Consider the following 144,179-nt stretch of genomic DNA (forward strand, 5'->3'; position numbering starts at 1 on the left):
AGACAAATGCCATGCTTATGCGTGACGTGAAAACGCATGAGGCTAAGAAACCACGACCAATCATCCAATCTCTCACCAGGAGGAACAATAGCAAATGCAATAGGGAGAATGTAACCATCTCCATCTTGTGAAGTTGCAATCAAAAGAGTTCCTTTGTATTTACCGTACAAATGCGTGCCATCAATTTGGATTATGGGTTTACAATATTTGAAGGCCTCAATGCACTGGTGAAAGGTCCAAAATACTCGGTGAAAGACAGCCTTATCCGTATACACTCGACGTTCATCAACACATTGGTCTGTATCAATCTTGAACACAGAACCCACATTAACCTGCGTCATGTATGTCAGCCAACCAGGCAAGAATGCATACGATTTATCCCAGTCGCCAAATAACTTGACAATGGCTTTCATTTTAGCCTTCCAAGCTTTCCTGTAAGATATGTTGTATCCATACAAACGTTGTACCCTCTCTTGAATAAGAACTGGCTTCAATGATGGATCTTCTTTTAACATACCTATATAAAAAAAAACACCGGCCAACAGTCAGAATACAAACTGATTAACGTTAACATACCTTAGGAAGTTAGATATATCGAATAATACATACTGATAATGGTTGCACATATCACATCAGAATCCAACTGTCTATGATCCCGGGTAAGACCTTGGTTTAGGCAGGTGTGTTCTTTAACCCATTTACTAACCACCCAAGTATTTCCATTCTTCGGCAACAATGCCCTCACATACCAGGGACATCCATCATTATGGTGTCGACACTTCATCACAAATCTATGGTCATCACTTTTTGCCACAACGGCAGTACGGTGAGCCTTCATACAATATAATTTGACTGCATGTTGCATTTCAGATTTGCTACGAAACTCCTGATACAAATATAAAGGATCCCCTAATTGCCAGCCACCGTGATCATCATCGTCACCATACAATATCTCCGTCTCATCATTAGGTTGGGCCCAATTAATGAAGGTATAATGTGAGCTTTCATTCCAAAATGGCTCGACCTCAGAACCTACGGATGCATTATAATGCCACCGTCAATACCATTCATAACAAAAAAAATAATTGCTAAATTAAATCTTTAAAAAACAAATCTTACCACTGCTAACAGGGTCAACACGAAGTGGTCTCGTAACCTGCGAACCCGGGGATGGTGAGCTTGTGTCAGCGTCGAAATCACCCTCTACGTCAGTATCTGACGTGTCACCTAGTGGAATAACACTCTCAGGTTCACCGTCCTCATCGCTGTCCATATCGGCATCCTGTTCATCCTCATCTATTTCCCGCAGTGTTATCTGACTTATGACATGTGCAGGTGCAGATAAATCGACTACTCTTTCTTCATGACCAAAATACGGTTCACTTCTTGTATGCATGGGTGCAGATGAAGATTGACCACAATCTAATTCAACATATATCTCAATAAAATTTTGAAATTTTCGGTCAACAATTGCATCTATGACACATTCGACATCTTCATCATCACATATATCGTTACCAATGTAGTAAATATCATCCTTACCAACTGTTGTCTCTACCCTGGCAATCATCCGTTGAACGCATTGGCTGCCTTGCAAACCCAATTTTTGCTGAATTCTCTCCTTTAACTCATTGTATGTAGTGCCCCGTTTGATTTTCAACATTTTCGTTTTTCCTTCAAATTGAACACCATTGGGGCCTTTATAATGCTTTCCATGATAGTAGATCATTGTCACATACATGTTTGGACTTGTGCTCATCTTCCTCACGAAATTGGGACTTGGGTTCTGAAATTGGGGGTTTGGGTTCGGATTTTGGGGTTTGGAATTGGGCAATGACAATGATTTCACAATATTAGGTCTGTAGAGATGGTGGGATGAAATACAATCGGATTGAGAGGATTACACATGAACAAAGGGAGCTATTTAGGTTTACACAACAACAACAATCGAAATGAGACCGAAAACATGGAAAATATAGGGTTTCAGTCGACATTTAGTCGACTAAATATCGATACTTAGTCGACTAAATATCCCAAAAATGTAGTCGATTAAGATGGTTTTTTAGTCGACTAAATTTGCGGTAGTCCACTTTCTGAAGATTGACCATTTGCTCGACTAAAACAGCAAGGTAGTCGACTAAAAGGGGGCAGGTTGGTGGATAGTTCTTGATCAGGGGCAAATTGGTTATTAATTAATTAATGAGGGGCAAAAGGGTCAAAAAACCTTGTTTCTAATGTTTATTCATAAATGAAACTGTTTTTAAGGATCTTTAATGAAGAAAATTTTAAACTAAAAAGGGTGCTCGATTTATCGAACGAATCTTAGTACAACGGGAGTAGATACATTTTTATCAAAAAAAGAAAAAAATAAGAATATAAAAAAAACAATAAAAATAAAGATAACGGAAATGTGAAGTTTTTTTATATTTAATAAAAAAATATATATTAAGTGATCGATACATTCATAATACTAAAAATATTTTCCGTACTATCCGTCAAAAATATTATTTTAATTCTTCATGCCCGATCCTATGATCCCAAATAAAAGTAAGAATACGTTTCACCTCGTGAATGAAACTTAGTCTCAGGCTGCATCAAAGAGTGAATCTGAACAAATCATAATAACTTAGTCTAAGTGAATTCTTATTACCGTATTAATATGTGATCTTTATTTATCCCTTTATATATTAAATTGTAATTTATTTCATTAAAAGATTATTAAATTTTTAATTAAATTTTTAAAAACATATACATATTATTATCATTTTTTTTAATTAATTATGCATTTTTTTATAATCTAAATTTTTTATTTTTTATGTTATAATTTTTTAAATTTTACTTGATTAATTATGTGTATCTATTTATATATTTGTCTCTTTTAATATATATTTTTATTTTATCTTAATTTAATATTATACGTGTAATATACAGGATACTTGCTAATAAAGTAGTGTACGTACGTCTAATTTGAAATTATTTTAAAATAAAGTTATATTTTATATTAATTACTTTTAGATTTTTCCTATTTTATATATTATAACATGAGTTTTATTTTTCTTATGTCACATAAGATAAATCTTCTCTCTTACTCTCACAACAAATGATGGGACTCGCTTTATTTTTTAAAAAAAAAAAAAAAAAAATAGAACACAAAATTCGAAGTGAGAGTAAGAGATAAAATTTCTCTTATGTGACATAAGAGAAATAAAAACCTCATAACATAATGGTTTCGCCTTCACAACTCAATATATATGGCCGACTTACAAAGGCTCATTAAAAAGTCACATCTCTATCTTCCCATAATGAGCACATGCATCTCTCACTCCCTACATAACTCACCACATACACATAGTGGTACATGTCCCGCTCACAACACGAGCAAGTAATGGACAAAGCGATTAGGTTCTTTATATCAAATCATCACGAGCAAATATTATTCTCATCTATATATTCTCCTCTTCACCACCTGAAGGCATCTTGCATTCATTACTATGATGAGCTTTGTTGAATTTTAGAATTATTGTACCCTTATCTATTCCCCCTCTCTTGGTCATACATGAGATAACATCAATGATGACCCTTTTAGAGTTTTTATCCATATCAATACCTTCTTAATCACTTACATAAGAAACTACAATCACTAGGTTGATCCCTCGTACCTTTCAATTCATAGATGTAGATCTTAAACTTATGAATCGAGATACTCTCGAAACTCAGAGAAAAAAAGAAGTGAGTTAGACAATAATAGAAGAAACTTGAACAAAAAGAAACAAAGTGACAAACCTAACTCTAACTTCACAAGAACTCACATAATATTTTAGTCTAAATTTGTTTAAAAACAAAATACCAAAACTGTTGGTCATATTAGTCAACATGGTTGTTTAAATTATAAAAATAACGAAATTAAGTGTGTATAGTCTTGTTCACACAGGACGTGAGTAAAAACCGTAATATAATTTGGTTGACACACATTAGTTTATACTAACGTTATGCTTTCATTAAACTCGTGTAGCTTAATTTAACATAAATTCATAACTAACACGAAATGAATCCCAATATGGACTTCCTCAACCTTACAATTAAACAAAATATTAATTGCACCAATAAAGAAATGCAAGAGGTTCCAAAAGGGAAATTGACTGAGATATCTATTAGAGAATAATATAAAAGCATTAAAAACAGTCATCATCCAATAACTCAAAATTTTGGATTGAAGTGATTCTTTATCAATATCAAATATAAAAACTCAATTTCAAGCACGGAACTCTCAAAAGAATCAAGATGTTTGTTTGAGTAACAAATAATTAAGATGACAAAATGTGTAAAACTTTGGGAGAAAAACAAACAAGAAAGCCACTACAACATGTACGAGATCTTAAAAGTTTCATATTTGAAAATGTGAATTCTCAAGGCCTGAATGATGCTCTCGTGAAAAATTACATATTAAGAAGCAAATGCCAACCAAAGTGACATAGGTAATTCAACTTTGTGTAATTTGGAAGCAACTAACAATTATTGCTATTAGAGCCATTAATGTTACGACAAAACACTCGAGTGCAATCATCAAACAGACAAGAAGAGATGCAACCAACGTCTGTATCTATGAGATAAGATGGACATTTTAGTGGTTGAGGACTTGTTATCAACTATTCGCCAACCTCATATCTAGTAGCTTCCATAATTCACTGTTTTACACCCCCAGTCAACGGAAATTTCTAAAATACTCCGGTCACATCCATTTTTTCATATATTCCTCCGATAAAAATTTAACAGCAATGCTAATACAGTAATATATGTAAGAAAAAAAAATATTGTTTAAACACGTGTTTAATTTTGAATAATAATCCATACGACTGTGCTATTGAAAATGAGCCTTGCTGTTATACAAAAAGAAAAAAAAAAAATGAGCCTTGCTTTTGCCTCTACATAAATCCACTTCACTCCAAAATGTGCGCAGAAAGGATAAGAAAGATTATTCTCATCTTACATGAAATTTTTTTTTTCTACATATTTTTTGATAATTATGTCATATTTTTTTTTATTTTTTTTTTTTGATGATGAAGCCCACAAATAACTTATTTTCTTTAACATGATATTAATAAAACCCAAAAAGAATACTTTAACTAGGAAAATAGAAAAAGTGTAATGGAACTATATACATTAAAAAAATAAATGTCTCAAACAAAAAACGTGGGCATAATTGGTTGGATATTTCCTGTTATTAGAGGGTAACATGAAGGGCAATATAGTCATAAAGAGGACTATATATATATCTAGTTATTTCGATTGCCTAGATAATTTACTTATAATAAGCACAGTTCACAAGGTTTCTGCAGATTTTCCAAAGCCGCCAGTGATGGAACATGAGGTTGTCTTGAAGCTTTTTGATTCTTGCTGGTTTGAGCTTGAGATTTTGCAAAAAAGCTCAAGATCATCAATGTCAACAAGTTCTGCAGAAAATCTAAAATCAAATCATCGTATAAAAGAAGAATCATCAGACCCAAAGCTTACCCGGATCAAAATCACCCATACAAGATCCATGAGTGACCAATCCATGACAAGTTTCAAGCATGACTCTCTTTCACCGAACTCTGTCCTCCTCCCTGCAAAGCTCCAAACCATTCTCTCAGGAAAAGAAGTCACAGACTCAGAAGCTGAAAACCCAGCAGAGATGATACATCATGAAGTGTTGTTACCTAAGAAGAAAATCACAAGCAATGGGAGGAAGAAAAGGGAAAGCAAGAGTTTGTCAGACCTTGAATTCGAGGAGCTAAAAGGGTTCATGGATCTGGGTTTTGTTTTTTCAGAGGAAGATAAAGACTCGAGCTTGGCTTCAATCATTCCTGGGTTGCAAAGGTTGGGGAAGAAAGAGGAGGAAGAAGATGATTCTGACGAGTCTGTGATTCCAAGACCTTACCTTTCTGAAGCATGGGAGAGTCATTACAGGAGAAAAGAGAAGAACCCCTTGATGAATTGGAAAATCCCTGCTATGAACAATGAAACAGACATGAAAGATAGTCTTAGATGGTGGGCTCACACCGTTGCTTCCTCTGTCAGATGAAGCAGTTCATAATCCAAGTTTTTTTCTGCTTCACATTCATATTTTGCTAATATCTTTGAAAAAATATATATACTTTTTGGATAGTACTGCAGCCTTCCTCATTCATTTTCCATTTTTCTTTGTATTTATTCCCTTCTCAATTTCTTGGTATTTGGCATTCCTCAAACTTGTAAATTGTAATTCTATACAAAGAGGAAATAAATTGTAATTCAAATATGTATTTAGAATTCCTTATCCCCTCTCACAAAATTTGCTGGCTCCTAAATTAGGATAAACTTTGTTTGGTCTTGCTTGCTCAGCTAATGAATTTACACTAGAATTGATAAATATCAAACTCCAAAAATAAAGTTTTAAAGAATTAGATAGCATACAAATTCAGCTCAAAATGCAAGCTGATTAAGAGATTGACGGTACTGTAACAGTGAGGAGGAACCATTCTGTTTGGAATGCTTCAATGACCCTAACTGCTCTTTGGAAAATGTGAAATTGTTATATGCCTCTTGAACACTTTTACAAATTCGTTCTCCTCTTTCATTCTTTTTTTGGAAAATTTTCCTTTTTATATGCATGTATATGCGTATGTACACTGCGCCCCCCACCACACATGCACACATAAAGAAAACTTTTGCATCAAAAAGGATGTTAATTTACCACTATTGCTTAAAATAAGGTTAACTGCTTTTGCATTTTATTAACTGGTTTTTCATGCCTCTCTTTCTGTGACGAAATTTTGTAAATTTCTCACCTCGATTTTAGCTCCGTACCAAACTTATAAATTTTAAATACATAACGTGTTGTGAGGGCTGTACGTGGAGAATTAGCTTTCTTTAATAATTTCCAGTTCAACGATGAATACTAGAATCACGGTCTATTGACAGAATATCCTTAATAAGTAGACTAAGTAGTTACTTTTCTATTTTCTGTTTTGTCTAATACCAATATTTCTGATAATTTATCAAATTTATTAATTTCTAAGATATTTTCCCCCTGCGTAGCTGAAACCATTTATGCTTCCTTAGATAAGTTAATGACTTTCCTTCGTAATTTATATAATATTTTTTTCAAAAAAATATTATATATTATTGACTACAATGCTACATTTGCTGTAAAGTAACTTACTCATTTTCTAAAATTTACAAAAGAATATTCTGCTACCTAACATTTATTTACAGCAGTACCTTTACGAACTTAGTTTTGGAATATAATATTCTAATTTGATATTGACTACCAATCCGTGTCCGAATGAATATATACTCTGCTTATCATAATGAACACGTGGTTGAAGTTGTTATTGTTGTTTTTTCTTCTTCTTTTTTCTTTGATACATAATATGGGCGGTATCTAATACGAGAATAATAGGAACAGTGACCATTTTGTCATGTTTGGACAAAAAAATTATCAGACTGTCATGTCAACAGTAATAATTTATCAAACTGCCACGCGGCATAATTCGCTACACAGTGTAGGGAATTATGTATGCAAGTAATTCGCTACACAGTATAGCGAAATATACCACGCCAGAACCAAAAGTGTCATATGTCAAAATTGTTGAAATTCGTCATCCCATGTAGTGAATTTTAACAATTCTGACACATGATACTTTTTGGTTCTGTGCATTCTGACGTGGCATATTTCGCTAGACTGTGTAGCGAATTACTTGCATACATAATTCGCTACACTGTGTAACGAATTATGCCGCGTGGCAGTTTGAAAAATTTTATTGTTCGCATGACATTCTGATAATTTTTTTGCCAAAACGTGACATTTTGGTCACTGTCCCAGAATAATAAACCCCTCTCTAGTCTCAACTCTCAACCCATAGGAACCTGATTCTTTTGAAGTTTTTTTTTTAACTGCATCCGTACAGTTAACATCTGGAGGTTGATATTGCATGAATAATTTTGTTTCTAACGTTATACTATAAACGGAACTATTTTCAAGGATCCTCAGTGAAGAAAATTTTAAACTACAAAGGGTCGTGTTCTTATCCGTCAAAGGCATTGTTTTAATTTTACATGCCCGGTAAATATCAATGTTTATTATTAACTGTAATACCGCAAATAAAAGTCAGAATACGTTTAACCTCATAAAAAAAAAAAAAAAATACTCAGTCCTAGGCTGCATGAAAGAGTGAATGTGAACGGTCAGTGGCCATAATAAAAAAAGAGAGAATTAAAAGATGGTACGTGGTATGTTTGTGCGTAAAAAAATAATAATAATTAAATGAATTCTTATTCCCCTATTAATATGTGTGAATTTTTTATCACTATATTAAATTATATTTTATTTTATTAAAAGATGATTAAAATTGTTAATTTATTTTTCTTTAAGAAATATACATTTTATTTTTATTTTTATTTTTATTTTTAATTAATTATGAATATTTTTAAATATTTACTATTTTAATTTGATAGTTTTTTAAATTTTACTTGAATAATTAATTATGTGTATCTCTTTACACATTTGTCTCTTTTAATTTATATTTTTATTTAATCTTAATTTAACGTTATACATGTAATATACAAGATACTCGCTACTAAAGTAGTACACGCGTCTAACCGGAAATTATTTAAAAAAAAATCATATCTTTATATTAATTATGTCAAAAGCAAAACGTGGGAATAACTGGTTGAATATTTCTTGTTATTCGAGGGTAACATGAAGGGCAATTTAGTCATGAAGGGGACTCTATATATCTAGTTATCTCGATTGCTTACTACTTAGGAACAGTGCACAAGGTTTCTGCTGATTTTCCAAAGCCGCCAGTGATGGAACATAAGGTTGTCTTGAAGCTCTTTGATTGTTGCTGGTTTGAGCTTGAGATTTTGAAAAATAATTCATGCTCATCAATGTCAACAAGTTATTCAGAAAATCTAAATCATCAGATAAAAGAAGAATCATCAGAACCAAAGCTTATCCGGATCAAAACCACCCATACAAGAAGATCCATGAGTGACCAATCCATGACAAGTTTCAACAATGATTCTCTTTCACCAGACTCTGTTCTCCTCCCTGCAAAGCTCCAAACCATTCTCTCAGGAAAAGAAGTCACAGACTCGGAATCTGAAAACCCAGCAGAGATGATACATCATGAAGTGTTGTTACCTAAGAAGAACATCATAAACAATGGGAGGAAGAAAAGGGAAAGGAAAAGCTTGTCAGACCTTGAATTCGAGGAGCTAAAGGGGTTCATGGATCTGGGGTTTGTTTTTACAGAGGAAGATAAAGACTCAAGCTTGGCTTCAACCATTCCTGGGTTACAAAGGTTGGGGAAGAAAGAGGAGGAAGAAGATGATTCATCAGAAGATGATTCTGATGAATCTGTGATTCCAAGACCTTACCTCTCTGAAGCATGGGAGTGTCATTACAGGAGAAAAAAGGAGAACCCTTTGATGAATTGGGAAATCCCTGCTATGAACAGTGAAACTGACATGAAAGATAGTCTCAGATGGTGGGCTCACACGGTTGCTTCCTCTGTCAGATGAAGCAGTTCATAATCCAAGTTTTTTCGGCTTCACATTTATATTTCTCTAATATCTTTGGGGAAAAAAATATAATTAAAGGGGTGTTTGGTATAAAGTGTTTTTCAAGATTTTTCAAAAATTGAATTTTTTCAAAAAATTTTAAATTTAGGATATTATCATATATTAAATATTTTCATCATATTTCTGAAAATTAAAATTTATTTTCCCCCTTCACAGAATCAAAACCAGGCAGAATTTTCATGTAGACTTCTTCTTCTAACTCACCATTGAGGAAAGCATTTTTCACATCAAATTGATTTATATCCCAATTGTAATGGGCAGCAAGGGATAACAAGATTCTCACTGTATTCATCTTTGCAACTGGAGCAAAGGTTTCTTCATAATCAATGCCATAGGTTTGAGTGTAACCTTTGGCCACTAATCGAGCCTTATATCTCTCAAGAGTGCCATCAGAATTATATTTCAGGGCATAAACCCATCTGCACCCTACTGCTTTCTTTCCGTTGGGTCTATCAATAACCTCCCATGTTTTATTTTTCTCCAAAGCATTCATCTCCTCTTGCATGGCTTGAGCCCAATTCCTATCTTTCAAGGCTTCATGTACTGATTTTGGGATTGCAATAGAATCTAGTGCTGAAACAAAGCTTTTGTGCTGCACAGAAAGATTAGCAGAGGAAACAAAGTGGGAGATAGGGTATTGAGTACAAGAGGGACAGGAGGAACAAGTTTTCTTGTGACAAGATCTTTTTCCTTTTCTAAGAGCAATAGGTAAGTCATCAGAAGTAGAAGCAATGGGTAAGTCATTAGAGATATCAGAAGAAATAGACAAATCATGAGAGGAAATAATATTTGAATCAGAAACAGGGGATTCAGAAGAAATAGGAGATTCAGGACTTACCAGTGGTTCAGACGATTGAGGTTGCTGGTGAGACAGTATGAGTTGTATCTCAGGTGTATTTGAAGGTTCTGACACACCAGGAGCAGACACACTAGGAAGAGAGAAGATTGATCCAGACTCAAAGAAGGAAGGGGACGAGTCTTCTGAAGAACTATTCTCCCCCTGACGATGAGGACCCAGGAAATAAGATTCAGATTCTTGAAAGGTGACCTCCATAGAAACAAAAAATTTCCGACTTGGTGGATGATAACACTTGTACCCTTTTTTATAAGGGTTATAACCAAGGAAGACACACTTAAGAGCCCTAGGATCCAACTTACTCCGATGTTGTTTATGAACATGGACAAAGGCAACACATCCAAACACTCTTGGTGGAAGGCTCTGCAATATGGGAACAGAAGGAAAGAAGGAAGTCATGGAATGAATAGGACTGATATTGTTAAGGACCCGTGAAGGTAAACGGTTGATCAAAAAAGTTGCAGCTAATACTGCTTCTCCCCAATAAGAACTAGGAACAGATGTCTGAAAAAGTAGTGCTCTAGCAACTTCAAGAAGGTGACGATTTTTCCTTTCAGCAACCCCGTTTTGTTGAGGGGTATCAACACATGTGAGCTCATGAATCATACCTCTGTCTGAAATGAATTGTGACAGGCGTTGATTGACGTACTCAGTACCATTATCAGATCTGAGTCTTTTAATACCCTTACCAAACTGAGTCTCAACCATGTGATGAAACCGAATAAATATCTCTGGTACTTCAGACTTGTCTTTCATCAAGTATATCCATGTTATCCGAGTACAATCGTCAATAAAAGAAACAAACCACCTAGCACCTGAAACACTGTGCACTTTAGAAGGGCCCCAAACATTAGAATGGATAAGAGAAAAAGGTTCTCTGCTTTTAATAGTGCTAGAAGGAAATGACACTCGATGGTGTTTTGCAAATTCACAAACATCACAATGAAAGGTCTCAACCGACTTATTGAGAAACAGAGAGGGGAACATAGACTTCAAAAGACTAAATGGTGGATGCCCGAGACGCTTGTGATGGAGCCAAATCATAGACTCTGCAGTAGAAGGATGACGTGTCATTAATAACTGATTTTTGCTAGCATGGTCTGGAAGGAGATGATACAACCCATCCTGTTCATTAGCAACTCCAATTGTCTTCTTCGTGGTAAGATCCTGAATAAGACAATGAGAAGGGAAAAATGTGATAGAACAATTCAAATCAGTTGTAAGTTTTTGAGTGGAGATAAGATTAGTAGAAAGCTGAGGAACATAAAGAACATTTTTAAGAAACAAGGAAGGTTGAATTTGAATGTTACCAGAACCAATAACTGATTTATGGGATCCATCAGCTACGGATATAGTATGACTACCAACAGTAGGATGATAAGAACAAAATAACTCAGTACGACAAGCCATATGATCAGTTGCACCAGAATCCAAAATCCATGAGGTTTTAAAATCAGTGCAAGAAGCAAGAAGAGATATAGAACGTGTGCTCTTACCAGATAAGATCGAAGAACTATCATGCTCAGCCATTCTTTAACAAAAAAAGTTAACAACCAGCGATAAAATCAACCAAACAGAATATCAAATGACCTCTGATCAGAAAAATAATTATAGATCCAGACAGAAGACAAGAAGACGAGAAGAATGGTGGTGGTCCGGTCCAAAAACACGGCCGCACGCGCCTCCACGCGCCGGAGAAAGGAGCTGCGCGTGGGATTCACTCGCCGGGAAAGGGGCGGCGCGTGAGAGCGCGTGGATGGGCTTCGCCGTCTGAGATTTTTATGGTGTGGTCGTCCGGTGAGCGCACACCTGTCTGTGGGTGGTCGCGGTTGAAAAGTCGCCGGAAAGTGGTCCAAACGGTGAAGACAGATCTGATTGGAGGCGATCGGAGGTGTTTCGGTCGTTTGTGGCGGAGGAACACTGCGTAGAATGATAGATCGGAGGAAAAATAAGGTCAACAATGGTCCCCTTGGTCCAAAAGGTCCCCGGAAAATTTTTCCTGTGGCGGCAAGAGGCAAAGAAATTAGGGTTTTCTTAAAAAAGAAGATAATATGTGCGGAAGCAAAGCCCTCAGATCGAGAGCTTTGATACCAACTTGAAAAATGGTATTCTAATATATTATTGAATTGTAAATAATCTGTACAAAGGGTTCTCTATTTATAGAGAATATTTGACCTACTTTTAACCTAATGGGCTTTGGCCCAATACAACAAAGGGCTTGGCCCAATACAACAATAAATGACTAAATAAAAACTAAATAATAACTAAATCAATATTATTTACAACATGCTCTCATATGTACTAACAATCTCCTTGAATCTGTCTAGTGGTAAATCTTTCATACTATCTCTCAAGGGGGATGAGATCGGTGTGTGAGCACTCTTTCACTATCATAGAGATGACATTACCTTAGCCTCTGCAACCACCAAGTGAACACTAGGAGACTGACGACTATAAGTGCATAATATATATGGGTTCCAAGAAACCCTAGCCCTAAGCTGAATGAACTATAAGTTTATCAGGTTCTTCTTATATACTAGGCTCGATTGGGCTTTATTGAAATAGCAAAACCTAACACATAGTACATTTCAATATTAACTAAACTAGGACAAATTTTGTTGGTCTTGCTAGCTTAGTTAATGAATTTATGCCACAATTGATAGCAAACAAATTTAGCTAAAAATTACAAGCCAATTGGAAGAACTATAATGGGTAAAGTGACTAAAGGAGCTTTTAAATGCCGATTTTATCCAAGAAATCCAATACATTTGGCTCTCCAATGCTACCTGGTGAAGAAGGCAAGCAAGAAATGATGCATGTGCGTAGATTATATCGACCTCGACAAAGTCTGTTCAAAGGACTCATACCTCATGCTTAATATAGACCAGCTCGTAGACAACTACTAAAGCTTTCCTTTTTTCTTTTTTATGGATCTCTACTCAGACTAGAATCAAATTCTCGTGCACCTAGCTAGGGAATGAGGAGAAGACTAACTATTGCTACACGGTGATGTCCTTCGGACTCAAGAACTGGGTTCCACGAAACATTTGCATTTAGTCAGCTTCTCAGGCCGCCTATTAAGGACAAAATCAACTAGACGACTTTAGAGAGTTGAGTTGCTTGAACAAACTCTAAAACGAGAGGCAACGATTAGCACCCCATCAAAGCTCCTTTACGAAATGAGCTCATCTAAAGAGGCTCAACTCATCTAGTGAAGTTAAGCTCACCCTGAGACTCATCTAGTGAAGTTAAGCTCACCCTAAGACTCCATATCTAATCGACCATAAGCTGACCTCCAAGGCCGCTGATAAAGACAACCACATTAGAAGAGGTTGAACATATCAAGGATCATTCAGCTCATCCAACAACTAGAACTCTAGAAGTACAATTGGCACAACATATAACTCACCGACATATACAACCCAAATCTAGATTTTGAGAACTTGGCCCCTTTACATGAATAATTTAAATATTATATAAATATGGATATTGTTTTCTTATATAATTGGAGAGAAAAATATTCTTATGCAGACACAAATGTGAAGTGAGACCCTTTTTATGCTTTTTTTTTCTCTCCTCTATTCTCTCTGCACTTTCCTCCATTTGTGTGTGTAGCTGCTGTACATGCAGCAATCAAATACTTGCTATACATATATATATATATATATATATATATATATATGGCTTTAATATTTCTAAAGTGAATATACATAAGTTATCTATATTTGCTTCTAAAACGATGTCGTTTTGTATTGAAAAATTAAAAAAATTATAATGAAAAAAGCTACTATAACCTTGAAATAAATTATAATTACAAAAATACCTTGATTTCCGTCTCAAAACGACGTCGTTTTGAACTTACTGTAGATAAGTTATCTACATTAACTGTAGAAAAAGCGAACCCTATATATATATGAGTTATATTACTCTCATGTTACACGAGATAATATAACTTCTTACACACCCATCAATTTCGTGCTTCTCTTTTTTCTTTTTTTCTTTTTTACTAATAATGAGACCCACTACATGATTGTATCTACAACATGAGATAATATATCTCCTATTACATAAGAGTAATATAACCCGATATATATATATAAACATTAAATGGAGAAAATTATAACCATACAAAAGATGAAAGCATTAAATGTGAGAAATCATAATCATACACCTGTCGTTGTTGTACGTAAAACGGTTGCAGAAATAATTTTTCCATATATATATATATATATATATATATATATATATATATATATATATATATAGTAAAAGTTTATTATGTATAATTGACCACAATGTGTTTTGCATTTGTTGTGAACTAACATATTTATTCTAAAATTTTCAAAAAAATATATTCTGATACCTAACATTTATTTACAAAGCACCTTTACGAACTTAGTTTTGGAATATAATGTTCGAATTTGATTTTGACTACCAATCCGTGTCCGAGTGTGTATTTTATGTGTATAATAATGTACACGTGACTGAAGTTGCTGTTTTTTTTTTTTTTTTTTTCCCTTCAATACATAAAATGGACGGTATCCAATACAAGAATAGTAAACCCCTCGAATTTGATTGTTTAGAGGTTTTTAACTAAGGGTAAATATTTCTTTCAATATTTCCGATGAATTCAAAACGGTATTGTTTTGGGACGGAAATTAAGATAATTTTGTAGTTCTAATATATTACAACATTAATATGGTTATATTGATAAACTTTATTTTTGCAAACTTACAAACTATATTATGTCTGACCGGTAATACTCTATTTAAGAGTTTATTATCGGTCAAACATAATATAATTTGTAAGAATTTATAAATATAACTTTTTTTTTAGAATATATTGTTGTAGTCTGAAATTTGCTTACAAACAAAATATCAAAACCGTTGGTTATATTAGTCAACACGGTTGTTTTAAATTATGAAATAACGAATTTAAGTGTGTATAATCTTGTTCACACGTGACGCGAGTAAAGGCCATAATATAATTTGGTTGCTGCACGTAAGTTTATATTAATGTTATGCTTTCATTAAACTCGTGTAGCTTAATTTAACATAAATTCAAGACTACCATGAAATGAAATCCCAGTGTGGTCTTTCTCACCCTAACAATTAAACAAAACATTAATTATATTGCACATAAAGAGAAATGCAAGAAGATCTAAAGGGAAATTGGCAGGCATATTACATATAAAAACTCATTTCCAAGAGTAAAATTTTAGGAGAAAAACAAACAAGAAAGCCACTACAACATGTATAAGATCTTGTATTCAAAAGTTTCATATTTGAAAATGTGAATTCTGAAGGCCTGAGTGATGCTGTCATGTGAAAAATTACATAATAAGAAGCAAATGCCAACCAAAGTGACGTAGGCAATTCAACTTTGTGTAATTTGGAAGCAAGTAACAATTATTGCTATTAGAGCCATTAATGTTACGTCAAAACACTTTAGTGCAATCATCAAACAGACAAGAAGATGAACATTAGTGGTTGAAAACTTGATATCAACTATTCCCCAACCTTATATCTAGCTTTATCTAGTACCATCCATAATTCACTGTTTACCCCAGTCAACCCACCTTCGCTTTTGCCTCTTCATAAAGCCACTTCATTTCAAACACTTTCCTTTTCGGGGAAAAACAATACTTTAATTTCTTGTACCAAAAAAAAAAAAACAAACAATACTTTCACTCAGAAAATAGGAAAAAACGCAAAAGAGCTATAGACGTTAAAAAAGAAAATGTCTCAAACGCAAAACGTGGGAATAATTGGTTAAGTATTTCTTGTTATTTGAGGGTAACATGAAGGGCAGTATAGTCACGAAGAGGACTATATATATATATATATATATATATATATATATAGTTATGTCAATTTTACTTTTACTTATCTCAATTTTAAAAGCTTAATCTAGTAGCATCCATAAGGTTTCTGCTGATTTTCCAAAGTCGCCAGTGATGGAACATGAGGTTGTGATGAAGCTCTTTGATTCTTGCTGGTTTGAGCTTGAGATTTTGATAAATAATAACTCAAGATCTTCTATGTCAACAAGTACTACAGAAAATCTAAATCATCCGATAAAAGAAGAACCATCAGAACCAAAGCTTACACCGATCAAAATCACTAATACAAGATCCATGAGTGACCAATCCATGACAAGTTTCGACTATAATTATCTTTCACCAGACTCTGTCCTCCTCCCTACAAAGCTCCAAACTAATCTCTCAGGAAAAGAAGTCACGGACTCAGAAGCTGAAAACCCAGCAGAGATGATACATCATGAAGTGTTGTTACCTGAGAAGAAAATCACAAGCAATGGGAGGGAGAAAAGAGAAAGGAAGAGTGTGTCAGAGCTTGAATTCGAGGAGCTAAAAGGGTTCATGGATCTGGGTTTTGTTTTTACAGAGGAAGATAAAGACTCAAGCTTGGCTTTAGTCCTTCCTGGGTTGCGAAGGTTGGGGAAGAAAAAGGAGGAAGAAGATGATTCTTGTGTTAAGTCTGTGATTGAAAGACCTTACCTATCTGAAGCATGGGAGGGTCATTACAGGAGAAAAAAAGATAACCCCTTGATGAATTGGAAAATCCCTGCTATGAACAGTGAAACTGACATGAAAGATAGTCTCAGATGGTGGGCTCACACCGTTGCTTCCTCTGTCAGATGAAGCAGCTCATAATCCAAGTTTTTTCTGCTTTTCACATTTATATTTTGCTAATATCTTTTAAATTTTTTTATACTTTTAGGATAGTGCATCTTCTTTCCTCATTCATTTTCCATTTTTCTCTGTATTTATTCCCTTTTCAATTTCAATGGTATTCGGCATTTCATAAACTTGTAAATTGTAATTGGGAAATGGTTTTCTCGTTTTACATGAGAAGATTTTCTCATGTTACACTTACAATACATGAGTAGGTCTCATCTTAACTTTTTTGTCTTCTCACTTTTTTGTGAACCCCACTCATGTATTGTAAGTGTAACATGAGAAAATTTTCTCATGAGAAAATTTTCTCGTGTAAAATGAGAAAATTAAATCCCATTGTAATTGGGAAATGGTTTGTAGGTAGGTCCAAGACAATTTCTGTTGCACCAGACACTGGTGTGGTGCAGAGAGGGACTACTCTGAATCATGAAACTTTTATCTTAAACTACATTTAGACTTAGTTGCTGTATCGCCTCCTACATTTTTATTATTTTTCAAATATCATGAAAATTTGGAAAGTTCTTTAAATTTGGCTACATATAAATGATTATTATGTTCATCTGAATTTTGAATTTCACGTCCCCTTTAGTATTGTCTCGTGGTAGACTCATGGCATGGGGACAAACTTTGTTGGCCTTGCATGCTTAGCTAATGAACTTACACTACAATTGATAAATATCAAACTCCAAAAATAAAGTTTTACAGACTTGGTTAGCAAATACATTCAGCTCTAAATATCAGAAGATTTCGATTTTTTCCTTTCCTTGGCTTCAGTATCATAGTTGTTGTGCAGCCCTTAGATTGAGCATTTTAAGGCATCCAAATACACCGCGCAAAAGCTGTTGTTCTGGCTAATTAAATAAGCTTAGACCAAAACAAAGTGCTATCTAAAACAAGGAAACGAATCCCGTTTATGTTTTATTTATAACTATACAAAGATGAATTAACGGTGATAATTTTGTAGCTACTTATTCTATTATTATTTTTATTTATCACAATTAATTTATTTTTGTATGATTATGATTCACTCACGTGATCATGGTAGTTAAAAGCCGAATTCCACCTAAAATCGAAAGGAGAATGAAAAATCGTAAATCGTAAAATCCTAACATAAAAAAAAATCGTAAAAGCGTTTGGAATTTTGATGAAATCGTTATGATTAAAAAAAATTGTAAAATCATAAAATCGCATATTTAAATCGGAATTTTAACTACCATGCACGTGATCATGTCATGTTAACTAAAACATGAAAGAATAATTTTCTCATAAAAATATTGAATGATTAACAAAACAAACGATGAAAATTTGCAAACGTTCGCTTTTGCATTTTACGGTTCTCCCCCTCCCCCTCCCTCCCTATAACAACCCTTTCTAGATTCTACTTGATCATTGTAAAGGCTGAAGTTAGTATAACAACCGTGTCTTCTTGTTAATAATTATCTAGGTCAATATCTTGTGAGTTGTGTTAAAATTCTAATCCTGGAAATATACATCACTTCATTGATATTTTCCTCTTTAACTGAGGTATTTATACAAGTATCAATAACAATACTAACTTAAAAATAGATAACAAACTCTATAAATCTAAACAAATCAATCCTAATCAATCCTATCCAAATTACAACAATATTTCAACAAACTAAATTCTATCAACAAATTAAATCCTATCTTCAACACTCCCCCTCAAGTTGGTGCATGAATATCTATCATGCCCAACTTGTTAATGGCTTCTTCAAAAGCTTTTCCAGAAACTGCTTTAGTCAATACATTTGCAAGTTGTTCTTGAGATCGTACATGAGGAATCTCAATTATATGATTTTCAAGCTTCTCTTTTATAAAATGCCTATCTATTTCAACATGCTTAGTCCTGTCATGCTGAACCGGATTGTGTGCTATCTCTATCGCAGCTTTGTTATCGCAGAAAAGATTCATTGGCTGACTATATATAATTCCCAATTCAGCTAATATATTTTTAATCCATAACAGTTCACAAACACCATAAGCTATACCTCTGAATTCAGCTTCAGCACTTGACCTAGCCACTACCTTTTGTTTCTTGCTCCTCCATGTGACTAAGTTTCCTTCTACAAAGGTGAAGTACCCAGAAGTTGATTGCCTTGTAGTCTTATCACCAGCCCAATCTGAGTCTGTATAACCTTCAATGCATGGTCTATCATTTTTTGAAAAAAGCAGCCCTTTTCCTGGAGTTCCTTTGAGATATCTAAGGATTCGGTACACGGCTTTCATATGTTCCTCACTAGGGGAATGCATAAATCTGCTTACAATGCTTACAGAATATGCAATATCAGGTCTAGTGTGTGACAAATATATTAATTTACCTACCAACCTTTGATATCTGCCTTTATCTGTGTCATTCTGATTCGGATAGACACCAAGTGAATGATTCATCTCCATTGGAGTTTCTGCTGGCTTGCTACCCAATAAACCAGTTTCCGAGAGAAGATCCAAAATATATTTTCTTTGAGACAAGAAAATTCCTTGTTTAGACCTTGAAATTTCTATTCCAAGAAAGTATTTCAGTGGACCAAGATCCTTCATCTCAAATTCAGCAGCCAACTTCTTTTCCAGAGACTTCATTTCTTCTAGATCATCCCCAGTCAACACCATATCATCTACATAAACAATAAGTATTGCCACCTTCCCTTTGTTATGTTTAATAAATAGAGTATGATCTGAGTTGCTTTGTTGATACCCAAACTTTTTCATTGCTAAAGAGAGCCTGCCAAACCATGCTCTTGGTGATTGTTTAAGACCATAGAGTGCCTTTTCCAGTTTACAAACCATATTCTGTTTTGAATGTGTTGTCTTCACTCCTGGGGGTACCTCCATGTAAACTTCCTCTTCTAAATCACCGTTCAAGAAGGCGTTCTTCACATCAAATTGTTTTAAGGGCCAGTCTCGGTTTGCTGCTATAGAAATTAGTATTCTGATGGTATTTAGCTTTGCCACGGGAGCAAATGTCTCTTGATAGTCTACTCCATATCTCTGTGTAAATCCCTTTGCTACAAGTCTTGCCTTGTACCTATCAATGCTTCCATCTGCCCTTAGTTTCACAGTATAAACCCATTTGCAACCAATTGTCTTCTTCCCTTCCGGTAGAGATGTCAGACTCCAAGTGTTATTTTTCTGAAGTGCTTCCATTTCAATGTTCATAGCTTGCTTCCATTTAGGATCTTCCAATGCTTCCTGCACACTATTAGGAACTTGTACAGTAGATAATTGATCAATTGTTAAAGCATATGATTCAGATAACCTATGGGATGACACATAATTGCTAATGGGATATTTCCCTTTCACTTTCAGATTTGGTTCATAAGTGGTCTTTGGAATGCCTTTGTTTGCCCTCTCTGATCGTCTAATATCCGAAGGTAATGGATCTGTATTCTGGACAGAAATGACTTCAATAGCAGGTGTGATTAGATGATCTGTATTTTGGGCAGAAGTGGTTTCAGTGGCAGGAGATTCAGAATGTGTTTCAGATGTTTCCAAGGATGGGGTCTCAGGTATGTGGGATATATTCGGTGTCTCATGTAAAGGAGGATCTGGAAGAGAAGTAGTATCTGTAGAGGAAGGAATAGGAATAGAAGTAGAAGACCAGAATTCTTCTTCTCGAATATTAGATATCTCCCCCTGAGAAGAAGAAGAGGAAACTCCCCCTGAATAGTAACCTTCGGATTCATTAAAAGAGACTTCAAGTGTGATATACATCTTGTGGGTTTTAGGATCAAAACAGCGGTAACCCTTTTGGGAGTCAGAGTAGCCTAGAAATATACATTTTTTAGCACAAGGATCAAGTTTGGTGCGTAAAACTTTTGGAATATGGACAAATGCAGTGCAGCCAAAAACTTTAGGTTCTAGGTTCATAACATGAGGAATTGAAAAAAAAGTTTCAAGTTTCTGTTGAGGGGTTAGAAACTTCAACGAACTAGAGGGGGTCCGATTGAGAACATAAGCTGTAGAAAGAACAGCTTCTCCCCAATAGTGAGAGGGTACATTCATGTCAAATAAAAAAGCTAGAGTGACTTCTAATAATTGCTTGTTTTTTCTCTCAGCCAAACCATTTTGCTGAGGCGTATATGCACAAGAGGTTTGATGTTTGATCCCTTTAGAGTTCAAAAAATCAAAAAATGTTTTATTTTTATATTCAAGTCCATTGTCAGATTGCAAAATTTGGATGGAAGTTTGAAATTGAGTGGCAATCATATTATGAAAATTGCGAAATACAGAAAACACCTCATTTTTGTTTTTCAGTAAAGAGATCCACATCATTCTAGTGCATTCATCAATAAAAGAAACATAATAAAAGGCATTCGAAAAAGAAGACACACGAGCTGGTCCCCATACATCAGAATGAATAACTTGAAAGGGAATTTCACTTTTATTTGAACTAGGATAAAAAGGCATACGATGGCTTTTAGCCATTTCACAAGTAGAACAATGAAATTCAGAAGGAGTACAATTCAAAAATAAATGAGGAAACAATTTATTCAGATACGTAAAAGAAGGATGTCTTAATCGCCTATGCCAAAGCCATAGTGTAGGAAATTTATTTTCAGAATTATGAACAACAGCTGCTCTATACTTTAGGTCCGATGCACTGAGGGGCTTCAAAAAAATAGAGGTTGTTCTTTCTAACACCATAGCCAAGAATCATTTTTGTTTGGAGGTCCTGAAACACACAGAACGTAGGGTAAAACAATACTTCACAATGAAGTTCTGATGTCAATTTGCTGACAGACAATAGATTAAACTCAAGGGAGGGGACAACAAGTACAGAGTGCAGGGTAATAGTAGGTGATAAAACATAAATTCCTTGACCCGTAATTGAAGCAACACTACCATTGGCAGTAGTAACAGAAGATTTATCACAAGGCAAAAAATCAGTCAAAACAGAGGCATCATGAATCATATGGTTTGATGCACCAGTATCAATTATCCAAGACAAGTTTCTAGAGTGAGTAGAGAGAGCAAGAGAATTACCTAAGACTCCTTCATAGATAGCATTTGCCTGAGGGGAGGGAGACGAGTCACCATCGGAAGAGAGGAGAGCTTTAGAAACAGCCTTGCGACGAGGACGTTTGGTGAAATCCCACCAATCGGGATACCCAATTAATTCATAGCACCGGTTCTTTGAATGACCAGAATCCCCACAGTGAGTACATTGGAAGGTTTTTCCAGAGGGTGCCTCCTTGCGATGTTTTTGACCATGAGGAACAACAGAGGGGCGATGGACATGAGACAGCAAGGCAGAGGAATCAGAGGAAGAATACGGCCGTCCCATTGTAACCCGTTGTTGATGTTCACGACGGAGGAAGGCATAGGTGCTCTCAAGATCCAACTTTGGGTCTTTGCGTAGGATTTCCCATCTGACTTGATCGAAATCAGAGTCCAGCCCACTCAAAAAAATATACACACGCATGCGAGCCATGGACGATTGCGTGTGAACAATCTCATTGACAGAAGTGGCAGAAGAAGACGTTCGATGCTCAATCTCCTGAAAGATGGAGAGAAGATCATTGTAGTACACCGAAAGGGGGCGTCCGTTCTGTTTAGAGGAGAAAGATCGTTGGTGAAGTTCGAACAGGCATGTTTCATCTGAACCATCATAGAAGGTGCGTTTTGTGGCCTCCCAGATTTCGTGGGCCGTTTCTAACCGGATGAATCGCTGCATCAACGGAGCGGTCATGGAGTCTATGAGCCAGCTTTTTACCCGTTGGTTGTCGGTGACCCAGGTGTCATATGAAGGATCATTGAGGGATGGTTTCGGTGTCGCACCGGTGAGGAACCCTGACTTGTTCCTGGCACCGATGCGCATGTCGAGAAGCTGGGACCAGAGGGGATAATTTGAGTCGTCAAGGACGACGGAGATGGGGAAGGAAGAGGTCTCTTGTTGGATGATTATGTTTGAGGGTTGAACGACGGATGAAGAGGTAGCAGTGGCTGTGGTTTCTGGTGGTACGGTGGTTGTGGTTGCTGGTGGGATGTCCATTTCGGCGGAAGGAAAATTAGGGATTTGAGAACTTGCGGGTCGAAGAGAGAAGGAAATGGGTACGGGTTGAAGAATGAAACAAAGAAGAAGAAAAACGGATACAGGTTGAGGATTAAAAAACGGAAAGCGGGTACGGGTGGAAAAAGATAATAAAACGGGTCAGAAAAAAAAGGATACTAACATATTGAGGTAGTATAGATTCTTAGGATTAAAACTTCATCTGATACCATGTTAAAATTCTAATCCTGGAAATATACATCACTTCATTGATATTCTCCTCTTTAACTGAGGTATTTATACAAGTATCAATAACAATACTAACTTAAAAATAGATAACAAACTCTATAAATCTAAACAAATCAATCCTAATCAATCCTATCCAAATTACAACAATATTTCAACAAACTAAATTCTATCAACAAATTAAATCCTATCTTCAACAAGTTGTAACAAACAACACTCCCACGTCTGTCTATGTATTAGAATGAGATCTGGATCCTCTCATGTGAAAATTAAATTCACATGACATAGTCATGTGGGAATCATAATTATACAAAGGTGAATCAAAGGTAATAAAAGAGAAAAGAGAAAAAATGTTAAAAATTAAAATAGATAGTTACAAAATCATAACCGTTGATTTATATTTGTATGATTGTGATCTTCTCACATGATCATATTATATTTTTTTTCTACATGAGAGAATCCATTTCTATTAGAATGACTTTCATCAATGAAATACAGAAAACATTATGTGTAAACTCTATTAATATCTTGTAATTAAGACATTTTGACATGTAGGTTTATTTTCTTATCACGTGTGCTCTTTTTAACTCTAAATCCCAGAGAAGAGTGACAAATGTCTTTCCCGTGAACATCCTTTGACTTTTTATATTTCGTTCCGAGTACAATTTGTGAAAACCGGGGCTGAAAAAACGCAACATACACGATATATATATATATATATATAGGGAAAAATGTCTATCATTTAAAAGAACCATCCTTTTAGATGAATGTAGTGCTTTTTTTAAAATTTTAAATTTTAAACTTTTCCCTCCACACTCTCTCCTCCATAGCTTGTTCCTCTATCTCTCTTAAAGGATATAAGTGTGTGTCCTTTTAAAGGACACACACTTTTCCCATATATATATATGGGATTGCATTTTCTCTTGCAACATGAGTGGAGCTTTTCTCCTACACATACAATCAAGTAGACCCTCTAGTTTAAATAAAAAAGGAAAATAAAAGAAAATATTAACACGGAAATCGAGCTCTCACTAACATGAGAGAAGACTATCCTACAACATAAGATTTATTTATCCCTATATATATATATATATATATATATATATATATATATATATATATATATATATATATAATATTAATCAATTAATTCGATTCGAGTCTGATAGAACAATATAGGCTATAAATCTCTCCCTACTAAATTTTTAATAGAGTTGCGTCTCACATATATAATATATGAAACTTACAATTTTATACTTTTTTAAATGTATAATAAGTAGGCTATAAAAAAAATGTATAATAAGTAATAAAACTACATATTAAAAAGTCAAAGTTATAATTGAGTAATAAAATTTTCTATTTTTTATATTAGAGATGGCAAAATGAACCAACTCGCCTTTAACCCGCCAAAAGCGAGGCGGGACAGGTTGACCCGCCGTTTGATGATGAGTTGAAAATATCAACCCACCCCGTTTTGAGGTGGGTTGACGAGTCAACCCGCTTAAAAAATAAAAAATAATAAAAAATTATATTTTATTTATTTTATAATATTATTTATTTTTATTTCACTCTTCCCTTAATTTTTTTTCAATCTCAAGCATAAATATAAGTTAATATTCAGTCAGATATTTTTTAGGAACTTATTTTTGCCTCTATATATAGATAACTTTTGTCATAAATAAACTTTTTCTTCTTTATTTTTCTAGAGGAGTACTAAAATAAAAAGAAATGTATATTACAAAAGCTTAGTGAAAAATAAAGTACTACCTAATAGTAAAAACAAAAACTGACCCACGGGCTAACCCGCCCCGACGCGCCACCAACTCATTTTGACCCACAACTAAACGGGGCGGGTTGAAAAGTATAACCCAACCCCTTCGTTTTGGCGGGTTGACCCGTCGAATTTAACCTATATTGCCACCTCTATTTTATATTTTATAAGTTTGTAGATTTTATTACTTAGTTTGTAACTTTTACAATATTATGCCTATCTTTTTTCGTACCATTGTACCTTCTCTCGAGCATCGTTGATCAGAGTATAAGCTCATTTTTATAATTTCTCTATCCTTTTAAGATTGTAATTTAAAGGTATTACAGAAGAGTATGTAGAGTAGACATGACATAATATCTTATACCAAATCTTAAATGTTAATCCCTTTACATGGAATAGATAATGACCTAGACCTGTCCCACATGAGATATAGGGCCCAACCCATGAATGGCTCAAGAGGCCCAACAATTATACCTTAAAGAATAAGAAAATGTGTCCATTCCGTGTCAATATCATCCCACAAGCATACAACCACACCTAATAGCTAATAACTGATGGACAAGCACCGAGTTCAACCTACATCTATAAGGCGTTGCCCACAATAGACATGTCACACACAAAATAGCCTACAAGAGTCACTTTTGTCCACTAATGTGAATAAATGCCATCATACTAAGGGCCCGTTTGGATGGGCTTTTGAAAATAAGGACTTTTTATGATTTACTTTTTTTAAAAGAACTTTTCTTAAAAATGAATATTATTTTATGTTTGGATGTAATATTTGAGAAGTGCTTTTAAATATAAATGTCATTTGGATGTTAAAATATAAAAGCACTTTTTAATTAAAAAATGATTGTTGTACCCTTCACTCCATTTCAATGGCATCCTCCTCTCCTCAAGTGACCGACGCCTAGAGGAGTGCCTCTTGCCATCGAAGAGCTTGAGCTTCGTGCTGCTGCTCACACCCACCGCCACCCGACTCCCCTCCCTGCAAAGTCCGGCTTCGGTATGCTCTCTTCGCCTCGGATGCTGAAGTTTGAAATACTTCAACGAAGTATTTCATAATGAAAAGAGTTTGAAATACTTTAGTGTAAGACAACAAGTTAGCATTTTTTTATTTTACTTTTATCAGATTGGGATCAGAGTTTAGTTGACAATGACAAATCTGAAATGGATTCTTTTCTCTGTGAATGTACAGTAACGCTGATTGGGAGTTGAATCTCAAATGAAAATCTAACCCATCTTTGACAAGTTTGATTTTAAAAATTTCCAAACGAAGAGAGTAAACAGATAGAAATATAAGTAAAGTAGAGATCTGAACTTGAAGAAGGAAGATGGCAAGGAATATAGTACTTCAAAGTAGAGATCTGAACTTGAAGATGGCAAGGAAGGAGAAATAGCGGGTCCAATCTGTCCATAATACCCTGCTATTTGCTTTTGGCTTCTGCTTCTTGAAGAAGTCAGAAATTTTAGCTTTTGGAAAAAGTTAAATTTTAACTTTTTCATTAACTTCTGCTTTTTTTTAAGTTAGCAACCAAACACTCTTAAAATTTTAAAAGTCCTTTTTTTATAAAAAAAAAGCAACTTCTGACCCGGTAGAAGCCCATCCAAACGAAGGCTAAAGCAATATTAGCAAAAGTGTCTTTACAGCTACTCCGTATATTTTTCCAGCCAATTAAGACAACTAACATCAAATTTCTCATCCAGCAGGCGAACCCGCTGAAGCAACCCACAGAGGCATTATCCAATAACACCAACTTTAGATACTAAATAATTAACATTATTAATTAATACATAATTATAATTATTATATTAATAATTATCAATCAATCAATATTAATATTAACCAATCATCCATTGATTATAATTGGTCATTTAATGTGTATTCTTATAATCAATTATTTATGAAAATTTTGTATAATTAGTTTTAATTTTCGGAAAAGCATATAAAACATCATAATTTGTTTCAAAAATGCTTCACGACTTCCTCCCAAGAGGCCCATACGCATCTTATCAATTCAGAAATCCGTTATTTCTTGTTCGTTAGAGGATTAAATTTAAACGGAAAGGAACGTGTTTTTAATACATGGATATATCCACACTTTTGACTTATCTTTGCTAGGAGGTTAAAATCAAAAATAATACGTATAAAAAATAACACATTATATTTAAAATAATCTTTGCTGATTATTGAAATTAAGAATATAAAATTTGAACCCAAAATTGTTAAATCATAATACGTATTATATATCGTTTCTTTGTTTTTTTATTATTATGTATCAGCGTATCATGAGATTTAAAAATATAATAAAAAATATATGATAACATATAAATTATATTTCAGAAAAATATTTATGTAGTTAATGCAGATAAGTTATCTATATTTACTCCCAAAATTATATTTTTAGCTTTCAATGTTTTACCTTTTGTCTATACAATAACTCCTTGAAAACTTCTCGATTTTTTTTTTTTTAGTATAACTCAGGGTATCCTTCAGCCGACAGTCACAAATTAATAAATTAATCTCGTAAAGATCATCCAAGTGAATTTTGTCTTTACTAACAAAATATTTTTAACACACACGGCCAGTAATCGAATCCCGGTCAACATGCTTAAGGCACCCAATTATCTACAAACCGTGTCAGACTTTATTGGTATCAGTTGTATATAGACCGAAGAGACTTGTATATTAATTTAAGTATTTATTTGATTGTTTTTCTAATTTATAGTATTTTTCACATTCATTGTTGAATTTAAATTACAAATTATATTTCTGTTCCCCCCCCCCCCCCCCCCCCCAATTATTAGTGACTTTTTAGATTTTCTTAATTGAAAATCATAAATTTTAGTTTGATTTTTGAATTATAAATTATGATATGATATACAATTTCGGACCGATCCAAGTCCAATTCTGATACAAGCAAATGAATTGTAATGCTATAACTTATCATATTATATAATACGTATCGCGATATTAATAATTATATTTTAACCGTCTAAGAAAAATTATAATGAAATTATATTAGGACAAATTTAACTCAAGACTCTGATAAATCCTCGGAACAAAAATTTTCATTTTGTTTTATTAAAGTCGTTCAAACTAAGAATATGATATAAACATTTAAAAAAAAAAAACTTCATAAGGGCCTCATAGCAAGAGAAAATTAACCGTATCATATATTTAGAAAGATAAGTTTAAATTTATTAGATAAAAGTTCAAATTTTAAATAAGCAAAGAAATATAATAATTAATAGTTATTAAAGGGGAAAGATCCATTTACAAATTATACTAAGTATGATCGGTCAGTGATCATACACTCTTGATTAAAGTATGACCGGTGAGACATAGTAAGAGTTTGTAAACAAAAAATTTATAAATATAACCTTTCCCTTTATTAAATAGTTAAAATATCATTATATTTTCCAAGATATGCTCACAAATCCGTATTATTTTTTGATTTGCTTCCTTTTTTCACCCTATATATTATGATTTTGAATTCTGTCACACAAGACGATATCAACACACAAAAATTAAAAGGAACATTTTTTTTTTTTAATTAAGCCGGCATTGTATATCAGAACTTTTGACTTATCTTGAAGCAGATCAATTTGAGGAATATTTTCTTTTATCTGTTTGGATGCATTTTAAGATTTGTTTTTTAATAACTCTATTTCTTATCGCGTAAGTGTTGCAATAAAAAAAAATATAAAAATTGTTTATCAAATTTTTTATTTTTTATAAAAATCAATGAACTATCTCTAATTTTTTATTTTTTATGATATTTTCTGGCGGTTAAAATTATAAATCCTTATCGATTATCCGATTTGTTTTCTTTTTTAAAGTCATTCAAATTAAGAATACGATAGAAATAAGAGAAAATAAATCATATCATATATTTAAAAAGATAAATCGAAATCTATTCGAAAAAGATTGGCATATATAAGGAATTAGTTTTCACGCAAATCTCCAATTTAATTCGTAATAAGATTCTGCAAGAAGCATGTTAGTAGTTATTAATAAGAATCGCATGCTATATACAAGAAACACACATGTTCTATCTCCTTTCCTTTCATCAAAGTTATCTTTCATCCTTCCTTCCTTGCTCCGTCTCAAAAAATTTCTTTGCATTCAAACAACTCATCATAGTGGCAATGTCGTCCCATGATGTGTTATTTGAGATATTCTCTTGGTTACCAGCAAAAGCTGTTTACAGGTTCAAGTCAGTTGGCAAGTTCTCCTCAAAGTTTTCAGATGAAACATTATTTGCATCGAAGCAGGCTCAGAATGCATTGTTAAAGGATGACACGTGCTTCTTCATTCAATCAGATATTGGTCAGAGGTACAATGGCCAAACAGAGTTACACCCTTTACCGGGAGAGGAGCTATCATCTGGAGTCTCTAATGATGTTTTACAATTCTTGACTAACTCTGCAAGAATTGTGGCTTCAAGCAATGGCTTGATTCTTTGTCGTGCTACTTGTCAGAACCAAGTTGAGTTGTTTATTTGTAACCCAGCAACACAATCTTTGTCCCCCATTCCTGTCTCGGAGGATTTGCAGGTGAGTGTTGAGGCTGATCTCAAAATTGTTTTTGAATGCGACTCAGATGATTGCATGCTGTTTCTTTTTTGTGAGAACCCAAAAGATGGTTGGTCTTCAAATTTGTATTGCAATGTTTACCTTCACAAGGAAGGTGTATGGAAAGCACGGGAAGAAAGTTTCACCACTGGTGCCAGGAACTTGAGATTTGACATTCCTGTGATTCATAATGGTGTCATCCACTTCATCTCAGATTGTTCTCCTTACATTAACAGAAACAATCAATATTTTTGGCCATATATCATGTCCTATAATCTTGAGAGTGGAGCATCAAGAATGCTCCATGTGCCTAAAAAAGCAAGAAGGGGTTTTGATGATGACAGTTGTAACATGGGAATTTTTAAATGGGGTAAAGTCACTAGTTCAACTAAATCCATTTGTTTGGTGAGGTTTAGAAAGTGTATATTTACCGTATGGGCTTTGAGGGACTATGAATCAAGTTCTTGGAGAATGATTTTGAAAGTAAGAGTGAAAGCAATGGAATTGATGGAGCAAGATCCTATTGTCACAGGTTTTACTGTCTTGAATGGTGAACTTTTGGTCTTTGCTACAACGAAGAAGGTCTATGGCTATGGTTTGAGTAATGAAAATTGTATGGTACTTGAGGAAATATGTGAACATGGATGTGAAACCAGAGTCTGCTTCACTTCTTATTCCAACACATTGCGCACGTGTGGTATTGATGCCACAGCTTTGCCTCCAAAGAAGAAAATGTTGCAACCAAGTCCAACTTGGAAGTAGGATACGACTTTGCCTTGATTTAGTATTAGTTGTCCGGATGTAATCATTCCCATTCTTGTTGGTACTTTTTGTTTGAATTTCTATTCAAATATCAATACTTTTTTTCATAGATCTCATGGCCGAAATAGTCGTGTTATTGTTGATTTTGTTACCTGACAATTTTTAGTGAATAATGAGCTTTTCTTCTTCTTCTTTTTTGAAGTTAATGGTAGCCTGTAGCCACACTCTTTTCTAATGAATTTTTTTTTTTTATATAGTATCGTCATCGATTACTTCATTAGTATGATTCAAGGAAAATAAAATCACATTGCAAAATGTTGAAACTATCAAGCTCACTCAATAAAGTCTGAGGCAAACTCAAATTCGGTTCTTTTTGGTATTGTTAAAGAATAATATAAACTATTAAAAAGATCCTTACATCATCTTAAAATTTTGAGTTGAGATGGTTGTTTATATGATGGTATCAGAATATCTAAGAAATTTAAGCAAAAATCTAAGGTTAAATTCGCGTAACTTGTTTCCTATTATAGGTAAGAAGTGTTCAAGACTTTTTACAATGTTATCAGAACCTTTTTTTTTATAGACTACTATGGTAATTGCTGTTTATATTGCTCAACACTTGCACTTTGCAATTGTACCATTTGTCCTCGGCAGCTATTGCTTTGCTTCCCTCCATTTTGCACACCCTATATTCTCATACATAGATCTTGCGTACATCTATCAAAGAATATAGGATATTCATTCTCCTCATACATGGGGTAAAGTGCGATGTTATTTCTTCTAGAAAGTTATGCACTCAACTTTGTTAATTACCAGCTCTAGTTAATTGCTGTCCAAAACTTCATCACACCATTACTATTTTCTATATGCAACTTTTATAATCATTTCTCAAGAAATTCAATGCTTCGAGAACCTTCTAAAACAACTTTTTTTTTTTTTTGGTGTGGTTCTAAAAACAACTTTAATATTATTGTTATACACGACAACTTTTACTTGTTTTATTTCTCTATGTTTTACTGTCACGTCGTATCAATCAATAAAATTTATTTTTGAGCCTAAACAACAATTTTCTAAAAAGTCAAATATAAGTTTTTTCCTGATTATGAGGTGTCTATGTTAAATAAGAGGAAGTTCTAAAATTTCCAAGAATAACAGTAATCCTACATAAAACAATAATTAAAAAATATGTTTTACCATTCCGCATCACATCACATGGAGCCTCGTAAATGTTACAACTGTATCTGCTCTTTTAAATTTCCAAACGGGCTAAAGCTTTTTTCTTTTACTTCCTCTTTGCTACAATTGCAATTGCCAGTGTTGAAGTTTTGACCACATTTCAGGCACATGCCTTTGCACTCAGGATCACATACTGAATTCATGGTAATCTCAAGATGCACCCTGTCTCTTATGTTCTTTGAAATGTCAATTTGTTTCTCTTCAGGAGGAAAATATAGCTGATCATCCAAATCAATTAGTGCATCTTCATTATCATTCTCACCACTGTTTCCAGAGGTTGTAAATTTGTCTTCCCCAAAAATAACTCCCAAATCAATAGTCTCTGGTTCATCAATGGGTTCTTCAGTAAGTAAAAGAGAGAACTCAGAGAATATGCACTCGGCAGACGGCATGCAACACCTTCAATAGAAGATCACATTGAAACTGAGTTATTTTATTTAAAAGGAAATAGAAGAAATAATCTACGCAGTACAATATGACATTATAGAATAAGTCAGGGGCCTCCATTTCTGTATCAAGTTTTTTTTTTTTTTCCCACATGGAGACAATAAAATATTTTTTTCATTTTTTCTGGCCTGCCTTTTTGTTTTCTTCAACAAGTACTTGAATGAAACTGCTTATTTCCGCTTTGGCTACCTACTAAATGCTTGAAAATTGAAATCAAGGAAGATAATCTATAACAGTAAAGTGAACAATACATCAGATGGTATTTGTGATGGACAGCATCCAGATACCTAAAGGGAATTAACCTGCTAGCAACTATAGTAAACTTATGTGAGATATCATGTAACTTCAATCACCCAAGATTTCTTCCATGTTACTACAACTTATTGAAGATTGGTGTGAAATTTAATAAATTGAGATGGATAATGGAATACTATTAAACAAACAAGAAATATTTTTCACAAAAACAAACCAATCATATCAGACTATCAGTGCAGTTCACGGTTAGTTTACACAAGTCAACCAAAGGAAAGAAGAAGAAAAAAAAGAAGCTATTATACATTTACTACTTGGGAGACGATAACATTTGGACAAAAGCATTTGCATTGACTTGGAAATAGAAAAGATTCGGACTAAGCCTATAAATCTAATCACATTACACATCCTCAAGGCAGATGTACCAGATTCTTCATTATAGATCATAGTAGAGTTCACTGAAGAGAATAAAAGGTAGAACAAAAAGTTATATGCCAAGTTGAATGCAGTAAAATTTCAGTAGTGTGTAATTTTCAGTTAAAGCATTTTATTTGATGTATGAAGGTGGGAGTGAAGTGATAATGAAGTCGGAGAGACGAACCAATTTCAGGATTTAAAGCTTCCTTGGGGCTTGTTAGTCATATCTAGGAAGTTTATAGAGGATGTTTCAGGTAAGGTCATCCAAACAAAAATGATGCACAAACATTTTGAACAGATTGTTTTGTGAAAGATTGAGTTGATGACTGTTAACCATGTCAGCAAATTTGCAACTTCAATTTATATCGAAGTAATAGATTTAAGTCTATTAGTTCAATGAAACTTTTGTATTTCCCTCACTAAGGTCTATGCACCTTCACCCCACCTAGACCCCACAATAAGATAAACCATGGAAACTCCACTAGTCATCTCCACTTTGTTTTCTCTCCCCCTCTCCCATTCTAGTTAGCTCGGTAAGCAGTGGAGAGTGGACACATGAAAGAGAAAGAATGCATTTCCTTTGTTCTGTTAGTTTGAGTGATGCCGAAGAGGGTATGGAGGAGAGAGTTGCATCATATTACACAGATAAGTTTATTTGGTCAGATTTAACAGGAACATAATGGCTTCATTATACCCCTCCAAAATATAAGGAGGGGTTTGATACAAGGTATTTAATATGATGCATTTTGAGCGAAATGACTTAAATTCCAACATTAAAACTGCACTTTTCCATATTGTTTATTCAGAACATATAAGGCCATCCAACACCCAGTATAATATATATAACATTCCAAATTAAAGCGGGAATCAATAATCAATTACATGTAGTGGCATACAAAATACAAAATCAATTACTCCAAATTTTAACGAAGCAGGATGAGTTTCATTCTTTACATGTAGTGCACAACGCAAGCAAACAAAATACAAAACCACAAGATTATGACACCAGTCATCAAATCCACAATAAAAAACACCAGATGCTATGGTAGCTCAACTACAAGTTAAATACATAGGAGTCTGCCATCTAATTGGTAACAAAGCGCTCTCACACCCACAGGGTGCAAATGTTAACTATTGGTTCCATCTCATTACCAGCAAAATAACTTATATCATTTTCTCAAAAGCAAATGAGCAATTACAGATCAGCACTAAAGCTAAGGACTGATGTTAAACTGAGAAAATCTAGATATCTTCTAGAAACTAGATGAGTAGATTCTATCAAATTGAAGTTTCACATTGACAGAAGAAACAAAGGAATGCACATAGTTATACACCATACTATCGTATACCTTACTGTTTAATTCTTAAACTGACTGGTAAAACAAAAGACATAGTCCCAGCAATAATGGCAGACTAAATGTTTTGAAATGAAGATGATGTGGCATATTGAAACCATCCATTGCAACGCAGGCAAGTACAGAGAATGTTGGCACTACAATCTAAATAGGTAAGGAAAGAAAATTTTCTCATATGAAATAAACCTCATGCCGTCAGCCTTCATGATAACTGGGTAGTACACACAAATAGGTAAGAAAAGAAAATTTTCTCATATGAAATAAACTGTGTTTTTTTTTCTTCTAAAAAGTAAAATAAAAACACATGCTGTACACAAGCATACAAAGAGAGAAAGACAGAGAATGTTAACCAAATCACAATTTGATGATTTTCTATAATCAAGTAAGTAATTTCGCACTCTTAATTCTTAGAGGTTTGAAATCAAACTGAATAAGAAATGAAAAATGCATACATCACCATTATAATAGAAAGCTATTCCTTGCTTTACACAAAGCTGTCAATGTGGAGAGAAAAAAATAAACAATATATGTTTTTTTGTTACAGAGGAACAGGTACCATCCAAAGTCACTGTTGACATCAAGTATATGCTGTTATCATCAACTTGTATTAAATCACATGAAACTAATAGAGATCGGTCAAGAAAGTTTCATATAAAGGGAGTATTATGAGCAGGCTCTTCCAGCTAGTTTTGGTGAATAAATTTTTGTCTCATTCATGTTAAGAAAATAGATATTCATTCCTTGTTTTAAGACACAATGCAACTTATGTATTCCTAATAAGCAGAGTTCCTATGTAATTTTATCAAAAGTAAAGTAAAGAAAAGGGGAAAAGGGGGGAAGGAAGGAGACAAATGTTAAGACTAGTACCAGGTGGCAAGGGGTTATCTACTTCTGCCTTGCAAAATAAATTTGCAAATGATGCATAATCGAGCATCAAGACAATAATTTCTGTCATTAACTGGAAAATATAACTACACCATATAGATTTTAACTTTTGAGGCCTTAAATATTAATCTATATCAAAACAAATATAAAGCAATGTACAATCAAGAAAGAAAGTTACAAAAGCTAGAGATGATAAAAAATGTAAACAAAGCATAATATTTGTAATTAGGCAGAGTAAATTCATGAGGGTAATACCTATTGCAAAGAAGAGTGATGACAGTTTTTATGATACCATCAAGCCTCAATTTTTTCTTCTTCCTGGTCACATCTATAGAGATCTGAACAGGAGTTCCATTGGGGTAGTCCTTCACGGCTTTCGTAACACGCAATCCCATAACAGAAGCCCTAGTTTTTGAGACATCAGTGGAAAGCTTTCCCAGAGCTAATCTCTCCAAGGTAGTGCAATACTCCAAATGTGAAACTGATGCGTTTCTCTTGTATATAACAGCACCTTCCCATGGCGACTCTGTATCTTCAAATTCTTCTTCAACATCCCAATCCAAGGACATCGTACTTTGTTCAGTATATGACTCATAATCATGTCCCTTGCATCTAGCTACATACTTATGAAGATCATTTGGTTCATTTCTAAAGTGGGCGGATATATGCCTAATTTTACAACTTGAAACCGTTCTATGTTGTAAAGGGGTAAAGGAATTACAGGAAAATTTTTGCTGGGAATTTGAATTGTAAATCTTCCATGGTGAAAAACGCAAAGGGGCAATATAGGATGAGTGGACTACAAGTGACATTATTAGGTTCCAGTGATGATGGGTAGGCCTAAAGCAACAAAATTTGATTTGGAATTCTGGTAATTATGCAAAAGCAATAGTTGCTTCTTCTTCTTTTTTTCAATGGCAAATATCAATTGAAAAATGTGACAAAATCAGCAGCTATGTCTATGCAACTATGCAATATGCTCAGACACTTTGAGTTTGCAGGAAGCAGTTGACAACAGGCACTGGATTCTGAAAGGGAAGTAAAAAAATTTGGAATGAATAAATAAAGGAAAATTATAGCAGGGTAAAGAAAACAAACATATTCCCAGTGAATTAGAATAATGAGTTGCAATACAATACATAATTAAACAGAGGAAGAGGTTGAAGCAAAATGAAAATGAAGTTGAAACTAACAAAAGGGTAGCCAAGCCTGTATTCAAAGAATATGATACCCAAAAATAAAAAAGAGGACTTACAGTTACAGAGGTGGAAGAGACGAGGATGGAGGGAACACTGCCAAGAATTAAGGAAAGCAAAGAGAGAAGAGATAAAATTGTGCCAAAGGCGAGGAGGACACGGCGAAACACTAAAAAATAAAATAAATCGTTGCGTTTTTTTTTTTTTTTGTTTCTGTTAAATTTCATTTTTGGGGAAAATATTCATCTTTTTTAAAAGATATATATTTATATTATTTTAAATAAGAGAAATACATAATTTAATTTTTTTATTTAAATTTTAAATTCAAAAAAAAATCACTCACTCTATCTCCTATAATTTTTATTGCTTGCGTTTTTCTCTCACTTCAAATAACATAACTATGTATTCTTTAAAAAACAAACATTAAACCCTTCATGTTTTTATTATAATAATTTGAAAATAAACAATAACCTTTTATTATTAATTAATCACTTGCCACTTGCTAGTAATGAATTTTTAAACTACATCAAGCAATGTTAATAAAATCGGACTGGCTCGGTAAGGTCAACTAAAAAATTGGTGAACTGATTATATAATCGGTCCGGGTAAAGCAACGGGCCTACCATGCATCAGAACTGATATGATCCAGTGCCCGGCCGATTTTTGTGAAAACTGGTGATCCGGCCGGTCTCCAAAAAAAATCCAAAAAAAAATTTCAAAAAAAAATTATAATGAACATATTTGATTATTTTTTACTTATTGACTTACATAAGTTATGTATCTACAATACTAATATTATCTTAATTATGCACTATGCAGGAAATTTTGATTTAATTTATAGCTAAAGACGTAATTTAATGAACCTGAATCCCGTATCATGATCATTATATTTTTGTTTTGATTCTTTATTGGATAATAATGTGTGATTTATTATTTTTTATATTAAAATATTTAAAAATTTTATCATTTTTTTAGTAGTATGTTTATATGTTTTTAATATAAATTATAGATTTGTATATAATAATTGGGTTATCTGGTTCAACTAATGACCCACTGATTAAATGAATGACCAATATCTTAACCAGGTCAATGACCGATCGATTTTAATAAGATTTGCATAACTACAACCCAACTAATTAATCAACGAGTTCATTTTGAGTGTAACTAGAATAGGTATTCTCTGGTATTCAAAAAAATAAAGAATAGTGTTATCAAAAAAAAAAATAAAGAATAGGTATTATCTTATAAAAAAAAATATATATAAAAAGAAATAAATATAAAAGTAAAAATAATATAAATATGTTATTTTTTTTCATATTTATAAAACGGATATATTACGTGATCGATACATCAGTAACATCGAAAATATTATCTCAATCAACATAGCAACACCAGGTTTGCTAGGATCCATCAACACAATAATAAAATAAAATAATATTTGACATATGGATAAAAAAGAATAAAATATTTTTTCTATTTTATTTTTTAAAGTTTCATTGGACTAGAACCAAAATATATATTTTTAATGTTTTCTCTTTTTATTTTATTTTTAAAATACATCAGACATAAAATAAAATATTCACCATAAATTTGGCGTCTGAGACTTGGTTTGGGTCCAAAGATGGCCCGGGCTAAGCAGCACCTGCCGTTACCTCAGAAGCCCAATTGAGTCCTTGCCTGTTTGTCATGGGTATTGAAAAGGAGATGCTGTAGCCAATGAATTAGCTTGGTTGACTATTCTAAGCCCACATCATATGTGGCTAGGTCTCATGACCAATACGTAATTTTGCTCTCTAGAACATGTTTAACCTTAATCTGAGGTGGATCTATGAGATCAGATGAATCAGTCAATATGTAGAAGGCTACGTAGACTCAATTAATAGCTCTATTGGTGGAAACCTAGCCCAAGTTCAAATGGGGAAGATGTATAATTTTTTTTTACCTACTCCAATTATTTCTTTAAGATCCTTCTATCTTTACAACTCACAAGCTTTGATTCTTTGAATGGAATATGTAACTAATTCCGAGTCGATCGGGTTAGAAATGTATTTGATGAAATTAAACTCAAATTCTCTCTTCACAACCTGAAACTATGTTGCACCGACGTTGACACATAATACGAGATACGACACGACACTCCGACACGTTAATTCTAAAAAATATTAGATTTCAACTCGTTAGAACACATTTTAATATTACATAATATTTTAATTTATGTAGTGTATATTATATATATTTAATATTCAATAATTTAACAAAAAATGAAGTTAAACTTATAATATCCATCAATTTTGTAAATAAACATAAGATATCTCATATATTTATATTAAATTCAATAGAATGGTAATCGTAATTTAACGAATCTAATAGTTGGAACTAAAAACGTAATGCAACGTAGCCTTCAAATCCTTTTTTAAGTCTCCACAACACGTGTTGGAGTATCTAAGAGTGTATGAGTGTCGGAGAATGTCGAAAAATGTCACACACAACATGTCAAGTATTTTAAAATGCATAGGCCTAAATTACCAATTAAGATACACCCATGAAATATAAACCCCTCTCTTTAAAAGAAAGTTAAATATGAGGAGGTGCTATTCTTTAACAGACTTTTTATTGCGTGTTCTCTTCAAATTAATTATAGGTTTTTCAAGCATATCCCAAAGCTATATCTACTACATCCACTTATTGTGTGCTCCCTTGATAGTGGACGTTGAACAATGAGAGGTTGGTTTGAACCTGAACGATTACAATTTCTCAGTTACATATTAATCTCGAGAAGCTTCTAGCTAATAGACTAAAAACTGTACTAGATATAATAAACATTATATACTTGTATGATCAAAACACAGCAGAGAAAGCAAAGAAACCCAAACTCCTATTGCTTTGGTTAGCACATTCTAGATAATTATCTTATTTTTTGATATGAAAACTGCACTCTTGCAACGGTCAGTTAAAGTGATGATGCTACGGTTATGCCCTATGGGTTCTTCACAAATACAACTCAGACACAAGGGCATTTCGGTCCACTGGAAAAAACACACAACGAGAATGTTGCACTCCTCAATAGGTTACGTCCAAATTGGAACTCTGCAAAAGAATGAAAAAGCTCCAGCATTTATTATACAAGCTTCCTTGTTTTTTTTGTTTTTATATAAAACCAACTCACATGTTATAGGGTCTTGGAAATGTTCAGCTTTTTTTCTTGTCATAGAATCATATGGATGGTTCACGGGTTACACAAAGCCTAGACTCTCTCTGGTTCTACACTAACATCTTGACTTACACAGATGACCCTTTAGCTTCTTTGACTGATCAATTTTCACCATTAGTCCATGCCAAAGAGCTTCCCAAGAGAGACTTGCAGATACCCAATACCCCATTCCTTGTGAATCAGCAAGAAGAGTCTCAGAATGTTGGTGAAATTTCATCAGCATTTGAAGAATTGAGAGTCATGTCAGAAGACTCAGAAATGGTGAAATCTGCAGGGAGGGAAAGAGAGAAGAGAGAGAGGAGAAAGAGGAGGAAGTGGAACAAGTTTGGGCCAAATGGAACAAAGGTGATTCTTGGAGGGCTTGATGTTAGGGAAGTTGGTGGATTTTTTAAGTTTCAGCAGCAAACTAAGTTGCCTCCATTTGATGATGATGTGGCAATGAAACAACATCTCAAGTCATGGGCTTATGCAGTTGCATGCACTGTCAAATAAAGCAATTTGGAAGGTGAAACTAACTCTCTAGTGTAACTTCACCATCTGCATTGTCAAATTCTCACCTCCTCTCACTGTCAGATTTGAATGTCTTATGTGGGATGTTGAAAGATTAATGCATCCTTTCTCCCCATTTCATATCTGTACTGTTTTCTTCTGTAGTATTTGTGTGTATGAATTTAAACCTTGTTTGTTAGTGTTATTCCTATTATTGCTCAAGCGAGAATAATAGTTACGCTTAAATTGGAGGATGCTTTTTTTCTATTTATTTATGGAAAATATTTTTCTTATATTGTAGGAAAATAATTACCTCATACTGTAGAAATAAAATTACAAGTGAAACTCATAAATAAGAGGAGAGAAAAAAAAAGTGGTGAGACTGAACCTTTTTTATGTGTGTAGAAAAGTTGTTTATTTCATGTAAAATGAGATAAATAAAATCCTTTATTTATTTATTTTCATTCGGAGAAACGGGCTCGTATAACTATAGACTGCATACTCATAGTGCATACATCCGTCCAATTCACAAATTACAAAAGAGCCTCGTACTCGTACACTGGGCTTTTTTTTATGGGTTTATCATCTATCATTTAACATGACCACAAAAATTTTCCTACACACACAACATTTTGTGGGGCCCGCAGCAAAAAAAAAAAAAAAAAACTTCGGCACGCAAAACGAATCTCTATAACATAACACAATCACTTTTCCTACAACATAACTCTTATAAAACCCTTTTTTTATATACGTAGTTCAAAGAGAATGGCATAAATATATATATAAGCTCCAATTATTTATTGACACCTAAAGGATTTTTAGAAACTCTCTCTCCCTTCTTATTTTGTAAGATAGAAAGCAACTTGTGGTGCTGATATGCGATCACGGGGAGGAAATAATTTGAGATTTATTAGGCTTTTTACAACGGATTACTCTAATGGCACAAGTTATTAAGGGTCATGATTTTTATTTTCTATTTTTCTTTTGACATATGTATACATTGGAAACGTCCTCTTATCTTACACCAAAAAGCTTAAACAAATCTATACTGGCAAAGAAAAAGTTAAAAAGGTAAGAGAGGATAATGCCAAAAAAAGAAGAAGAAGCTAGAATGAAGGTAATCCCCTCAAACTGTGAACACTAGAAACTTCCCGTGATTTAAAACTAGTTAAGTTAACCCATCGTGTGCATGCACAAATAACCCGCAGTTAATTTGATGATTTAACAAATTTTAAAGAGTTGAGTTGCTGAGTTTTAAATTATATGAGATATATTACTCTTAAGTCTGAACCCATAGTTGAAAAGAGCTCCTTAAAATTAAAAAATAAGAAGTTATAGCACCTAAATATTATCTAGTTGGTAACCGAAGATATTTGTGATTTATCCTAATCTGCATCGTCCTTCTTAAAGGCAATGAAGTTTGGGCAAAGGATTAAATTGAGGGGTAATCAAGTGGGAATGACATCAATTATATTTTCCTTAATTTCTTGTTTTTAACTTACGGTCTGGATAGAATTTTAAGTTCTGAATTCGATAATCTTTTCTTTCTATTACATGCCATAGATCAAAAACAAAACAAATTTGCATGTTTGTTTCCATTTCATTGCTGCCATGCAATGATAATATCTACCATGATTTGCACTTCAGAACACTAAACAAATAAAATTATCATAACAACGAATTTTTTTTTGAAATCTCAAGGTTCTTAACATGGTATCAGAGCGTTCGAAATCTCACCGCCTCCCACTTTCTTTGTAGTGGAATTTCCACATGTAGGTTGGCTTGTATGTTGTCCACCCTTCAAGCCCAGTGAACTCTCGTGTGAGGGGGCGTGTTGAGAAATATAGTCCTTCATTGGTTGTATGGGCAACTAATGTGAGGTTTATAAAGTCTTGGACACTCCCATCCTTTGAGCTAGCTTTTGGGTGGTGTATCCCAAGATTCTTTACATACCTTTGCGAGATTTTAACTTTTGTGCCGATATTAACACGGCCTGCAATGGCAACTTTGCAATGTATATATACACACCTTTGGCATGTTCTATTTTGTCAAGTTCTAAGAGCTGCGGATACCTCTCTTTTAATACAAGCTTTTATAAATTAACCATGTCCACTTGAAGGTCATAACATTTGGTAGTGGCACAGTTTGATATTGTAAGGAAGCAAAAATGGTTGCAGTAAATGATGGAATCCGCAGCAGAAAGAAGGCATCATCAAGAGGAGATAACAGGTTTGTTGGTGTAAGACAAAGACCCTCAGGGAGATGGGTGTCAGTGATTAAGGACTCATTTAAAAAGGTTAGGCTTTGGCTTGGAACATTTGACACAGCTGAGGATGCAGCTCTTGCATATGACAATGCTGCTCGTGCTTTGCGTGGTGCCAATGCTCGCACCAACTTTGATTTGCCAGAATCTGCAACCCCTTGTGGTGGTGGTGGTCCCAACTACATGCCAGATATCATTGAGCCTTTTTCATTTGAGGATGTGTGTGAGCCAGGTGAAGGTGAAGGTGCTGGTGGCCTTCTTGGTGCACTCAAGGCTAAACTGATTCATGAAAAGGGGTTGAAGTTTCCCTCACATGCTAGTTCCCCAATTGCTGGTGTTGAATCTAGTGCTGCAAGATCAACTCAGAAGTATAATGGGAAAAAAGAGCTATCATCATCTGGTTCTGACTTCCCTCGGATGAATGGAAGTTCAAGCAGCACTGTGCCGGGTTTAACTTGTACTTTATCAAACACTTCTGCTAAGAGTGTGCTTATCCCTTATCATGATGAAGGTGCTCTAGCATGCAATGATGCTGGAGTCAACTCAAATCAAATTTCTCAACCTCCACCCATGACAAGTGTGAGTTGGTCCAATGAAATAGTAGTATATGATATGCCTTGGCCTACACAGATTTGTCAAGTTCCTGAAAGTAGCTTGTTTGCCCCTGTAAGTGCAGGCACCTCTACAAGCCCACTTTCTGGGGTCCATGAGTCCACTATTGGTATGAAAAATTCAGATCTTAGGCCTTCAATTGGTAACAGAAGTGACCAAGTCAATGTAATGGGCATGCAATTGCCTCTAATTGGTGGAGCAACAACTGAAGGATTTTGGACACCCAAGCACACTCAATTCGTGCTGTGTGAGAACAGCAGTTGGTTTGGTTCTAGTGGCTCATGGGATCCTGTTCTCTCTGTGTCCTCTGAGCTAGCTTGATTAGTGTCAACAAGTCAGCGAAAGAAATTTTAATTAGTCAAATTCCTAGTATAATCTTCTAATATCCTTTTTCTTAAATGAGGGAAAAAGAATGTTAAGTTTATTCCCTTCATTTGATATATATGTAACCGTAATTTTCATCATTTTGATCTGTAATGCATTATTAATTCATCTTAATTTATCCTTGTGCTGGAAGTCAAGCTCATACTTGGGGTTTTTCTAGTTCTGTTTTCTTTTTTTATTTCTTGGGGTTAAAGATGTAGAAGTTTTTTTGTCAGACTTTATTTTATTCACCAAAAGTTTTTTGATTTTTAATGACAAGAAGTTTTTATTAGCCAAAAATCTGAACAATTTCAACCAGATTTTTTATTAAAAATGATTACTGTGTGGTTTTACTTATGAAAAAGGTCCCATTCAATACTTGAATGGTTAATTAATGTGATTACTTGTTAATCACTTCATAATAGCTTTGACTACTCAAGTGATATCCTTTATATTAATTCTCATAATTTTGATTCCCAGATGGTAAAAGCAAGTGCTTGTGAAGTATGGTAGAGTTTTCAGGATCTTATTATTTTTATGTGTCTAAATGAAGGGTCCCACATTTGATATAATCTAAATCAAGGGAATTTAAGTACATACAGGGATGCTTTGATGCCCTGCTTTACTATTTATTCCAATACAGAAAATACTAATTTTGCACAAATTTCTTGCCCAACAATTCATTTAGCTCATCAGAACCACCTTAAGTAAATTATTATATGCAAGTTAAAATCCTCAAAATTATGTAATAGGTCAAGCTTCATTGACAAGATCTGGTAGAAAATCGAATATAATCGAAGACTATAAAGTGATGGGCATTTTGTAGGATAGGGGACATGACATAACCTGCGAGATGCACAATCTATAGCTAATGGACGAGAGTTTTTGCATGTTGGCATTCCTTTTTCTTATCTATTCTATATGATGAGAATCCAGGTTGCATCCCGTCATTTCCACTCAAAGGAAAGCAAGTACTAGTGCTTATATGTTTAAAATGAATGGTCCTGGTTATTGGTTATCCAACATACCTCTTAATATTCACAAAGAATCATGGACTTGTATTAAATGGAAAATGCATCATATAATTGCAGAAAATTGGCTCATGTATTTTGATATATATTAGTTTTATTTATATTCATCTTTAGTAAGTATGTTTGGTGATTTAAAAAAATTGTTAGAAAACAACAAATGACCTACTTGTGTAAGAGAGAGGATTTATTTAGGTTACCAGAGGTGGTATATAAGAAGCTTAGGATTTTGGTTAGGTTAAAACTTACAAGAGGTTTTAAACCTAAAAAAATTGCTAAACCATGCATATTGAACTCTTTTTTCTTTCTGTACTGATATTTTTATTTGTTAATTTTTTCTTATTGGTGATTTGTACAACACAAACATGACATTTGGAGTTCAAGCGCTTATTCTCTTAGTTTTCTGCTGCTGCTTCTCCAAGATTTTGAAGTGACCAAATTGCTCTAAGATTTGATATTTTGTTCTGGCTTTCCATGTATTGTTCAGCTGCTACTCAAAAGATGAAAGTATTAGATACCATGTACATGAGAGGGGGAGAAGCACCATTTCTGCCACAGTACGTTCCACCCAAAAGATGCCTATCACCAATCACATATAATTCAAATGCAGAAAAGGGTGAAGGAACGTGGACAAACATTAAAACACAACCTCTTCCCTGCCTAGGTGAAATGTAAATATAAAACCGGTGGTCTAAATTAGGCCAATAATATCAAGGTCATGATATCAACCAAAATAAAGCATGTGGAAGAGCATATTCCACACACACACACACACGGAGAGACTTCAATTTTGCTTTCTTACCACTTATTCTGGAATATATATATAAACCTATGGGTAGCTTAATGTTGCATTGCAACCATTTGAACATTTTCTGAAATAGAGAAAGATAGAGGGAGGCTTCACTCTGGCTCTAAAGAGTGCTGAAACAGAATTGCATTGCTGAAATGAAGAGTTGTGATGAATGGAAACCTTTTCTTGTAATGATAGCAATTGATTTTTCTTTAACCATAGTAAATATTCTTCTCAAGAAAGTCCTTGAAGAAGGAATGGACCATTTGGTTCTTATCACATATCGTCTGTTAATTTCTACTATTTTCTTAGTCCCACTCAGCTACTTTTGGGAAAGGTGGGTACCCTCAATTACTTGATTCAGTACCCTTTCTATATTTATTTATTTATTAATTTTAATATTGTTAGCATGCAGATAGCCAAGTTACAATAATGCAAGACTTTGTATTTTCTTGCAGAAATGGAAGACCACGTCTCACATTCCGAATTTCATGTTTCCTTTTCTTCAGTGCCATTGTTGGGTTAGTCACAAATATACAATCTTTCTTTGTTGTTCCAATTCTCACTAGTTCTTTTTCTTCAAAATTGTGTGTTGTGGTTAACATGATTGTAAAAAATACCGTAATGAATACTTTCTTGTAGGGCATCGGTCACACAATACTTATTCCTTCTAGGGATCCAATACACCTCAGCTACCTTTGCTTGTGCCTTTGTCAATATGGTGCCTGTGATCACATTCATTATGGCATTACCATTTGGGTATGAAACTATGAATATGTACACAAACCTGAATTATTCTAGGCTATTCTTTTATTAACTATCATCACCCAAATAGATGATAACTGCATCATCCATTCCCTTTTCTCTTGATTCTACTACAGATTAGAGACTGTGAACATCAAATGCAACAGTGGCAAAGCGAAGATTCTTGGTGCATTTGTGTGCATAGGAGGGGCATTGTTGTTGACACTTTACAAGGGAAAGCCCTTGTTTGATTATTCTAACTATCAATCTGTAGCTCCAGAAGCCATGAGATCTACAATGAAGCAAGATTCTACTACTAGAATGACAGAGAAATGGACCATTGGTGTAATAGCTTTGATTCTAGGAACCAGCTTTTGGTCTTCTTGGTTTATTTTGCAATCAAATATAGGAAAGAGATACCCATGCCAATATTCTAGCACTGCCATCATGACCTTCTTTGGAGCCATTCAATCAGCTATTCTTGGCTTGTCCACTGGCAGGAACTTGTCCAAGTGGGTTCTCAAGGGAAAGATACAAATAATCACTGTTCTATATTCTGTAAGTACACACTCTTATTAGTTAGAATGTTAGATAATGAATCAAAGTTTGGCTTATGGTTACAGCTGTTTTCTGATTCCGGGTATTCTGTTTAAAAAAGAAAAGAAAAGATAAAAACATCCAACAATGACCATTCCCTAAAATATGCCTTACTAGAGTTGAGGGTGGTGTCAATTAGAAGAGTGATAATATATTTGTATAGAATGTGGTTTAGGAAGTTTGTTAACAAAAGTGAAACGTTTTTGTGTTTGCAGGGGATGGTTGGATCAGGTTTCTGCTATGTGGGCATGTCATGGTGTGTCAAGAAAAGGGGTCCAGTCTTTACTGCAGCATTCAGCCCTCTTGTTCAGATAATGGCAGCCATGATTGATATCCCGGTCTTGCATGAACAGCTCCATCTTGGAAGGTGAACTCTTCTTCTACCACTTAAGTTCTTGTTAGAATTAAGAGGGAAATAGAAAAATCATCCTTTAAATCTGATTTTGCATCTTTGTGCTTGTTGTTTAGCGTGATGGGATCTATGTTGGTCATGATCGGATTATACATTCTTCTATGGGGTAAGAGCAAGAGATGCAAAGCCCTCCAAGAAGTTGATGAAGTAAAGGAACAAGAGCCGCAAATACAACATACTGCCGTCTCCTGTGATTCACAGTCTCACTGAGATCAATTCGGGTTATATTTATAAAATTTTTGCTTACCAACTATACACCATTTATTGAATTATATTATGTAGTTTCGAAAATACATAATGTAATTTATAAATAAATACTTCCCCATTTGTAATTATTATTTTTACGCCGCAATCGCGTAGAAAAAACTTACACAATTTTAAATGAAACACGGTGTCGTGGTGCATGTTGGTTGATTGTTTTACCTAATACTTTAAAAATCACTCTCCGTTAAACCCGACTAGCGAGTGTGGGATAGAGGAAATTCTTGTACGCAGCCTTACCCTTTTACCTAATACTTTATCAGAAAAATATTTCTGCAGTTAATGCAGATAAGTTATTTGCATTTACTTCCAAAACGACGTCGTTTTGGGATTGAAAAATTAGAAAATTATAATTATAAAGACTATAATAACCCTAAAATAAATTAAAATTACAAAAACACCATGATTTTCGTCCCAAAACGACGTCGTATTGGGCTTACTGCAGATAACTTATCTACAGTAACGGCAGAAAAAGTGAACCCATACTTTATTGGAAAAAATATGTGTCATTTTAAAGGATATAAAATTGTCATTTTCAGAGAGAGAAAAAGATAGATAAAGGAGGAGAGAGAATTGACAAAAAAATAAAGGTGTGGGTCTCACCTCTTTGTGAGAGTGAAATGATATAAGTTGTGTCATTTAAAAGGATAAACATTTTTTCCTACTTTATTATTCTCTTAATTTCCAAAGAAGGAGAACCGAGAATATAAAAGTTCAATAAATGTAAGGTTTATCGTCTTAAGAGATAAAGTTTTCTTCGATAACCCAAAACTACTACTTCTAGGAGTGTTACGAAAATTAATATAAGATGTTTTGGTAAAATTCAATAACAAAATCCCAAAGTGTAGCTTAGTTGGTAAGTGGATTGTAGCTTAAAGATCGAACTCCCGTGGTTGATGAAGTCAATGGTTCAATTCCTACAAGAAACACTTTGAGGCTGGTGATGAAAATCATTACGCTTCAAGCCATGAAGGGATTAGTCTCATATTAGGAAATAGGGTATAATAACCATCACATGTAATTGTGGATTTAATTATGGATTAATAATTTTATCATAATACTCACGAATAATTAAAATGGGAGTATAAGAAATTCCAAATCACTTGGTTCCTACCATGTTAAGAACTTTGAGGTCACCACCCCAAAAGCTAGTTCAAAGGGTGGGAGTGCCCAATGCCTTATAAACCTCACATTGGTGGTATGGGCAACTAATGTGAGGTTTATAAGGCCTTGGGCACTCCCACCCTTTGAGCTAGCTTTTGGGGTGGTGACCTCAAGGTTCTTAACATGGTATCAGAGCGTTCGAAATCTCACCGCCTCCCACTTTCTTTGTAGTTGAATTTCCATATGTAGGTGGGCTTGTATGTTGTCCACCCTTCAAGCCCAGTGGACTCTAGTGTGAGGGGGCGTGTTGAGAAATATAGTCCCACATTAGTTGTATGGGCAACTAATGTGAGGTTTATAAGACCTTGGGCATTCCCACCCTTTGAGCTAGCTTTTGGGGTGGTGACCTCAAGGTTCTTGTGAGAAATTTTCAGAGAAACGCATTGGTACCCATATTTTCGTATGGGATTCACTGTGGAGAGGTTCTTTTTCCCCTAAGATTTCGGGTTTCATGGAAAAGATGGATTTTGATTGAACTTGAGGCCATGAGAGCTTGAAGTAAGCTTTTCCCTTCATTCTTGGGTATATTGTGGTAAGGAATCACCTTTCTTTTCTTGTTTCCATGAAATTTTAAGAATTCTAGGTTTGAGGAATAATGAATTCGAAATTTTAATGGTGTGATGAGTTAGAGAGTGATTTGGATATAGCTTCTTTTGTTAAATATGCTTGGGATTGGCTCCTGTAAAAAGAAAAAATATAAAATCACAATTTAGAACACTTTGATAAATTGGATTCAAAATCAAGTGTAGGTGTCTTTTATGTTTAGTCTTGAAAATTGAATATGATAGAGTAGTATATATGTACGATTGTCTTCACATATTTGGAATAGGTTGTGATATTGTGAGAGATTTTGGTTGTGACCCCTTGAGAAGTGCATTGGAGGACAATGCTCGACAGGTAAGCTTTTGGTCATTGGGGTTAATCCCCCGTTTGTTTCACCAAAATCCGAGAGAGGATGGTTCTTTGATATGGTATGTTGAAAATGATTTGTTATATGTTGCATGAATATGCATGTATGTATGTTTGTGTGCCACACAAGACGATGTTTCCTTGCGCAAAGCATAAGACGGTGTTTCCTTATGCATAGTATGAGACGGTGTTTCCTCATACGGTATGTTGCAAGACGATGTTTCCTTGTGTAATGCATACTTGGTTATATTCTCTGACCAATAGGATTTATTATTTGCACACTGCATTAATATACATATTCTGATGCATGCATAGATTTTATACTGTGGTTATACTATAAGTGAGCTTAGGGGTGGAGGAGCCATCCAAGAGTCCCTAACTTATTGAAGTAATTTCTATTATCTCACCCCACGTTACGGGAAATTTCATTTAATGTACAGGAGCTAATGGTGCCGAGGCATAACGTGGCAAAAGGTCAGAAGAGAGATACTATCTGACATGATAGTATGATTTGATTGATATGCTCATATGTATTTGGCATAATTTTATTTTGGATATGTATCTATATGCCATGTCATTATTTTGAGAGCATAAGGGATGTCTATGCCATGTTACTAGTCTGTATAAGTTGTAGTGATGCATGCTTAGGTATATATTACTTATTTAATTGCATCTCTTTTGTTTATTTGATGTAATTGTTTAAGTAACATTATGGACATTATATGGAGATCATATTATTATGAGATAGCCGAGGCCGTGGATGACTAAGCAAGATGTTTATTCATTTTGTGGTATGCTTGGTATATTGATAAATTGTTAATCATGTGAAAAATTCTAGGATGAGAATTAATCCCAATAGTCCGAAAAACAGACAGAATGTCGTTTGCGAAATGTAAAAAGAGTAGATATGATTGCAATACGTAAGGAAAAAGAAAAAAGTTAACCACAAGTTTCCGCATTTAATAAGTTAAAATGTGCTGCGCTTGATATCATATGAATGTTAATTAACCGGCTGCAGACAAGGCGTTACATAGGGACACCCTGAGTTTACTAAAAAAAAAAAATTCATATAACAAAGAAACAAATAAAATTATTAAAATATCCTTTATTAGTCTTTTCAATTCCCACAATGGTGTAATTTTAGAATTGTTGGAGATAATTTTATTTCCTATGGCAAGAAAAATATTTTTCTTATAAATATGTAGCAAAACATGATAATTTCTTTTAAAATAAAATAAAATTATATTTTTTAAAATGAAAAATATTTTTTTCCTTATTTTTATTATTCAACCTGGGAAAACCTAAGTAAGTTGTTATTATTATTATAAGACTTAAATATTCAATTATTGAACTTGACGAGGTGGAAAATATCTTGAAGATTCAATATATCTCGGCTAAAATTTAAAATAAAATAATGCACCTAGTTTTATTTTTTTCTTAACCTTTTATGATTATTGACACCTGAATCTTAATTTTTTTTTTAATTTTTAATAAAAGAGCCGAAGATATGTTTGACGGAGTGATTTTATTAGGCTCCTAATGAATCAACTCACTTATGAATGGATGTAGAAAAAAAAAAGTGAGATAGTAATTAGGTAAAACTAAATATTGAAAAACGAAAAGGAAACAGGAAATAAGATTGATCGACTATTTTCTCCATATTTAAAGAAAATCATTTGCTCCCCTTTCCAAATTATACGTTAATTTGTTTCTCTTCTCAAATTGTTTATGGAGTAAATTTTTTTATGTTAAAATTTCACATGATATCATCATTAACACTAGAGATAGACACATTTATTAAATATACGAGGATTAATTATTATTAATGAAAAAAAAAGATAAACATAAAAATTTCATGTGACCAAGTGGTTCAATACTTCAATTCATTTGAAAATTTAATATGAGAGAATCTATTTGCACGATGGAGTGAATCATTTTATATCTTACTTAACATGATATAGTAGTGTGAGAACTATAATTAAACAAAGGTAAATCAATAATAATAAAAAAAAGAAAAGAAAAATTAAAATAGATATTTACAAAATTATTACCATAGATTATAATTATAATTTTCCACATAACTATTAAAATAAAGGGAAAAATTATAGTTATTATTATTTATGTTATCACTTCATATTATTAATTTTATTATTGTTAAATCAACAATTGAAAAGTAACATTAAATAAAAGTCGTTGATTTAATTTTGATTCAATAATAATAAAATTAGTAATAAGAGGTGATAAGAAAAAATGAAAATAAATATAAATAAGGGACATGATATACTTACTACTAAAAATATTTATCACATTTATAACAAATTTAATCACCGTTGATTTCTGTCAATCTAACGGTTATATTTATTAATAATTAATTAATAAGTACAACTCAATAATTTCTAAATAAATATAACCATTAGATTGATGAAAATCAACGATAATTAAGTTAGTTATAAAAATGATAAATATTTTTTGTGGTAATTATATTCTTCCTCCGTCAAGAAATCTATTTTCAAAATATAAAATAGGGACAAAATTTGAAATAGAGAGAGCTAGAGACTTCCCCTTCCATTCCCTGTGCCTCGTGTCAGTGCGGCTTTGCGCAGTTCACCTTGCTTGTACAATCTATTATTTTTCTATGGTATATATTCATTCAGCGAATTTAGGGTTAGAGTTCAGAGTTTTTTTGAGAATCGATGATGGCAGAAGAGGAGGCTAAGCTTAAGCCTCGACGACTCAGAGGTCACGAGGACAGCACTTCCTGCTGCATTGCCTCACGTGACCGCCCTCACCTCATCGTCACTTCCGGCGATGTGAGCGCTCCTTTCTAACTTATCTCTCTCTCTCTCTCTCTCTCTCTCTCTCTTATTTCGCTGGGGTTCACGGTTCAACAATACTTCCTTTCATTTCACCTGCTATGTTATTATCATTTATGATATGATGCTAAATTTCAACAAAGTCTAGACTCGTCTTCTTGCTTTCGGAAATTTAACTTAACTATCTGTTTCTAATTGTATCTGTTCCAAAAAAAAAAAAAAAGGATGGTCGCGTTTGCTGGTTTGACTTGCGATGCAATGATGTGCCGCGACTCAGGATGGATGTCAGCGTCGAACCCATTCCCTCCTTGAGTTTCAAGTCAGGTCTGTTCTTTTGTATTTTAACCATTGGTTTTAATTTAGCTACCGCATGCTGAATCTTTGTTTCGAACTCTTATTATATATGTAATTACCCAAGGGTGATGGCTAACTACTACTTAATTTTGTCATGAATTTTTTGTTCTTGGTGTGAGACCTAGGTTGCTTTTCATTCATTTTGAGGAAACATCACAAATGGTTGAGTCAATGGACAATTTTTTGTCTTGTTAGCTGTTGGATGATTAATGCGTTAATTTTAATTTTGTTATATGCATTAATTTTATCTTGTCTCATGGCTTCCTCCACCGGCTCTACCGCTACGTCTTCAGCTCCCAACTCGCAGGTATATGGTGAAAATCAGTCCATTCAGATAACTAATCACAAGTTGAATGGAAAAAAACTTCCTCCAATGGTCTCAATAAGTCCAATTGGTTATTAGAGGAAGGGGAAAGATGGGTTATCTCACGGGAAAGACTAAAGAACCTCGTGAAAATGATCCAAAATATGAAGATTGGGAGATCGACAACTCTATTGTCATGGCTTGGCTGACTAAGTCTATGGAACCTCAAATTAGCCACACTTATTTATTCCTTAAGACAGCTAAGGAGATTTGGCATGCTGTAAAAAAGAATTATTCGGACCTAGAAAATACCTCTCAAGTCTTTTGAGATCAAGAATAAACTAAAAAAGTTGCATCAAGGAGGCATGTCTGTCACTGAATACTATACTAAACTGCAAAATTTGTGGCATGAACTTGATCTCCACTATGAGACTAATCTTGGAGGCTTGGCAACTGACATCAAGTTTCAGAAACACTTGGCGAAGGAGAGACTTTATGAGTTCTTAGCTTCCTTAATCGAGACCTTGATGAGGTTAGAGGATGTGTTCTAGGATAGCGACCATTTCCCTCTCTTGATGACGCCTTTGCTGAAGTTCGAAGGGAAGCTAGTAGGAGGCATGTCATGTTAGGGGAGGAATCGTCTTTGGATGTGAAGAAGATTGCTGACGTGTCTGCCTTAGCTGTCAAGGGCAACCCTGATCGTGCCTCTAGAGATTAGAAACGGACAGGTAGACCACGGTGTACTCACTGCAATAAAGAGGGTCATACTCGTGACACTTGTTGGGATATTTATGGAAAGCTAGCAAGTTGGAAGCCTAAAGGGAAAAACAAGAGTCGTGGCTATCATGCCTTGGTTGAAGACAAGACAGAGGACGACCGAGCCCCAGGTGATTCAAGTGGTGTTTTCCTAGCAAGGCTCAGTTTGATCAACTTCAAAGGCTTCTAAATACGTCTACTAGTCCTTAACCCAGTGTTCCATCTAGCAATGTGGCTAAACAAGGTACTGTGTTTCATGTTGATGGTAGTACTCATTGGATACTTGACTCCGGGGCCTTTGATCACATGATAGGTAATCCAATATTGTTTTATGGGAAAAACTACTCTTATGCAACATAAGAGTAATTTATCTCCTATATACCCATCGAAAACCGTGACACTTTTTTTTTCTTCCTTTTTTTGTAAATAGTAGGCCCCACCACATGTGTCTCTACAACATAAGATATCTTCTCTCATGTAACATGAGATTAGATGAACCCTTGTTTTATTCCTATAATCCATGTTATGGGAACTCTCGGGTCAAAATATCGGATGAAAGTTTTTCCCAAATTGCTAGGAAAAGGTCAATTAAACTCTCCAAGAAGATTGTGTTAAACTCTGTCCTACATGTCCCTAATTTAGCATGCAATATCATTTCTGTTAATAAGATGACAACAGAGCTTAATTGTGTTGCTAAATTTTCGGTGCATGATTGTGTTTTTCAGGAACAGGAATTGGAGAGGATGATTGACAGTGCTAAAGAAGAAAAAAGACTTTTACATTTTTTAGGGATATGATCATGTGGAGAATCAAGCTGCTTTTCTTGAAAATGGTCCTTTTTTTGTTTCCAATTATGGTGATGATGTAAGGTTGTGTCACCGTATGTTAGGCCACCTAAATTTTCATTATCTTCAAAATTTGTTACCAAATGTTTTTATGAATGAAAAACTTAGTGTTTTTTCTTGTAACATCTGTCAATTAGCAAAACACTCTCGTGTATCATATCCCATTAGGAAATATAAAGAATTCTCCCCTTTTACTTTTGTTTAGTGTGGGTTCATCTCGTGTAAAAATTTTTTGGACTCGAGATAACATTCATTGATGACCATTCTCGAGTGTGTTGGGTCTATATTCTCAAAGAAAAGTCTGATATGTACAAGATTTCAAAAAATTTCATGCCATGGTTGAAAACCAATGTGGCACCTACATAAAAATTCTTCGGACGAACAATGGTAAAGAATATTTTAATTCCGTCCTTGGAGAATACTTGTTTCATCATGGCATCCCTCATCAGAGTTCATGTCCTGATACTCCTCAATAGAATGAGGTAGCAGAGAGAAAGAATAGGCACCTTTTTGAAGTTGCTCGTGCTCTTATGTTTACCATAAATGTCCATAAATATTTGTGGGAGTAAGTCGTTCTAACTGCCTTTTACCTCATCAACTGGATGCCTTCCCGTGTCCTTCAGTTTCTTTCTCCGCTATCTAGTCTTTTTAAGACCTATCCATCTCTTAGCTCTATATCTTCACTTCCTCCAAAATTATGTGGATGTGTTGTGTTTGTCCATGTTCCATCACACCAACGATCTAAACTTGATCCTAAATCTCACGAGTGTGTCTTCATTGGATACTCTCCTACTTAAAAAGGATATAAATGTTATTCCCCATCTCTCCAAAGGTTTTTTTTTACTCTGTGGATGTCAGTTTCTTTGAGACTCGATCTTTCTTTTCTCGACCTTTTTTTCAGGGGGAGTTTCTAGATGAAGACCAGTCATGGGAACCCACAATTTTACCTCTTCCTTTATCCATCCTTTCATCATAGAACTCACCACAATTGGAAATAGGGAAAGATGAGCGGTTGGAAAAAGGTGGAGACAATAATCAGCGTAAACAATTGCTGGTTTGTAGTAGGAGACAACCTCCTCAAAATGTAAATAATCTAGACTCCTTGCACTGCCAGGATTCCACTTTGGCTTCTAGTTCCAACAACCTGGTTCTAACCTGGCATGCCTATGAGGATTTACATTTGCGAATTGCTCTCAGGAAAGAAACCAGGTCTTGTACTTCATATTCTATCTCTTAGTATGTCTCCTATGATATATTATCTCCATGTTTTTGTGCCTTCAACCCTGTCTTGGATAGTATGAAGATTCCAAAAAATATTCAAGAAGCCCTTGATGATCCAAATTAGAGGTTGGCTGTCATTGAAGAAATGGATGCTTTGGAAAGAAATAACATATGGGATGTCTTGGAATTACCAAGAGGAAAGTAACCAGTGGGTTGCAAGTGGGTGTACATCATAAAATTCAATGCAAATGGCAACATCAATAGATATAAGGCCAGACTAAATGCAAAGAGGTGCACTCAAACATATGGAATAGATTATCAAAAAACATTTGATCCTATTGCCAAACTCAACACTATTAGAGTCTTACCATCGTTAGCTGCTAATATTGATTGGCCCTAACAACAATTGGATGTGAAGAATAACTTTTTGAATGCTGACCTATATGAAGAAGTTTATATGGATCCTCCACCTATTTTCGAAAAAGGAGCTGACTTGGTGTGTAATTTAAAGAAGTCTCTCTATGGGCTCAAACAATCTCCTAGAGAATGGTTCGATAAATTCACCCAAGCGGTCAAGAGGAAGGGCTTCTTTCAGGCCCAAGCTGATCATATACTCTTCCACAAACATTTTAAGAATGGAAAGGTTTCCATTCTTATATTCTATGTGGATGACATAATCATTACTGGTGATGACTGTGAGTTTTAGATTCCTTAAAGGAATATCTAGCAGGTCAGTTTGAACTGAAAGACCTTGGAATCCTAAGGTATTTCCTTGGCATGGAAGTAGCCCGGAGCAAGACAGGGATCACACTCTAAAAAAAAATACATCTTAAATTTTCTTCAGGAGATAGGTATGCTAGGATGCAAACCAGTTGAAACACCTATGGAACCCAACATTAAGTTGGGTATTGAAGATGAGAAAGAGGTAGACAAGCAGCAATATCAGAGATTAATTGGAAAATTAATCTATTTGTCCCATACTCGACCTGACATTGCTTTTGCATTAAGCTTGGTTAGCCACTTTATGCATTCACCCAAAGATAAACATCTTGGTGCAATTTATAGAGTCCTAAGGTATTTCAAGAGTACACCAGGAAGGGGATTGTTCTTCAAAGAAGGATATAATAGGATGATTGAAATTTACACTGATGCAGATTGGGCAGGTTCATCGGTAGACAGAAAATCAATCTCAGGCTATTGCTCCTATGTTTGGGGAAAGTTAGTAACTCGGAGAAGAAAGAAGCAAACAGTGGTTGCAAGTAGTAGTGCTGTAGCAGAATTTCGAGCACTAGCTCATGGAGTTTGTGAGGGAGTCTGGTTAAGGCTATGTTGTGATAACAAAGCAGCAATAATATTGCTCAAAATCATGTTCATCATGACATAACAAAATATGTGGAAATTGATCGCCATTTCATCAAGGAGAAATTGGATGATGAGAGTGTGTGATGTCATATATCCCTACCAAAGAGCAAACTGCATACATTCTTACTAAAAGTCTACACATCAGTTTTTGATAACTTAATAGACAAGTTAAGAATGATCAATATTTACCTCCCAACTTAAGGGGGAGTGTGGGAAATTCATGTAATTAGGTGTTATAGGTTTAACTCATATTGCTTTCTTATTGTTTTACATATGGTACTTAGGTTCTTTCCTTTTTTACCCTTATGCTTTTGTTATATGTTGTAAAACTCATTCCATTAGTAATAAATGAATAAAACATAGAGTTTTCACAGTTTTCTTGCAAAATCCACTGTTAGATTGAAAGTCCTTATCATATAAATCATACCCATTAAATTTCACATTAGTCCAAAAATGTTTCTTACTATATTGATATGCATCAAGATTAATGTAATATACTTTTAGAATATATGAAAATGTGAACTATTTGATGATATTATTATTGATATTTATTTTTCATAATTTATGAGATGATCAACATGATGGGTAGTTATAATTCATTGGTTGGATCAATAAAAATTACATTTTATAGGAAGTTATTAAGTGGTGTAAATGTGTTAAGTATTAGCACATTAACTCATCTGAGTGGTGTAAAATTTTCCATGAATACTCTATTTTTCTTATTAAACTACGTGATGTTAGTTGTAGCAATAGAAATTAGAAGGGGAGAATTAGGGGAAAATGAGAAGATTTGAAGAGAGAGAAAGAGAAGTTAAATGAGGAATAAGGGAGAGGATAAGAGAGAAGAGATAATTGGAAGGAAGGCTATAATTGCTTAACTCATTGATTAATCTTGTGATTGGTGGGCTATCTATTTTATAGCCACTTACATATTCTAATAGATAAAGTATACTACCTAATAACATAATTTGAAATAAGATAACTAATACTACTAAAAAGATACAATAAACCAAACTTGTTAAGATAAACTAAACTAATCAAGATAAACATAAACTAAACAAATTGAGAAAACATAATTTGAATTCTATTAGCTTGGTTATGGAACTTGCTATATTCCTTCGCCCTTTGAAACAACCTTGTTCTCGAGATTGAGTTGCGCTTCCATCGGGATCAAAGATGAATTGTTCTGCCTTCCATGTGTGTTGTGTTGGCCTCATCAATCAATTAAAATTATCTATGCGACTTGGCGTAACTATTTTTCGGAATAGTTGCTCTTGCACCTTTGTGTTGCACATGCCACCTGACCCAATCATCACAGTTGTATATCAGTTGTGCTGCTGCTTCCCACTGCACGTAACGATGATGATCTTATTTTCAGAGTGTGGATGGACACACAAGGTTTTTGTGGCTAGAGAAACAATAACATAGGACTCATTCTCTAAATGCGATTGGTCGGCTTTTGGATCTACTTGATCTGCCTCTAGTAGTTGGTTCTCTTCCGATTGGTGAACAATCCACTTTAACAAATACCGACGAAATGCATTTTGAATCTTGATGGCTGCTAGTAACTTATTGTAAGAATCACTTACGGTATAAATTATATTTTGATATTCTTATTTCAGCAATTCTATGGTAGCTCTTTATTTTGATACCGCTGCCCAGTTAGGATTATGATTGATCATTGGATAATTGTGTTAGGACACCGATTCATAAAGTGTACACTAGACACAAGAACAAGGGATCTTATCCTATGTAAGGAAGGATGAGAACAAATGAAAAAACTGAATTATTTGTCGCGAAAGAGACTGAATTAGTTAAAATTAGTTACCGATCAGAGAATAGGTAAAAGGTAAATATTAGTTTATAGAGAGAGAGAATATATAAGAGATAAAGATAAGGTTTAGTTAGTTATTTGGTACTAGAATTAATACAGGAAGGAAGTCGAGAGGCAGGGTAGGAAAAAATAGAATAAGGAGAGTAGAGGAAAGCCAGGTATCTCGAACACCTTAGAGCATAGTTGTTAGTATCGCACTATGCACAATACGTATTATACGATATGATACAATACAGAAGTAGAACAATACGAATTGGTTGCCTGTTTCGGAATTTTTCTTGTATCAGACCGTGAATTGTTGTATTGTACGATTTAGTATCGAATCGTATATCATATCACAATTTAGGATTCGAAAAGCAAACCAAGATTTATGATTTTCAATTAAAAAAAATATGAAAAATCACTGGAAAGGAAATAGAAATATGATTTGTGATTCAAATTCGAAAATGAATCTGGAAAGTCACTATAAATTAGGGAAACAATCAAACAAATATTCAAATTAATACAAATCTCTTCAATCTTCAAAAAAAAATAAAAAAATTGATACAAATTTGAAAAAACAGAGACTTGCGCATAGGAAAACATAGTCTCTTAGAGAAGTTTTCTAAGAGCTACAGTTCAGACAAGGAGAGAAATTGGAGGCTTAGAATACAATTTATATGATATTATATATTTTTAAATTATTTTTTATTATGCTTCTGAATCTTATGATTTGATACAATTCACAATACACTATACTAAGAAATAGCCAAACGATACACGATTCAACCACCTTGCTGGAGAGTGATAGAGTCAATTGGTGTGATTTTTCACTTTGTGCATTGTATTTCATTTTTCTTCTCTGGTTATTGTTCTGGATAAGAGAGAGTTCAATAAAATTTGAGTTTGTTCCGATTTTTTCTGTGTTCATTCTCTGAGAACTAACAGATTGTTGAATGAATCTCAATGCAGAATCCAATGGTCATTAGTGCAAGGGGTAACACAACAAAAAGTACCATAGAAAACTCTTTATTTAGAAAGACCTCATGATTCCTTATTCGTGTAAAGCACATGACCTTTTTGCATGGGGTTTCCCCAACAGATATGTTGAGGGATTGGCAGTTTTGCTCAATTGATTTTCTCTGTCTGTCTTGTCTTTTTTTTGTGTGTGTTTTGTTTTTGTTCTTATGTTAAGGAGGATTCCTTATCCTCTCTTCTCTTTGTAATTTTTTCTTTTCATCTTAATAAATTTATTCTTCAATAAAAAAGAGAGATTATCTTATGGAATTCCATCGCTGTTTTTATGCATTGGAGACATCCAATTTCATTTAGTAGATGATTATACTTACAACTTTTGCAAACAATTGTCACTTGAATCAGACAGGGAAGATAAGATTTATGTCTCCTCAGGAAAGGAAATCAAGTGTTTCGATGTGCGCCTGGTAAGCATTTTATGGGCTCCAAAGATGATTGATTTCAGTGCTTTCTATTTCCTTTTACAAGACACCTCTCCTTTTGTTTTTGTTCTTATGTTAAGGAGGATTCCTTATCCTCTCTTCGATGTGTGTGTGGCATCGCATTTATTACATAATTTATTTTCATCTTAAGGATATCTGGATATGTATGCATATTTTATTAGTTTTGATTGATTCTTGTTCCATCTTAGTTATTTAGGCTCTTTGGATAGATTATTAATTATTATACTGATCCTTTGTATATTATGTTCTGTTTTGAAGGCCACCACCAAATGGGAGCCATTGGAGAATTATAATTATAACAAAGAGGAGATAAACCAGGTAGATAGTAGGACTTGTATTCAAATATAATGTTATGCGTTTACTAGATCTTGTTGAATGTTACTGCTGTTTAGTTACTGTCAGTAAATGCTAGCATAACTCAAGTTGATGGACAATGTCACAAATAGGGAATGCTTCTTTTTCAGTGGCTTTTCCTTTCCTATTTGTTCTCGCTATTCTGCATAGTTTTTCCATTAGTCACTTGTATTCTATTTAAAATCAAGCCTTAAATTGGGACGTTCTTTCCACAGAGATTTAAATGATTGAGAAATTAGTGAATTATGTTGAAAGAGAGAATGTTTGAGAGAAATTGTGTGTGTTGGCTGCACATTTGATCTCTTATTTATAGCTTTATTACAACCAATCAATGGAGCGATCAAGGGGGTAATTAGGAATTAAATAGAAGCTGACTTATGGCCTAATAATCAGTAGCTAACTTATATCCTAATCACTAGCTAATCAGCATAATTACAGTTGAGCAAGTGCTAATAGTGTAACATATTGCTAATTTTCTAGCACCCTCTTAAGGCACCCTGCCTTCAGGCAGTGGGTCTTAGGGTTTGACTAGGGCTCAGCCAGGAGTTGAACGGTGGAGTTGGCATGGTCTGAGATACCTATGGTGTCTTAGCTGTTTTGTCTGAGATTTTGTTATGAAATCTGTTTTTAGTCTCTGGTGGTTTTAAACAGAAATATTAAGTATGGTTGTGTGGCTTTTTTGACCAACACGGGATATTGAAATTGTTAAATTAGGCTACGGTACTATACGTGAATTTAAAGTTGCTTGCACGTTCCTCCATTCTGTTGTAATATCAACTGATGCTTTCCATGTAGGAGGTGTGCTTCATTTGTTAAAAAATATTATTATAATACAATTATGTGTCTGGTTTTTCAGGTTGCATGCAACTCAAAGTCCTCATTCCTTGCTGCTGCAGATGATAGTGGTGAGGTGAAGGTATGCGTCATATTCAATCATCTCTTGCTTTGTAACTTTCTGTTCTGTAATATCTTATTTATCAGCTTTCATGAATATATCCTTTCCACTTTTAATGCATTAGAGATATAAAAGCCATTTATGAGCTTGCTCCTTTTTAGCTTAAGCTTTTGGGATAATTGGTCCTTCGTATGGTATTAGAGTCTCCATAGTTATCAAATGCGGATTGCGGCATGATGCGGCCAACCCTCAAAACCGCTATAGCATTATTGCGGGTTGCGGAAATAGCGGAAAAAATATATATATTAAAAAAAAAATTATATATATATATATATATATATATATATATATATATATATATGTAACAATAAATTATTAAAAAAATAATAACACCTAAAAAAATACAAATAATACTTTACTGTTTTACCTTAGTTTTAATGATGCATTCTTTTTTTTTTTGGGGTACAAAAATAGTTTTACCCTCTGTTACTGTAACCAGGTTACATGGTTATCGTGACTTGTGAATCACTTTTCTGACAAATGTACTTTTCTTTTCTTTGAATGAAGATAGAACAGAATCTCTTTGGGTCTGTTTGATTGTGTTTTGGTTTTTTTGTTTTTAAAACTGTTTTGTAGAATAATTATGAAAACAGTTGTTTTCTATGTTTTTTTTTGTTTTGAAAGTTAAAAACTAAGACAGAAAACAAAAATAACTCAGACATGTTCTCTAAATTTGATTCTAAAAACAAAAAAAAAGTTACAGTTTTTAATTTTTTTTTTACAAAACAGGCCTTAGCAAACGAGTTTTTTTATTTTTTTGTTCTGAAAACTAAAAAACTGTTTTTTAGTTCAGTAATCAATCATAGCCTTTCTTTCTCACTTTCTCTCTTTTTCTTTTTCATCCGTTCTCTCTCACAGTTTCTCTTTTTCTCCTTCATCTATTCTCTCTCTCTCTCTATTACTATTTTATCACTTTTTCTCCGTTATCTGCTCTCTCTCTTTCTCTCTCTTTCTCTCACTCAAAGCTTTGCTTCTTCGTTCATGGCTTCCGCATTGAACTTCAATACTATAAGAGAGAAGTAGAGAAGGGAAGAAACGAGCGGGATAAAGAGAGCATGAGAGGCAGAAGAGACACACACAACAGAGAGGCAGAAAGGAAGAGTGGGTTAGGGTTAAAACCATAAAAAGGAACTTTTGCGGCGAGATTTGGCCGCAAATGTGGCCGCAACGACCGCTATTGCGATCTGGTGCGGCGTGGCGAGAATGGTTGCGGCGAAGCTTCGCGAAGCTCAAATGGCGTGGCTTTTGACTACTATGAGAGTCTCTATGACTAAATGGTTGAGTTCAATCCTTACTGGTCCATTCTTCATAAAATAAAGTTAAATTTCAGTAGAAGATAAAGCTAGATATGTGCATTGTCCACACTTTGAGCCCAAATGGCTCTTAAATATGTGCATGAAATGGTTGGTTAGAGACTTTGAGATATAAAGTGATAGGAACTGGACCAGAATAACAAGAAAAATAGGATAGAAATAGCTAGTTATCTCCTACTATGATCCGATATATGAGTAATATCAAGATCAACGGAGTCTCTGATGCGCAAAACAGAAGAAAATACACTGATAGAAAGAAAGAAAAATATGCAGATAATCCTGGCAGTTTGAGAGTGCCTGGTCTCTCCTCTATTTCCTCACTCACTTCTTTCCTGCCTTTTTCTCCTTTTTGTCCTTGTTTCCCCTAACAGATTGTCTTTTTTCCCTCCCACTACATTGCTACGTGTGTAGGTGGTTGCTTGGAGTCACCTTTTTTCCTCTGCTCATATGGGGTGTTGATTACATGCTTCTCCTTCCTTTCCTTCTATTTCCATGGTCCATCTTGGCAATAGTAGGTGTGCTAACATAAAGTCATTCATGAGCCTTCTCCAAATACCTTAAGCTGTAGGGGTAATTAGTCCTTGATATTATAATTGGTCCTCCTAATATCTTATACTTGCTGATATGATATAAACCTTAAGCTTTCCTAGATCATTACTTTGATTGCTGGGGTGGTGACTTTCCTTTGGACATCATAAATTTCTTGGATGCATCTCATTATTTCCTTTGGTGACATTAACGAAGTTTTCTAACTGCCTTGTAATATTGATCTATTCTCTCTAAGAAACCATAAGGCCGTATTGTATTCTAACAGCTTCAATACATGCCACAAAATATGGAAACATACAGATTTTGTAATTTATGATTTAAAAACTGACTTGTGCCTTTTCCTGTGTAATGTGATATATTATTCATTGTTTTGAATGAACTTGTAATTTTCCCATTTCTTTTAATTTTAGAAAAGCCAAGTTAATATAAGTATCCTACATTTTCATTTTCTTCGTTTTTGATTGAAAATTTCTTTGACAGATAATTGACATTCACCAGCAATGCCTGTATAAAACCCTACGATCTGGTCATACAAGTGTATCCTTCATACTTTTTAGCCTTGCTTCACTACTTGGCTGCTAATTATGTAGATCAGGAGTTTCATGTCAGCCACTAATATTTCATATTTCATCCTTTCACCTTTTTTTTAAAAAAAATTTCCCCTCCTATTATTATGTTATTCTATAATTAATATTTGATTTGATGTCTGGATATTTTTTTTTCACCTTGACCTTATGTTGTAGATTTGTAGCACTGTGCAGTTCCTTCCTTGGAGATCTTGGGAAGGTAGTTAAATATTGTCATGCTTATTTTTCCCATATGAATCTCTCTCTCTCTTTCCCCTTTCCCCTCATAGTACAATTTAGGGTTTTCAATGACTATGATTTGACTGTTATGTCTGGAGTAGACTTGTGTAAGTCATCTTTGCAACTTCCCATTGTGTTGGAATACCCATTGTCCTATTGGAAAGAGACAGAAAATTTTATATCAAACAGTACATACCAACTAACCCTGCAGAAGGAAATTGTTTGGAAAGGGGGGGGGGGGGTCACTTGGTCGCAACTCATGACAGTACTTGAGGCGTTGGTCTCATAAAAATGCATGTGTGGTGACCTCGGTCAAAGACCAAAAAACTCTACATACTAATGCTTTCGCTCTATTATGTGCATGAGCCATTAAACTGCTTGACAATAGTACATGAGCATGCTCTAGTGCTATAATTACCAGTTGTTTCTAAATTGGAATTCGTAGGAAGTACAGTGAAAAGTCTATTCAAGCCTAATGGCTGTTATAAATGTGTGCATACACATATTGAGTGATATGTTTAGCAAACTAAGATACAAATGTCATTAAAAAAACTTTAAATGAAGAAAGAAACTGGCATAGATGTTACTGTGAGACCCACACAAGATTAAGGGTACCGTAGAATGCATTACAAGGGATCTTGTTATCCTACCTAATGCTGAGTCAGCTAGTAACCGGTTGGCCAGGAATATTCTAGAATGGGTCAACAGAATTCACTTGGGGGCAAGAAAGGCTGGCAGAGGTGGTTAAGTAGAGGGAGGAAGATCTTGAAGGAATTATCTAGAGTCTTGGCTGGAACTTGGGTTGGGAGAGTGTAGAGCCTCTCCAATTGCTCTATGAAGCTGCTTTCCATTTTCTGTTTCTTGTAATTTCTCTGACACTGTTCTACTAGTCAAGTCTTGTATCTCTTTTCTTAGATCCATGTACTGTTGAGACCATTTTCAGGAATACGAATATCAATTTCTTCATCTATTTCCCTTATTTTGTGTTTTGTAAATTACTGTTACTGGGGGGTCTTTTTCATACTGCAACATTTTTTTGTTGATTGTAGAATAGAAATCTTATGAGGCTTTCTGTATTTAAACAGAGGCCATCTCACATAAATTGAAATGCCCATGTTATAACCATTGATTGTAGCAAACTGACTATAACACCTGGCTTTGTTATTGCTTCTGTCATTGTCGCAGGTTATTGTATTATAATGTCAATGAAGAACACAAAATAATCATTCACTTCTAAGCAGAGAAAGTAAAGTACTAATAATGATTACAAAAAAAAAAGTAAAGTACTAATAATTCCTGAGTTAGGTTGATTTTCATGTTTCTATTGAGACATGGCCAGTTTATTTTAAAAAATATCACATGTAGACATCTTTTTTGAGTTGATTTGGATTTCTGTTGTAAATGTTTTTAATTTGCTGATAATAGTTTAAGTTTGTGTATTGTGTCACCTCAAACTTATTTGTGCACTTAATAATAGTATAATACACGTGCATACACAAGAGATGTAAGCCACTCGTGATTAAAAGATTTCGAAAATAATATTTAGGGAAGTTCTACCAATATACATATAGACCTAATAATTATGAGTTGGATGTATTAACCAAAAGAATTTGTAAGAGCATAAGTTTCTATTTATAAACAAATTTTGGAAAAAAAATTGGTTAAGGTTTTAAAGTTACTGCCCTATGCATTTGTATAAGTTTCATGCTAGTCCTCTACGAACTTGCTTCCATATTTATAGAAAGTTGTCTCCTAATTTTTTTTCTTTCCCAGTAATTAGTGGAGGTCTTGATTCAACGCTTGTGTTGTGGGACTTCTCCAAAGGGCGCCCACACAAATTAGCAGATTTTGGTATATTTTTTTCTGAAATCTCTGACTTTATTGAGTTTTGCATGAGATGATTTGAATTATCTAAATTAGAGCCTTTCATTTTTGTCATTTGACATTGGCAATAATGACATAAGTCCTCACGTCTCTACTTATTTTGTTGAGCGCATGTAGCAAAAGAAATCTTCTAGTATAATGTTTGTTTTTAAATCTTTTCAAAGGCTTTTTCAACCATAGTTATGCTTGACCATGATTTTCCAGCAGATAAAGATGAGAGCTTATGCCATTTGTAAATATTTTACCAATGTAGTAAAACATGAAAATGCTGGTTGGTGACTACTGACTAGTGACCGTAGAGAAGTCACAACCAGTTAGGATTTTGAAGAAACAAAAAAAGTTCTCTCTGAAGTCTGGAAATTTCGTATGTATACTAGAGGCATACTTGATTGTACATAGATAATAACTGAACTAGTTGCTGGTACTTAATGCAATGTACATTAATGATCCTTTGCTAATTTTGTTTTCATAGTTGAATTTTAGATGATGGCTTTTTCTTTTCTTTACTTGTGCATACATACATATACATACATACACTTAAAAATTATAAGAGTAATATATAATAAAGATAAAATGATGGAAAAATAATATTCAAAAGAATGGAATGAAAAACTACTCAAGTCACTATTGCTGTCCTTTCTTCACTGCAGGTATATTTGATATGAGTAGTAACATTGCTGGCCAGTGTCTCAATCCTGCTTTTATCCATACAATAGCTGTTCCAGAAGTTGACATGCTAGATAAATTAGACAAGATATGTGCCGTTGCAAGGGGTGATGGAGTAATTAATGTGATTAATATTGAATCAGAAATTGCTGCTATAAGGTCTAAAGGATCTTCGAATTCGCGAAAAGGATCACAATCAAGATCAAAAGATGGTAGTTCAACTAGCAATGCGGATGCAGATCAAAATGGAAAAAGGAGATTGCATTTGGATTACACTTTGGGTGGCCATACTTCAGCTGTTTCTGGCCTGTAAGTCAATTCCTTATCTGCCACTTAGTAACTGTTAGACGAAATTCACTTCTCCCCTAACTCATATGGTAAAACAGGGCATTTTCATTGTTTGGGGAAAGGGGTAAATTCATTATATCCGGAGGAAATGATAAGTCAGTGAAGCTGTGGAATTGGTCCAGTTATCCTGATGCTGGATTAAGTGACGCCAACAATGATATCCTACATTTGAACATCAGTGTACCCCAAAAGGTTAGTTTTGTTTTACAATTTCATTGGAACTTTTGGATGTTGGTTACTTGTTCTGCTTCTTTCAAGTATATCTATTATGCATTTATTTATACACTTTATTTGGCAGGTCAATTGGCTGTGTAGCACCCCAGCTGATACAGACAACCTTGTTGTGTGTGACACATCTAATGTAGTAAAGGTCTATTCTATAACATAGTTTAAAGCTGGATGACTGAGGTTCTAGGAATGAGTATTCCTGGAAAGCAATCCCAAGCAAGAATGATATTTTGTATTTATGTTGCACTTACTCTGAAGATCATGCTCCCTGACAGGAAAGAGCCTAAAGACACAGGTTTTAGTATAGGTATACGTATACCTGCTCAGATTCTTGCTTTGGGGTTTTCTCACTGATTCAATGACCTATACTTGCTCATTCACATGGTTTGATTCATGCCATGTTTACTTGTTCTTTTTCAATCTTTTATGTTATTTTGTTCACCTCTGTTTCATATCTCCCTTGTTTTGTTGAGGCTAGTTTTCGGAGGTCAAAACTATTTATTTGTAAATGTTTAATGTCTCTGTTAGAAGTAAAGCTTCTTCTTTTTTCTTCTCTTTCTTGTCCTCATTGTGCAAATTCATTTGTGTTTGTATATATGTTTAAGTTTATCATATTCGAATAATTGTTAAAGTGGAATATGTACTGAAAATGAACCCTGATATTTTCATATTATTTTAGTGATGTAAGATTTACTCCATTGTAATATATGTGTATTGCGATTGATCCAATTTCTGCTGAAGAAAGCCGTTATGCATGTGGATCCTACAAATGACTAAATTCATGTGTAGAAAAGCATTTTATGTCACGGGAAATGATGAGCCAATATCGTTTCTGGTTTCCTTAATTTGCAGGAGAAATGGTGTATTCGATGTGTAAATAGCATGATCTGACGTTCGAGCAACATAGAATAGATCATATTTATTGCTAGCAACAAACAAACCAATTGATGTACAGCTTTGAGATTGAAAAGTAAGTATCATTTTCAGTTGAGTCCTGTAGCTAGGATATTTAATAATGTAATTATCCGTGAACTCAGCTTGGATAAAATTAAAGCCAAAACAAGTAATTCACAATGAATTACGAAAATGATCGTTTATCTAAGTTCTCTAAAATTAAAATATTAGACATTACTATAAAATTGCCATATTCAATTATTATTGCAATATGATCACTTTGAGAAACAAAAACAGGTTTATTTATAAAAGAGGAATGTACTATCACATGATGCGCCAAAAGGATGGCATGAATCATATATTTATAAAGTCAGAAGGAAGTTAATTTTACTATTTCCTTTTTCTTATAATTATTTTTTGATTTTTAAATCAAAATTAAATTAATATTATAAAATAATATTAAATAAGAGTCGTTAATTTAATTTTGATTTAATGATAACGAATTAATTATAAGAGATAATAAGGGGGGAAATTGTAAATATGATTTGTTATATATATAAAGTGTTCATTTTTTTATCGTCAATCTAGATAAATTATCTATATTGAGTCCAAAATGACGTCATTTTGAGGTGGAATTCAAGGGTTTTTTTTGTTGTAAATATAGTTTATTTCAGGATTATAATAATCTTTCTCATTTTAATTTTTTAATTTTTCAACCCAAAACAACGTCGTTTGGGAGTGAATGTATTAATATCATCCACTTGGAGAAGCTTTAATTAAAATAAGTTGTTCTTTAAGCTTTACTCATTTAACAAATAGCTCGTGATTTTTGTTTTTGTAATTTAGCTTGGTAAATTTTCGATATATGATAAACGGCTCTTTTGGTTTCAATTTTAATAATTAATTCGCTTAAACTTTCAATACATGAAAAATAAGTGACATAGTAGTTAATTGTTAAAATTGAAAGTTTAAGTAGTTTAACTGCTAAAATTGAAGTCACTTAGGAGTTAGGACTATTTGTCAAAAGATCATAGTTTAAGCTAATTTCAATTCCAACATTTTTTTACTAAAGCAATATATAATTTTTAAAATTGAGCTATTTTCTGCGAGGAGTTGCTGGTTAAAGATGTACCCTGCGCAACTGTCAACTGAAGCCTTTCTTACACTTCCCGCAATAAATTGAAGTATTGTTCCCTTCACCAAAAACAACAGACGTTGCTGATCATCTCTCTCTGTCTCTGCTGATGACTTTGTGTGCCACTGAAATTATGACACCAACCCCCCAACCTTCAAAAAACAACCCACCACCACCACCACCACCCTGCACACCCTTTTCACCCTTAATACTATTACAAAATTGCTTTCTCCATCCTCCCAATGGGTTTATGCTCTTTCATATAAAACCCATATGAACATAGATTGAGAAGCAAAGGGTCAGAGAGATATACTGACATTTTGGCCCTTGGATAGAAGGTGGTGCAAAACCAAAAATGATGCACTCTGGTGTTCCCCTCTGCAACACATGTGGGGAACAAGTGGGCCTTAATGATAATGGGGAGGTGTTTGTGGCTTGTCTCCAGTGCAATTTCCCAATTTGCAAGGCTTGTTTTGAGCATGAAATCAATGAGGACCATAGGGTCTGCTTGAGATGTGGCTCTCCCTATGAAGGTAACCCTTTATTGTGTACATTATATTTCCACGTAAAAATTTATAATTTTTGTCTGTTTAATATGTAGATTTGTAACTCGTTTGTTTTATACTCCTCATTTAAATCTTCATGCTATGGTTATTTGAGACTGATGATCTTAGGAGGCTAATTACACTCTTGCATTTAAAGAGTCATTCAGCAAAGTAATAGACTACTAGTTTAATTTGTTAGAGGGAGGCAAAGAAAATCTTAACACTGTTTAGTTTATCTGTTCATCCTTTTAAAGAACTGTTTTTTTCCTTTATTCTTTTTTCATTCACTTCAGTAAAAATATTTCAAAAAGTGGCTGCTTTACTCGTTCAATACATGTCTTTCTTGGTGAAATATCCTAAGGCATGTTTCCTTTTATATATTTCATAGAGAGAACAAAGGATGAAGATGATGATGATATGAAGGTTCACGAAAATCAATCCACACTGGCTTCCCAGCTCAGTAACTCTCAGGTAATGAATTACCAGCAATTATTAGATGTACAAGTACTACATAGGAACAACAATAATTTTGAGTGAAAACAGGAAATCTGAAGTTATTATCTGTATTATTTTGGAATACTTTGCACTTACAACCATACGTTGAATTTTGTAGGATGTTGGACTCCATGCTAGACATGTCAGTACAGTGTCCACAGTTGATAGTGGTAAATATTTGAGGAAGAATTCGGATCACACATTTTCTAGTACAATTTCCTTAGAAGTAATCATTGATCATCACAATATGGTTTTTCTTGTAGAATTAAATGATGAATCTGGGAATCCAATCTGGAAAAATAGAGTGGAAAGCTGGAAGGGGAAGGATAAAAAGAACAAGAAGAAAAAGGCTGAACCTAAGGCTGAAAATGAGGCCTCAATTCCACCCGAGCAGCAGATGGAAGAAATACAGTGAGTTCAATGAGAAATTAAATAAATTTCAAAAGTGGACAATAAAATGTATGTAATGTATGTTAAAATAGCAGTTTTTCGAGTTACCAATAATTTTCAAACCTTAACTAGGTTAGCATTAAGAGAAGTTATAGAATAAATATGCCCCTTGTGGATAGCTCAAGGGGTAGATTGAGGTGAGGTTGAGGTAGAGCTATTTGATTTGATGCATGGTATCTGACACAAAAACAAAAGATTGATTAATTTACAAATCCTGTGACAATTCTTACATTTTCCAAGGTGATACTGTCTGGTAGTTATAAGCTGAAATCTGAATATAAACATTTCATCCTCCTAACGAGGGATGAAGAATCAATCAAAGACAAATTTTTACTATTTCAACTATCACAAGCTGATGGCCCGAGATCACTTTAACCTTAACTTTGGTCTTTATGTGCACTGAAAATGTATGTTTACTAATTATTTAATCAAAAATATATGATTTACTTTTATTAATTGTTGATTGTTGATTGTTCATTGAATTGGTATAAACAATCTGGTTGTACCAGCAAGACAATCGATTTGATTCTGAATATAGTTCATGCATTTATGACCTCTGTTGGTAATGCTCATTGATCTTAAATATGTGATGAAATTTTTTAACATACATTTATTTAATAATTCACATGGTGATATGTTTTGCAGGCCCACAGAGGCTCAGGCTGCTGCTGAGCCACTTTCAGTAATTGTTCCAATATCAAAAACCAAACTTGCACCATACAGAACTGTGATAATCATCCGACTGATAATCTTGGGTTTTTTCTTCCATTATCGAGTTACAAATCCAGTTGATAGTGCTTTTGGTCTGTGGTTGACTTCTATCATCTGTGAGATCTGGTTTGCATTTTCCTGGGTGTTAGATCAGTTCCCCAAATGGTGTCCCGTCAATAGGCAAACTTTTATTGAGAACCTGTCCGCAAGGTAAATGCACAAAGTTGTAAAATATTTAGATGCCTCGTGCCTTGTGCTTTAAGGATGATTTGAACTCAAAAATCATATTGTAGAACAGGTATGGTTCAGTTTCTGTTTCTTTCCCTGTTGGGACTTGTCAAAGGTAATCTATAAATATGAAATAATGCATAATATATATTAAGAGTTTAATTTTGATCTACTGTCAAGGTAAAAAAGTTTTACCGTATGATACAATCATGTTTTTTCATACCATTGAAGGATTTTGACTAGTGTAACAGTTACCTAACAAGTCAAACACTTTAGTGATATTGCAATATATGATTAGAACATAGTGGATGCTTTACTGTGAATCGAAATTAAGTCCATATAGTGAAGTAATATTTAAATTAAATGTGAGAGTTGATACTGAGCCTGTACTTTGGATGCTGATGCTCATTTCTATAATGCCATGCCAGGTTTGAAAGAGAGGGTGAACCCTCTGGGCTTGCTGCTGTTGATTTCTTTGTCAGTACAGTTGATCCTTTGAAAGAACCACCATTGATCACAGCGAATACAGTGCTTTCTATCCTTGCGGTTGACTACCCAGTGGATAAAGTATCCTGTTATGTGTCAGATGATGGAGCTGCAATGCTCACATTTGAATCTCTTGTGGAGACAGCTGACTTTGCAAGGAAGTGGGTGCCGTTTTGCAAAAAGTATTCAATTGAACCAAGAGCACCTGAGTTTTACTTCTCTCAGAAGATTGACTACCTGAAGGACAAAGTGCAACCTTCTTTTGTGAAGGAACGTAGAGCAATGAAGGTAAGCATCTAAAGCTTCCTCTACAAAAATAAAAAATAAAAAATTCCACATCAAGAGCACATTTATCCCAAAATAGTTGGATTCAGATGAACCCAAATAAAAAATATGAAAAGATTCAGGAAAAAATAAGAGAAGATAAAGTTTTTTTTAAAAAATATATAAATGACACTAGAAATTAAAAAAGAAATAAACAATTAAAAAGAAAAGAAAAGAAAGTAAAAATGAATAAGAGAAAAATACAAAAGAGAAAAATGAAAAAAGAAATTACAATAAATAAATAAACAAGAGAAGAAAAATAGAAAGGAAAAAAGAGAAATAAAAGAAAAGAAGAGAAAAAAGGAGAAGTAAATAAAGAAATACAGGGAAATATAGGGGAACATGACTAAAAAGGACTATTTGGAATATAGGAAAAAAAACGCACAGCAAAAAAACGAGTCTAACCCTCCACAACGTTAATAGCTATTCTCCAATCCATTCTAAGACACATCGTTCGCCAATCTATATCTCATTTCATTAAGACTTGTTTTACTACCTTCCTCCAAGTAAGTTTAAGACCTCCGCTTCCTCTCTTTATGTCAAACTCTTGGTAATAAACTTTTGTCTTACAAGAGCATCTAGGGTCTTCGCATTATGTGTTTAAACCACCTCAATCTATATTCTCTATCTTTTCAATCACTCATGCTATTCCTACCTTTCATCGAATATCTTCATTTCTTATCTTATCCATTCTTGGATTTCAAAAAAATAACACCTTTGATATTTAAATATATCTGATCTACTATATTCACCACTTTATGGGTGTGCGTGACAACCTTCCCGGAATCAATTTTTTTTTTAATTTCTGTTCCCGGGAATAGAAATGGATAGGAAACTCATTTGGTAAAATCGGTTTATTTTTTTGTTCCCGGGATGAACCGGTTTATTTTTTGTGTTGGGGAACAGAAAAAAGAATCAAAAAATTTCTGCTTTTTTGATTCTGGGCACAGAATGAGAAACACTTATCTTTCTCAATTACTCTTCACCACTACCATCACCACCACTGGTACCACCATCCCGACACGACCACCGCTACCATCACCACCACCACCACCTCCACGTCACCACCACTGTCATTACCACCACCGCCACCACCATTATCACCACCACCATCATCGTAGTCATTGCCATTACCACCACCACCACCACCACGCTATCACTATTACCGTCATCGCCGCTGCCGCAACCACCGCCACCATCACCACCATGTCATCTCCATCACCATCGTCGTAGACAGTATTGTTACCTTACCACCACCATCACCACTATCATTACCACCACCGCCGCCGCCACCACTACCATTAACATGCCACTGCCACCGCCACCACTACACCACCGCCACCGCCACCACCATGTCATCATCATCACCATCACCATCGTCGCCGTCACCACCACCACCACCACTACCGTCGCCACTGCCACTATGCCACCATTACCACCACTGCCATTATCACGTTATTGCCACCACCACCATGTCGTCACCATCACCACCACTACTGCCACCACCATCGCCACCATTATCACTACCATCGTTGCGGCCACTGCTGTCACCACCACCATCACCATCATCGCCATCACCACTACTATCACCGCCACCATCACCATTACCATCGCCGTAGCTACTACCGTCACCACCACCACACCACTACCACCACCATTACCACCGTCGCTGCCGCTGCTACCATGCCATCACCACTATTGCCACCGCCGCCACCACTATTGCCACCACCATGCCATCACCTCCACCACCACCACCGCCATGACACCACCGCTACCGCCACCACCACCACCACCACCACAACGCCACTACTACAACCGCCGCCGCCGCCACACCATATGAAAAGGAAAGTGATGATCCGAAAAAAATTTATGCTTAATAGGAATAATTTTATATTTTATTATTTGTTGTGTTATCAAATGCAATTCTCATTCTAGGAATAAAAATAAAACATACACATTTTTTTTTCTCAAAAATTGTTCCAAGGCACAGAAATAGAAAAGAATTGTTTCTTTTCAGAAACAGTGCCAGGGAACAGAATGGTTGCCATGCACACCCTATTTTTCCAAATTGAGTATCTTAGAGCAACCTTTTCATGATAACCTTTCAATTCTGTCACAGAGAGACTATGAAGAGTATAAAGTACGAGTTAATGCCTTGGTGTCTAAGGCTCAGAAAACTCCTGAAGAAGGATGGAGTATGCAAGATGGAACACCTTGGCCAGGAAATAACTCACGTGATCACCCAGGCATGATTCAGGTATATCCATTACTTCTGTATGTAGTCAACTCTCAATGTTGATAATGATAGGCATAAAGAATACTGTATAAAGTACTTTGAGTGGTTCTGTGTGGAAATTTTTTTATTTATTTTTTTAAACTGGAAAACTTTTATGTTCATAAGATTGACTAGTTCTTTTTACAATCATTGGTACAAGTGCAAGTTATACTTTTATATACTTTTCATATGCTGCCTCACAATTTAGCAAAATCTGTATTTTCAAGCAAAATTTCTGTTCACCATTTCCAGGTTTTCCTCGGACACACCGGTGCCCGTGACATAGAGGGAAATGAACTTCCAAGGCTGGTTTATGTTTCCAGAGAGAAAAGACCAGGTTACCAACATCACAAGAAAGCTGGTGCTGAAAATGCGCTGGTACGTATAGACACCTCAATAATATTTCAAATAAGGTCATTAAGATATACTGCTTGATATTTGTATGGATTTTTGCAGGTGAGGGTGTCAGCAGTTCTCACAAATGCCCCTTTCATTCTCAATCTTGACTGTGATCATTATGTTAACAACAGCAAGGCTGTTCGTGAAGCAATGTGTTTTCTCATGGATCCACAAGTTGGTAGAGATGTGTGTTATGTGCAGTTCCCCCAAAGATTTGATGGTATTGATCGTAGTGATCGATATGCCAATCGTAACACAGTTTTCTTTGATGTAAGTTTATAGTAAAGCAAAGAGTTTTACCACTTATATACTCAACAGAAAATGGTCATCTTATCTCCTTATGTGGTAGAAAATTTAACTTATCAAACAAGTATTTGCAGAAATGCTCTTCCTAGTCACGAGCCGAAAAGGCTTTGCTTTTCTCTGTTTTGTGATCAAGAGTCCAATTTCTTTGCATTTCATCTGTTTCTATGTCAAGATGTATTAATATTGTTAACACAATATTAATAAAGTGATTTATGTATATTCACCAATATATATATATATATATATATATATATATATATATATATATATATATATATATATATATTGCATGCATGCAATGCAGCAACTATTTAACAACCTTGAAATTAAAATCATGGTCACAACTCTTACAGTAGTTTCCAATCCTCATCCCTATTTAATGGTCTTTTAATATTCATTTCAGGTTAACATGAAAGGACTTGATGGCATTCAAGGACCTGTATATGTGGGGACTGGATGTGTTTTCAATCGACAAGCACTTTATGGCTATAGCCCACCTTCTATGCCCAATTTACCAAGATCTTCATCATGCTGTTGCTGCCCCTCAAAGAAGTCCACCAAAGATGTCTCGCAGGTTTATAGAGATGCAAAGAGGGAAGAACTTGATGCAGCCATTTATAATCTAAGGGAGATTGACAGTAAGCCCATTTAATGTTGTCAATCAGTTTTAGAGAATCATACAGCAGAATCTTCTAAGTGTAATATTCTTCTGGTTTCTTTTCTTCTTGTAGATTACGATGAGCATGAGAGGTCAATGTTGATTTCACAAATGAGCTTTGAAAAAACTTTTGGCTTGTCTACTGTTTTCATTGAATCTACACTACTGGAGAACGGAGGGGCGCCTGAATCTGCAGATCCCTCGATGCTGATCAAGGAGGCCATTCATGTAATTAGCTGTGGATATGAAGAGAAGACTGATTGGGGAAAAGAGGTTTGACTTAAATGTTAATGTTCTTGTATAAAGTGCATCTTCATATTGTTAGTTTCCTTTTCTCTTTTCCAGTGATATTTTCGTTACCATACCTCTACCAATTAAAATTCCATTCAACCTAGACGCATCATTTTTCACTTAGTTAATCTATTGTTTCTTTATTGATTAATTAATTAAAATATCTTCTTGTTTTTTCCAGATTGGTTGGATTTATGGTTCAGTCACTGAGGATATCTTAACCGGTTTCAAGATGCAGTGCCGAGGATGGAGGTCAATTTACTGCATGCCCTTGAGGCCTGCATTCAAAGGGTCAGCACCTATCAACCTGTCTGATAGGTTGCACCAAGTCCTTCGATGGGCACTTGGATCAGTTGAAATTTTCCTAAGTAGACACTGCCCCCTCTGGTATGGATTCGCAGGAGGCCGTCTCAAATGGTTGCAGAGAATGGCTTATATAAACACCATTGTCTACCCATTTACATCCCTTCCTCTTGTTGCTTATTGTACTTTGCCAGCAATTTGCCTTCTCACAGGAAAATTTATCATTCCAACGGTAATTTCTTCATGTGTCAATTTAACCACTTACATAAATAAGAGAGAGAGAAATGTTATTAATCTAGTTTAATTTCCATGCATTACCCGCCAATTTTCCTATGAAACATAAATGATTTTTAACCATTCAACCAAAGAAAACTATTTAGAGCAACAGATCAGTATATAACAGTTTATACTAGTGCCTTACATCATGTTGTTCTTTACAATTTGATACAGCTTTCCAACCTTGCAAGTGTTCTCTTTCTTGGACTTTTCCTCTCCATCATAGTGACCAGTGTGCTTGAGCTGCGTTGGAGTGGTGTTAGCATTGAAGATTTGTGGCGTAATGAGCAGTTCTGGGTGATTGGAGGTGTTTCAGCCCATCTATTTGCTGTCTTCCAAGGATTTCTTAAGATGTTGGCTGGTGTTGATACCAACTTTACTGTCACTGCCAAGGCTGCTGAGGACAGCGAGTTTGGTGAACTTTATATTATCAAGTGGACCACTCTCTTGATTCCTCCAACAACACTTATCATAGTTAACATTGTTGGTGTTGTTGCTGGATTTTCTGATGCACTTAATGGAGGATATGAGTCTTGGGGACCACTCTTTGGTAAGGTGTTCTTTGCCTTCTGGGTGATTTTTCATCTCTATCCATTCCTCAAGGGTCTCATGGGACGCCAAAACCGCACCCCAACCATTGTTGTTCTGTGGTCAGTGTTGCTGGCCTCTATCTTCTCTCTTATTTGGGTCAAAATAAACCCATTTGTGAGCAAAGTAGACAGTTCAACCCTCTCTGCGACCTGCGTTTCTATAGATTGTTAAGTCACTACAAGCATGCTTACCAAGCCTTTTTGAAAATATGTAAAAAAGATAGATATATGGGATAATGATTTGATCCGCAACTTGTGCAAGCCATAAGATTAGTTCTTCGTTGAACTGTGCACCCATTTTGTACTAAGATTGGAAAAAATCTGTAAGCTTTGGAAAAATTTCCTGTTTACTAAAGGGATAAAGCATTGGCATAATTACATCAATGTGAAAAACAGTGATTTTTCCTGTCCATTAAGAAATTAAAATGCACTTAGTTGTCATATTTTTGATACTAAGTTTATTCAAAAGTGTAGTGCTGATTACAAAACAGTCACAGCAAAAACGAGAAATTCAATTGTAGTTTAAGAGCAATATTTTTATTGGTTGGGGTTTAATTTTAAATTTAATTAAACGACAAATAAAGTTACGCAAGCAGAATGTTATCCTTTTATTAAAGGGAAAATGTTTTTGCAGTTACTGCAGATAAGTTATATGTATTTATTTTCAAAGCGACGTTGTTTTTGTATTTAAATCTTGAAAAATTATAAATATAAAGACTATTATAACTCTGAAATAAATTAAAATTACAAAAACACCATGATTTCCGTCCCAAAACGACATCGTATTAGACTTACTGTAGATAACTTATTTGGAGTAACTCCAAGAAAAAGTGAATCCTTTATTAAATTGAATACAATACTCTTTACGTACCGTGCATAAAAACTTATATTCAAATTACATAAAAATCTCTCCTACCAACTGTGTATGGTTGTGTATTGAGAAAAGATTCAAGAATATGAGACAAATATATTATTCCAGCTAAATTGGAAGTGAAGGCCTAGCAAAAAGACTATACGTTTATTTACAAAATAAAATAAAATAAAAGACTATACGTTTCAAATAAATAAATTTTTTATTAACGTGCGCCCTTACACTATATATTAAGGACAAAATAATATTTAATATACTTTATTAAATAATATTTAATATTTGGAAGAGCTACCCAAGAATGGATCTTGAACTGAATTAAAACTTTTCATATATTAAATATTTATTCCATTTATTCATAGTGAATCTAGTATCCTTATTCGTATCTTTATTTATTCCATTTATACTTCATCCATCTCACTGATCTAGTCATCTGATATCACTCATGTTTTGTACAAACTATTTTATGGATAATCAAAATCATTTGGTGTAAATTATTATACCTATTTATTTAAATAAGAACTTTTCTTTGTAATTAGTCTATTATTTAGTTTGTTATTAGTTTGTTAATTCTGTTAGCTGAGTTGGCACTTGTAATAGTTAGATTAGTTACGTGTCCCTTTCTTCTCTTTACAATATATATAGGTTGATGTACAGAGACTCATTAGTTTTGTAAGGCTGGAGTATTTAACTTGTTGATGATGTGAATGACATGTTGGATACAATAGCACCATAATATCTTTGGAATATTCCCTTGAAAAAGAAGTTCCCTTGCTGTATTTAATATATGCTGATGTTTTCTCTCCACAACACTATTTTGTTGTGGAGACTTAACACATGAAGTCTGGTGCAAGATTCCCTTTTTAGCAAAGAAATCAGGACATTAAGAATTCAGAACCATTGTCACTTCGAAAGGTCTTAATAGTTACACCAAACTGGTTTTCTATAAGTGTGACAAAGTTATGGATATGAGTTTTAGTTTCTGAATTTAATTTCATCATGATGCCCCATGTAAAACGTGTATGATCATCAACAATGGTTAACATGTATTTGTGTCCATGAATGGAAGGAACAGAATATGGACCCCAAATATCAACATGGACTAAATCAAAGGCTTTATCAGAGACAATGACACTTGAAGTAAATGGTAACTTCCTTTGTTTAGCATAATGGCATATATCACAAGGATTGTCAACATTTCTACAGGAAATGAAAGGGAATTGAGTCATCATTGACTTTATTACAGAATAGGAACAATGGCCTAATCTTAAGTGCCACAAATCAATAGGACAAGGTTGAACAGAAACTGTATTGGTAAGGCTTTTATCTTGTGTTGATATTGTCTTCTAGTCATGAGCTTGAGTAAGGATGTACAATCCACCGTCTAGTTTAGCTGAACCAATTATCTCCATTGAAGGATGCTGCTGAATGATGCAGATGAGGGGCTGAAAAATGACACAACAATTAGTGTCTTGAGCTAGCTTGGTTACTGATATTAGTTTAACACTAAATTTCTCAACAAATAAGACATTTGACAGTGTGAGTGTTTGAGAAAGTACAACTGTCCCTGAGTAGTAAGAGTAAACCTGACTTCCATTGGGCAAGGAAATAGCTATTGGCTCAATCTTCTTTGGTTGGATTAAAATGCCAAAAGAGTGAGTAATGTGGTCAGTGGCTCCTGTGTCAAGGATCCAATGTACCATATTATTGTTACCTGAAAATGAATCTGAGTTCTCTGTATTAACTGTCTTAACTTGGGTTCCAACATTGAGTGCCTTGGTTTGTACAAGGTTGCTGACATGTGAGGGTGTCATTTGCTGCTGTTGCATAGGCTGGTGCTTCATGGATTGCTGAATCATTTCCAAAATTGCATGATATTGATCCTTAGTAAAATTCTCTTTGTTACCTTAAAAGCCATTTGATTATCATCAGCATACGGATGCACCACTTGATTATGATCAGCATAAAGATGCACCACTTGATTATGATCAGCATACAGATGTACTTCTTCAGGATTATCAGTGCTTGCAATATTTGCCTTGTGGACTCCTTTAACTCTGTATCCAGGAGGATACCCATGCTTCTCAAAGCATGTATCCACAGTATGGCTTGTCTTGCCACAACAAGTGCACAGCCGTGGAGTAAATGCTCTCCCACGTCCTCCATTGTAACCACGTCCTCTTCCTCGAGTGTAGAAACACCCACGTCCTGATTGTGGCTCTGTTGAATTGAAAAACACCTTGGAATTTCCATCTGTGACATTAGGCATCACATTGTTCAAATGCATCTGTCTTTCCTGCTGAGTCATTAAGGAAAACACACGGTTTATAGGAGGCAGTGGATCCATTAACATGATTTGGGACCTTACATGAGAAAATTGTTCATTAAGTCCCTTTAGGAATCTAATAGAATAGTCTCTATCTCTGATGCTTCTCACTTGAGAAGAAATTGAACAGCAAGGCTTAACACATTTACACGTAGGTGTTGGCTGTAAGGACTCCAACTCATCCCACAGGATCTTGAGTTGTGTATATAAATCTGAAATAGAATTCTCTCCTTGATGCAAACAGAAGATTTCATCATGCAAGTCAGAAATTCTAAAGATATCTGACTGAGAAAACCTTTCTTTAAGGTCTCTACATACATCAACATCTTGATCCATCCAGAGGATCGATTGTGAAATAGAATCAGTAATGGATCGATGCAACCATGAAAGAACCATGGTATTGCATCTCTCCCAAGAAGCGTGCCTTCTATCTTTCAGATTTGGAACAGAAATGGAACCATTGACGAATTGAAGCTTATTTTTGGAGATCAAGGCCATGGTCATGGCCGTAGCCCAACCATGGTAGTTCTTACTGTTCATGAGCGTAGATACTAACATAAGAGACGTATTTTCGTTCGGATGGTGGTAATAAGCACTAACTGGATCTGAGAAATTCTCTGATGCATGTGCTGCATTAGTGCTTGCAACTACATGCGTGGTGTCTGAAGCATCTTCTTCATCCACACATCGAACATCAACTTTCGGTGAGCTTTGATTTGTCGTGATCGTTTACCTCCAATTATCAGAAAAAGGAAAAACTCAAAGTGAATCTTGAAGGAGGAAAATAGCAACGAAGAAAGCACCAAAAAAATTGAAATCGGCAAAAATCAGAGCTCCAATTGAAGCTCTGATACCATATCAGAATGGAAGAATTGAAAAGTTTTCATTACTGAGAAAACTGAATTGCAAAACTAATGAGTCTATGTACATCAACCTATATGTATTGTAAAGAGAAGAAAAGGACACGTAACTAATCTAACTATTACAAGTGCCAGCTCAGCTAACAGAATTAACAAACTAATAACAAACTAAATAATAGACTAATTACAAAGAAAAGTTCTTATTTAAATTCTTTGGACTACTAATGGAAGGAGTTGACTATTTTGAGACTTTCTCTCCAGTTGCTAAGCTCACTTCAGTCAGATTATTGCTTTCAGTAGCTGTTGTCAAAGGCTGGTTCCTTGAACAAATAGACATTAACAATGCCTTCTTTCATGGTGACTTATCAGAAGAAATATAACTATTCCTCAAGGCATTGAATCTACTAAAGCAAATCAAGTTTGCAAATTGCATAATTTCATATATGGACTGAAGCAATTTGAAAACTTGATTTGCTTTAGTAGATTCAATGCCTTGAGGAATAGTTATATAGACTTCTTCTGATAAGTCACCATGAAGGAAGGCATTGTTAATGTCCATATGGACTGAAGCAATCTAGTCGCCAATGGAATGCAAGGTTGAGCTTGGAGCTTCACAATCTTGGTTTTGTCCAATCAAATGATGATTATTCTCTATTCACTAAGGCAGATGGTGACAAATTCACTTGCCTTTTGGTTTATGTAGATGATATGATTCTTGCTGGGAATTGTATAGTTCAGATCAATGTTGTCAAGCAACATTTAGATGCTTTATTTTGCATCAAAGACCTTGGTCCCTTACATTTCTTTCTTGGTATGGAAATTACTAGATCCAAGACTGATTTAATTTTAAACCAAAGAAAATATGTGTTGGAATTATTAGCTGAGAGTGGATTAATCAATGCTAAACCAACATCTACACCTATGGAGCCCTCTTTAAGACTACAACAGGATCAAGGAGAATTGTTTGATGATCCTGCCACTTACAGAAGGATGGTTGGTCTCTTGATGTATTTGACCAACACCAGACCAGACATTTGTTTTGCTGTGCAACAATTGAGCCAATTTGTAGCCAAACCAATGAAGGAGCACTATGTAGCTGCTATTCGAGTTCTAAGATATCTTAAAGGCTCTCCAGCAAAAGGTTTGTTCTTCTCTTCTCAAAGCCCATTAGTGTTATCTGGCTTTGCTGATGCGGATTGGGCTACATGCCCTGACACCCGAAAATCCACAACTGGTTTTTGTATATTCCTTGGTGATTCTCTCATTTCATGGAAGTCAAAGAAACAAAGCACGGTCTCACGATCATCTGCCGAGGCAGAATATCGTGCTCTAGCCACTACTACTTGTGAGGTCCAATGGCTTACTTACTTTCTGCATGACCTTCAAGTTCCAACCAACCTTTATTGTGACAATCAGGTTGCAATTTATCTGGCCCATAATCTTTCCTTTCATGAACGCAGCAAACATATAGAGTTAGATTGTCATGTCACCAGGGAGAAACTTGCATCTGGCTTGATTCATCTATTATCAGTTCCTATTCATCAGCAGCTTGCTGACATTTTTATAAAGGCACTTAATACAGCTTCCTTTCATGATTTTCTGTTCAAGTTGGGGTTGTATGATCTCCACCCACCAACTTTAGGGGGGGGGGTATTATACCCATTTATTTAAATAAGAACTTTTCTTTGTAATCAGTCTATTATTTAGTTTGTTATTAGTTTGTTAATTCTATTAGCTGAGCTGACACTTGTAATAGTTAGATTAGTTACGTGTCCCTTTCTTCTCTTTACAATATATATAGGTTGATGTACAGAGACTCATTAGTTTTGCAATTCAGTTTTTTCAGTAATGAAAACTTTTCAATTCTTCCATTCTAATATAAATACTCACCAAATAATATATCATGAATCATTGGCCTCAATCTATTTCCTGTTCCAGTCAAACTTATTAGGTCATTTCATATAATCAAAAATGATGAAAAATGATCACGTAATTTAATTTTAGTTGGTTATGGATGCTAAACATCGATAAAATGATGTCACATTATTATAGCAAATAACATTTTTAACTATCACTAACAAATTTTAATTGTTTTGAAATAAGTATCATTGGTAGCTTGAAAGTGTTCATTCTGGTTTGAAGCTCTATATTTTTATGGGGGGTCTATTGTCTGCGAGTAGACTCTGTAGGTTTAGAATTTTATAGTCTTTTGTTCTTCGTTGGACTTTGGATCTCTACAGCACGATACTTATTTCCATGGTGCTGGACCACGTGGTCCCTTAGTATTATAAGAGGGTTAAAATAGAAAATGAGTGTGAGAGAAAGCATAAAATTATTCAATAATATGAGATCATAAAATTATTTTTCCTACAACTCAAAAAAAAAAAGTATAATTCATAGCTCTTACAAATTTTATTCTATGTTCATTTGATATATTAATTTTTTTTTTCAAAAGTGAAAAAATGTTGTATCCACTTGAGTACAATAGTGGTACCAAAAATTTATCTGTGGATAAAAATTTTTGGCTCATTTTTTAATGCTGGATGGGACATATTACCGGTTTTGCCGCTACTAACTAACGGTATAATGGCTGATGTATTCCATTGACGTTTGTACACAAATTAAAGACACAGAAAAACGTCAAATAAAGGATGTAATGCAGTGTTGACGTAGTTTCAAAGGTATCTTAAAATAAACTATTTATTGTGCTTTTTCTTTTGATAGAAGAAATAAAGAACACAAGAATAATAAATGAAACGTAAGCATGAGGAAACCAAAATGCCAAAATAATCTTCGCAAAAAATAAAAACAAGGTAGAGAGAAGAAATATACTAATGGAATGGCCCACTGCTTTCTTTTTTTCCAATTTTTGTTCTTCTTTTTGGTGTATGAATGAAAAGTGAAAACCATTGTTGTTGACACCATATATAATGAAGTATAGTTATCAATCTCCAGAAATTAATAAAAGATCCAGCCAAAATAAGTAAGCAAGCAAGAGCTGGATCCCACTCCCACTCTTCTAATCCAGCTGTTAAAGTTAACATCAGTTTTTTAAAACAAATTTTTCAAGTATTGTTGTTCCTTTTTTCTTCTACATATTTTAACACTCTAGCGGATAAATTTTTAAGAAAACACTATTCTTTCTATTGTACCAAAGAAAGAGAAGAAATACCTCTGCTACTTGTTAGAATCATATTAACTTTAAATATCTAGATATTATCATAGATTTAATTATTTTGTTACTTGCATATATATATATATATATATATATATATATATATATATAGTTATCATTAAATAATCAACTGTTCTTAATTATATTATTTTATTAGCATAAATTTAATTTCAATCTAAAAATAATAAAAAAGTTATAAACATATGATATAAAAATTATATAAATATATCACCAAACACATAAATCAATTAAGGGTTATATTTCTCTTATATTGTATAAGAGAAATAAATTTCTTATATATAAAAAAAGAATGAATCTTATTTTTATTTTTTCTCTCACTTTTTATATGTAGGTCTTATTTATAATTTTATTTTTATTACATGAGATAACTCTTTTTTCATAACATAACAAAATTATTTCACTTTAATAAAAGAAAAAATCTTCCTCACAAATTAATGGATAGTATATATAAAAAAAAATATATACAAACTACAAAGTACAAACATAAGTTATATAAGTAACTAAAGGACACAGACAACATTATTTCAATGAACTTGACAGACATGTGCTGTCACATAAAATACTAAATTATCTCAAAAAAGAACAGACAAGGCACTCTGTGACAGACTTTCTCTCCTTCTCTCTCTGTAAATTATCACATAAAATACTAAATTATCTCAATCTCTTATATTTTGCATTTCCCACACCTATCCTTATACTCACTCTACCGCACAGTCATCAAAGTGTTACTGTTGACAAAAAAAAAAATTACTAGATTGATATATTAATAGTAAATTTTGTCAAAATACTACGTGGCATATTTCACTACATATGTGTACAAATAATTCGTTACACGGTGTAGCAAAATATGACACGTCAGAATACACAGAATCAAAAATGCCACATGTCAAACAAGGAGAATTTCATTATACTGTATAGCAAAATTCTCCATGTTTGACACGTGGCATATTTCGCTACACCGTGTAGCGAATTATTTGCACACATATTTCGCTACACAATTTCGCTACACTTTTTTTTTTTTTTTCCTAACAACGGCAAAATGATCACTTTCCCACTCTACGAGCTCACACACACTCGTCCTACCTTTGCTGCCATACCTCACCTCTCTCTCTCTCTCACTTTTTTTTTTTTTGCTTTCTTTATCAATCTGTTTCTATTTGTTTTGCTTCTATACATGTGTTTCTGACCATTAAGCTATGAAGCCATCACCGCCACCTCCATCACTTCTCATTCTTCTCTTCCTTTTGCCAACCATTACGATATCGGTTTCTCCACCTCTTCCTCCCACCCCTTCACCCACATCTTCACCAATATCTCCATCTTCTTCTTCACCTTCCACTCTTGACCCAAATCAGCTCAAAGCCCTACAGTCCCTCCACATCCCAACCACCAAGGACCCATGTTCCCACAATGCCACACTCTGTGACTCCTCAAAGCCCTTTCGCCACCTCATCTCTCTGACACTCTCCAACTGTTCAAGCTACGTTTCTCTCTCCTTCTCTGCCCTCAAATCTCTCTCCACCATCCATTCCCTGCAGCTTCTGAACTGCCCCATTGCTCCAATTCGCTTCCCTCATGAACTCACATCCTCTCTCCGCTCCTTCACTTGCATCAAAAGCTTCCGCAAGATCTCTGGACTCTGGCTCTCTCGCCTTGCAAACCTCACTGATCTCACTGTCTCTAATGTTCAAGTTAAAGCTTCTGGTCTCTATGTTGTGCTTGGTCACATGAGCAAGCTCAAAACTTTGACCATTTCACATGCCAACCTAACAGGTTCTCTTCCAAATCACATCCATTCCAACCTTACCCACATAGATTTTTCTGGTAACCAGCTCAAAGGAAGCATACCCCCTTCCATTACCATGCTTGATGGCCTTGAAATTTTGAATCTTTCTTCTAATGGACTCAAAGGTGAGATACCCTCTTCCATTGGGGACTTGATTTCCCTGAAAAATCTCTCCTTGGCTTCAAATTCGTTTTCGGGGTCTATTCCAGATTCGATATCTGCCATACCAGGTTTGGTTCACATGGATCTGAGTTCAAACCAGTTCAATGGGACCATTCCAAAGTTCATTTCAGAAATGAGGAACCTTAGGTACTTGAATCTGGCTAATAACAATCTTCGTGGGGTTGTGCCTTTCAACTTGACTTTTATCAAGAGATTTGCAATGTTGAAGGTGAGTGGGAACAGCAACTTGTGCTATAACCATTCGGTTCTGTCTTCAAAATTGAAGCTTGAGATTTCTCCTTGTGATAAATATGGAATGCCAATGTCTCCTCCGCCTGCAAAGGATTCTTCTGCAGATGATAGCAGTAATTCAGATTATAATGACAGTGGTGATGATGGTAGTAGCAGCCACAAGAAAGAGCATCATCATGGGCCAAATAAGGTGGTTCTAGGTGTGGCAATAGCTCTTTCTTCCATTGTCTTTCTCATTGTTTTCCTAATCCTATGCTCAAAGTGCTGTCGCTGAAGAAAATTTTGATTTCTGGTTTTTAGAATTTAGTTTAGGAAAATTAAGAATTTGAGTTGGTTGGTGCTTTGTTTAATTCATTTATTATATAATGGTTTCAGTGTAAGTGCAAGAAATGAGAGGTGATGGGCATAATTTTTTTTTTCCTTTTTTTGGGGGATAATACATGAATAGGAATGTATGATTATTAAATAGATGTTCAATTTTTTGTTTATTTTTCTGTTTTAATCAATTGCTTGTGCCTTGTGCACTGCAATGAGTTATGTATATATGGAATGCTATGCTTTGGCACTTTTTTTAGCTCATTGTTATGAGTAAAAGGTAGAGGTGGTGCATGTGGATGTGGTATCCAGAAAGATCTAATTAACTTGTGTTACAAGCTGTTTATTTTCTCGCACTTTTCATTGATTCCGCCGCTCTGTGGACCCAATGAGGCTTAATTAAATTTTATTTATTGCACCACATTGCTTTCAATCATTTCCTTTACTTTTATTTTTTTGAAAAAAAAAAATTCTTTGGAACTATTTTTTATTTTTATTTAAGGCAGCTCACTATACTATTCCACGGTAGTTAATTTCTTTCACCAACACTATTTTCAGTAAACTTGTGTCTAGTAATCACGAATGTGGCTTGATAATAATGTATGATGATGTCTGGCTCTATGCAATCATAAATTTATAATGTCAATGCTGATTTTATTTAGATGATTGGATATGAGCTGTCTATCCTACTTTGAATGAGTAGCAAAATATACAAATTAGGAATTAACGTATTTCATATCATTTTATCTTTTACACATACATAAAAATGTGTGAGATTTATTTTATCTTTTTCTTTTTTATCTTCACATGATCCCGTATGCATTTCATATACTTTTATGTGTATATAAGAGATAAAATCACATGATTTTATATGAGTTTTATATACTTTTATGTGTATATAAGAGATAAATTTATAACCTATCACGTAATAAACCTAATCCCACAAATTATATGCAGTTTCCATTTCCAAATTTGATTGAAATGCCCAAATTTCCCTGATCCCTCACATATTACATCTTTTCTGTCATTGTTTATAGTAGGACTCATTAAACCAAAAGGATAAGATGCCTTGATAAGCGAACCGTATTTTAGCAGGATCAAAATTCAAATTTTGGAAAAGATAATTGTTAGGACTATAGAGTTAATCAGGCAGAGACAAAAAGGTTTAAGTGTTAAATGGTTTATATTTTACCAGCTTGGCCCATTCTAGGGCAACCCGCGAACCTAAATATGTTGGCCCTGTTTTTTAATTTGCTCAAAATAATTACACATAATAAGTTTGTAACATTCACATCATACATATTAAAACTTTTAATTCTACAAAAGTCATAATAAATCCAAGCTTCTAATTTTAAAGTAAAGTTATAAAATAAAAAACATTCAAGCTTCCAAAGTAATATCATATTACTTTCCAAGCTTTTAAATTCTAAAGCAAAGTTAAATCCAAGTTTTCAAAAAAAAAAAAAAAAAACAGTATTTTAAAATTATTTTTAGAATTTTAGTAGTTTTGAAATTTTTTAGTATTTTTATTTATTTATTCTTTTAATTTTAACCATTGATACAATACTAATGGGGCACCATTGTTTAAAAAAATTAAATGGGCCAACTCGCAAGTTAAACAGGTGGCCAATTAACTAAATAAGTTGGGCTAAAAATATAAAAGGTTAATTAACTTGTTGGCTAAACGATTCAAACTAAAAATATAAAATATCTAATTCACGCACACACACACATCTAATTCACACACACAACACACACACACTGCGATCATATCTGGAATCGAACCAAGATCTTTTGAGTTGACGCAAATTTCATTATATTTGTTAAGTCAATTTTCTTAAGCTCTACTCGCATGTTATTAGTTATGCATAATATAATCTTAAATTAAAATAGACGTTTTTTTTTTTTTTGTGTAAATTATATTTGCATCACACGAAAAATGATCAATTATACTAGCAAGCATAGTACAGTGCTAGCAAGTGACTAGGTGGCCAAGTATCATCCTTTTGCAAGGAATATTAAAGGCTATACTGATAACAGGAAATCTACACAGCAGGATAATTCCCTGCCCTTTGTACTAGCAAAGCAAGAGACCACAGTTGATATGTAAATTGGTCCTTGCTGCCTCAGTTGATATGTAAGTTCTTAGTGACTACCTTAGTTCACGTTTCTGAATTTGTTGATGCAGCTTTCCTTAATTATGATTCACTGGCCATTGCATCTGCAAGGCTCATAAATGAAGGCAGTTTCCTATAACTTTCTGCACGAGACGTGCATTTCCCAGCAGCATACGAACTACTGCAAGGAAATTATTGCAGTGAAGCCTATATGGGAAATGTCTGCATAGTCCAAGAACGATGGAGGGAATTGTAATGATTATTAGGGAGGTAATTCGGATTAACACAACATGACATGACACAAATTTGACATAAATATACAAATATACTCAACATGAACACGGCACAAATTTAAAAACTGATAAAAACTATCGAAACAAACACGACTTGCTTATTTTATAGGTTAACACAACATAACACAAATAATTTGCTAACCTCAAAATGTGTTGCTTATTATACGGATTGATATGACACGATAAGACACGAATAATCAATATATTGAATAATGTCATGTTGACACGACCCTACACGATACGAATAACCTCTAAGAAGATTAACATATCAATTTCGTGTTTACGAATTAATATGCAACACGACAATAATTTTTTATGGCAATTTTTGCCAACTTAAACATGACACAATTTGGATTTGAGAATGGATCAAACCGAAAATTAATTTCTCATGTGGTATCAATGGATTGTGTTAAAAATTACCACCCTAGTAATTCTACACATGTGACTAACCTTTCTCCGTATACTTTGGCCTAGATCTTATATCCTAATCTATAATGCATCTTACATCAGTAAGAGAATTTCTGTGACTGGAAAATATTTAGTTACCAATTCTCATGAAGAGGAGGATAAATTGACATTGGAGAATTACTCCTCTACGAATTTTTCCAAAGATTTACCAGAAACCTCTACAAGAACATAAACCGTCCTTGAAATGGTGAAACCGGTTTAAATCTCTCAAGACAATTTCCACCCTGGTTGTCTTGGACATGAACTTCCCCATCTCATGACAGTCCCTACATACTCTTAGATTCTTGGTGACCCTAATAGTCCTCCCAGGTGGCAAATTTAATATACCAAAAGCCATGGCTAACTGCTCACTGTGCCCACACAGAAGCACTCCCTTCTCCATAACATCTGTATTAATCAACGCATACCTCATCTTAGTATTGTAACCTTCATTCATCATTTTCATTCTCAATCTTTTCAGCAACAAGTCTATCCTTTTGGCTTGAGGATGTGAAGTATCTCCTGCAACAAAGATATTAAATTTTCCTCGAACCTCTATCCAACTACAGCCTGGATTCTTTTTTAATCCCCGTTTACCTATCCTTCTTTGTAACTTTTTCACTTCTTCCCACTTTTCTGCCTCTGCATAGACATTCGCCAGAAGAACATAATACCATGTGTTCTCTGGCTCTAGCTCAAAAACATGCTCTGCCACTTTTTCTGCTAGCTCCACATTATGATGGATCCTGCATCCAGAAAGCAAGGTGCCCCAAATTGTAGCATCTGGTTTAATTGGCATAGTCTCAATGAACCTGTACGCCTTTGATAGATTTCCAGAGCGAGCAAGGAGATCCACCATGCAGGCATAGTGTTCTAACTTGGGCTCGATGCCGCATTCACTAGTCATGGAATTAAAGAATTTCCATCCCTCGTTCATTAATCCAGAGTGACTGCAAGCAGAAAGTATAGAAGTGAAGGAGGACTCGTCAGGCTCAATACCTGCAATCCTCATTTTGTTAAAAGTGGAAATTGCCTCATTGCCAAACCCATGCATACCATATCCGGCTATCATAACAGTCCATGAGATCCGATCCTTTTTAGGAATCATATCAAACAGTAGTTGTGCAAGAACTAGTAATCCACACTTCACATACATATCAACAAGTGCACAGGCTACATGCAAATATGAAAAGTGCCCATTTCTCAATATGTACCCATGCATCTCCCTGCCTTTGTCTAGAGCTGCTAAGCCTGCACAAGCTGGAAGGACACAAGCCATTGTAATGTCATCAGGCTTTAATTGTTTTTGCATGTCCAAAAAAAGTTCTAGAGCTTCATTGGGAAGTGAGTTTTTTGAATAACCTCTAATCATTGTATTCCATAAGATCCGATCCTTTCTAGGAATCATATCAAACAGTAGCTGTGCAAGAAATGCTAACCCACAATTCATATACATATCAACAAGTGCACAGGCTACAGGCAAATCTGAAAAGTACCCATTTCTCAATATGTAACCATGCATCTCTCTGCCTTTCTCTAGAGCTGCTAAGTCTGCACAAGCTGGAAGGATACAAACCATTGTAATGTCATCAGGCTTTTTTTGTTTTTGCATGTTCAAGAAAAGTTTTAGAGCTTCCTTGGGAAGTGCGTTTTTTGAATAGCCTCCAATCATTGTATTCCATGAGACAATGTCCTTTACTGGAATTTGAGAGAAAACTAAATGAGCTTCTTCCATGCTTCCACATTTTGCATACATATTCATGAGAGCATTAGAGACAGGCAAACTCAACCCCATGTTATTCTTTTTAATGTAATTGTGTACATCCCTTCCTTTATCCAAGGAGTTGCTACATGCGCAAGCATGAACAATGCTTGTGACAGTATAAATATCTGGGCTAACACCTTTGCATTGCATTTCATCGAATAATCTGACAGCATCATCATATAAACCTTCTCGTACATAAGCGGCTATGATTGAGGTCCAAGAAACAATAGTAGTTCCACCCATCTTCACAAAAACGTCAGTTGCACCGTTTAAATTACCACATTTTGAATACATGTCGAGTAAGGTATTGTTAAACATGACTTCCCCACTAAGACTAGCTTTCACTCCATAAGCATGAAGAGCACTACCCAATGAAAGGTTGCCAATATTTGTACAAGCCACAAGGACGTGAACCAAGGTAGCCAAATCCACATCAACACCCAAAGCCAGCATCTGAATGAAAAACTCAAGTCCAGTTCTGGAAAAACCATTCATAACATACCCATTTATCATAGAATTCCAGGAAACAACATCTCGATCACTCAATTCATCAAACAGATTATGTGCACTCTCAACTCCACCAAATTTAAAATAAGCCGCAATTAGAGAGTTAACAACAGTATTATAAGAACCAAAACCCAGTTTTAAAATATACCCATGAACCCTTTTACACTCCCTTACGTTGCCCAATGCAGCAAAACATTTCATGATACAAGTAAATGTATAAGAATCCCCAGTAATTCCCAACTTCTGCATTTTCTTAAAAAGACACACACTTTCCCCGTAATTACCAATCTTTGCATATTCAGACATCATAAGATTCCAGAGAAAAACCTTATCGTTGAGAATCTTATCAAATATTCGTCTCCCCTCAACCAAATCACCACAACTCACATACATGAAGACTAGCTTTGCCCCTAAAGCCCCGTGAATTACCATGCCACTGGAAGTGATAATGGAATGAACCCGTTTTCCATTTTCCAAAGATTTAAGCTCAGCACAGAGCTGCAAGACAGAACAGTAAGTATTCAACTCAAGCTCAGATCTTTGTGACCTTGTGAGAAATTCCATGGCATTTCTGAGATCACCCATTTCGCAGAACTGGCAAATTTTGGCATTTTCGTCCACGGTTACATTGTGAGTAGTCTCAGCCAAAGACGCAGAGGCACCGACACTGCCACGACAAGAAAGGTCCATATTCGAAGATAACAGACATGTTCTCGAAGTTTGTCTGAAGAAGATGAAACAATTCGGAGAATTGGAATAGTTTAGCTTGTTTCTGTGACAATGATAAGTTGGAGCAGTGCTCGCGTTTGCTATGCTTTTCAACATAGTTAGCATTTCCCTGTGTGTCTTATAACAAGATTGATGCCATGCCACTATATATATCTAGCGGCGTGGGAAGGCACAATCATTTTCTTATATGTATCTCAACAATATTTGGATCTTGATCTCATGCCAAAAAAAAATATGATATGATAAAGTCGCGTGATCATATAAAAATAGATCAATACTAACAAATGAAGAGAAAAAATATATTAAAATAGTTAATTATAAAATTATAATCATTGATTTATCTTTGTATGATAATAATATTTTCATATGATCGTGTCATTTTTTTTTTTTACATCCATTTCCACAATATTTAATGGAAAAATAATTTCTCTCTTTAGTGAAAACAAATATTTCTCTGCCACTAGGATGCCGCAGAAATCATTTCCCCATATTTAATTAGATACAATCATAATTTCTCTATGTAAGTTTAAACCAAAACCCACATTACTGAAAATTACAAGCTCTAAAATATAATTCAAACCTGTTTTAAAAAATAATAATAAATATCTTTTTCTTCGCTAGATTACAGTAGTAATGCATTTCCGAGACCTGGTTTTAATAATTAACAAGAATATTATAACTGCTATTAGAAGGAATACAATGCACAAACATAATCAGGAAGAATGAAATATATTAAAGTTGAGGTACATGTGTTACAATACAAGTGATGTTAATTCATTGGTTAATTGTCTGCATCAATGCCATCAGGTTCAAACACATAATTATGGAAGTATGCATTAGAAGTGTTTTATCATGCTTCTCATTGCCACAAATCTCGTTATCAGTTTAAGCCACCAGAAAGTATGTCTACAACTTATCCCCAATGAAAACTTTCCAATTCGATCAATTTAAACACAACCAGAAACACTCATCCTATTCCAGCAAATGAGATAGGTAACATGGGTGCACGGTGTGTCTTATACATCATACACTGATGTTCAATATGGTTTAAAATACAATTAACAGGGTAATGCTATATAATGAGCAACTTTCACACGATGTCAAGCAACACAAGATTGCAAATTGAAGTGCTTTAATGTTGATTATGCCGATATATACGAGAGAGAGAGAGAGAGATCACTTCACGGTGCTTTTAACAATTTGTTTCACTTCAATGTTTTACAAAAAGTAAATTGATTTGAATGTGAGAGGAAAAGTAAAAAAGAAATGAAAATGGTAACATTTAGCTAATTGTTCTCACTTGAACAATCATTTGGCTTAGTGGGCACATTAAATATGAGTTGGAATGCATAAGGCAAAGTTACAACCAGATTTTCTCTCTCTGAAAACACTTATTTCTTTCTCTCTCAGAAACTGGAAAAAAATAAAAAATAAAAATAAGAGTTTGAAAAATGGTGGTGAAAAATTGGAGCGTGACGCCATTTATGTGGTTTTGAGAGCCCAGAAAATTAGAGGAATGGAATGAGGCAGAATTGGACTAGATATGTGCTATGTAGCACCGATACCGACACAGGACACGTGACACGATACGACACGACACTCCGACACGTTAATTCTAAAAAATGTTATATTTCGACACGTTAGGACACGTTTTAATATTAAATAATATTTTTAATTTATGTAGTGTATATTATATTTAATATTTTATAATTTAACAAAAAAATGAATCTAAACTTATAATATTCACAAATTTTGCAAAGAAACATAAGATATCCCAAATATTTATATTAAACTCAATAAAATAGTAATCGTAATCCAACGAATCCAATAGTTGGAACTAAAAGCTCAACGCAACGCAACCTTTGAATCTTTTTTTGAATTTCTATAACGCGTGTTGAAGTGTCGGGGAGTGTCGGAGTGTCCGAGAGTGTCGGAAAGTGTCGGACACGATACGTCAGGATTTTTGAAGTATCGGTGCTTTATAGGATATGTGAGAAAGGCATTACTCCAGCGTGAAGAGTGATTAAATAAAGGAGGTAAAAGCACCGAAACACTCTGGCTGGAGAATTACTCTTGTATAGTATATATATACATTCAACCATTTGATGCTAGCATTGACTATATGTCTTGGAGTGTAACTTAATTGACTGCAGTGTTTCTTTAATGATCAAGATTGCAGTATAATTTATCCTGATGTCAAATTCAACTTGTAGTACGTACCACACTCAGTTATCGAAATTCTGGTTTATAACCGCAATTTCTTATGACCCAATTCAATACAAAGAGGATGTATAACTTTTCAAACATGAAAACTACACATAATGCTGAGAAAACATTATAAGCTCAACTTGTGTTTCAATGTTGAGAAAACAAACTACAGCTTTATCTCTTTTGTGCTTTCCTCCTTCTAGACTGCGCCTTTTGCCACTTCTTCCTGGGAACCAGTTTACTCTTTGGTTTCAGTTTTAACTCAGGTGAAAATTTGTAATTTGGATCTCTCATACGTGCTTGTATGTCCTTGAAAAACTGAATATTTAGTTTTTTAGGACCTCCTTGTCTAAGTTCTGCATACTCTGGTCCTGAAACAACATTTTCAAATGCTCCAATAAGAATATCTAAATCACTCATAACCTCCCATGTATTGGTATACCTCCCATCAGGACCTTTCTTCAATTTCTTCAAAGCATTCTCAACAGCAATCTTCCTAGCTTGCTTTCCCGGTGACAACTCCTCAGGTTCTTGTTCAGCTTTCAACAGCTCAGAGATAGTTCTGTATTTAGGCATTTCATCAAACTCAAACAATTTATCTAGGTACTTATCACTACTTTCATTTGGGTAAGCTTCCGTCGGAATATCATCATCACTATCCATTTCATCACCAGTCCACAGTGTCTTCTCCTCATCACTGCCAGACCAAACACTTCTTAACTCATCACTATCATCGGCATCAATCAGGTCTGAATGTTCTTTAGCTTGCCGTCTTGCTTTCCTAATCTCTTTATCAAGATGACTCTTTGAACCCTTTTCTTCATCACTTTCATCCTCACTTCCTGTCCATAGAGTGTTATCTTCATTCATCTCCTTTGCCCAGGTTTTCTTGAACTCTTCATCCCCTGGTCTTCCACTGCCAAAGAGATCATAGACTTTGCGTCCACCACGAGCATATGATCTCAACGCTGCAAATCCAATTCATTAGCTTAAAGGAACTGACACTAGATAACCCATATTAATTGTAAGTAACAAGACTACAAATAAAATCCTGTTGCCTTAAAATTAATTTTTTGTCTTAATAACATCAGTAGCCATAAGCTGAAAGCTTTAAAAAGAAAAAGGATCTTGAAGTCGGTCAAAAAATTACATCATTGGGTAGAGCAATGAAAATGAACGCCCCTTTCTTTTTATTTGCTATTTATACAAAAGACGTGAATTTGGCTCATGATTTTCTATAAAAACCTCGCCAATGAAAAAGTGTTAAATGACAATGCAGGCCAAATTTTACATGGAAACCAATAAGGAGATACGTTCCTAAGTCCTCCTAAGCTAGAGGAAATATACGAATGCATTTGAGTTAGTACATAAAAATCATTAAATGGGTTCTATTATTATGTTAAACCAGTAATTTTGTCTTCTCTCGGAAATTCAGTAGTGAATATAACAAATGGGTTCTTCAAATAATTACACTACTTCAATTCAATAGGAGTTAAAAAAAACTCTAAATAAAAGGTAACCTTGAGAATTCAGCAGGGAGCCATTATTACAACAACTTCGTAGTACACTTGGACCTGAATCATAAAATACTTTTGACCTGAAAGAGCAACAAAGATCAGACGTTTCAGCTATTGTCATGAAAAATTAACTAAAAGCAGTATTTAAACAAAATAAATATCTTCAAACAAGTATCCATGACAGAAACGAGAATAATCCTTACTTTTGAGAGAGGGGTAGCCAATGCGACTTTGCAACCCTTAGAAAAGATGAAGAGAGGATATTGAAAGAGAATGACCTCCATCCCATTGTAAAGAACTAGTTGATCTGTCATTAACTTCTTCCTCTTAGGCCTCAATCTTATGCTACCCCTGAAAAGTAACCAACAAGAAGAAATTTTAAAAAATAAAATAAAATAAAATAAAATCCTAGCAATCCATGCTAAAATGTTTTTTTATCAGATTAAAATCGGTGGTGCCACCTTTCAAGGTATGTATGGATCAATGTATTTCGACGGGAAGGGAGGGATGAGATGGGTAAATTTTTTATTTTATGTTAACATTCTCTTTCCTTTGTTTAAATATAAAAATGAAAAAATCAATCCTCTCCTCTAAACTTCTCGGTCCAAACACACCCTAAGGTAATTGTGAAGCATTACAGAGGAAAATTCATGAACACAACCCATGGTTATTTTTGCAGGATGGACCTGACATTTTATCAAACAGTTCGGGGGCACATTAATATAACCCCTAAATCCCATATTAACAATGGCACAATATAAACAGAGCCTGCTTATTTCTTACCATTCGTCTTCTGAGAGAACAAGAAAAACATCTAAGAATAGCAAAACATGGAGATCAAAGGATCAAATGAAAGACAAAACTAACAACAGCAAGCACCTAACATCTAAACTGCATGCTCTGATTCATGTCAAGCACGTGCTCCATATCAAAGGAGGACAGAGTGGAGCTTCCTAGGTTGACGTTAATCAACAACGATTGCTTGCCTCGTTAGGACTAAAAACGATCACCGACTGAGACACCGCTCAATATAAATAAACTATAGGGCTTTAATGTGTGGGGTATTAAGTTTAAGAAGAATTATTTTTTATTTTTTATTTTTTTGAAAAATTAAGAAGAATTATTTTGAATACGAGCAATTCATTTTTGTGTATTTAACGGTTTCAGTTTATTTAAAATTAATAATTAATTAATAAATATAATTTAATAAACTATACTCTTTGAATAAACGGAAATTAACAGTTGAAACGATGAATAAGTCTTCCTAAGTCCCTCCTCAATATAATATTTTGAATTAGGATCATTTTACGTTATAAGTTATATTCTAAATCTTGGTTATTATTGATCAAAATTGAATATAATTTTTTTTATTTTTACACTAATATAAAAATAATCCGCCCCTAATATTGTCATTCACTATTTATTTCTCTAGCTTCTTGAGAAGGAAAACTACTAATTAGATTTCTATAATCAACCTCACTTAACATTTGTTTTTTAATCGATAATATAACTAATCTATTTAATTTTTTCTCAAGACATTATTAACCTTAAATAAGATAGATTTATCAAGAACGCCTTCTTGAGATTATATTACCGTTTTAATTCTTCTCTCTCTTTTTTTCAAGTTTTAATTAACCAGATTCATATTTTCTAATTGTCATATTAACATTGTAATGAATAACAAAAAAATAAAATTCATAATGATCATATATATTGCTGAAAATGATCATAAGTGCTTCATTTTTTTTTCCAGCAAAGAGGCTGACACAATTGCTGAAAAATTCCGTTGCCAGGAGTTGAAATCCTGATCCCTCGGGTGAGAGACGACTACACTTAACAAATAGACTATAACCGCTGTACGTATACATTTTAATCTTAAAGATCTTTCAACCCACTTAGAAATTCTTAAGTTATTATTTAAGGACTTGCACAAAATTTTTTAAAAGATTTACTTATACAAATATCACCGCCCACACATACACACACCCCATTTAATTATAGGGCTTGCAATTTCTCATGTTACATAAGAAATTCAAATTTTCCTACAGAGAGAGAAAGGAGTGGGATCTACCTTAAAGAAAAAAATAAAAAAACGATTGGCACGGACATCGAAGTGAGAGTAGTAGGAAAGGAGATTTCTCATGTGTTGAGAAGTCTTTTTCCCTTAATTATAGTAGGTTTAAGAGTTATTTTGTTCCAATTCACGCGAATTATAAGCAACATTGATGACATCACATGAGATGGGAATGATTCTCTTTGAACTTTAGTAGACAAGACAACAAAAAAATATATATAAAAAAAAAAAGAGTGAAAAAAAATGAAAAAGAGGAAAGGAACAACGAGGAGAGGCTCTTTCTGTTTGCTTGCATGTTGAACAGCGAATTGTGTACTGTTTCTAACATATAACAACTATGCCACAAGTTACATATATCTTCTTTTCTTTTCTCACTTAACAAAAAGAAAAAAGTAATCCCTCTGTGTCAATAAATATCTCAAAACACCGCACCAACTCCAATCCAAAGAATGGAATAAGGAAACAATGTGGCCATAACTTGCCAAGCTGGTAACTATCTTATAATGAAACTTCCAGGCTTCAGGGTACTTGGTTACATACCCTGAGAAATGTGAATTTGGACATGGTTAAGCATTACCACCCCTTCAGAGAATGTATGTGCCAGGAACCAATATTGCACTCATCATATAGACAGGGACGAAGATTTGAAGGGAAGATTAGTGTTAGCTCCTCCACTAGAACATATTTATACGAAAGAACCATGGCAGAACAAAAGCTATTACCAGGCACGCCATCAAGAAGTTACAAAATGGCTGTCCACGCCAGCACCCACCAAACCCGCCAGATGAGGTAACATCACTTTCCATGAATCTACTTTCATTCCACTCTTCCATAAATTCATTACCAGTAACATCCGAAACATTTTTCGCAGTCTCACCACATATTTCACACAACCTGTCATTATGAAAGGTAAATAAAGGTATTAACAGAACTAGCACAGAACAAAGGAGCCTCATGATTATTCAACCAACATATTAACAAGAATTATGATTGACCATGATTGATCAGTCAAATATTCTTACAACTATCTAATTATTGTTTGCAAAAAACACATTATATTGCACAAGTAAATTCCTCCACTCCTCACTCTCAACTCAATAAACAAGAAACTATTTTCAAATTACAACGAGGATTAAGATATGAACAGCATCTACATACATGAGAGTAATTTCAAACAAGAATCAAAATTAAAATTGCAAAAAAAAAAAGAAAGAAAAAGGAAGTAATTTCAGACAGTCCTTCACCAGGCAAACCAAAATTTAAATTTTATGCCCTTGGATACATAAAAAGGCATAGATTACAGGTTAATGTTGGAAATAACTAAAAGCAGAGTTAAAGAGATTACAACTTTAAAAGGGAAGGGCTAATAGGGGAATGGTAAGTTGATTAGTCTATAGTGACATTTCAGAGTTTACACAAGTGGAAGTTACGTTAGTACCATACCTCTGGAGTTTATTCACTAACAACATCACCACCTTTTTCCCAAAACTAATTGGAATTGGCTGTTGATGAACCCAAATAAAAAGCAAGAAAAAATTAAGAGAAAAAATAAACAATTAAATATAAAATAAATATAGGGAATATAAATAAAATTTTAAAAGTGAATATGCCTATATTAAGAATTATCTTTGAAATTATAGCAGTTGGAAAGACAATCTTGCTGACAGCCATTCTTCAATGTATCAAATTTTTGTTTTCTTTCTTTCGGGAAGGAGTGTAGAGGAAAAGGGACAGGAGTAAGAGATATATTGTTATATATTATTATTCTTTCAGGGTTGATGAAAGTATAAACTTATTTTTCCTTCTTCATTCCCCATATATCAGATGAACAGAGAAACAGAAGATTCAAAGAAACTTCATGAAGACTACAAGAGCACTTTTTCACCAAACATGGACAAAGAACATCAATATGAAAAATATAAGCAATCATTTGTTAGATACCAAACTAAGACTTGATGCCATCATTTTGATTTCAATTAAACTCAGCTCACAAACACCACAAGCCAAGCCTTTTGGTAATCATGTTTGTATTTAATCCAAACTCCCCCATCTCAGAAGGAAAACCCTCTGGGTGTCTGGATGCATTGCCCAACTCATCCATTACCAATTGAAACTCCATGTGGGTGCAGTAATGATGATAGTGGTTCTCCAACTAGAAATGTACCAGTGAAAAGCAAAACAGCTATGAGCTACATACATTAACCAACTAATAAATGGCAAGCAAGAAAGTCAATTCCAAAAGTTCAAACTCAAATTTAAGGGTCTTTTGGAGGTCAAGTTCAATAATAATAATAATCGGAATTATAGTGATAAATTAACAACAACAATAAAATAATAGAATTGCAATTTAGAAATTCCTACTGCTTAAAGCCATTTCTCATCTACTGCTACATTTATAACTTATAAGGATGCTGCAGAATATCAAAGATTTCACAGGACAAGTCATGGAAAGATGAAAAGATTAAATCTACCGTGTATTATTATGGAAGAAATAAATATTTCAAAGTATTAAAATAGTGCACATCCAAAGAGGATATCTTTATAGAAATTGTTCCAAACTGATATATTCAGTAATGAGAAGTTAGGAATCCTTATGAATCCCTATGGCACTGTGAATTCAAAATAAGTAGACAACTTCACAAATATGGTCAATGTTACAAAATTTAACGCAAAACGTCAAAAGAAAAAAAAAATTGTTGATAAACATATGTTAACAAAAACAGTTACCTGTTTCCTTTAATCTTGAACCATGCCTCAGCACAATGACTGTGCGCAATGCCTAGCTCATCTTTACATGCACAACCAAGCTGAATCAAATCTGTACTAGTATTAACCCTATTTGCAGTGCCAACAGCTGTTGCTTCTAATGGTTGCCCAGAGGACAGATGGCAAATCCTACAAATCATTTCACCTTCCAAGCTCTCACTAAACCCTTTGCAGCCACCGCAGTTTACATCAATCACACATGAATTTTTATCTGTCTCGGACACTCCTTTCTGTGGTGCTTTCATGGATACCTTGCTCAACCTTAATTCATTATCTTTTGCTTCCGATTTCATATTATCTGCATTGGCATTCTCAATCTGAGAAGAAGAATCTATTACAACACAGGTCTCAAGTACTTCCCTAGTAACTGAATTTCTAGAATTATAGCTAGTTCCTTGATCAACCCCTTGCAATGTATCATTGATTTTTTGTGGGTCACCCATGTCCTGACCTTTAACTTCTTGAGATCCCTCCTTCAGCTCCTTATTCAATCCGAGATCATTGCACATAACTTCTGAAGTCCTATCTTCCCCATTTATACTAACTCTGTAGCCCAAGCTATGGCCAGCTCCTGCATCAATTGCAACTCCTTCAACCAAATGGCCCAAATTCTCATCCACCCCTTCATCAACATGATCCAATACCTCACCACTGCCTTTGCTTCTTGTCTGGTCCATCAAATTAACATCAATTCCCTCCACTCAATATTTCCACACCTGAAAATAAACTCCTAACAACACATGCATCCCACAGTGATAAACCCAACAAAAAAGAAAAACTTTTTTTTTATATTATTTAAAGAGGATGAACAATGTGATCAAATGAAAGGTGGCAAATCCATATCTCTCAACGACCCATTTCATGGTTTGAGACATAATATTCAGATGTTACAAAAACAAAAAAATAAAAAAATAAATAGGAAGCATGGGTGACCCCCAATAGGATGTATCACTCCAATCAGCCACAAAGAGAAGAGTGTACCTCAAATATTAAATCCTAGACAGAAATTTCAATTTGGCTGTGTTTGAGTCCAACCACACCGCGTTAAAGCTCTGTGCTTTGCCTCTGGTTCTGGGGTGTTGTTGAAACTTGATAAAATGCACATTTATATGAAAAAGAATGGCAGGGTTAGGTAAGGAAAGTTACTGGGGAAAATGGTAAGAGGGATTGAGTGCATTTGAATCATTTGATGGAATGGATTAGTGTACAAAGCAAAGGACAAGAAATTGAGGGTTTGTCTTTATTCCATGCTTTTACACAAAACCCTTTTACTTTTACGTTATGAATATTAGCATAGAGATTCATAAACTCACCCAAAAAAAGAAAAGAAAAAAAAAAAAAAAAAACCGGATAATTTCTGCAAAATACAAAAAGTTTTTTTTTTATTTTGGTAAGCAAATACAAAAAGTTAACAATTAATAACTTTTGACTCTAATTTTAATTTAACGCCAATTTAGAATGAAGTAATATAAGTTTCATCGGAAGAAGTGAGAAGAATATCATATGTTAAGTGTAATTAAAAAATTCTCATTAAATAATTATACGTTATTAGTTGTCAAATTCTATTAATAATGTGATAATATATAGTAAAATTATAATATAAAACATTTACAATTAATTAATCATATGAGTAATTTATTTGCTGAAATTTCAAAGTTTTTCCCATTAAAGATTGTTGAATCATTATCGTATATCGTTTCGCCAATTTTTTTTATCGAATCGTAAGGTAAAGAAATATAATATAAAATAATACGAAAATATATAATAAAATTAATATTATATAAATCCAAATTCCAAAAAGGATCCAATAAATAAAAGGGTTTGATTTTCTCTTGTTGCATGAGAATTGAATTCTTATGTTGCGACTCAACCTAGTAGTGGGCCCCATATTTATTAAAAAGAGAAAAAAGAAAAGAAAAGTTTTGCACTCAAAACAAAAAGTCACAATATGAGAATTAATTGAATTCTCATGCAACATAAGAAAATATTTTTTCATAAAAAAATGGAAATGGATCCTCTCATGTGTAATTCAACATGATCATGTCATGTGTAAAGATCTTAACCATTAATTAAATCAACGGTGATGATTGTGTACTTCATATCCTTATATTTTTTCTCGGTTCTCCCTTATCACCATTAACTCACTCATATATAATTATAATTGTCCCACATAACATAATCATATTAATTAACACATGAGAAGATCCACTCTTATTTCAATTATGCCAATCTACTAATAAACTGGAGGAAAATAGTAGTCTCATGTGGTAGGAGACTACTATCTTATGTCATAGACACTTCGATAAGTGTGCTGTTACTTTCTTTTCTTTTCTTTTCTTTTTTCTTTTTTAGTGGTGGATCCTATCATCTTGTGTCTTAGCATAAGATATGATATCTTCTACAACATAGAGTAAACAAACCCTAAACTGGATATGTACAGCTGCAACTATATCGTCGTAAACATGGCACTTCACGTAACCTTCTTTATTAGGAAAATAGCTATATCTGGATATTTAAAATGTAGATTTTTTTAGTAAGAAAATCAAAATTGATATCAATTCATTTACAATTTCTTAACAGTGAGCACTTACGAAAAAAAAAACGTAAAACCTGAATCAAATATTAACGGTGAATATTTTTATTCTGGCTAACAGATCATTGATCCTGTACTCACCAGACCCAAATAAGTAACAGCCTGAATCAAATATTATTTCTTTTTCTCCTGTCAAAAAATACCATTTTTTTGGGTTCATGATACTCATTCCTTCACTAACTAGGAGTATACACCCTTGACTTTGGGTCACCCATAAAACTCACAATCACATTTATTCACTATCTTACTATACATCATACAATTTATATGATATAATATGATTCACCACAAGACCAACGATACGTATCGCGAGATATATCAGAAGAAATTTGTATTGAACGATATGATATTGTATCGTAATACGTGTATCATACGATACGAAAATCAAATCAAATCAAAATATGTAATTTTTGATATAAAAAGATAAATAAAGATTTAAAATAAAAAAAAATCTAAAAGGATCCTTTTTGGAAGAGGATGGTGGATTAGCTATGTCACGGTCACTCTGATAGATGCTAATAGTAATAATAGTAATAATATTAGTCTTAAAGATTGATAAGTAGGAGAATGATTGATTTGCACTTTAATTACTTATGCATTTTTTAGAAAGTGGATCTTCTCATGTGTTAATTAACATGATTATGTTATGTGGGACAATCATAACCATATATGGGTGAGTTAATGGTGATAAGGGAGGAGAAGAAAAAAAATGTAAAGATAAGAAGTTACACAATCATCATTTTAAAAAATAGATTTTAAATTCAAATAAATTAAGTTTATTTTACTGGTAGAAATATAAGTTGGACGCAGAACAATGGCTTGTTTGTTAGGAAAAAAAGAGAGAAAACAATCATTAATATTATTTGTTCAATTTTTCTATATCTTCGCATGAGTCTAATATTTGGGTATTAACTTTTTTTTATTTATACGTTTTTTTTTTTTTTTTTTGTAACATCAAATTTTTTAACCTCGCAAAAAATCTGTAACCGTCCAGTTCAAAATTTATTAGTTGAATCACCGTTCCGAGTAAAAAAATAAAAGAAAATGATCATTGATTTACGTTTTTATAGATCAATTATTTGTAAGTGCTGCTGAACACAATATGTTAGGCGAATTACCCTTTTTTAGGCAGAACAAAAAAAGAAAAAAGAAAATCAGCTTTTTTGTCTTTACTGGTTAGGCGAATTATAAATTGACCAGATATCGATTTCAATATTATGCATTAAAGATATCCTGTAAAATTAGAAATTTAATTATTTTAAGATTTCCCAGTATAGCTATTTTCCTTGTACCTAAAATCACATGAATTATAAAGTGGAACGCCAATATGACAAAATAACTGTAGTTATGGTTGTTCACTTTGTCTGTAGCTTGTCTTGTCATAATCCAATATTAAAAAAAGTGATTTTTTTTTTGTATCCTATTAAAAAAATGATTTAAGTTATACTTAGTAGTTAGTATGCGTTTATTTTATGTATTTTACCTACTTCACAAATTATTTTAACGATGATGTATTTCGTCAATATTAAATAGTTTAATTATGATTAATTGATTATCTAAAATAGGAATTAATAAAATTATTTAAAAAATGTGTTATTAATATTTATAGATGATAATGATGACTAATTCATTTGATCTTTGACTGGGATATTTTCATGTGGCAGGATATTCTTATACCGGTGTAAGAGTTAGAAGTCTTACACTCAATCTTGATCATTGATCCACTTGTATTCAATGGCTCACATTACTAAAAAAATTTAGCCGTCAGATATAAATAGAATCAACGGATAAGATTGAGAGTGTAACTTACACTAATATAAAATGATCCTGAACCTATTTTCATAAGTTTGAAATCCTTCGTCATCAAAAACAAAATAATAGTGGAACGCGCCAATTTATTGGTCCAGTTATACATTAACTAGATAAGAACAAGATATCCCTGAGAAAGTCTACCAAGACGACAAAATAAAATTCCAAGAAGAGCTACAGTAGCAAGTCTACGAAATTCATTTGCTCAATCTTCAAGAATATTTATCATTTTTGCTGTAACGATCAAAAGATAAGCTATTGGCTATGCTTTGTATTAACAAACAGGAAGTGTGCTTTGTATTAAATAAAAAAAATAAAAAAATCTAGAGCTACCACCACAAACCATGTGACACCTGACAATGTCATTAGTCAATTAATAAACAACTAGAAAAAAATAATTAAAGTCCAGTTTATAGTACACTTTATTTGATATTGAAATATTTCTTTTTTAAAAGAAGGAACTCTTGCAATTGCAACCTTTGACTTTCTCCTATCACGTACAAAAGTGGCAGTAGTGATTAACTATGATTTGAGTGCTAATAAAGAACACAAACCATGGGTTAAGAGTGGGAAATAAACAAGAACATATTCCACTTCAGCTTGATATTTCTTGCTCGTATGGTTTTTGTAAACAGATATTTGCATTAACAAATAGATGTTAGTAGAAGTTAAGAATCAAATCTAAGTGTCGAAAAATCCATCCCTGAGCAAACGGACAAAATTAAGTATCTTTATTTCAACAAAAATATCTTACCAACTTGCCGAAATTGAGAATCTTGAACAGAAGTTTGGCAGTATTTTACATGAGGTACATAAGAGGGATCTACTTCTACTTGCACATCATTGAATACTTCTTTTTTCCATGCACATTATCAAATACTGAAACATTTGTTTTGGTGGTTCAAAGCAATTAAAATGTTTAGAATGTATATTATTTTAATAGTTTCACATTATATAAATAGGGCCGAAATTGATGCATTTTATTATTATAAATATAAATAAGGTGTGATTAGATTAGGCACATAATTCATCAACTTTAAGTTGGTATCAAAACTTTTCATCATGGGAAATCCTACTTTCGCAAAATTATAATTTTGTTGTGCCCATTGTGCAATAATGTTATGACGCTTGTCGTGTCTCATACTCTTGATGCTCAGAGAATTCATGAATTGCTACTGTTTTTTGATAAAAAGAATTGTTACAAGTGTACTGATACAATTCACGTTCTTTTGTATATATACACAACTATTAAAGAATAGCTAATAAGAATAACTACCAAAAATGAATAACTAATTCAGTTATCAACAGAAACTATTCTAACAGCTTTCATTCATTCTGTTGTGGTTAGTTGGCTATATACAACTACCATCTGGCATGAAGTTAGCTACTGCATTTGAGTTGTGTGAAGCTTGTGAATCATCTGAAGTTGGACCTGGGTTGTTCATATCTTCATTGGGCTTTATGGGTTGTATTACCCCCCCCGCAGGTTGGACCGTGCAAATTGATAAGGCCTAACTTGGTGATAGCAGACTGAAATGCAGTGGGAGGAAGAACTTTCGTGAATGTATCAGCTAGTTGACCAGAAGAAGTGACAGGAAACAATCAAATAAGACCAGTTTGAAGTTTTTCACGTGTAACATGGCAATCGATTTTGATGTGTTTGGAACGTTCATGGAACGCAGGGTTATGTGCAAGGTAAATAGCTGATTTATTGTCACAGAAGACTGATGCAGGCTTGTGCCAAGGAAGAAGAAGATCGTGAAACAGGTGTTGAAGCCACTGTATTTCGCAAGTGAGCATGGCAAGGGCTCTGTATTCCGCTTCAGATGATGATCGAGATACAGTGGACTGTTTCTTGGATCTCCATGCAACTAGAGATGATCCAATGAAGATGCAAAGGCCAGATATAGATCTACGAGTATCTGGGAAACAGGCCCAATCTGAGTCTGCAAAAGCCTTGGCATGGATGTCAGTATTGGAAGAAAAGAAAAAACCAGATGCAGGAGCACCCTTGATGTATCGAAGAACACGAAGAGCGACTTGATGATGAACTCCAAGGGACATGACACAAATTGACTGAGTTGCTGAACAACAAAGCTCAAATCAGGTCGAGTAGTGGTTAAGTACAACAATCTTCCCACTAAACGACGATAAGATAAAGGGTCTGACATCTGAGTTCCATTGGTGCGACTTAAATGTGAAGAAGCTTCCATTGGAGTATTGCAAGGTTTGGTAGCAAGCATACCCATATCAGAAAGAATTTCGAGCGCATTGACACGAGCTGTCGAACTCGCGCAAATTAAATTTTATTTTTATTAGGGTTCAAAAAATTTGTAGTAGAGTGGAAACCCTAAGTCGTCTCTCTCAAGAAAATTGCTTGGGTAAAAATCGTTTATCAAAACAGAAATTAAAAGGGGTTTTTTTGAATTTTGGTTGAATAATTTAAAAGGCAGAATATGAAATTGGATTTAAAATTCGTAATTAAAATTAACCAACCTAAGGTTTGGGTTCCATAGATGTCTTTCTTCGTATAAGAAGATATCAGAATCGTGATTGATTTGTCAATCGAATCAGAATCTTTATTTCCAATTGATAACCCTCTCTAAGCGATCGCTTAGCATTTGATCAAATACGGTGCTTCTACTCATACAATCGCAGAGTATCAGCCCGCTTGATTTAAGGTCATAGGGTCAATCAACCTAATCATCAAATCTGATGATTAATCCCTTTCCATAATCGCAATCGCGAACCTCAGATTGAATATCCACGATCGCACGATATCAATCTGAGTTGGGAAGGAAAACAAGACTGATTTAAAATAAAGCGCAGACCCTCAAGACCAATCCATGGAATCCGTTACCCTTAGGTTGATTAAAAGGTTCTTAGCCTCACATGGATAAGGTAAACATGATTAAAATAAAAAGAAGAAGAAGAAAAAGATGAAGAACGCGACGAACGCTTCAGAGAAAATACTTTGATCCTCAATTTCGAAAATTACAGAATGAATCCAATGTTTACTACTTTGCCGTCATATATCCCTACCCAAAGAGGGTTAGGGTTTAGTTCTGACCGGCCCATATGTCTAAAATACGAAATAAAATAAATAAAATAAAATAAAACTTCAGCAAAACGTGTCCGACTTGGCGCAAGAAATCGACTAGCTTCTAATCCGAATTGGGCTTCGAGCTCTTCATAAGAATTGTAGCCCTCTGTGTTATCTGAAAAACCCAACAAGAACGGAGTCAATCCAACAACTGTGGACCAAGATATGGCCAAAATACAGAAGTAACATAAAGCTGAAAAATTCTGACGAAAATAAATTAAACCCAATCAAAAACTAAAAATATAAATTAACTCAAAACATCATTATTTTATTCAAATAAATCCTAAAAATACTAATCAAGAATAACAAATAAGTGTAATAAAATATGAGTTATCACGCATATTTGCGCTGATTGAGGTGAATGCCGTGAGAAGTTCGTGATACTTCAAGTCCTAGGAAGTAACGAAGGGGACCAAGGTCCTTTATTCGAAACTTATCATGTAGAAATGCCTTAACTCGAGCAATTTCAGATGGAGAGTTTCCTGATAGGACAACATCATCCACATATACAAGAAGTACAGTAAAGAAAGAATCTGTTTGTCACATGAACATAGAGTGGTCTGCTTGACCTTGCACATAGCCAAGTGAGATAAGAGCAACGGATAGCTTGTTGTACCATTATCGACTTACTTGTTTCAGTCCATATAGGGACTTATTCAATCGACAGGCTTAATTAGTTTTGGAGACTTGCAAACCTTGAGGTATAGCCATGTAAACTTCTTCAGTGAAGTCATCGTGAAGAAAGGCATTGTCTACATTAAGTTGTTCAAGAATTCATCCTTTAGCAGCTGCCACAACAAGGAGAAATCTATTAGAGGTGAGTTTTTCCAACGGAGAGAATGTATCGAAGATGTAAACTCCTTCTTGTTGGGTAAAGCCTTTGGCTACAAGTCTGGCTTTGTATCTTTCAATTTCTCCATTAGAACGGTATTTTATCTTATAAATCCATTTGCATTCGATTGGAATCTTGTTTTGTGGAAGATCAACAATAGTCCAGGTGTCATTTTTAGCTAATGCATTTAGTTCAGCATCCATGGCATGCTTCCATTCTTGTGATTTAACAGCTTGGGAAAAAGAGCATGGTTCTGTGTGTGTTGTGATGTTAAGGCAAAAAAATTTGTACGGTGGGGTATATGAGGAATAAGATACAACAGCTGAAAGAGGGTGATTAACAGAAGAATTATCAAGTATACCTGGACGTGATTGAGAACTGTGAGTAGTGAATAAGCTGCAGTGGTGATCAATCAGATATGTAGGAGTTGAACGTAGGCGTGATGATCTTCGAGGAGCATGTTGTGGAACTTGATCATTGATGATACTCTATTGAGGATTATGGATATGATGATCAGGTTGGGCTTGGGCTGTTTTGAAGGACTTGGGCTGTTGGGTATTTCTTTGGGCTGAGTAACTGGTTGTAAAGTTTGTAAATTGGATGGCAAATGATCATTTGTGAAATCAATGGTTTGGTTGGGATCTGGTATGAATTGTTGAGATAGATTGGATGTTTGTGGGTCATTTGAGTATGGATGATATGTGGAGGCAAAAGGAAAGTGAGTTTCATGAAATATAACATGACGAGAAATAAAAATCTTATTGGAGGCTAAGTCATAAAGTAAATAACCTTTGATTGCTTCACAATGGCCCAATAGTACAGATTTTCATGCTCTTGGTGAAAATTTATTTCTGTTGGCTGTAAGTGTTGATGCATAAGCTAAGCATCCAAACACTCGAAGGTGTGAAAGGGATGGTGGTTGACCAAAAAATATTGTGTAAGGTGAGTTGTTGTTGAGGGTAGGTGTGCATAATCTGTTAATCAAGTGTACTGCATGAATAACAGCATAGGGCCATAAGGTATTTAGGAGATGAGATTGGAATGAAAGAGCATGTGCCACATTCATTATATGTTGATGCTTTCGTTCAACTCTACGATTCTGTTGTGGGATTTCTACACAACTCATTGATGGACTATCCCTTTTAAAGAATAAAATTCTGTCATAAAGAATTCTGGGCCATTATCTGTTCGCAAGGTCTTGACCTTTACGTTGAAATGATTTTGTACAAACTGAACAAAAGCTTGAAGCTGTTTTCGTGTTTCAGATTTGCATTTCATCAAAAAAATCCACGTGAATCTTGAATAATCGTCCACCAATGTCAAAAAATATCTATGACCATTGATGAGAGTGGTAGAATAAGGACCTCATATATCAGCATGTAGTAGCTCAAACATCATACTGCTTTTATTTTCACTTAAAGGAAAGGACAACTTTCTTTGCTTGGCCATATGGCAGACATCACAAGGTTTAATATGAGATGAAGGTACAAATGGAAATTGAAAGGACATGGATTGAGAAATTCTCTTTGAAACATGGCTTATTCGTAGATGCCATAACAAAGATGCATCTTCTGAAACTTTATTCTGTGAGCTATTACATTTATTTCTAAAGATAGCAGCTGATGACATGTTCTGATGTGTTTTGATCACTATTCCTTCACCTTTTACCACATACAGTCCTCCACATAACTCAACAATACCAATCGTCGTCTAGTAATTTGAAATTCTCTGTTGAATAAAAAAATGGAATTTATCAAAGACAAGTTTGTAAGGATTTGAGTTTAAAAGTTTGGATACAGAAAGAAGGTTAACATGAAATTCTGGCACATACAACACATTGGGGAGGATAAGTGTGCAATTAATGTGAATTGTGCCAATTATAGATGCAGTAACTGTGATTCCATTTGGTAATGAAATGGAAATAGGTTGAATTTTATGAAAAGATGAAAATTGTGAGATAAGGAGTGTAATATGATCGGTAGCACCTGTGTCGATGATCCATTCAGTCATGTTGATACCTGGATTTTGATTTTTAGTAATGGAATTAGAAGCAAGAATTGCATTAGCAGTATGCATGGATGAGCTGGTTTCTGCAACAGGGGATTTTTGCAGCAAATTCAAGATTTTCTTGTATTGATCTTAAATCATGTTTATTGTAGGAGTTTGATCATGAAATGATTCCTCATTAGTGGAAACATTATTGACTGAGTTTCTTTTGTAGCCTGGTGGAAAGCCATGGAGAAGATAACATGTTTCAATGGTATGATTGGTACGGTTGCAATGTGTACACAATTTTCCAGAATTAGAGTTTCTTCCATTTATCCACGTCCTCCCCTGAATGAACGACCACCATGAGCATTTTCATAATTTCCTCTTCGAAAATTTCCTTGATCATTGAAAGCTGCTAAAGCATGATTATTAATTGAACTATTGCGGTTATCTTCAGAAAGAAACTAACGTTCTTGATGAGTAACTAAAGAGAAAGATTTTACAACAGTAGGCATTGGTTCCATCATCATAATCTGTTATCGAACTTGACCAAATTGATCATTCAATCCACGTAAAAATCTTATTGTGCGATCTTGCTCGCGGTATAGTCAAATTTGAAGTATTGCACCACAATTACAAGGGACTATTGGATTAGGCAGAGGTTCCAGATTATCTAACTCATCCCATAGAGTTTTGAGATGAGTGAAATATTCTGAAACTGTTTTGTCACCTTGTTTCATTTTATACATTTTTCTAGTAAATCAGAGATTCGAAACTTATCTGATTGGGAGAATCTGTCGCGAAGATCTTTCCACGCATCTGAGGCTTTTTCAATCCAAAGTATCGACTGTGTGATAGTTTGTGAGATGGATCTATGAATCCACCCCTAAACCATTGTATTACAACGTTCCCAAGCTTGGAATTCAGGATCATCTTCTTCTGGAATAATTGCATCATCAACAATAAAATTCAACTTGTTCTTCAATCGCAATGCCATAGAGAAAGCTCGAGCCCATGAGTGATAATTGCGGCCATTCAGAATTGGATTAACAAGAACTTGGGCTGGATTTTCATTTGAGTGCAAAAAAATGGATGAGATGGATTGGTGAGAAAGGTTGGAAGTTGCTCTTGATTAGCCATGAACAAAAAGATAAGAGGATGAAGAAGAAATCAAAATTTTTTTTGAAGCGGATATCAGAGTCATTGAAGCTCTGATACCATCTTGATGCTCAGAGAATTCATGAATTGCTACTGTTTCTTGATAAAAAGAATTGTTACAAGTGTACCGATACAATTCACGTTCTTATGTATATATACACAACTATTAAAGAATAGCTAATAAGAATAACTACAAAAAATGAATAACTAAATCAGTTATAAACAGAAACTACTCTAACAGCTTTCTTTCATTCTGTTGTGGTTAGTTGGCCATATACAACTACCATCTGACGTCGAGTTAGCTACTGCATTTGAGTTGTGTGAAGCTTGTGAATCATCTGAAGTTGGACTTGGGCTGCTCATATCTTCATTGGGGTTTATGGGTTGTATTACATACCAACAACCTATCTTCCAAGCAATGAATCTCACCAGCAAGGCAGCAACCATTTCCCGGTGTCACATCCCTTCGGCCACCTTGCTGCAACCGATCACTCCTCCTGTCATCTTCGTTGCTTTTATCAACGTAGTTCTTTCGATTGATACATCTATCTTTTAATCTATTTAATGATATTATCATCACTAGCAGTTATTGAGTTGGGATTGAATAGTATATGAAATAGTACTTGTTGATTCAATTTTAAACCAAATATTTTAATAAGCTTTGTTATTTCAAACCAAATAATTTGCAATTAGTGTTGTTAGTCAATTCCTTGTTTCTCATTGTAATGTAATTGTAAGGATTCTCCAATACATCAAATGAGCACTAGAAAAATGCTTATTATTTAAGGTAAGGGCATATTGAGTTTTGTGGCTACTTAGATGCTAATTGGCCAGCTTCTCCTTCAGATAGATGTTTCCCTTCAGGCTATTATGTCCTCTTTGAGAGAAATTTAATTTCTTAGAAGAGTAAGAAGTAAACCGTGGTAACCAGATTAAGTGTAGAGGCTGAGTATCGAATAATGGGAGTTGCAATTTATGAGTTTATTTGGTTAAAATAATTAATTGAAAAACTACATCAATGTGAACAACAACCTATAAAATTGATTTGTTACAATTAGGCACATGGTAGGTAGTATGTTTTTCACATGGAAAAAAATTATTACTATGGTGGGTATTAGCTTTCACATTAAATGGAATGTTGCCATATACAAGGTGCTTGAGCAAGTTCTAAATATACCAAGAAAAGCAAAACAAATGCTTTAGAGAGAAAGTTCATATTAGAGCATTTATAAAATGAAAGAGTTAGAGAAATTAATAGTAAAATTATTTTCTCAAAGATATAATTTTAAAAATACTTCATATATTTTTAGTGGATTTTTGAGAGCTCTTATCAATGGTTTTTTTTCTATTTGGATTTTTCATATAAAATCTTATGTGCCACAATTATTTGTGTTTTTTTGTATGTACTCTTGATTCTTGACAAGTGAAATTAAAGATAAAGTTAATTTATATTATTGGTGTCTAGGAAAGTGGTTGAAAAGATGTGCACTTTAAGTTAAGTGATTATTTAATTAGTCACTATTATAGTATTATAGTAGCATACAGAGAATCCCACTTATCTTACACTTACCTAACCAACTAATGTGGTTAACAATGCCATAAATTTCTAAGAAGGACCAAGCATATCAAAATTATCTATCACTTCATCCGAGAAAAATTAGTTAGGATAAATTGAGATAATATTCGTCAATTAATAATTAGCTTGTAAATATTTTCATCAAATTTTGAGTATATTATATATGTAGCAAGCTTCAGGCATATGATATATGGGTAATACTTTTTTTTATATTATATAGAAAAATATTATTTTTTGCACAAATAATAAATAGGAGATGAAAAATAGTTGGAGATGAAAGAAAATAATTTTTATGGGACCTATTTAAAAATATAAGAGTAGGAGATAATTTTTTTCTTATATAATATAAGAAAAATATTATCCATAATATATATATACACCAATATAAGGGGAAGTGTTAAAATATTAGAATGTATATATATTTTTAGTTATTGTTTTTACTAGTCCCATATCTTGTAATATACTCTATTTAAATATAAACATTGTATTATCACATTAAACACAGAGTTCATCAACTTCAAGTAAAGCTTTATGAGTTTTTGTTATACAGAGGCCACGTAGAATGAAAAGACAAAAAATGTGTAGGAAAAATCTAATTGTCATAATCATGAGCTTTTAACTACTGGTTCCCCTTTAAACGGAATAATCGTATACACATTTTCTATCAACTCTTTCTTTACAAAGACATACATATCTAGAAATTGATTAAGATAATCCAATTGGTTCTTCAACGAGATCAAGAACCTGACGACGTTGATTGTCGGCATGATGCATGATTGGACAGTAAACTCGAGCTAGTAGTTTCTATCCTTTTTTATTTCAGTGCCGATATACAAAAATTTTATATTAGAAAATCAGGGAAGGATATTGTAACAATCCAGTTATGTTACTATTAATGTTACTACCAATCAATCTCACTGTTAGATCGATTATATTGATTTAACGGTTATATTTATTTTCATCTTTGTATGGTCATGATTTCTCAAATTTAATATTTTATATTTATTTTCACCTTTGTATGGTTATGATTTCACATATTTAATGCTTTCACTTCAAATATGGGGAATCAACCATACATAAATGGAAATAAATATAACTGTTGGATAAACATAATCCATCTAACCGTGAGATTGATTGGTAGTAACATAACTTGGTTGTTACAATATCATTCCTCTAGAAAATTATACTTTCATATCACATGAAATTTATTTTTTATGTTATATTTATGGAAAAATATTTTTTTATGTTGCATGAGAATTGAATTCTTATGTTGTGATTCTTTGATTTGCATGCAAAACTTTTTTTTTAATAAATGTGGGGCCTACCACTAGTTGAGTCAGAACATGAGAATATTCTCATGCAACATGAAAAAAATCAAACCCCTATATTTATATAAAAAAATTTGTTTCTTTTTTTTTCTTTTTAAATTGATGATTCCCACTTTATATATTTGTATAATATAAAATAATTTTTTTTCTATTATATGAGAAAAATAAAATCTTTTACATATATTTTCACTGGCCCACTTTTTTTGACAAATCAATATTCCACAATTTATGAGTGAGGTCCGTAATGTATTCTTGCTTTTCCTTGCGAGTATACTTTGTTTCTTTCTTTTTTTCTTCTTAGGAGAATTGTATTGAGGTTTTGATCTCCCCATGAAAATGTAATAATTCAATCAATAGTGTAAATAATATTATTTATATAATATTTGACGAGACTCTAAATTATGAATAATTCAAATCTATAACTTGCTAAGACTATATCAATATTTGAGTTTGACCAAAATAAATGACATTTCGGAATTCGGTGATTTTGAGAGAATAAATATGGGGAAAAAATGAATATCCAATGTTTTATTGTTTGAAATACTAATGAAAATTGGAAGAATAATTTTTTTAAAAAAAACTATTTAATGCAACCGCAGAAACCCATTTCCAACTAAGTTTAATTGTTTAGAGCCTGTATAGTTTAAAAAAAAATCTAAAATTTTATTTTCTGTTTTAACTAATAAAAGACCCTTGTTATAGCCAAGATACATGGATATTCAGCTTCAAAGTGCATGTAGATTGACCAGTGGTTCCCAAACAGATTGAATGCGTGAATCAGGAGATAATTCAATACATAAATAGCTTCAAACTCGTTGTTCCTTAATTACGCCGAAATGGGACCTACGTGGAAGTTGATAAGTGTGGATAGGTCGTCTTCGTTTCCAGCTATTATTGGCTTGAGATTTGAAAGTTGAAACCTAAAACTTGCCGGGCAAAACGGAATTTGCTTTATTTCTCTATGGAATTATGGAACCGAAATCATTCATTGACTTCATCTTTAGCTTCTGTCCTACTCACTTTGAATTTGGATATGTTATGATATTGCATTTGGAGTCTTTTCTTGAAAATAGTTTAGGATTGTTGAGGAAGATTCTTCTGCGTGTTTATTGGGCAAAACGTGGTAGTGTACCCAACAAGGATTCCAAATCTCAAATCAGTAATTAACGACTAGTGTCTTTTATATTTATAGAATGAGGTGTTATTAGAGATAGTGACTGATATTAAATCACTAAGAGCTTTGAACCTATGCATAGAACAAATCAGATAATAATGATCAGAAATATCATACACAATGCGATTAAGAAGAATTAGAACAGACTTACTTGGTGTCAGTATAATGGAACAGACAGATGAATGCAAGCAGTATGAAGAATTAAATCCGAGCCCACAGAACGTGTCTCCTTAAGACAATTTGCCCCTGCCAAAGGTTGCTGGACACTTGTCTCCCAGGATAGAACGGATTTCGTCTGAAGAGTGGTGACACTATCAGTCAACAGCCCAAACGAACACAACAATTGCCAGAGGAATTACACCGGAAAAATAGAATGAAGTATGCATAACCGGATGAAGGAAAAAATCCGGCAGAGTAACAGTGCAGAAAATTGAATAATATTTTCTGAAGGGGTCAGGGTCTATATATAGAAAACGTAAGGTCACGTTTCAAAAGGCACCTATTCGACGACGAAACAACACATCCGTTGAACACGAAAAGACACATTCGTTCAACACGAAAAGACACTCATTCAAGGATGAAACAACATGTCCGTTAGAATGAAACAACACATCCTTTAGAATGAAAAGATATATCTGTTTGTCGATAAAAAAACACGTATTTTCACTACCAAACTTCTTATTATAACTTATGGGATTTAGACCCAAAATCCAACATGAGGAGGAGCTACTTTGGTGCTTCCATGCTTGTGTGATGTGACCAAGCAGCTATGCAACCAAAGCAAATGATCAAGGTGAAGCACTTTTAACAAGAAATTGAGAATTTATGATGAAAATAATACATTTAAGATCATATGTTAGGTTGTTATTTTCTTACTACACTACCACATTCTAACTCAATGTTAGTATTATTTACAATACTTCTGATTATGCATAGTCTACCATGGTTTAATATTATAGATATTATTAAATGGAGATATGTCATGGGTAAGGATTCAAATATTTTTCGAGGAATATTCAGATACTTCACTGAAACAGGAGGTATTCGACTCCTTTGTGTATGGTATTCGGATAATCAGAACAAGAAAATAGGTGAAGAATAAAAAAGAAACATAGGATAATCATAGTTCCAATGAAACTATAAATGAAGGCTAATTTAGTTTGGACATATTCTAGAAGCTAAGAGCTGGGCAAAATAACATAAAGTTTCATGAGTCTAATCACCTAAAATTAAATTGGAATAAAAGATGAACATAAGTTGAAATTCCTTCCTTCTAATTAATTGAAAAAATAGGTATCACAAAATTGAATATTATATTCCATTTCTTAACAGCAATCGCCTATGAATTAGTTTGATTCGGATTTGTTTCGTGATTTTTCATGGTGAAACGATCTCTTAGAACTTAGAAGTTATGCTTTTATTTATTTATTTTTAATTTTTTTATAGGTGACGTGTATGATATGTTATTAACCTTGCGAATGCTAATAGATGATAATTCCTTTAAGTTGCTCTCTATGAATCTAATAACAGACCACCTAGACATTGATAAAATTATTACCACTATGCTTGAAAACATAAGCTATAATGTAATGAGAGGCATTGCACTTTATTAATATTATCTCTTTGATCATATTATTTTTTAAAAAAATTGTGGCGATGTAAAAATTTTAGTTTATCATATAAGAAATATTTCTTTTACCAGTCCTTACTCATCAGTTCCCCTGAAATTATATTTCCATTCGAAGAATATATATATATGGACAAAACAACAACCGGGTGTGCAATTCAGATATCTACTTCAGTAACGGAAAATATCAAATATAATTTATATAATCATTTGAAGTGGTACGTAAAGATATTTTTACAGGTTTATGATGTAATAATCTTTATTATTTCTTACGTAATTAATCAAGCGACTTCTTATGGTTATAACAAGCTTAAACAAAAAATCTTCAACATTGATCATCTTCAATGCTACCGAAAAACAAAATGATTAATCACGTCCACAAGCTCAAGTTCAGAATACATGGTGCAGGGGAGTACGGAGAAGAAATCTTTGCATAAACCCCCCCAATACAACAGATGAAATATTAAAGAATCCATAAAATAAAATGGGTGTTTGAAGAGAAACATACATTATTACATTTCACAAGGAACTTGTTTGCTACATGGCGATTGGCGAGTCAGTCACATATTGACATGGTGAGGTGAGGAAGCCAAACCCAACAACCAACATTGTCCACCATCAAGATCCATCCTCTATCTGGGACTCTCCTTCCAGGTAAGGCTTTAGTTTTCCCTTGACAAAAGCATTGTTACCAATCCAGGCCAACCACACTAGAGTTAGACATTTACTATAAACATGGAAGGGAGAAGCTATTGGCATGGGGAAACAAGAGAGATTTAGAAGGCATATGCTGACTGAAGTGATGGATCAACTGCAGCAATCCAGAACCCAAGCATGGTACCCCTGTTAAATTATTAACTAGAATACACTATGCCTGGAGCTTAACCTCATGTTCCTGCCAAATGGGCATATTGTAGCCCTATCTGCCGCTTCACATGCTCAGGTATCAACTTATTAACAAGCTCTGGAGATGCTCCAGATAACTGTAAACAGGAAATATAAACATGTAAAACAAGGAACTTAATAACTACTACAGCATGGGTATATATTCATAATGAAGTTGTACATCAATTTTGTTTAGGTAGGATGTTTGATCTTGAACCTTGTTCATAAAAATGTATCCCAGTTCATTTAGATTTTTCTAGCCTTCATTGCATTGCTAAGAAGTTGACACTGGCACACTCACCTCTTGTTTAAAGTTGAATAGAGGTGGAAATGGACGACCATTTGGCAAGCAAGCATTGGGTGCACGGAGTTCATCAAAGAATGGGTGTGCACATGCTTCTAGCTGCATAACAAGAATAAATCCACCTCAAACTACTATGCGATATATCATCCAGTAATTGATCAGATTCATAATAGAGACTGGTGTATATTGAGAAAGACTAACTGATTTGCATACAGAGAAATAAATCACAATTGCAGCAATCACACTAACCGCAGTACAACGAAGACTTGGGGAGTACTGCAGCAACCGGGAAGCAAGATCAATTGCTTCTGGAGGCATTTTTTTGTGGAATATCTACACTCAAAATTTGTAATGTTTAGAATGTCCAGGATTCTTTTCTATATACACAACTTTGATAACCTGAAAAACCATGCGGCAGAAGAGAGCTAAAAATGCAAACCTTGTGCCATGGGTGTGCTTTGATCTGTGGAAACCTGAAGTCATTGTAGCTTGGATTCATACACCGGACTTCCTCCCGTGTGGGTGTTCCAAGAACCTGCAATACAGAAGTTTATAGAGCTGACTTCTTATGACAAGAATTGTACCATCTTAGAAACCTAATATGTCATAACACCAATTGCACCTTGATTATCTCTACAAGCTGGTCCACTGCATTTTCACCAGGAAATAATGGCTACAAAAGTTCCATTGTGTGTGTCAGATGACACGTAGGCAGTAGATAATTTTTAATTAAAAGACTATTTGCATCATTTTTCTGTTATGTATGTAATGACAATTAAAAAAACAAAAGCAATGACATGAACCTGGCCCAAAAGCAGTTCAGCAAGGACACAGCCAGCTGACCAAATATCAATTGAAGTAGTGTACTCAGTGGCACCAAATATCAGTTCTGGAGCCCGATAGAAACGTGAACATATATATGATATATTAGCTTCACCTTTGACCTGATTACATAAATATCCCAGTTAAACAAAGAAACACCCACTTGGAAAAACTCAGGGAAAAATATGATCCTGGGTATTTTGAAAGGAGTCGCAAGCTCATGACAACATAAGCTAAATGCATATAAATCATGCATAACATAAACCTCCAAAATACCAAAAAATGGATGGATTACCCAAAAGATCAAAACAAAAATATATATCAAAAATAAAACTGGCTGGTTTACCCAAAAGGCCAAAACAAAACTACATAAAAATTACAATGTGACAAGATAAAATGTTGGAAAAATAAAATGTACATAATACATCAAGCTCCACACTATTTGCGGTTAAGCACAGCACTACACTAACATTAGAGATGATCTGAGGACTAAGAGCACAATCAAATGAGGTGGTGTAAGCAGACCTAAACATAGTCCAAAATCATTTGTCGTTGCCATCAGAGCATTTCATCCAACTACAGTATAAAGACATGACTAAATGCAGTGAACAGTCGCATAATAACACATCTTTCCCAGCTCTCAGATTCCATCCAGTAAGGACTTGTAACTTAGATAATATTAATGGAAAATTATGAATTGTCATACAATATTCTCTACCCTCCAAAAGACACAACATAAATCAGAGTAAAACTGTAAACCAAAAAGGAGAACTTTATTCATCATATCAGAGATCATGCAGACAAAAATTTACAGTTTATGTCCATTAACTGAAAATGCATCAAATGAACAGCATTACAATACACTACATAAAAATTAAACCATCGTCATCCAAACTGTCAAGACTCAAGACTCAAAAGGAATGACAATTGATAATACTTGGTTGATATTCTAAGATAATTAAAGGAGTACCTATGCTGACTTATTAAATATAATGATAATGATGCACAGAAAAAGAAGGAAAAATATATAGTTAGTGTATTAATATAGAATAACGTCAACATACCAGCACTTTTGCACTTCCAAAGTCACATATCTTAACCTGGTGTGTAAGAGGGTCAACCTGGAGAACACACAAAATGGCATCAGAGCAGGAAATAGTTCCTACTTTTTAGAAAGAATTCCTACTAATAATGACCATTCAGTAAGCATATATAAGCAAACCAGTATATTTTGAGGCTTCAAATCTCTGTGGGAAACTCCAGGGACAGTGTGGATATAAGCCAGCCCCCTGAAAATCTGTATGTGCACCACAGACCTGTATCAGGAAGTGAAAAGAAACAACAGAACCTTTTCAAATCACCAGAAAGTCTGAGGCATACCTGGTACATATAAAGTTTTACATAAATAAGTGGCACTCTTTGATTAGCATTACTGTAGAACTTCAAGACTCGATACAAAGACTCTGGAACATATTCCATCACCAAATTAAGAAAAAGTTCATCTGTACTTGTGGTGGAAAAGAAACAATGCTTCAGAGAGATCACATTTGGATGATCCATCATGCGCATTAGATGCAGCTCACGATTCTTATATCTTCTGTCCTGTAAAACCTTCTTAATGGCCACTGCCTCCCCAGTTTCCAAGCATTTTGCCTAAGAGGAAAAATTATCAGCACGTGGCAAAATATATGGAGATGGTAACAGCTATTAATCTAGTATGGGCATACCTGGAAAACAATTCCAAATGACCCAGTCCCCACAACACATTCTGCCATGTAACTTATAGTCTACGATAATCATCATAACAAAGATATTAAAGTTTCAATCCAAGGTTCAACCTGGTCAGTGAAATCATCTGAATCCATAACAACTCAAAATCGTAAAAAAAAAAAAAAAAACTTCATAACTGTTGAAATATAGGGAAAATGGGTTTTACAAAGCCAATACCTGTTTGGGCTCCCCATTTTTTCCTCCAATTGTAGTGGATATGATGTGACCAGTGAGGGAATCATTCCCATTGACAACAGAAGCAGACATCTCCTGTCAAATTGTCACAATTATGAACCAGGTATAAGGAATACTGGAATTTCAAATGTTTTTGCAAGGCAGTTGAAAATGATTTGGTGTCACAATCACAGGGAAGGTAAAGTTGGAAAAATTTAGTTAACAAATTTGCAGACATATCAAATATAGTAACACATTTAGTAAAGAAGGACCAACAGGATACACACTGCTAACCAAATCACGTTTAAAGAAAAAAGAAATGGTAGGTACTAGGTAGACAGCATAAGGATGACATTGGCTGGCCTAGAGAAGCTGGTAAAAAGGTTGAAGACAAGAACTATAGCTGCACTGCGTTAAGCTCATAGCACAAAAGTCAACTGCAATTGTTGAAAGTAAGAACTCAAGGGAACACAACTTACTAAATCACTAAAACATCAAAACAACATCAGCCAGCATCACAGTAAAACAAAATTGAATATTAATAAATTAATCAGCAACCAATGTAACAGGCTACATAGAAATTAATCATGATTTAGAAGATAACAAGAAGCAAAAGATCATAAAAAATAAACTCCAAATCATAAAAGCCTTTCCGATTACACAAAACCTAGTTCAGAACTTATGGAAAAAGAAAAAACCACAGATCAACACGAAACTGAGCTGAAGGTGTCTTATTTTCTAAGCTCAAAAACCAAAATCTTCAACTAAGGAATCGAATTATCCCCAACGACAAACCCCTAAAGGTCCCTTAGCCACTTGAGGAAGGGGGGAAAAAAGGGTTGGGGAAACAAAAATTCAACACCCCATATAACTCTCACTAGCTTTATCCTCTCAAATAACCAAAATTACAAGCCTTTGTACTCTCCCTTATCTGAACTTTGTTTCTTTTCTTCCTGTGTCACTCGACTTTCTCAGCACCGAAACAACTAAGCAATTCAATGAACTTCCTAAAAGGGGGGGAATAAAAATCCTGAGAAAGTACCTTATGGTTATGGTCATCCATGGGGGAAGGGAGAGAGAAATGGAGTGTTAATGTGTGGGATGATGGAATGGTGAAGAAGATGGAGATGATGATGATGATGTAGATGTTGATTGGGATTTTGATTGTGATGGCATAGAGGAGGAGACAGCAAGATTCAAAGACAAGTCCATGTGATTCCAGCTCTCTGTCTCTTCATCCCAATTATTATGTGTGTTTCAATCTTCATTCAAGTGGAAATGAGTTAAATAAAAAATGAGGATAACATTTAATTTTTATTCATTTAAATATAGTTGTTTTCTAATTTTTAATTTTTTTTGGTTACTTTGGAAGTGCAAATAGGTTACAGTTCAGTTAAGTGACTCGGTCACAGCTAGTCTTACAAGAAAAATATGAAAATTTTAGTATGTAAAATAATTTACTTTCCTTTTCTTCCTATTATCTAGTTTTTATATTTTATAAAGGTTTTTTTTTTTATTATTACATGACAAATTTTTAAACTTTGATAATATAAAACAAAATCACAGGATAATAACATATACTTGTGCACATCTTGAACTAATTTAGGAATGTTTGGTCATGAAGAGAAATATTAAAAAAGAGTTAGAACACATTCACGGGCAAAGAGAAATTTAATTTATGTTTTGAGACAACAAAAGAGAAACACTAGTGAGATGACTTGGCTTCAACCGGTAAGTTAAACCAGTGAGCTTGAAACCCAGGTTTGACACTTGGAAACGTTGAACCAAACATGCAAACTGTCATTATGGTCATGGTAGCATAGTTACATGACTTGGCTTCAACCGTTCAGTTAAACCACTGAGCTTGTCCCTTGACCAGCACAAGCCTGTGATTAAATAGGTTAGGAATGATTACATTGATTATTGACAATCCTTAGTTTTTATAAATAATAAATCAGAAAGATCAGTATAATTTTCTAAATAAAAGAATATTGAATAAACGAAAACCTCGTACGAGCTTAAGTATAATGAGCCTAATCTTACCTAATTATACAACTGGTTTAATTTGGCCTAATTTTTGCATCGGCTAACTTACCAATTTGATATCAATTGGATTCCTCAAGAAAACATACATTTGAAAAATAGGGGCAGGTTATATTTACAAATTTTTTTGTTTATAAATTATACTATGTTCTTTCAGGAAAACACTGGTTTCACTATGTTCTCCCGGGAGAACATAGTGTAATTTGTAAAAAGAATTTAAAAAAATTTGTAAACGAATCTTTTCCCTTGAAAAATTATCTACTTTTGTTGTGAATTTATTGGTTTCAAATTAAATTATTTTGAATAGTCCAATTTTTTTTTTTTTAAATTATTCACGGTTTATTCGACTAGCTTTATATCCTTTTGGTAGTAGGCATACTTTCCATTTGAAGACTCAGCCCAATAACTTGCATATTCAACTATACAATATAACGATCCAATACTACAAATGTCACAAAAATTTACACCTAGAAACTGCATATTCATTTTATTTTCTTTTTTTGTTAGTAGACCAGGCGAAATCAGATTTTCTATATAGTCATTTCATTTTATTTACCTTACTGCCACCAATTATGATGATGTCAGGATATTGAGAATGAAATGTGCACAACACAAATCTCCCATTTTTGCAATGCATAGAAGATTGTGGGACAGTAAATGACTACAGGGTGTTTGGTTCATGTGAAATTATCTTTTATTAGGGAAATGTAATTACTAAGAATTTATAGGGAAAATGCGTTAGATAGGAAAGTTCTAAAAAGGTTGTTTGGTTGGATAAAATTTTATCAAGAAAATTGAGTAAAATTCCTGAATGTGTGCTTAGTTTGAATATAAAATATTGATGGAAAAACTTACTGAAATTACAAAATTATCCTTTTAAAAATAATCCTTTATACAACCAATTGTCCCACTGTATTGAGGGGTAATATTGTCACTGTTTTGTACCATGTTGACTTATCCGATTTTTAGATGCAATTCCACGTGATTTGTTGGATTCAGGAACATCTCTTTTCTTCCTTTTTTACGTGCAATTATTGATAGCTATGCAACTGATATTCATGGGCAAAAATCATGATATCGTGAACCAAACGTGGAGAAATGATAAAGTCAGAATCACTTCCCTGGGAATATCCACAAAACTCCTGAAACAAACACTCCCTATATGTATAGTTGCATTCCAATAATGTGCCTCATCTTCACTCACAGAGGCAATGAACCGTCCAGATTGTTTCCAACGAAGGGAAGTGATGTCTTATCTAGTCATGTTATATATTATAGCAACATCGACCAAAATGCTATTGTTTGGCAAAATTTTATTCAAATGTCATGTGAAAAATATTTTTTATCAAACTGCCACGCGATGTAATTCGCTACGACTGGTAGCAAATTACGTTCGTCAATAATTTTGTGACACGTGGCATATTTTCGCAGAAAAAAGCTGACTAGACGAAGTTCGTTACTAGTGGTAGCGAATTTGGTATGGAATGTAGCCACGTGTCACGAAATCATAGGTGAACGTAATTCGCTACCAGTCATTACCTCACGTGGCAGGTTAAAAAGTACTGTTGTGCAAAAAAACTGGTTCAGTTGCCCTGCTCTTGATCTGACCTTGATCTAACCCATAAATACCTATTTTTTTTGAACTGATTTAAATATTGAACCATTTATATTTGAGTCAATTTTATACTTGACTTGTTTTAATAATTGACCCATTGATCCAAAACTTAACCTAGACCAATTTTGTGAAAAAAGAAAGAAAACCAAAAAAATCACCGTAAGGCTGGGGCTTAGGTTCTCTCTTCTCTCGATAAGAATGGAAACAAGCTTGATGAGGTGTTGGAATACGAGCCAAGGTAACTTTTGTGTTCTAAATTTTAGTAGTACTATCACAAATATGGTAGAGAGAGAAATTGGATCATGTCATATGAGTGATTGGAGATCAATGTGAAAATATATCTCTGATCCAGTGACTTTGAATCCAGAAGGGGTTACAAATTCACAAGCTTTGATTTTGATACAACATGTGAAAGGATAATAGTTTTTCTGTCTACTTGAAGATTTTATGTGCTATAAGCCTCCAAGATTCCATGGGGTAGTCAAGAAATGGGATAGATTGTAGACACTAGTGTTGATTAAATAAGAGTTAGTCATACTACAGAAATTGTTCGTAAATATCTGTTAATTTTAATTTCTTAGATTGAGTAAATGGAATCCTTACGCTGATATTTTATGGGATAATTTTATGTTTGGATTTTTTTTTAATTTATCATCAATTTGGAGCTTTTTAGTGATCCAATAAAATCATGATAATTGCTAATAGAAAATATCAATTATGAGTTATAATGAGCTTCCCATGACACTGATTAGTACCATGGAATAGTAATATTAGCACTTTTTTTTGAAGAATTGGTATTTATTCAACAAATATCAAATTTATTATATAATTTATATATTTTAAAACAAATAAATAATTAAATTACTTGAGTTTAAAAATTAAATCAATAACTATAACAAAATCAAATAAAAAACAAGTTTTGAAACCAAGTCAAAAATGGGTCAGGTCAGATTTGACCCAATTTTGAAACCTAGTCAGGTCAGATTTTATCCAGTTTTGAATCAGTTCAAAAAAAAATTAAATCGGGTTGGGTCAAAATACTTGACCTATAAACCAAGTTGGATCGAGTCGGCACAAAAACCTGACCCGACCTGACCCATGCATAGCCTTAACCGTATGTGTTGCTTATCCTAACGGATGTGTTGTTTCATCCTTGAATGAGTGTCTTTTCAGTCGTGACCCTATATTTTCTATAAATAGGTAAACAATTGGATTTTTAAGTAGAGTTTTTTCTTTGCATTTGCATTTTTTTAGTGCTATTGTTTATGCATAGGTTGATTTTGATGAAGCTATTCAATGTGGAAATGCCGCCACAAGAATAAAGGTAATATGTTCTATCCTAGGAATATTTGTCCACGAATCTTGGGCACCATAAAGAGGGCAATATTGTCTTAAAGACACAGTGTCTAACTCTGATTTTGAATTTTTCCTTGTTGTATTCATATATTTTCATACGATACACTTTAACTATGTGTACCGTTTGTTGTATATATTTCATGGAACTGTGAATAAGTGATTGCTCTAACACAAATTATCTCATCTCAATAATTTTAACAAGTACCACTTTTTCACCAAGTACCACATTTTCCTTCTAAGATATATCCCTTATATAGGACTCTAAACATAACTAGGAAAATAATTATTTTACAACATTCTCCTTTGATGTATTCAATTCAACACACTATTAGTGTGATGGTTATAAAATACATCAAAAGTCATCAAAAATAAAGAGTCACATGTTATGAACCATGTGAAAGGTCATCCATAATCCATGTGAAAAGTCATCAATAATATTTTACAATACTCCCTGTAACATCCCGAGCGCTGACGAGGACAGGGAGTGATCGCCGGTGCAAAGAGGTACGGACAAGGAGCGGCTCCTGATAGGCTTCCAGCGAGGGGTTACATGCATGAATGAATCGAATTGACACCCGAAAGAGAGGGATTCCAAAGACTGTGCAAGTATGAGACTGCACAGTTTGGGATAGCTTATAAGAATTAATTGGTACTACCTATGCTAACAAGATGCATCTTCTTTTCGGTATCCCGAAATGGAAAAACTCCATAGTTAAGCATGCTTGACTTGGAGCAATTCTGGGATGGGTGACCTCCCAGGAAGTGTGCGAGTGAGGAAAAAGCACACTGAAAAATCTTGTGTTAGTATGTGGGGATAGTCGTTGATTCTTGAAGCGGCCAGGCGCTACAAGTGGTATCAGAGCAAGGCCTCTCTTCCAGTACGGTGTGGTTCAAGGACGAACCAGGCGGAAGGAAGCTAGTGGGCATGTAACATCCTGAGCGCTGACGAGGGCGGGGAGTGATCGCCGGTGCAAAGAAGCACGGATAAGGAGATAAGGAGCGGCTCTTGACAAGCTTCCAGCGAGGGGTTACATGCATGAATGAATCGAATCGACACCCGAAAAAGAGGGATTCCAAAGACTGTGCAAGTATGAGACTGCACAGTTTGGGATAGCTTATAAGAATTAATTGGTACTACCTATACTAACAAGATGCATCTTCTTTTCGGTAGCCCGGAATGGAAGAACTCCATAGTTAAACGTGCTTGACTTGGAGCAATTCTGGGATGGGTGACCTCCGGGAAGGTTTTTCCGAGAAGTGTGCGAGTGAGGAAAAAGCACACTGAAAAGTCTCGTGTTAGTATGTGGGGATAGTCGTTAATTCTTGAAGCGGCCAAGCGTTACACTCCCCCTTGGATGTATTCTACAATTCAACACACTATTAGTAGTATGATTATAGAATATTCATATCAAAGGTCATGAAAAATAAAGAGTCATGTGAAAGGTCATCCATAGTATTTTATAACAAAATTGAATTTTTCAGCAGTGATATGTTTCAACAAAGAATTTCATTTGTGCATCAATAAAAATAAAAAAATTTATTGACATCTAAGCATGTTATATGTCTAAATTTGTATTGAAACATACTGTCTAAATTTTGTGGATTATAACTATTTTATTTTTTTGTAAGGGTAGTAGTTGAAGAAAATCAATGGTTTTACTTTCATATATATATATATATATATATATATATATAGAGCAGTTATTCAATACTGATATTAAAATTATTTTTTTATCGTTACTTTTAGTTTTTCACTAGAGTTGTTGTATTTTGTTATGACTCCTGTAAGAAAATCTTTATTTGATGGCATCCTTTAATAATAAATTTAGTCAAGATAGTAATTAATTTTTCACTTGGGGAAGAGCCAAAAGTGTCATGCCATACACTTTGCAGCCCCTGTTATGCTAGTAACAGTGGCTGAAGTAGTAGCTGTTAAAGAGGGATATCTATTTGCAGCCCCTGTTATGCTGGTAACAGTGGCTGAAGTAGTAGTTGTGAAAGAGGGATATCTATTTGAGGGGTCTGGGAGGCTACCAAAGGAAGGTAGCGTCTAGGGGTGTAAATAAGCTAGGCTAGGCTTAAATAGGCCAGCCATGTGTAAAAAACATTTGGTCTAACCTGAACTGTTAGCCTATGTAGACCAAAAATTACAAGTCTGGCCTGACCTATATTTAAAAAATAAAAGCCTTGTTGACCTAGGCCTATTTATGCCCATTATGGTGTCTTACATTGGGGATTGATTATGTTGCATGTGGATAGTGGTACGCATGAGCCAGTAGGACTGACATGGGTTGATTCCTTAGGGTTGGACCTGCCCTTTTGGGCTAACCACTTAAGTTATCCAGAACAACAACTTTTACAATCTCAATTGTGTACTCCGGGAAGTATACTCTCAAATATTTGTACTCTCCAGAGTACATAGTTGAAGTTGTGAGAGTTGTGAACAAAAAAAGTTCTAAACGTAACCCTTTCCATTCTATTAACATTGAAATGCCAAATGAGAGAGAATCTGTTAAATGAAATGATTAATTTAGAGGCTCAAAGATAAAGAATCAATGCCAAATATAAGCACTGGAATGATTATAGTTAAATGAATTTAAAAAATGAGAAATATGTTGAAGTTTAAGAAACAAGTAACTTTTCTTTCTATTATATGAAAAATAACCCGATTCAACTATATAATAAAATATATGAAAAATGAAAGAACAGAAAGCATAAGTAACCAGTCCTTTTCTAGCTAACAACTTCTTTCTAACTGATCATGATATCAATATAACCCTTATCTGGAAATGATGTTTTTCCTCTAACATCTTCCTATAATAGAATTTTCTTAGGATGGAGGGAAGAAGCGGTTGAGGTTGAAAGGGAGAGAGTAGAACTCTTCATTCCGGCTATCTTCTTTAAATGTTCTAAACTTAGCCCACCATGGCATTCCCCTATCTTTGGTGCTGTCCTTGTAGTCAAGAGTGTTGTCCAAGAACACAGCAACAATCAATGCAACAGTTGGGGAAGAATAGAATATAGTATTAAGGAAATCATTGAACTGCAAAACCAAAGGGAAAAAAAAAAAAACATTTCATTATGATTTCTTGGATGATTTTCTTGAGAAGAATGTAACGTTTATCCCACTTCATACATCAAAAGTGACAAAAATGATGCATAAATGATAGAGTTTAATGATTTATATAAGCTTGAAGGGACAAAAGTTCATTTTCCAACTGATTAAGAGAAAACTCACCCATCCAGCTCTGGTATGAGCAGGACCATGAAAGGCCTTGATAGTGTATTCTCTGAAATACTCAGGAATGGACAAACCTAAGAAGAGGGCAACACCGGTAATAAAGAGGTTCCTCATTGAGTTCATGTTAGTGAATTGCAAAAATGATAGCCCCACAGAAGCTGAAAAGACAAAAAATAGAAATTGTCATAAAAAGAGAGAGGATGAATATAGCTGCGCAAGTAAAATCAAAGGTTTAGTGTTACTCACCCACAAGTCCGAACAAAACACAGTATACAGCAGCAAAAATGGGGAATGGTATTGATGCAAATACAGCTCCAAATTTTCCTAAAGAAAGAAGCAAATTATATATTAAAACTATAAAATTGAAATTAATTCACACATTTTTATATTATTATCCAGTAGTTTTGCCACTCACCTAACATTGAGAAGAATATCATAAAGCCAGCTGAAACTTGAATGACCCTTCTACTGCCAATGCGAGTGCTTCCTAGAAGCCCCACATTCTCTCTGTCATGATCCTAAAAGAATCAATTTGTGTCTCATATAAAAACTTGAACATGAAAACTATGAAAACGAAGAATAGCACTTACACAGAAACAGTTGAACCAGTGAGTGTTCCAAAAAGGCCATTCAGCAAGATTCCAATTCCTTGCCAACCAATACCACGGCTCAGGACATGAGCAGGAGGTGGTGTGGCACTTGCTAAACGTGATGCAGCTTTGAATGCCCCAGTTGACTGTCAAAAATAGAAAAAAAAAGGTACTTTTTTTTTATCACTAGTCTCAACAATAAATACAAGGGTCTGAGGACCATTTTTATGTAATTTTAGTACCTCAACTAATGAGACTAACACAGCAGCCATCATTCCAAAAGCATGGCCAGCGTCAAATGTAGGAGCACCCCACTCAAGAGGGTATGGAATCTTTATCCTGTGGTGTTCAAAAGTCAATGGCAATAGCTCAACATATTCTTTGCTACATTGATACATAATTTTCATTTTAAACTAGTATAAATATACGTATGTCACAAATGTTGAACTACAAAAGATGCTTTAGTACCAACCAGGGAGCAGAAGAAATGAGATTAGCCTTGTCTGTTCTGCAACTGTGTTGGGTTAATTCTGGGCGGTGTTTGTATGCTCCCCCAGCTGTTAAGATATTTGCATATACCCATATCACTGTGATTGATATGAGTAGAGCAAATCGCTCTAGTATTGGTATTTGTCTTATCTGGAAATTTTTCAAATACTGCATACAACATATCATAATTAGGAGTGGGTTTGGTGGGTAGTTTACAGATGGTCATTTGTTCAACAAACGAAATCAGTAAAAGACACTATTTTCTACTTAATGATTATCTATATAAACCTCATATTGGAGTTTTACATAAAAGACCTTCTTTGGCCCTCTCTTGACACTAAAACTAAAAGCTTTTAAAAACATTTTGCTTTAGAGTATTCTCTTAAAGCACTGTAATGGATTCAACATTATGGAACCGCAAAAAAGAAAACTTTAGAATGCCACAGCTAGTATCAAAACTTAAGACGACCTTATTATGCATTTTTATCTCCATAAGCTAATTTAAACAGGAAATTTCAAATTTACCTATTTGAAATAACAACAGTGAATTTCATTTGTACCTGAGAGAAGGCTATAAACAAGATTAGCATGGGAATTCCAACTTCAACGCAAGTCCCAACCTGAGAAAGGACTCAACAGTGTGAGATAAGAACAAATACGTTATAAATATCATAATTTAGATATTCTGACAACTAGTACTAGTGACATGTGGTAGTGTTATACCACAAGGAAGCCTCTGTCAAATAATCCAAAACCAATTAATGCAATCACTGGAACCATTCCAAGTGGGCTGAAAAACCTGCATGTAAAGGAGAAGGACTGTAATTATTTACGTACATGAACCATGAACTACGGACACTTCAAAAATATTTTTTGACATTCACCGACATTTTAATACTCAGTGCAAAGACTCAAAAAAGATTCAAAAGTTACGTTGTGTTGCATTTTAAGTTCCAACTATTAGATTCGTTAGATTACGATTAATATAAACATTTGAGATGTCTTATGTTTTTTTGCAAAATTGATGGGTATTATAAATTTAACTTTATTTTTTTGTTAAATTATTGAATATTAAATATAATATACACTACATAAATTAAAAGTATTATATAATATCAAATCGTATCCCAACATGTCAAAATTTAATATTTTTTAAAATTAACGTATCGAAGTGTCGTGTCGTATCTCGTGTCGGTGCAACATAGTATAACACTATGTAATGTAATATCCAACTTTCATTTTTTGACTTCAAAAGTTTAAATGCATTTCACATTAAAAGAAAAGAAAAAAGCCTTACCTGGAACAAATAGCCCATATTTGACTAAATCCCAAAATAATTTGTATGCTGGATGCTACAATTAGTGCACCTTGGACTGCTCTCATGGTGCTAAGAAATCTCTGGAGATAAATGGAAAAGAATTAGTATGCTGTATCTCCTACATTATTCTAAACTTGGTCAGAAGTTATTTTTCTTGTAATAAATGGCTAGTAAAGAAGACAGTTTCATCATTGTGTGTAGAGCTCACAGACTATCTAGTCAAGAAGCTTAACAATACACCAATACATCTTGAAAAGAATGATTAGATCATCCATAGCTAATATGATCTTCAGCTTACAATTAATTCAGGACAAAATATGAAAGAGATATTACAGAAAATGTACTAACCAAATGTTGGTCTTCTATTATTGCCAAAGATGGATCACGAACTATAGAAATAATGGGAACCATGAATGTATATGATCCTCCAATCACTGTTGGTAGCCGGGTTCCAAACAGTGTCTGCAAAAGTGTATTAATTCCTTCAACAAAAAGCAGAGTCTGTACCACCCTCACTTTATCACCCTGAACCAAAAATTCAATATATGAAAAATATCAATTCTCTATCTTTGCAATTATGAGGCAATTCATTTCAGGGCCACCAAATTTCCTCTTCAGTGGGACCCACCCAGCTCAATTTAGCATATGACAAAATCAGATACATAGAACAAAAAATAATCAAAACTACAAAAAAAATAGAAAGGTGTAAAAAATAAATAAAGGAAAATAAGAAGCTTTTCTATGTCAATGAATTTCATCAGTATCAATCAGAATAATAAACAAACTGAAGAAGTTAAATTGATTTGAAATCAGGAAAATGGCTTACATCACTTCCACCCATCATAGGCACAAGAAATGTAGGAATCATCACTGCAGTTCCTAAGGCCAAAATGTAATGCTGAAAACCCAGAGCTATTGTCTCAGCTGTTAAACAGTTCAACACAAAGATATCAATCATCACACTCACAGACAGTGAAAAACAAAACTAGGCAACAAAGCACTACCACCATTGGTAGTTGAGAAAAGATTGAAGCTGGATCATGCTTACCCCAAGATGGGTTTGAATCTATACAATACTCTAAGCCCTGAAGTTGGTCCATTGGTGGGTGGCTTATCTCCTCTGGCTTTATAGCTGCCATGATCACTGCCCACTTTGCAACTCTTCTCTTGCTTCCAAATCCTACTGCTTATAACAAACAGAAACAGCTCCAGAGAAAGAAATAAAAGATACACACTTTGATCCTCCCAGATAGAAGAATGTGAAAGTGAAGAAAGAAACAAGATGATTCAGTAGCCCACAACAGATTATGGAATGGAAGCAAGAGAGAGACAGAACTTAAAAAGAAAAAGAAAAGAAATTTAGAGAGAGAATGCAGAGTAGAAGAGAGATTAGTAAGATTAGAACAGAGCAAGAGAAATTGCACTTGCCACCCACTACTCTTTCTACTACTGAGACTGAGGTGTTTCCTTCTTTTTTGTATGTGCTTTTGATTTTATATATATATATATATATATATATACAGGGTCAGGATCATTTTACACCAGTGTAAGTTACACTCTCAATCTTATCCGTTGATTTATATATATATATATATATATATCAAAGGGTTCCGTTAACTTTTCAATATTCCTGCAATGCCCCTTAAGGAACTTCCAAAAAGAACTGAACTCAGATGTTACCGTTGCCTCACTGTTCCCACTAAACTTTTACAACCAATGTTTTTTTGTATGGATCTGAGTTCTAAACTGCCACTGATCTAAGGATATTAATGATAAATGTTCAAGGGGAGTTTGCTTTTATAGGGTAGAGATAGAAGTGTGAGTTTTTTAATGAGTTTTATCACTAAAATTGGGAGATTATTCTAGATTTCTAGTATCTCTCTTGTTTTTCAAGGGTATTAAAAAAAGTGAACTATGAATTGTTTATCACTTGTTACTTATTAGAGTTTCATTTTTCTCAAAAATTATCTCTTGTAAAAGAAAATAATTATCTACTAAAAATAGTATATAGTTATAATAAAAATTATCTTTTTTTTCTCTGTCACGTCAATCAGTCGATAATGTCTGAAGAGAGAAAAAAAAATTAATATAATTATATACTATCTTTATTATCTTTACTATTTGGTTACAGTTTTTTTGTTTTATTTAAATAATCACTTTTTAAGTTCTTTTAGGAAATTACTAAAATAAAATTTTAAAATTTTAAATTAATTAATCCAAACATATATTAGTATTAATCTTTCATACACTATTGCAATTAAGAGATCCTTTTAAGTTTACCAAAAAAAAAAAAGAGATCCTTTAATAATTACTTATTCCATGCTTGTCTTGTGATCTGTACCTTTTTTCTTAGGTGGTGTTTGGTTGGGAGCTTTTGAGCGAATATTTATGTTTCTCAAGTATGGCTTCTAGAAACACCATGTTTGTTTCAACGTATTTTCACCAAAAATCCATCTATCCAATTTGTATGGATTTATGAGAAACATAGATATTCGCACTGTTTAGAAACCCAATTTGAAGGTGGGATTTTTCGAAAAACCGGTTATCTGACTTTTAATGCACTGTTGATTTCATAAAGTTACCTAATTTTTCCAGTAAAATTTTTTCTCACCAAACAACATTTTTTACATTTTTTTACCTATCTCATTTTATCTATCTTTCCAATCATTTTTCTATCTATTACATTTTCCTACTATTCCAAAATAAATTTCTCAACGCCCCTTATAGTGTGGCTCGTTTATACCTTAACTCTATTAATAGTAATTTACTATTTGGTCAACCGTTTCTTTGACCTTTTGAGAGCATATATGAAATGTCTGTTTTTCTGTTTTTTTAAGAAATTTGATTATGGAGTCAAACAGTATGAGATTAGTTTAAATTTTAAATTGAATATTCAGCTTAATCGAAACTTTATTTTTAAAATATTTAAAATATATAGATAAAACAGGAAATTAAAATTTTATAAAATATAATATACTTTGTGTAATTAATCAAGTAACGTTTTCTTTGGTTTATATTTTATTTAAATTAATTTTAAAAGAATTATTTATATTTCAAAATTTTATTTTTAAAAAAGGATTTTATTCTAATAATAAAAAATTTACTTGCAAAATCTAATTATAAATATATTTTAAATGTTTTACAAATTATAAATCTAAAAACATTTTTATTCCATATAAAAGCAAAGAAAATAACTCATCAAAAACAGTAGGTAAAAAACTTATCTTAAAATCAATCGTATAATAAAATTATTTTTACGAAACTACAAAGTCGTTGATTTATTGAAAATAGAGGTGTAAATAGGTCAAGTTAGGCTTTGGCTTTAATAGCCTAAGCCTATATAAAATATTTAAATCCTACATTGGTTTATTAGCTTATTAAAGACTTGATTTATAGGTGTGACTTGACCTATTATAAAAAATTAAAAAATCTAACACAGCCTGTAAGACTTACCAAGTTGCAAACTAAAATTTATAGGCTTAAACCAAACTAAAATATAAAAGATAAAAAAAATTATTTACAAAGATCACATGAAATAATATTTTCATTAATAACACATCAAATAATGTTTGTAAAGATCAATCACATGGAAATGTTCATAAAGATTACATAGAAATTTCATAATTAATATTTTTTACTAACAACACATGAAATAATATTTATAAAGATCACATAAAAATTTCATAAATAATACTTTCATTAACAACACATGAATTAATGTTCATAAAGATCATATTAAAATTTCATATATGTATATACATATTAATTTGCGCTATCCTTACTAATTTAATTTAATATTATCTTTTAAATTTTAAATAAATATTTATTATTTGCTAAAATAACATCAATCTTATTACTTTGAAAATTAGTGTTACAAATCATAAGCTCAGAATATGTCTTTAAATGAACAATATATATCATAAATAAAGTGTAATATTATTATTACAAAAAGAAAAAAAAAGTGTAATATTAAAAAAATTAAAAGGCTAGCCTGCAAACTTTAAGCCAAAATTTTTAAAGTAGAACTATGTCCTAATTTTTAAATAAATTTTTCTAAAAGTCTAAACTTGCTCTATTTAGAAAATAGATCTAAATAAAGCACGTCAAGCCAAGCTTACGACAAATCAGGTTGTAGGCCTCTAATAGGCCTTCTACTCCATTTATGCCTTAATTAAAAGAATATATTATGCATGCTGTAAAAGTTAAATAAATGCACAAAACAAAGATATATTATTATTATTATTATTATTATCTCATCTAAAATGACTCTTAAATTATTTTGATTATATTTTTTGCAAAAATTGTATTAAATTATCTATATATATATAATATGTAAATATTATTTTGTTGTTCCAAAGTTTTAACTAATGGAGATTCAAATTAAGTTCTATTGTATAAGCAATCAAATTTAATATTTTATAACCAGAAACTGCAAACGAAAAGAAAAACTAAAAACAAATCTATTTCAACATAAAACGTATGCGTTTGTGGTCAATATGTACTTAAAGTAAAATTATGATCTATCACTTTTTTTATATTTGGCTGTCCTTATATTTTCAAATTGCTGGGTCATTTTCTTATGTGGAGGCTTTTTAATCCTGCTGAGTTGTAGCAATTCGCTTGCATTTAATAAAGGAAAAAGGGTTATTTCTGACTTGGTTCCGACGTGGGAAGGAACACAATACCAATCTCCAACGTCTCTCTATTCAGATGTTTGCCACATTATTTACTTTTTTATTTTATTTTTTTATTTCAGCGCAGTTACATTTTAATTTTGATGGTTTCCAAAAAGTTTGCATTCATAGATATGTGCTTGTAAGGAGACAGAGAAAAAACAAAATTTGATTAAAGAAAGGAAGATAGGCCTCGCAAGTCGCAACTATAATGCATTTCCATGTCAGATAATGAAAAGTGATTCCAAAAAAGTATAGTAAGCCTTCTTTAGGGGACTAACAGATGCATAAAAGAAGAGCTTTAATTAATCTCATGTTAAAAGAATTAAGTTTTCTCATATCATAGAGATAAATTTATGAGCTCCACTATCTGAAAAATAAAAATAAAAATAAAAAGAAAAATGTGGCACGGTTATCGAATGAGTGAGTAGAAGAGAAAATTATCACATGTAACATAAGAGTAGTTTTTTCTCTAAAAGAAGCAAATTGATACTCCTAAGTTTCCTCTAAAGGCACAGTTCCTACGTATATCCGATTAACAATAAAAAATCATTAGTTAGTAATATAATTAAAGAGGAACCTCTACTGCTAGCTTTGTGCAAGAAACAAAATCATATGGTTACGGGAACATACTTTCGCTTTTGTTCTTTTTTATGGGACTAAACAAAGAAAGAAAGCTTGGGAATTTGCGGAGTTGATGTGGATGCTGACCGAAGATGTCATTGAAAAATAGGATATGTCAGTACCTAGTAAGCATATGCAGATCTGTTTGTGAAAATGTTGATTTACATTTTTCATAAAATTAAGAATTAGTCCTTATAATTTTTAATTATTAATTAGTTATCGAGGATTCACATCCAATAAGAAAAACTATATATAGAGAGAGAATAATATCTTTAAAAACTTATAAAGACCAAAATTCAATTCCGGTAAAACCATAAGAACTAATTATCTATTGTAACTTTTTAATTAATTTTTTCCTATGGACTAGGACGAAAAAACATGCCAATGCGATTTTTAGACTAAGCGGTACATGAGTTTGACGTGTGCTGCCCTACAAAAACAAGACAAAGGTCCATGTAACGCCCCACCTTGCCTAACTCAGCACTGACTTTCATAAACTTTAAATATGATGAAGTAAGACACGAGGTTTAAAAAAAAAATGGAAAAAGAAAAGAAAATAAAGGAAGAAGATGAGATGAGGCAATACTTGTAATCGAGGGATGATTCTAAGGGTGAGATTCCACTAAGCCCTTGAGCTTGACCACATAAGGTTAATCCTAATTCAAGTGGTGTTTGATGTGAAATTACAACGTGATCTTTTGGGTTGTGACAGATGATGATTTTGGGGGATGATGAGTAAAGTATATTAGTGTTACTTAACTCGTACAGATGAGTAAAGTATTCTAACGCTCAAATCAGTGTTTGATTAATGAGCTTAATAGTAATTAAATATAGAGGTTTGATTTTCTCATGTTGAATGAGAATTTAATTCTCATGTTGTAGAGAATAAAAAGCATGTGGGACCCATGTGTTAGAAAATTTTATATGTATGACCCATGTTAACACGGGAATCGAAGGATGTGTAGAAAAATTTGAATTCTCATGTTTAACGAGAATTATAAAACCCTTAAATATATAATCATATTTGGGCTTTAAGTTTTCTTTGTATAACAATGACATCACCTGTTTGTGTCACCTTAGTATGGTGGTATTTATTCATATTTGTGGGTTAAGGCGACTTCAACAAGATTCTATCTCATTTGGGAGATATCTATTGATGAACTATGATACGGAGTCTTAGTTGGAGTCTAGTGTTTTGTTCTTTAGTTATTGACTCTTTGAGAAGGTCTACCCATTACTATTATCAAATTAGTGTGTATGCAGAATAAACGTGTTTTCTTACTAGTTAAGTCTTTATTATTAGACCTTTAAACTGTTATTGGACAAAATCTTTTGTCTCGCTTAATATTGAACCAGGTCACCATTTAACACAAGCCGTGTGTAAATCTTATCCTATTAAAATCATGTAAAATAAATGGTGTACAAAAGTAATTAAAATCATGTCCATACTAATTAAAATTTTAATAAAATGAAAAACAAAATTCTTGACCACTTGATTACACGATTAGCCATCGGTACAATATGTTGTCATGTGAAGACCAATAAAAGTATAAAGACTAATATTTTTAAAGGAGTCTATTATTGCATACTCAAATAGTAGAAAAAAAAAATGTAACTAGTCATTTATCTACCAAGTGTTTTACAAAGATAAATCACAAAACAAAACAAAAATATATTAAACTATCTTAAATAATCAAATGGTGCATATCATTTTTTTTTAAAATATTACATGCTTAATTTGAAAACTAAATGAATTGATTGAAAATTAATCGCATTTATACGGATTATAAATATAAAGAACAAATGTTCAAAAAAAAAAAATATAAAGAACAAAATCAACTTACACCGGAATAATTAAGAATAAAAAAATTTATACCTCAGTAGTTCATTTCTATTTGGTGGGTCACATAACTAATAAATTACAACCAGGATATATAAATAAGATTAACAACTAAAATTAAAAATATAATTTATATTGATATAAAATAATCATATTCTAAATATAATCGAATACGCAACTATATTGCCCCTTTTAACGGCCCGTTTTGGAAAGGTAACAAATAATATAAAAATAACGGCGGATTGTGATTCTCAACAAACAAACTATGGATCAAAATTGAACTTTGCTACGTACAAGCCCAACATCATTCAGTATATTATGAATACATTACAACTAAAACCAATGTAAAAGCCCCACACTAACGGATTGATTTTGTTTTGAATAGCATGTAAAAATTAATACTTAATGGTTATAGTTCTGCCGCGTATGCCTTCCAATTATAGAACTCGGATTTGTTTTAGTACCGAAACCTTTTGTTCAGAGATGAAAGATATAGGTGATTGAACTCTCACTGAAAATATGATATATACTAAGCAGATCTTATCTTTTTGCCACCAACTTTACTTGGAACCAGTCACCGAGTTACTAATTTAATAAATAAAAAGCAACTCTGTCAAATAATTCATGAAGGTAATGAAAATTTTACGGAATAAGTCGAATTTGTTGTATAAAATTTGGATACGTAAATGTATAAAACAAAAGGCAAAAGAAATTGTTGCGTAAAATCGGTAAGTGCACCGATCGTACCAAGTAATAAAAGAGTGAGTAAAATATCGTCTTCACGAGAATTGAGGCACCTAAATTATTATAACTATTCATCTCTTGTTGGATTAATCAAAATAAGTTGAAAACAATTGTGGTTTATGAAATAAACTAAAACAATAAAAGAAAAATGTAAATGATTTCAAAAGTGCTTTCAGAATGCAAGAACAAAAGATTAAGGATGGAGAAAATATTTGAGAAAATATTGCGGTAAAGAGAAACAAACACATTTCCGATCCCCACCTTGCAACTTGGATTACGTTTACATTTACCTATTCAATTGATCGAACGATTCATCATCTTTTATATGATTAGTTAAGCCCTAATCCCTTAGTGACTTTAACCTTATTAACATTATTAGAATCCTAATCCATTAGAAATCTCTTTTCGAGTTAACCCTTAGAATCAATGAATCTTTAACGTTCGCGGTTCATGTAACCTATCCCTAGTGCATACATGAACAGTTATCTTATTCTTTGTTAGGAATTAGAATTCCAATATCCCTATTGAAAAACATAACCCTCGCAATCCTACTAGATTGATCAGTTCCAATAGAATTATAGAATGAAGAACAAAGAAAAGATATATTCAATTAAAATAGATAAACATAAATTTAACCAGGTACAAGGGGTTCACATCAAGGGTTGTGACCCTTACCACAATGATTAAACTAGCTAGACATGTTCATGTCTGACAAAATAAAAGTAAAAGAAATTGACATTCAGAACCTAAAAGAGAAAAGGAAGATAAAGATCTTCCGTCTTGATCGATCGAATCCTTGAATCTCCAAGAAGCTCCAAGGGATCTCCACTCTCTTTGTTGTTTTTCTTTTCTTGATTGTCCAAAAAAGTGTCTCCCTCCTCTGTTTCTGATCCTTTTATTAGGTTTTGGGAAAACCTACTTTCATTTGCACTCCAATTGGGCCTCATTTTGGGTAATTCGCATCAGATTGGAGTCAAAAATATATCGCCCATGCACTTTGCGCCAGGCCTGGCGCACCGTGCTTGGGAAAACAGAAGAGGAGTTAAAAATTGGCACGCCAACAGAAGAGGAGTTAAAAATTGGCGCGCCGCCTCTGGCGCACCGTGCGCCGGGATACAGGAGCAAATCGTCTGAATTGGCGCGGGGTGCGCCAGGTACCGCGCACCATGCGTCGGTCCCGCGCACCGTGCGCCTACCTCAACGCGTCGTGCGTCAGCGGGAAATTTGGCTTCTCCGTTTTTGCTCCTTTTGTTGGGAAAATCGGTTCCCTCAAGCTCGGCTCAGGGGCCTTTGTGCGGAAGTCAATCAACAAGATCCTGATCTCGGATCTCGGCAATACCTCAGCTTGAACTTCACCAGGTCAGGCAGCGCAGCGGAAAAATCAAAACGAAAACAGGAGAGAGAGAAGAAGAATACAACCAGATTTAACGTGGGAAAACCTTCTCCAATGAAGAAGTAAAAACCCACGGGACCTAGTCCAGATCAGAAATCCACTATGAAAATAATGGTTACAAATAATCAAATACACCAGTGTGGTGGTTAACTCAACCTCTCCAACAATGGTGATAATCAAACTACCCTAGAGATGTTTCACTCAAACTCTCTCTCTAGAGATCTTTCAAATGCAAAGCATAAAGCCTTGCTCAAACAATCAAATAATTCTCTCAAATCTGACCTAGCCTCCACCCTCAACTAATGAGTATATATAGAGGAGGTGGAAATTAGGGTTAGGGTTTTTAGGAAACCCCTCAAATGGGCTTGGGCTTAGCATTGAAGGAGGAAGCCCAACAAATCTCCCCCTCCGACTTCAATGCGTCGGCTTCAGCATCAACCCGGCTCCTTCACAGCAGTCTTCAAATTTTCTTGCTGGAACCGGCTTTGTCATCATGTCGGACCAATTTTGGTCAGTGTGCACCTTGACGAGTTCGAGCTCTCCACCTTCCATCACATCCCGGATCCAGTGAGACCTCACATCAATATGCTTAGTGCGGGAGTGATAGGTCGAATTCTTCGCAAGATGGATTGCGCTTTGATTGTCACAACCCAGCTCGTACTTGTCTTGATCATGGCCGAGTTCCATGAGGAACTTCTTCATCCACAGCATCTCTTTGCTTTCCTCAGTAGCGGCAATGTACTCAGCCTCAGTTGTCGATAGTGCAACACATTTCTGAAGTCTTGATTGCCAAGAGACAGCTCCTCTGGCAAATCTCATCATGTATCCCGTCGTCGACTTCCTCTAGTCAAAATCTCCCCCTAAATCAGAATCCGAGTAGCCTTGCAACTCGGCTTTGCCTTCTCCAAATCGGAGACATAAGTCGGTCGTACCTCGGAGGTACTTGAAGATCCACTTCACTGCTTCCCAGTGCTCTTTGTCGGGGTTTGACAAATACCGGCTTACCATTCCAACAGCATACGCCAAGTCGGGTCTAGTGCAAACCATTGCATACATCAAGCTTCTGACGGCGGATTGGTACGGGACCTTCATCATCTCATCTTTATCTTCATCAGATCTCGGACATTGCTTTTGGTTCAGCTTTATGTGTCCGGCTAGGGGGGGTGCTCACTGTTTTGGCTTTGTCCATGCTGAATCTCTTCAGTATCTTCTCAATATATTTCTCTTGACTTAGCCACAGTAGCTTCTTCTGTCTACCTCAGATGATCTTGATTCCGAGAATCTGCTTTGCAGAGCCGAGATTCTTCATTGCGAAGGACAAGCTCAACGCCTTCTTCAGGGCGGCTATCCTC

At 34.0% G+C, this 144,179-nt stretch overlaps 16 protein-coding genes across 20 annotated transcripts; 9 read left to right on the forward strand and 7 right to left on the reverse strand.

The window, feature by feature from the left end:
• Positions 1-5,319: 5,319 nt before the first annotated feature.
• On the forward strand, positions 5,320-6,183 carry LOC133300851 (uncharacterized). The gene has a single exon (XM_061500439.1). The coding sequence runs from the start codon at positions 5,357-5,359 to the stop codon at positions 6,059-6,061; it is 705 nt and encodes a 234-aa protein (XP_061356423.1). The 5' UTR covers positions 5,320-5,356; the 3' UTR covers positions 6,062-6,183.
• A 2,613-nt stretch (positions 6,184-8,796) lies between these two features.
• LOC133300857 (uncharacterized) lies at positions 8,797-9,546 on the forward strand. Its single transcript, XM_061500447.1, has one exon. It carries the CDS (start codon positions 8,830-8,832, stop codon positions 9,544-9,546), a length of 717 nt encoding a protein of 238 aa, XP_061356431.1. The 5' UTR covers positions 8,797-8,829.
• Positions 9,547-16,388: 6,842 nt separating this feature from the next.
• On the forward strand, positions 16,389-17,219 carry LOC133300856 (uncharacterized). Its single transcript, XM_061500446.1, has one exon. The coding sequence runs from the start codon at positions 16,419-16,421 to the stop codon at positions 17,121-17,123; it is 705 nt and encodes a 234-aa protein (XP_061356430.1). The 5' UTR covers positions 16,389-16,418; the 3' UTR covers positions 17,124-17,219.
• A 12,116-nt stretch (positions 17,220-29,335) lies between these two features.
• On the forward strand, positions 29,336-30,523 carry LOC133300837 (uncharacterized). Its single transcript, XM_061500421.1, has one exon. The coding sequence runs from the start codon at positions 29,336-29,338 to the stop codon at positions 30,521-30,523; it is 1,188 nt and encodes a 395-aa protein (XP_061356405.1).
• A 1,059-nt stretch (positions 30,524-31,582) lies between these two features.
• On the reverse strand, positions 31,583-36,453 carry LOC133300848 (large ribosomal RNA subunit accumulation protein YCED homolog 1, chloroplastic). The gene is made up of 3 exons (XM_061500436.1): positions 36,371-36,453; positions 35,371-36,143; positions 31,583-32,158 (listed from the first exon to the last, which is right to left on the reverse strand). Exons 2-3 carry the CDS (start codon positions 35,925-35,927, stop codon positions 31,753-31,755), a joined length of 963 nt encoding a protein of 320 aa, XP_061356420.1. The 5' UTR covers positions 35,928-36,143; positions 36,371-36,453; the 3' UTR covers positions 31,583-31,752.
• Positions 36,454-42,178: 5,725 nt separating this feature from the next.
• LOC133300838 (ethylene-responsive transcription factor ERF027-like) lies at positions 42,179-43,207 on the forward strand. Its single transcript, XM_061500423.1, has one exon. It carries the CDS (start codon positions 42,179-42,181, stop codon positions 43,205-43,207), a length of 1,029 nt encoding a protein of 342 aa, XP_061356407.1.
• A 2,012-nt stretch (positions 43,208-45,219) lies between these two features.
• Positions 45,220-47,030, forward strand: LOC133300839 (WAT1-related protein At3g30340-like). The gene is made up of 6 exons (XM_061500424.1): positions 45,220-45,404; positions 45,526-45,588; positions 45,710-45,826; positions 45,949-46,369; positions 46,624-46,775; positions 46,877-47,030. The coding sequence occupies exons 1-6, from the start codon at positions 45,223-45,225 to the stop codon at positions 47,028-47,030; spliced, it is 1,089 nt and encodes a 362-aa protein (XP_061356408.1). The 5' UTR covers positions 45,220-45,222.
• Positions 47,031-51,715: 4,685 nt separating this feature from the next.
• On the forward strand, positions 51,716-67,411 carry LOC133300854 (uncharacterized). Of its 3 annotated transcripts, none has more exons than XM_061500443.1 (11): positions 51,716-51,964; positions 52,192-52,295; positions 60,007-60,064; positions 60,359-60,418; positions 61,311-61,370; positions 63,752-63,808; positions 64,015-64,057; positions 65,851-65,928; positions 66,612-66,936; positions 67,014-67,167; positions 67,274-67,411. In XM_061500443.1, the coding sequence occupies exons 1-11, from the start codon at positions 51,848-51,850 to the stop codon at positions 67,361-67,363; spliced, it is 1,146 nt and encodes a 381-aa protein (XP_061356427.1). In that variant the 5' UTR covers positions 51,716-51,847; the 3' UTR covers positions 67,364-67,411. The 3 variants fall into 3 exon arrangements, with proteins under 3 accessions (XP_061356427.1, XP_061356426.1, XP_061356428.1); XM_061500442.1 differs by having other exon boundaries at positions 52,192-52,291; positions 60,003-60,064; XM_061500444.1 differs by having other exon boundaries at positions 52,192-52,291; positions 60,003-60,064; positions 66,771-66,936.
• LOC133300853 (cellulose synthase A catalytic subunit 8 [UDP-forming]-like) lies at positions 67,373-77,947 on the forward strand. Its single transcript, XM_061500441.1, has 14 exons — positions 67,373-67,510; positions 68,056-69,765; positions 70,166-70,248; positions 70,391-70,442; positions 70,536-70,683; positions 71,368-71,643; positions 72,090-72,435; positions 74,591-74,728; positions 74,999-75,124; positions 75,203-75,415; positions 75,855-76,089; positions 76,183-76,382; positions 76,582-76,935; positions 77,154-77,947. The coding sequence occupies exons 2-14, from the start codon at positions 69,588-69,590 to the stop codon at positions 77,739-77,741; spliced, it is 2,937 nt and encodes a 978-aa protein (XP_061356425.1). The 5' UTR covers positions 67,373-67,510; positions 68,056-69,587; the 3' UTR covers positions 77,742-77,947.
• A 1,365-nt stretch (positions 77,948-79,312) lies between these two features.
• LOC133300840 (uncharacterized) lies at positions 79,313-81,267 on the reverse strand. Its single transcript, XM_061500425.1, has 3 exons — positions 80,344-81,267; positions 79,812-80,287; positions 79,313-79,637 (listed from the first exon to the last, which is right to left on the reverse strand). Exons 1-3 carry the CDS (start codon positions 81,265-81,267, stop codon positions 79,313-79,315), a joined length of 1,725 nt encoding a protein of 574 aa, XP_061356409.1.
• Positions 81,268-86,015: 4,748 nt separating this feature from the next.
• Positions 86,016-87,293, forward strand: LOC133300855 (receptor-like protein 51). Its single transcript, XM_061500445.1, has one exon. The coding sequence runs from the start codon at positions 86,016-86,018 to the stop codon at positions 87,291-87,293; it is 1,278 nt and encodes a 425-aa protein (XP_061356429.1).
• Positions 87,294-90,357: 3,064 nt separating this feature from the next.
• LOC133300841 (pentatricopeptide repeat-containing protein DOT4, chloroplastic-like) lies at positions 90,358-93,288 on the reverse strand. The gene is made up of 2 exons (XM_061500426.1): positions 91,854-93,288; positions 90,358-91,553 (listed from the first exon to the last, which is right to left on the reverse strand). The coding sequence occupies exons 1-2, from the start codon at positions 93,286-93,288 to the stop codon at positions 90,358-90,360; spliced, it is 2,631 nt and encodes an 876-aa protein (XP_061356410.1).
• A 2,176-nt stretch (positions 93,289-95,464) lies between these two features.
• Positions 95,465-97,925, reverse strand: LOC133300850 (uncharacterized). The gene is made up of 4 exons (XM_061500438.1): positions 97,797-97,925; positions 97,121-97,268; positions 96,921-96,997; positions 95,465-96,368 (listed from the first exon to the last, which is right to left on the reverse strand). The coding sequence occupies exons 2-4, from the start codon at positions 97,204-97,206 to the stop codon at positions 95,575-95,577; spliced, it is 957 nt and encodes a 318-aa protein (XP_061356422.1). The 5' UTR covers positions 97,207-97,268; positions 97,797-97,925; the 3' UTR covers positions 95,465-95,574.
• A 1,581-nt stretch (positions 97,926-99,506) lies between these two features.
• LOC133300852 (uncharacterized) lies at positions 99,507-102,571 on the reverse strand. The gene is made up of 2 exons (XM_061500440.1): positions 101,719-102,571; positions 99,507-99,885 (listed from the first exon to the last, which is right to left on the reverse strand). The coding sequence occupies exons 1-2, from the start codon at positions 102,432-102,434 to the stop codon at positions 99,666-99,668; spliced, it is 936 nt and encodes a 311-aa protein (XP_061356424.1). The 5' UTR covers positions 102,435-102,571; the 3' UTR covers positions 99,507-99,665.
• A 16,728-nt stretch (positions 102,572-119,299) lies between these two features.
• Positions 119,300-124,158, reverse strand: LOC133300844 (shaggy-related protein kinase eta-like). Of its 3 annotated transcripts, XM_061500428.1 has the most exons (12): positions 123,944-124,158; positions 122,905-122,997; positions 122,685-122,744; positions 122,338-122,610; positions 122,180-122,254; positions 122,022-122,078; positions 120,939-121,079; positions 120,758-120,808; positions 120,575-120,670; positions 120,385-120,468; positions 120,133-120,234; positions 119,300-119,929 (listed from the first exon to the last, which is right to left on the reverse strand). In XM_061500428.1, the coding sequence occupies exons 1-12, from the start codon at positions 123,962-123,964 to the stop codon at positions 119,834-119,836; spliced, it is 1,149 nt and encodes a 382-aa protein (XP_061356412.1). In that variant the 5' UTR covers positions 123,965-124,158; the 3' UTR covers positions 119,300-119,833. The 3 variants fall into 3 exon arrangements, with proteins under 3 accessions (XP_061356412.1, XP_061356414.1, XP_061356413.1); XM_061500430.1 differs by lacking the exon at positions 123,944-124,158 and having other exon boundaries at positions 119,300-119,884; positions 120,127-120,234; positions 122,905-123,006; XM_061500429.1 differs by lacking the exon at positions 123,944-124,158 and having other exon boundaries at positions 122,685-122,795.
• A 6,505-nt stretch (positions 124,159-130,663) lies between these two features.
• LOC133300835 (nucleobase-ascorbate transporter 2-like) lies at positions 130,664-134,992 on the reverse strand. The gene is made up of 13 exons (XM_061500420.1): positions 134,602-134,992; positions 134,380-134,477; positions 133,902-134,078; positions 133,533-133,633; positions 132,959-133,034; positions 132,796-132,855; positions 132,219-132,403; positions 131,989-132,085; positions 131,747-131,892; positions 131,572-131,663; positions 131,403-131,480; positions 131,154-131,314; positions 130,664-130,958 (listed from the first exon to the last, which is right to left on the reverse strand). The coding sequence occupies exons 1-13, from the start codon at positions 134,690-134,692 to the stop codon at positions 130,746-130,748; spliced, it is 1,575 nt and encodes a 524-aa protein (XP_061356404.1). The 5' UTR covers positions 134,693-134,992; the 3' UTR covers positions 130,664-130,745.
• Between the last annotated feature and the right edge of the window lie 9,187 nt (positions 134,993-144,179).

Source organism: Gastrolobium bilobum, unplaced genomic scaffold (assembly GCF_033153095.1).
Source record: "Gastrolobium bilobum isolate Gb01-03AN ecotype WA unplaced genomic scaffold, APGP_CSIRO_Gbil_v1 utg6530, whole genome shotgun sequence".
In the NCBI taxonomy this organism is placed as follows: domain Eukaryota; kingdom Viridiplantae; phylum Streptophyta; class Magnoliopsida; order Fabales; family Fabaceae; genus Gastrolobium; species Gastrolobium bilobum.

Excerpts from the sequence above, each read along its gene's own strand:
- LOC133300851 (XM_061500439.1), top strand. The coding sequence starts at position 5,357 with ATGGAACATGAGGTTGTCTTGAAGCTTTTTGATTCTTGCTGGTTTGAG.
- LOC133300852 (XM_061500440.1), bottom strand. The coding sequence starts at position 102,434 with ATGGACCAGACAAGAAGCAAAGGCAGTGGTGAGGTATTGGATCATGTT. Across the intron at positions 99,886-101,718 it reads TTCAAGATTAAAGGAAACAG|GTTGTGTGAAATATGTGGTG; the intron begins GTAACTGTTTTT and ends TCATAATGACAG.
- LOC133300855 (XM_061500445.1), top strand. The coding sequence starts at position 86,016 with ATGAAGCCATCACCGCCACCTCCATCACTTCTCATTCTTCTCTTCCTT.
- LOC133300856 (XM_061500446.1), top strand. The coding sequence starts at position 16,419 with ATGGAACATGAGGTTGTGATGAAGCTCTTTGATTCTTGCTGGTTTGAG.
- LOC133300844 (XM_061500428.1), bottom strand. The coding sequence starts at position 123,964 with ATGGATGACCATAACCATAAG. Across the intron at positions 122,998-123,943 it reads TGGATGACCATAACCATAAG|GAGATGTCTGCTTCTGTTGT; the intron begins GTACTTTCTCAG and ends ACAATTTGACAG. Across the intron at positions 120,469-120,574 it reads AAGCACACCCATGGCACAAG|ATATTCCACAAAAAAATGCC; the intron begins GTTTGCATTTTT and ends TTTTGAGTGTAG.
- LOC133300857 (XM_061500447.1), top strand. The coding sequence starts at position 8,830 with ATGGAACATAAGGTTGTCTTGAAGCTCTTTGATTGTTGCTGGTTTGAG.
- LOC133300854 (XM_061500443.1), top strand. The coding sequence starts at position 51,848 with ATGATGGCAGAAGAGGAGGCTAAGCTTAAGCCTCGACGACTCAGAGGT. Across the intron at positions 63,809-64,014 it reads TACGATCTGGTCATACAAGT|ATTTGTAGCACTGTGCAGTT; the intron begins GTATCCTTCATA and ends CTTATGTTGTAG. Across the intron at positions 64,058-65,850 it reads TCCTTGGAGATCTTGGGAAG|TAATTAGTGGAGGTCTTGAT; the intron begins GTAGTTAAATAT and ends TTTCTTTCCCAG.
- LOC133300840 (XM_061500425.1), bottom strand. The coding sequence starts at position 81,267 with ATGACCATGGCCTTGATCTCCAAAAATAAGCTTCAATTCGTCAATGGT. Across the intron at positions 80,288-80,343 it reads ATAATCAAATGGCTTTTAAG|CAATCCATGAAGCACCAGCC; the intron begins GTAACAAAGAGA and ends GAAATGATTCAG. Across the intron at positions 79,638-79,811 it reads GCTAAACTAGACGGTGGATT|AAATGTTGACAATCCTTGTG; the intron begins GTACATCCTTAC and ends CATTTCCTGTAG.
- LOC133300838 (XM_061500423.1), top strand. The coding sequence starts at position 42,179 with ATGGTTGCAGTAAATGATGGAATCCGCAGCAGAAAGAAGGCATCATCA.
- LOC133300853 (XM_061500441.1), top strand. The coding sequence starts at position 69,588 with ATGATGCACTCTGGTGTTCCCCTCTGCAACACATGTGGGGAACAAGTG. Across the intron at positions 70,443-70,535 it reads AGTGTCCACAGTTGATAGTG|AATTAAATGATGAATCTGGG; the intron begins GTAAATATTTGA and ends TTTTTCTTGTAG. Across the intron at positions 75,125-75,202 it reads CTGGTGCTGAAAATGCGCTG|GTGAGGGTGTCAGCAGTTCT; the intron begins GTACGTATAGAC and ends GGATTTTTGCAG.
- LOC133300835 (XM_061500420.1), bottom strand. The coding sequence starts at position 134,692 with ATGGCAGCTATAAAGCCAGAGGAGATAAGCCACCCACCAATGGACCAA. Across the intron at positions 133,634-133,901 it reads TAATAGAAGACCAACATTTG|AGATTTCTTAGCACCATGAG; the intron begins GTTAGTACATTT and ends ATTTATCTCCAG. Across the intron at positions 132,404-132,795 it reads TGTTTATAGCCTTCTCTCAG|TATTTGAAAAATTTCCAGAT; the intron begins GTACAAATGAAA and ends TGTTGTATGCAG.
- LOC133300841 (XM_061500426.1), bottom strand. The coding sequence starts at position 93,288 with ATGTTGAAAAGCATAGCAAACGCGAGCACTGCTCCAACTTATCATTGT. Across the intron at positions 91,554-91,853 it reads ATGGAATACAATGATTGGAG|GTTATTCAAAAAACTCACTT; the intron begins GCTATTCAAAAA and ends CAATGATTAGAG.
- LOC133300837 (XM_061500421.1), top strand. The coding sequence starts at position 29,336 with ATGTCGTCCCATGATGTGTTATTTGAGATATTCTCTTGGTTACCAGCA.
- LOC133300839 (XM_061500424.1), top strand. The coding sequence starts at position 45,223 with ATGAAGAGTTGTGATGAATGGAAACCTTTTCTTGTAATGATAGCAATT. Across the intron at positions 45,405-45,525 it reads CTCAGCTACTTTTGGGAAAG|AAATGGAAGACCACGTCTCA; the intron begins GTGGGTACCCTC and ends ATTTTCTTGCAG. Across the intron at positions 46,370-46,623 it reads TAATCACTGTTCTATATTCT|GGGATGGTTGGATCAGGTTT; the intron begins GTAAGTACACAC and ends TTGTGTTTGCAG.
- LOC133300850 (XM_061500438.1), bottom strand. The coding sequence starts at position 97,206 with ATGGGATGGAGGTCATTCTCTTTCAATATCCTCTCTTCATCTTTTCTA. Across the intron at positions 96,998-97,120 it reads TGGCTACCCCTCTCTCAAAA|GTCAAAAGTATTTTATGATT; the intron begins GTAAGGATTATT and ends TTGCTCTTTCAG. Across the intron at positions 96,369-96,920 it reads CTCCCTGCTGAATTCTCAAG|CGTTGAGATCATATGCTCGT; the intron begins GTTACCTTTTAT and ends TTGGATTTGCAG.
- LOC133300848 (XM_061500436.1), bottom strand. The coding sequence starts at position 35,927 with ATGTCACTTGTAGTCCACTCATCCTATATTGCCCCTTTGCGTTTTTCA. Across the intron at positions 32,159-35,370 it reads ATCACTCTTCTTTGCAATAG|GTGTTGCATGCCGTCTGCCG; the intron begins GTATTACCCTCA and ends CTTCTATTGAAG.